Source organism: Polistes fuscatus, unplaced genomic scaffold (assembly GCF_010416935.1).
Source record: "Polistes fuscatus isolate 324 unplaced genomic scaffold, CU_Pfus_HIC Scaffold16, whole genome shotgun sequence".
NCBI classification, from domain to species: Eukaryota; Metazoa; Arthropoda; class Insecta; order Hymenoptera; family Vespidae; genus Polistes; species Polistes fuscatus.
Window position 1 is genome coordinate 1,247,051 of NW_025113064.1, and position 144,179 is coordinate 1,391,229.

The 144,179-nt window shown below is 35.9% G+C and overlaps 6 protein-coding genes and 2 non-coding genes across 11 annotated transcripts in view; 4 read left to right on the forward strand and 4 right to left on the reverse strand.

Annotated features, from left to right (window-relative positions):
• The first annotated feature begins 43,056 nt into the window (after positions 1 to 43,056).
• Positions 43,057 to 43,130, forward strand: Trnan-guu. Its single transcript has one exon. It is a non-coding gene; the product is annotated as a tRNA-Asn (tRNA).
• A 342-nt stretch (positions 43,131 to 43,472) lies between these two features.
• Trnat-agu lies at positions 43,473 to 43,546 on the forward strand. Its single transcript has one exon. It is a non-coding gene; the product is annotated as a tRNA-Thr (tRNA).
• Positions 43,547 to 43,956: 410 nt separating this feature from the next.
• On the forward strand, positions 43,957 to 102,112 carry LOC122514790 (nuclear pore complex protein Nup88). Its single transcript, XM_043631830.1, has 13 exons — positions 43,957 to 44,256; positions 87,690 to 87,859; positions 98,656 to 98,769; positions 98,946 to 99,135; positions 99,260 to 99,360; positions 99,465 to 99,657; positions 99,736 to 99,896; positions 100,003 to 100,088; positions 100,189 to 100,436; positions 100,549 to 100,659; positions 100,760 to 100,986; positions 101,092 to 101,340; positions 101,412 to 102,112. The coding sequence occupies exons 1-13, from the start codon at positions 44,047 to 44,049 to the stop codon at positions 101,473 to 101,475; spliced, it is 2,124 nt and encodes a 707-aa protein (XP_043487765.1). The 5' UTR covers positions 43,957 to 44,046; the 3' UTR covers positions 101,476 to 102,112.
• Positions 101,505 to 103,962, reverse strand: LOC122514791. Its single transcript, XM_043631831.1, has 5 exons — positions 103,810 to 103,962; positions 103,579 to 103,687; positions 103,120 to 103,467; positions 102,716 to 103,037; positions 101,505 to 102,609 (listed from the first exon to the last, which is right to left on the reverse strand). Exons 1-5 carry the CDS (start codon positions 103,872 to 103,874, stop codon positions 102,074 to 102,076), a joined length of 1,380 nt encoding a protein of 459 aa, XP_043487766.1. The 5' UTR covers positions 103,875 to 103,962; the 3' UTR covers positions 101,505 to 102,073.
• A 223-nt stretch (positions 103,963 to 104,185) lies between these two features.
• LOC122514789 (FK506-binding protein 15-like) lies at positions 104,186 to 108,795 on the reverse strand. Of its 3 annotated transcripts, XM_043631828.1 has the most exons (13): positions 108,643 to 108,795; positions 108,381 to 108,551; positions 107,767 to 108,286; positions 107,108 to 107,314; positions 106,989 to 107,024; positions 106,736 to 106,915; positions 106,472 to 106,654; positions 106,151 to 106,376; positions 105,785 to 106,074; positions 105,548 to 105,673; positions 105,334 to 105,474; positions 105,184 to 105,247; positions 104,186 to 104,247 (listed from the first exon to the last, which is right to left on the reverse strand). In XM_043631828.1, the coding sequence occupies exons 1-13, from the start codon at positions 108,717 to 108,719 to the stop codon at positions 104,240 to 104,242; spliced, it is 2,229 nt and encodes a 742-aa protein (XP_043487763.1). In that variant the 5' UTR covers positions 108,720 to 108,795; the 3' UTR covers positions 104,186 to 104,239. The 3 variants fall into 3 exon arrangements, with proteins under 3 accessions (XP_043487763.1, XP_043487762.1, XP_043487764.1); XM_043631827.1 differs by lacking the exon at positions 104,186 to 104,247 and having other exon boundaries at positions 105,028 to 105,247; XM_043631829.1 differs by lacking the exons at positions 104,186 to 104,247; positions 105,184 to 105,247 and having other exon boundaries at positions 105,383 to 105,474; positions 105,548 to 105,632.
• A 3,366-nt stretch (positions 108,796 to 112,161) lies between these two features.
• On the forward strand, positions 112,162 to 116,864 carry LOC122514975 (peptidoglycan-recognition protein LF-like). The gene is made up of 8 exons (XM_043632111.1): positions 112,162 to 112,291; positions 113,198 to 113,524; positions 114,195 to 114,469; positions 114,733 to 114,739; positions 115,378 to 115,470; positions 116,029 to 116,192; positions 116,331 to 116,493; positions 116,572 to 116,864. Exons 1-8 carry the CDS (start codon positions 112,177 to 112,179, stop codon positions 116,754 to 116,756), a joined length of 1,329 nt encoding a protein of 442 aa, XP_043488046.1. The 5' UTR covers positions 112,162 to 112,176; the 3' UTR covers positions 116,757 to 116,864.
• A 20,539-nt stretch (positions 116,865 to 137,403) lies between these two features.
• LOC122514785 (tubulin polyglutamylase TTLL13P-like) lies at positions 137,404 to 141,592 on the reverse strand. Its single transcript, XM_043631820.1, has 13 exons — positions 141,493 to 141,592; positions 140,672 to 141,002; positions 140,516 to 140,597; positions 140,054 to 140,344; positions 139,757 to 139,913; positions 139,587 to 139,687; positions 139,402 to 139,530; positions 139,050 to 139,275; positions 138,807 to 138,988; positions 138,471 to 138,711; positions 138,149 to 138,295; positions 137,501 to 137,864; positions 137,404 to 137,427 (listed from the first exon to the last, which is right to left on the reverse strand). Exons 2-12 carry the CDS (start codon positions 140,865 to 140,867, stop codon positions 137,517 to 137,519), a joined length of 2,100 nt encoding a protein of 699 aa, XP_043487755.1. The 5' UTR covers positions 140,868 to 141,002; positions 141,493 to 141,592; the 3' UTR covers positions 137,404 to 137,427; positions 137,501 to 137,516.
• A 127-nt stretch (positions 141,593 to 141,719) lies between these two features.
• Positions 141,720 to 144,179, reverse strand: part of LOC122514787 (D-amino-acid oxidase) — a 3,203-nt gene continuing 743 nt past the window's right edge. Inside the window, exons 2-8 of one of the 2 annotated variants that reach the window (XM_043631822.1) lie at positions 143,742 to 143,942; positions 143,373 to 143,579; positions 142,938 to 143,163; positions 142,644 to 142,711; positions 142,400 to 142,517; positions 142,104 to 142,205; positions 141,720 to 141,988 (exon numbers count right to left, since the gene is read on the reverse strand). In XM_043631822.1, coding sequence (XP_043487757.1) covers positions 141,869 to 141,988; positions 142,104 to 142,205; positions 142,400 to 142,517; positions 142,644 to 142,711; positions 142,938 to 143,163; positions 143,373 to 143,579; positions 143,742 to 143,926 — 1,026 coding nt within the window. In that variant the 5' untranslated portion in view covers positions 143,927 to 143,942 and the 3' untranslated portion in view covers positions 141,720 to 141,868. Of the gene's footprint in view, positions 141,989 to 142,103; positions 142,206 to 142,399; positions 142,518 to 142,643; positions 142,712 to 142,937; positions 143,164 to 143,372; positions 143,580 to 143,741; positions 144,058 to 144,179 lie in introns of those variants that run through there. The other variant, XM_043631821.1, reaches the window with a different exon arrangement.

Sequence of the window (144,179 nt, forward strand, 5' to 3'; positions counted from 1 at the left end):
AGAGGGATAGGTGAATACTTTTGGTGGGGAAGGTAACCTGAGTGTTGGAATACTTTGCTAGTACCCGGGGTACAACCGGTAACTTCTATTTCTAACCCTTTTTCGTATTCTACGCTCATGTATTATATTTTCGCGTATGTTGAAATATATTTGTGTTAATGAAACGAACCTTACACGAGCCAATGAAATTTTCTACAGTTGTAAAAGTGTAATTCTGGGTAACTTAAACAGTTAACATAGTACGATTGGTCTAACAAATGGTTCGATATTTCTTAATTATAATTTAAATTGGATTCAATGGATTTCGTAAGATGATTATTATTATTAATATTATCTAGAAATGTTGTTTTATTTAATGCTTAAAATATTAGAGTAATATTCCGTACAGCGGCAGTGTGTGTCCACGTTAAAAAAGTTAATCTACGCATAATTTGTTTGTATTAGACCACTACTGGGATTATTCGTTTGTGAATTTGTTTTATTACTATGAAAAATTGTTTGAGTTTCATAAAAGAGGTCTACGTCCTTTCGTCGAAGTCCCATTTAAAAACTGAACTTTTATACATTTCCTGTCCTGCGGCATTTAACGAAGAACGAGATAAAAGTAACCAACTCGAAAAGAGTAAGACAGGCGAAAAGACGTTGAGATGGTACTCGCATAATAATATTCGTTTAATTCTAAAGCACAGTGTGTGCGTTCTTTTTTTACGGGATCCTTTTGAAAATAAATCTCATATCTCATTCGTGAGAAACCGCGTGTATCGTTGATGGGGGGCACCAAAGATGAAGGACACGACGATGGAATAAAAAACAAAATAAAGAAAAAGAAATTGCAGTGCACCACAATCGCGAGCAACAGTAGCATCTGGTCTCTGTGGGGGTCGGTAAAAGCAAGAAAGAAAGAAAAAAGACAAATCTTTCTTGACACGTTGATGTTATGTAGGGAAAGCCCTTCCTGTCCTGGTAAGCAGAAACTCGAGTTGCTTGGTTACATGTTAACACGAAAAAGAAAAAGGGAATAATACTGAATGCGTGGCATTTAGCGTTTAGCATTTGAAGCTTTCCGAAGCAATGGTACGAAGAGGGGAAAAGAACGAACGAACGAATAAACGAATGAACGAATGAACGAACGAACGAACGAACGAACGTTTACTCGCCTGCTAACTCGTGTCGTTGCGTTCAAGTTCGCGTTCCGTCGCCACCGTTACAGGCCAGGACGAACAGTGCGCGTTCCATGACTTCCGAGTACTGCGGAACAGAACTGAGAGAGAGAAAGAGAGAAATTTTACTCAACAGTAGCATTGAAAATGCCGTGCGATACACGTCGCATTAACCCCAAATGCATTTTGTGTTTACTAACGCGCGCGTGCACCGTTCGTTCGTACGTACGTACGTTAAGTTCGTTCGTTCGTTCGTTCGTTCATTTCTCTCTCACTCCCATACTCTTTCTCATGTACACACATACATACATAAATTCTTCTTACACACAGAGAGGGGTAGGAACGTTCTCCTCTCTTTTTGAAAGAACGCGAGATGGAGGAAAGGAGGCTGGCTGGCTGGTGGTTAGAGGAAAACGCGCTCGCGGGTCCTCTTGGTCTGTGTTTCAGGTGATTATGACATAAATCGTGAAAGAAACCCTTGGAACGTCGACGCTTCAGGGCACCTACTCAGAGAAGAAGAAAGATAATGTGAGAAAGATAAAGATAGAGATAGATCTTCTGAGAGACTCGTCGTTATTAAACGCTACGCATCGCGGGAGCTTTAGGTTAAATGCCGGATTCACTTACGGAATCGCCATAGGTGGCTGGCTCCTTTTCCTGGACGCGCACTATAACCGCCGCCCGCTCAAAATTTTCACAATCCACCTGCGATCATAATAACGTCTTTTCTACGCTCCCTCCTATTTGCTTTTAAAACTGAAACAGAGATGAACGTTTTACTCTAAACGGATTCAACCTTAACCCGTTCCTAAAGAATCAAAGGATTCTTTCTTTCTTTCTTTCTTTTTTCTTCTTCTTCAAAATCCCATAAAAAATGTTCTTCTCCCTTTAGCAGAAAATGCAAGCAAACGAGAACAAACAAATATTGAATACAAGTAAAAGATTGAAATTACGTATACAATCTATTCAACGTACTTCCGATGAATATTTTTATATCAAATTTTAAACTCGCCCAACGAACACAAATCTAATTGATAATACTGGAATAGGATGATTGTAAATTGTAAATTCGCGAATGGTTTGGTTTCCGATGACGATCTCGTAACAAAGCAAACTCACACTAAGACCGTTATCGTTCCTCGAACGAACGAAACGACGAAGGACTCGAAAAGGTCCTTCTACAACACGGTTATAGGGTTCCAGACTTCGAAGTTTTGTGTTGCGCGATATACCAACGTTAGTTTGCGTGTAATAAGGTGTCGTCTTATCTAATGGGGTCGCAGTGCGAGCGTTGGAAGAGTGTTTTGCTATGTATAATGGTAATTACGCGTTATTAACAAGCCTCGGGGCCGTTGAGAGGGTGGTGAGGATGAGGTGAACGCTGGTGGGCGGAGGAAGGAACAGGGTGGAGTAGGTGAGGGCTTTTCTGATGGTTTGCCTCTTGTCTAATTAACTGAGTTTACAGCGACACCTGCCCCCGTATCACGGCATCTTCTACGGCTCAACCAGTAACTCAAGATTTACGAGGAAGAAACGTCAGAAAGAGGATGCAAGTTCTCGCGTCATCGTTACCTTATATATCTATGTATATATTTTAGCGTGATCTTAACATTGGATATTGTTGAATTTTTCTACTCTTTGTTGAAATAAAGAAATAAAAATACGAAGTTTCAGATCTCTATCCGAATCTTAACTCTAACTGCACAACGATGCAAGTTTCCTATCTAAATAAAATTATTTCATAATACGATCTGTATTAAAAACCAATCAAATGACTGATTAAAGTAAAAACAAGTAGGATGCATAAAACAGTGAATAAGTGTAGCGTTAAAGAATCTTTATTTTCTCGGTGAACAATTTTATAAAAAAGAAAAGAAAGAAAGTAGACGGAAAGCAGACGAAAGAGGGTTGCCGCACGTTTGAGAAAGTCTCCAGAGTGCGAAAATCCCGTGAGAGAAGAAAGCGGAATACAATACCTTCCCCCTCTCACTCTCTCCCTTTCTCTCTCTTTCTTTCTTTCTGCATTCGAAAACTACCCTCTCCCTGATTCATTAAGTACGAAGCCCTTATTCTCGTCGAGCGGAACGTGGCGAACGTAGCAGCAGCACAGCGTAACGTTCGATGCTCTGCTACTGCACATATGTAAGTACTTACGTGTATATGTAAATATATTTACATATGTGTATGTATATGCATATATAGATATGTATTTTAAAGCATCGATATCACCCCTAGTCCCTAACGTTATATTCGTCGAAGCTTATATCGCGTTACTTTAGACTCGCGATGCTGCTTTCTACCCATATCCCCCTTTTGCCATTCGATGAAAGAAAGAAAAGAAAGGGGACACAATGAATCACCGACATATATCGTTTATAATCGATACGCCCCATCCCTATCTATAAAAAAAATCCTCCTTGTTAATATTTTTTACACCACAAATATTAACTACCTTGTTAAATCATTTTATTTTTACCAATGATTAATAATAGGATAGATCTGTGCAAAGGTATATCGGATCCAGGATGTTTGCGATGATCCTGAATGGTCCAATTATAATCTTTCATCGATTTTAATATAATTCTTCCGATTAGAAGCAAGAAATTTATTAAATGGAGGGATGGATCCACGCTAAGTTATAATTAAAAAGAAAAAAACGTTGATTAACCAGAACCAAAATTGTTGTCCCTCTTTGTACATCTCTTTCTTTCTTTTTTTTTTTTATTATTGAATAAGCTAATCGAATTTCGTGAACCCCCGGCCCAATGCGTACGCACCATTCGCATAAGTTCGCATCGAAAGAATATTCAAATAAGCAATAACGCATTATGATTTATTTATTGATAGATATATCTTATACGATGATCTCACGGAGATGGTTCGTTGCGACGTGCTTCATAGTTCGTATGAATATTAACGAGCTGTTCTCTCTCTCTCCCATCAACACACACACACACATGCATACATATACGTATATAGATTCGTATATGTTCCACTTCTTCCCCCCCACCCTATTTTGTCATTACCTTCCGCACCCTTCACGCGAGTTATGCGTGCTCGTGCGTGGCTTTTGCATATACGAAACGTGCATAATCGTTAGGAGAAAAAACTTACCCACGCACGTAATTTATCTTTTTTTTTTTTCCCCTTTCCTTTCCATTGGTTGATATAATTCGTATGCACTTTGCAATACTTATTATCAGAAACTTATCGTGCAAAATATAAGATCACAAAGTAATACAAATTCTTATTGTGTTCAATAAATTCTGTATCATCATTTTCAATATTGAACTAAACTACTAATAGTCACCTAAAACATTAAACTTTTAATTATATTGTATATTTTCGTATTATCTTATCATGCGAAATGAGCTTTTATCAATTACTATAATTATTAATTTAATACACAAGTGGAAATATTGATTAAACCAAGTTCCAAGAAACTGATCGATATTTCTATTGGGATCGAGACTAGGTTAGGTATACTAGAAGCAAATTCGTAGGCAACCGTTATCGGTTATCGCTTAAACAGTAAGCAGATAATATGCTTCCGCAGAGCTATTAAGCAAGAGCTTGAAGCTCAGAGTAGTATGGTGTAAGGCGTACAGTTATGACGACAAGGAGGACGTGTTTCTCGGTACTTAGGATCGATGTCGACCATGGCAAGAGGATCACCGTTAGACCAACGTTGGAGACTAATCAACCTAGTACCAGCATCTAATACGCTGGAAGGCATTTAATCTCGACGACTCGCTAACGACCTGACCAACGGACTATACATATACCCGATAAGCGGGACAAGCACTTTATCCGCAAGAACACAACTGTTACACGTTATTCCTAATCATCGAAACAACATCGATTTCCAAATGTTTAACATTCCTTTACCATTTGTAATCTGTTTCTTTTTATATACTAGTAGGATAGGGGACTATGAACATATGATTGAGGTAAATCATGTTTGATTACTCGATCAATAGTTAGGAACTGAACATCTAACCGGATTCATTATATTCCCATCGATAAAAGGTATCGTGCATTGCGTGACAGGTGCGGAAAAGGATATCGAATAAGAATAGAGCAAAGTGTTACCCAAAGTGAAACCATTAACGGAGGAATAAGGAGACTCTTATATGAGGGTCGAACGAGTAGTAGGGTGTTTCTGGGTATTAGTCGGTCGGCTTCTAGCGTTTCCGTACTCGTTGCCGGTTGAACTGTCGTATCTCCATAGTGTTACTTGCCCTATAAACACAGGTAGAGAGAAAGAGAGAGCTGATGTAAGGAATGGGGGAGGTTGGATAGGAAGAGTATAGCGTTCTCCAGTCGATGGTCTTCGGATGCGATGGTGTTTCACGTGAGCTCGTTACACGTGTATACCAGTTATGTACCTACATGCAAGATATCTATAGTCATTTTGTATAGTTTAGCGAACTAGCATCGTGTGCCATGCCAACTCAATTCAATTTAAACTTCGACGTTGGTAGCGACATGTTAAGAACGGGGGGAAGAGAGAGAAAGGGAACGGTTAAGTTCGGGTTTAGGGTTCTCGAAGGTCGAGAACAAGTGTTCGCGCACGCGCCAAAGCCACTAAATCGTTCGAAATTAACGCGAGTTATTAGTTGAAGGCAATAATTAGGAGGCAATTGCACGGAAAGCCCAAGTACCTTTGCGTCACAACGGCATTCCAATCGTCCTCTTCTTCACCCTACCCCTTTTACTATTCCCACTCTCATTCTCATCCTCCTTCATCCTTCTTCTTGTTCTTCTTCTTCTTCTTCTTCTTCTCATACTCCTCTTTCATTTCTCGTCCTAGACGACAACGTCGACGTCGTCTGTCACCGGCGTCGCTCGTTTAACCCCTTCTTATCTCTTTCCGGTTTCCAACCCTTCCTAAAATTCCGGTTTCCACTACCCTCTCTCTCTCTTCTACTATTCGTATTTGCTACCTTCGACTTTGCTTCTTCGATTCGTTCGGAAACTTAAACGTTACGACAAATGAATCGATTTCTAAAACTCTCAATTAGACTAAAGTTTTGATCAAACAACTACCCCCAATTCTGGCAACGCTAAGAAATCAATTAAACACATTACAAATCCTTATTTCACCTTGTGGATTTACTTTTGCACCCAAAATCAATTCCTATGAACTCTTATCTTCATTTTCAAAGAATCGATGATCAAATCGATCGAAAATATATTAGCAATTGTTGTAAAAATCGTAAAAATTTGTCGTCGTATACTTTGGGCGATATTATCATTGGCTAAATGAGTAAAGCAGCTAAAACCACGTCGACGTTGGTATAACGTGCGCAAGAAGGCACCCTCCAGGCAGTTGCTTAGCAACGTATACGAACCTTCGTACGTGATATCAGTAGGATGAGAAAAGCTTCTCTCGTACGAATGAAACGCAAACGACTTGATCTCAAACGATACCAATGTTACTCACAATGCTTTTATTCCCACCGCATTTTCTTTCTCCCTCGTCCTGTTCCCAGCCCACAACCCGACCCACCCACAGCCGCCCTTGCTTGTTTCCTTCCTTTTCCTTTTTCGATCGTCTTTACGTACGCCCGATACTTATCTACGTTTTATTTATAGTCTTTAAACATATCCTAGAAAAGGAAAAGAAAATTTTGTTCAGGGTAACCCTAGGAAGGACACTAAACAGACAATATAGACCAACGTTGATATCCAATATTGAGATTGCTGTCTTTTTGGAATATGCTAATATGATAATACATACAAATGTCTCCCATAAACTATAGAATTTTCATAAAGGACATGCAAATCTTCTGATATCGAGTGTCTTTCCATGGCCGAGTTAGGGTCTTCTTCTTCCTACTCCCTCGGTAAAGATTGATACATCATATTGCCAAAAGGCAAACGGGCAAAGTATCCTGATATACGTAAGTCATCGAACCTAGGATCAATATCTCAAAATGTTAGACAAAAAACAAACTATTAAATCTATCTGTTTATTCCAAAAGATGAAAAATAACCTAATAATAATCTTATCTCTCTCTCTCTCTCTCTTTCTCTTTTTATTTTTTTAGAAATAAAATCAAAATCTTTCTTCCTGTTTGATCGACGATTTCTTTCTCCCACTCTCCCATTCTCTATCTCGAGAGAGAGAGAAAGAAGAAAGCTTGGACCTTATTAGGAAAAAAAAAAGGAGGAAAGAAGGGTGAGGAGAGTTGAAGTGGAGGAAAGAGAGAACATCGAACAAAAATTCCAACCCCTGTCTCTCGATATAGTATAAAGCGAAAAAATCCTTCCGTAATAGAATTACTCGGCCCGGAACGGTCGTAAACGTATTCCCAGGGCCGATAGCCATTTTTCTCGGTCAAGGGGGGGTCGAATTGGCTAAACCGCACGCGTTTACCCGAAGACAGATAGTAGAAAACAAGCAGCACTCCGGTATCACCGCGTCCACTCAACTTTTTTCTTCTTTCCCCTCTTTTTTATCATCGCTGATCGTGGGTTGGTTGTACAGGCCAAAGCGGACGTTAATACTTTAACCGCGACGCTGTAGTTGTCACCAGAGGTCCTTTCTATTTGGGTTATTTAAATCTTCGTTCATTTCGAATCTCGTTGAGAATCGTTTAGGTCGTTTCAATTGTTAGGGTCTTACGATCCTAAACAGTTGATCTAAATTATTGTCATATGAATCTCGTTGATTAGAATTTGCTCGATGTTTGATATCGGTATTGTATCGCGTTGTTTTAGGGACAGATGAACAGGTAAGAACGATACATTCTCGAAGATTGTTTTCTCTCGTCAGGTAGCCACATACGTCACGCGAAATCCCACGAGGATGCCTCGAGCTTTTCCTGCAAGAGGAATTGGTAGAACGCGGTATAGATCACAACTCATGTGAAACGCTAGCTAGCAAGCTTTTACTCCCTACGGCGAAACGCGGCGAATCAACTTCCGTCATTGCTCGCCATCCAAAACCTAATGCCTGGCATTTTTCTTCGGTCTCCGAACAGCCAGCTCGCTAACCTTTTCCTATACCGGAATACACGTGGGCCCATCACTGATCGATTCGACTAATCTAATTGTCGAACTGACCATTGGAAATATATATCTCTCTCTCTCTCTCTCTCTATCGTTTGACGAATAAATATGAGAAAATATTATTCCTCGAATGTCTGGGTTCCAGTTTAGTTTGTTTACTGTTTGAATTACGATAGCTGGATTAGAAATTAAACAAATTTGAATGAAATTTATCTTATAGGTTCAGTAAAATATTACAAGTTTTATTATATACCAAATATCTCAATGTTTTAATAAACAAACTCAATATCCACCCATTAACTCGAATAAAAACCTTAAACAGATAAAAATAAAACAAAAGTGACTATCGATAAATAAATATCCTTTAAAAAGAAAGAAAGGAAATGAATAAATAAATCGAATCGCATAAAATGATTACCAGCGCGTGTGCCCTTTATATCGAGAAAGAAAGAAAGGAAGAAAGAAAAACATAAAATAAAAGTAAAACGAGAGCAATAAAAGAGAGAAAAAAAAACCTTCATTCGTACTTAATCGTATATTTCTCGTTCCCATGGTGAATGGTTAGGTGAGCTCGTTCGCGTGAGCTTGCACGCACGCATCATACACACACATATATATATATATATCTATCTTCGGTGTATGTGTAGGTGTTACGCGTTGAACGTTGAGCGAATTGAAGTGCCGCTTTCCGGGGCAAATGGTACGTAGGATAATTTATCGGAGTATCGGGAAACGACAGAGAGCGGATCCATATTCCAATTAAAGCTCATCCTCCCGGAACGTTGCGCTGGTTGCGCTGAATATTACTTCTCTGAATGGGTAGTGGTGGTGGTGATGGTGGTGGTAGTAGTAGTAGTGGTACCTCTGCCTCTGCTCCGATTCCTCTTCGAATTCCTCTTCCACCACCACCACCACCACCAACAACCACCACCATCACCACCACCACTACCACCCTTTCGTTTCTCCTTTCATCCCTAACCCCCATTCACTCCCACACACACCCACCCTAAAGTCTCCCACTCTCTCTCTCTCTCTCTCTTTCCTTCTCACGTTTATTTCGTATCACGTTGGTAGCGTTTCGCTCATCCTTCCGCATCCGCCTCCGTTCACCCTCGTTACTCGGATCTTTTTTTTCTTTTATTCATTTCTTTCTTTTCCTTTTGCTTTTTGTTTTCCGTTTTTACATCTTTTGCCCGCACGCGCGCGCGCGCGCGTTTTGCTTTCCAGTCCATTTCGCGTTGTAAACTCGAGCTTTATGGGAGGAGTTGGCGAAGGGTGGAGGAGGGAGGGACGGGAGACTGTCAGAGAGGAAACCGTGTGCCGTTAGTGAATGCGTTCGAAGTTCATATACGTAAGCTTTTGCATCCTCTCAGAAAAGGGTGGGTTCCTGAAGTGAATGAAAAGACTCGATAGAGTGAATAATAAAAGCTCGTTATCGGTGTCAAACGATGATCTTACGAAAGACGAGAACTTTACTCGCAACTTTATCGATTCAAATGTTTTTAATATTAATAGATTTAATTTCAAGGTTGTGATATGAAAGTTCACGTAGTAACGTGACGTATTATCGAAGAAAGTCGTGCGAGATTTAAACGGATGAAACTCGTTCCAACTATTACACCCTCTTACCCTTTCCAACTAGCCCCCCTCCTCATACCCTATGTTACGACGTTAATGACGTCGTTATTTTTAAGTACCGCCCTCTCGTTTCTCTACGGTTAAACGAAATCCAAGAATATGCTGCGGCGAATCGAACTCGATCGCTAGACCCCAATTCTTTTGTTTTTTTTCCCTCCCACTCTATTTTGTAGAAAGAAAAAGGTTGTTCCTGCTAGGAAAAGGAAAGAATCTAAATCATGTAAGGATTACTATGCCAGATCTAAAAGTGGTGGTGGAGGTAGGGAGGAGACTCGGGTATGGGGGTGTAAAAAAAGAAAAAAAAAAAGAAAAAGAAAGGAGAGGATGAGAAAACGTGGCCAGCCAGGTCGCATTTTGGAAACATTTAAATTCTTATACGCGAATAAATAGCAAGAATTTCACGCGCGATAAAATATAGATTTCCTACGGGGTTCCCACTTTCATTCGTACTACTACCAACCATCACCACCACCACTACCACCCCCGTTCAAGCCCTCATCCCCACGTTTCTAGCGTCTCCAGCACGTCGACGTCGACGTAGTGGCGGCGACGACCACCCCGAGGGTAGAAGGATGCGGTCATAAAATCATTGATATGAAAATATAGCTTTCCCAGGGTCGTCCTCTAAAACTCACTATAGTATACTACTATCCTTTCTATTCTTCTCTTATACGAAAAGGTCCAGCCGACCGAAACGGACACTGTCGACCCTCCAAAATATATAATTTTTATTTATTATATAGATTAGGTATTATTGTTATAACATTACAGTTATTTATTGATAATTATGCTTATTAATTTGGTTACAGATATATCAGAGAGATATTTGATTTTGTAATTGATATTCATTAATATATTTTTGTATTATTATTGTTTTAATAGAAGCATTTTATGATTTATTTAATATTGAAATTATTCATATGATAACAAATATTTGCGTAAAATTAATTTTTGTAATTTTATAATAATTATTAAACAGTACGCATATCTGTTGAAATATGAAATAAAGTGTTAGAAAATGTGAGAGAGTAAGAATTGTAGGCAGGTTAAAGGGAAAAAAGGGGTAGAGGAACGTTGGAAATCTTTTGTTTCGACGACCATTCTCATCCCCTTACCCAAATCGGCCTTTCCATGCCCATCCCTACCAATCCTACGGACTTTCTCTTCCCCTCTTCCTCCCTAAACCTTCACCCTTACTCTTCTTCTTCTTCTTCTCTTTTCTCTTTCCATCCCTTTCACTCCTTTTTTTATCGCTCTGAAACTTTCCGTTCGAAGCACACAACCCCCCCATTCTCTCCACCCACGCTGCTTCCGAAGGAAAGCCCTTTATCTTCTTTCTCGCACTCTTACGAACATATATGCGTATATGATTATATGTATGTGTTGTAGCTGCTTGATTATAAAACAGTTATACAACGTTGATAAAATATTTAACCTTTTCAGTACGTGCGCCGGATATATCCGGCATCAATCCGATTACCTATATGTCATGAACAAATTTTTCTCATGATTTGTTTAAAGGATTTTAAAAACTATTCACCGAAATAATACGAACAAATTCTATCCCAAAAAAAAATGTATTTTGTATGCGCGTGTATGAATTTTTAATTTTAGAAATGTTTCATGTAATACTATGCAAGAAGTTATAAAACTAATGTTTTCATGCTTTTAAAAAACTTCGTCTCCTGAGGTACTGCGTTTCTATCATTCAAGAGAAAAAGGAATAATAAAATTCAGTATATTTAAACCAACGTTTCTCAACCTATGGGTAGGGTTTTATTATTAATAGGTAACGGGAATGATAGCTGTTATTATACACCGAGAAAAGTAATTAATTTAGAAAAGATTTGCAGAAAGTTAACGTTAAATGTTCTTCCGTGTTATTCCGAGAATATTGCGGTAACAAGAAATAATTTACACCGCAACTCCAGTTTAACTGGATTCTTACAAATTTGATGTTACACCTGTTACAATTGTTATTCCGTATATAGGAATTGAAAGTAAGTCTAAAAAGAAATGAAAGATTCCGAAGATGTTGTAAGAAATGAAAGGATCGAATTCGATTGGACGTTGAATACTCCTTTGAATAGAAACTGTTGAGTACGTGGCTACCATCATCGGGTAAGGGTTGGCGTCGCTGCCATCTAATCCAATAATTTAATTTCAGGATCCCGACTAAAGGGGATTTGAAGTATTAGCCGACGGAATTTGTGTATCTTTGATTAGTATTCCGTTCGAGACGGTGCTCGGCCTCGCTCGATCGCAGTTATATACGAATCCTAAATCAACTGCGCCGTGTACAGGCTGTCTTTGCCTCCTACCATCGTGTTACTCCTTCCTACTCTTCCTCTTTCCTTCTTCTCCGTTGGGAGAGAAACACCGGTAGGATCAGAGTCGTACGAGGCACGTTTCGATTTCAATTCGGTATTGTATCCGAGAAGAAGCGCGAGGGACCTCCAAGCTTTCGGCAATGGCACAACCGAACTCCAAAACTGCTGGTTCCTCGCTTGCCCTTTCTACTCGCGAACAACTAAACCTATCCTCGAGATTCTAAATGCTAAGAGAGCTTTTGGGTGTACACATTTAATTGGATGGAAGAGTAAAAGATTTGGAATAGATAAGAATTTCAATTGCCTAAGGGGTTAGGAAGAAAAAATTATTCACAAGGATTGCGTCGGGATTTGATTATTCGTGTGTAATAAAATTAGGAATAACAGTAATTTAATTTGTATGGGAATTTTCTCATAATTGCATTAAATTAATGTCGGGATTATATTCGAGATGTGTCAGAGTTTCTTTAGATTTGCATTAAGGTAACATCGAAGTTGCTTTAACCCGCTAAAGAAATTACGATTGGATCAAAATGTCTTCAAAGTTTGCATCGATGTCCCATCAGTTCTCTGTTTTCTTATGCATAATACAAAAAACATCAGAAATAAAGGTATTATTAAATTTCGCTGCTCATTTCGGATTAATTTAATTGATATCTAAATATTTGGATGTTGTAAGGAAAGACTGTCTAGCTTTTCTGGATAATGAAAATACGTCCAAGTGAGTGTATGATATATCTTAAGGTAAAGGTCGAACTAAGGCGAAGGATAGGGTCTTTCGTCGGTCTACGTTTTGCCCTTCCTTCTCTACCGAGCTGGGAGGAATTATATCGGTGAGTCGAGTTCCTTGTATAAATCATACATATTCAGGCGCCAACAACATTTCCTCGAGTAGCTACCAGTGATCCGTCTAATTTATAGTTTAACTTATCTAAATGCGAGCAACGCCTGGCACAGGCCAGAGACTACGAAGGTAGAGGTTGGGCGTCGTCGTCGTCGGTATGGCTGACTGGATGGCTGCTTGCATGGCTGGTGTCGGTGTGCCTCAATGAACCGACGACACAGAAAGAGAAAGAGAGATAGACTAACAGAGAGATAGAGAGAGAGAGAAAGACAGTGTTCAACCCTTCGGCTGTTTAACATTCCATCTTCGATTGCCGACAACTCGCTTCTGTGGTTACCAAGGAAAACTTTGCCGGAATAGTAGTAGAACGTAAGTTACGCGATTTTTATCAGCCAAATGAGAAGATCTTAAAACAACGCAAACTTCATCGCATCGAATTAATTCGATCTATCTGACATCTTTCGGGAATCGTTCCTAACGCATTGTTTTCTTTTGTTTTGCAATATATACGCCAAAGAAGTATAACTTCTTACGTGAGTACATAAGTATACACACCCCCCGTGTTCTTTTTAAAGCAAATCGTAATTTAAGTATTGATCATACATCTGATCTATTAATCTAAATTGTATTAAATAAAATGATCGGAACCGAGTAAATAAGTATGAACGATTCGAAAAGGATGAATTAGGACATATTAGGAAGACCATATATTTTCGTTCTCTTATCGATGAGACATCGCTTAGACGGCAATAGGGATATAATACGTAAAAGCAGTGGTCTGTTTTACAAGGAACGAGGATGACGAATCGTCCCGCATGCTTCCTGGGGATCGGCCCAAACTTCATCCCTTGATATATCGACGCAAAGCGGTGAGCGATTCCCACGAAGGATACCGCGAGCCAATCTTTCGGAAACCAGCCCCAAATCCAAAGGAGCGTGATATTTATAGGGCGGATTTAAAGTATAAAGTCGCGGTCTGTAAAACCGAAAGGGAAGACGACGATATTCTTTCTATATCTACTCACCCATACACAAATACACATACATACATACATACATATATACATAAGTGCATATAGTAGTCGATAAAAATATCGACCATACAATAATACAAGCGTGGAAAATAAAAAAAAAATATATATATATATATTTGAAAATATATTTCAAATGACTCTTCCTCGTTAGGTCTCGTTCTCGTTAAAGAAATTCACAAACGACTTCAACGATACCTACCCGCTTGCCGATTTCATCGTTTCCAACTTTCATCGTTCTTTATCTTCTCGGAACGAAACAAATGTGACAACTTTTTCATTGGACTTTGCCTACCACTTCTCTGTATCTTTTTCCCTCCTCGTAATAAACACCCATTTTAACACATACTCCTCTCGTCGTTCGTTCGTTCGTTCGTTCGTTCAAAGCCTCGAAAAGTTCTTCACCCTCCTTTCGCGTTTCCTCCTCCTCCTCCTCCTTCTCCTCCTCTTCCTCCTTCTCCTCTTTCTACTCTAACCACCCGACCACCTCTATTTCAACGTTCGCGATACGCGTCTCATTTGCTACTTTTGAAATCGTCGTTCTTTTTACGGCCTCACGCTAGTCGTTTCGCGAGCACGAAAACGAGAAGGGGTCGCAAGGAAAGACAGGTAAAACCTGTAAATGGGGGTGGTCGTGGTTGTTGGATAGGGGGATTGTCACAGTTTTTCAGGGGGTGCTAACGAAAAACCCGTATAGCCGATCGTGGAAGAAAAACGATAAAAGGAAAGTTTAAATAAATCCTACGTGACGAGACGTACCGAATCGTTTCTTGAAAGTTAGTAACCGAGTACTCTAAAACAAAATCAAGTCAAGTTTCAGCGTCACAAAGCAATCTTATTTTCAGACCAATATGGGGAGAGAAAACTGATAGAAAGCATCCCACATATGTGTTTGTATGTGTTCGTGCTATACCCTAATGCAATTTATTTCTTCAGGAAACCGATAAGACCAAACTTTTCGAATTACCAAAAGACATCTTGCTCTGATTTCTGATTTCGCACTTTCCGAGCTAAGAATTTATTCTTTCGACGAATTTCGTACGAGTCAAAGTCCTCAGTTAAATCCCTGATAGAAATAAAAACTTCTTAATCCAATATCAGTTCTATAGATTTATAGGTGTGTGTGTGTGTGTGTGTATGGGTTCCTTTAAATTTAGTTAGAAGATGGAAGGAATTGTCGATAAACCTAAGACGTTTCACCTTCTCGAGAGAAAAGTAGTGTAAAAGGAATAAGAAAATGACGACAGGTAAGTGGTTGTGGTGGTGGTGGTATTGGTGGTGGTCGAAAGAGGGTGAAAATCCCATTACAAACTATCTTTGCTTCGCTCGTACGGCAACGTCCTCTTCTTCTTCCTCTTCTTCTTCTTCTTCTTCTTCTTCTTCGGTTGGATCCTCTGCCGCAAGATCTTTACATGAATATGTAAATCCTTATTTTCAGATCGAGTGCGCTCGAAACCAAAAACTAACCTGGAAGACCGAATGGCGTACACCATCACCCAACCAGCATTGGCTGTTCCACTCACCTCATCTACCACCACTACCACCACCACCTCCTCCTCCTCCTCCTCCTCCCATCTTGTTCCATTTCTCTCTCCTCTTTTGCGGTGGAATTGATTTATTAGCCCGCTCGACTTACCCTAGGGGTGACTTCGTCACGTTCCCCGTTCCACCCCCTCCGTCCCTTTCCATGCTTCAACCCGAAAGATATTTTTGCTAAGATGCATTGAGGAGAAACTCGGTTTAAATTTTATCATCTTTCTTATTTCTTTTTTTTTTTTTTCTATATATTTTTCCCTGAAAATCAAATTCACCTATTCACGGGATAAAAAAATGATAAAATCCTATGGTAATCGAACATGCAACTATTCCATCGTGCAATAAGAAATAATTAGTACCGTTAGCTGTTTGATATCTTTGACAAAGTACGACAAACATGAATGGATATTTCACGAAATGAGAAAAGGAAAGAGAATTAGAGATATATAAAGTAGAAATGAAAAGGGAAAGGAAAAAGGGTAACCACAAGACCGGCCATCGATGGTACGAATTTTCCGCTTGGTTCGGAGGGTTTGTCAGCGAAGGATGCCCGTAGGCGTCGCGTCCTCTAAACTTTTAATACCACTCTCCTGGCATCGGAGAAAGGAGGAGAGAGTAAGCAAGGAAAAGGGGAAGGAAAGAGAGGGTTAGTCGACAGACAACACACTACAACGAGAAGAGGAGTCGTCGAATAAGAGAAAGAGAATATTTCGGATGATTGGTATTGTCGGAGAGTTCCGCGAGAGATGCGGATGGGTCGTTGGGTAGGGTTGATTTCGGTAGTAGGCTGTATTCAAATGGGGTGGCCATTAGAGTTATGTTAGAATATATTGATTATTGGGGGGATCAAAAGGGTAGGTTTCGGGGGGGGTGGTCTGATGGTGTCTGAGGAAAGGGAAAGGGGGAATGACGCCGGGATGACGCCAGTGTCGAACGCCAGGGAGAAAGACGAAGGGTCGAAACAACCGGTCCCTTTTCCGTTTCCTCCTTCATCTCTACCTCTCTCGCTAGAGCTTTCGAGAAACCGACCCTTTCCGTTGTCCTTTCTGTCCCTTTTTGCCAATTTTCTACCCTTCCTTGCTTCCACCTGTCCCATACGTTTCCAAGGATTCTACTTTCGCGTAACGAGGTCATCGATGCTCCAAACTGTTAATGGAAACCTTTTGATTACCTAAATCGAATATTACTTTGAACGATGATCGATAAGTAGTTGTTTGATTTTGCGATGAAAAATTCCTCAGACGTTTGGGAACCTGAGAGTTGCAAACCCATGGTGGCAAGATTAGAGTTAACGGGAGATACGTTGGTAGTCAAAAAAAAAAGAATGAAGAAGATCAAAAGAAGAGATAGAGAGAAAGAGAAAGGGAGAGAGAGAGAGTTAAAGCGTGAGTCGAACAATGCATGCGGTTAGAGAATTCCGGAAGGGGGTAGAAAAGAGGTTTGGGCAGCCATTATGTCCGATGGGAAAAGTCGAGGAAATATTCGCGCGCGAACAAACGCGCCGGGGAATTATCGAGCATTAGTCGATGGCTGCTTTTGGCGCCCGACGACGAGAAGGACCGAGAAGACCCTTCCTCCTCCCCCTCATCCCACCTAACCTTGCCAGGGAACCCAACCTCCTATTTGCAGCCTCCTACCAGCACCCCCTTTCCCTCTGCCCCTTTGGGCTCGTGGTAGATAGAAGATGGAGAAGAGGAAGAATGGTTAGGGGTGAAAGAAGGAAGAAGAGGAGGAGGAGGAGGATGAAGGGAGCTACGGTGAAGGGATAAAAGGGAGCAGAAGAGAAGTACAATCGATGAAAGGGTTGGACGTCAAAACCCTTCGTGTCGCGATCTTCTCCACCCTCGGTCGGTCCGCCACCGTACACCGTCGTCTCTGCACCCCAAACCTCGTGTCGGCTACCCTTACCTTCTCTCTCTTTCTCTCTCTCTATTTATCTCTTTCTCTCTTTATCTTTATCTTCCTCTCTCTCTCTCTCTCTGAAAGTTCGCCACCTCCTACCTATCCTTCTACATCGTAGCTGTAACTCACCGCCACACGGTAGCGCCCTAGCCGCGTACACATTTACATAAATTATTGATCCCTAAAACACACCGCGCTGCCGACGGTGCCGCGCCAATGCCATTGCCACTGCGAAAACCCGCGGCCCCGGCTTTCCTTAAGCCCCCGCGACACCGTATGGCTATCCCATAAACCAGTCCCTTAAAAAAAACCTAAAAGATGAACGAAACAAAAAAAGATCAGCAAATCAGAAAAAGAGAAATAGTAGAGGGGCCAAGCAAACGACGGGATTCTTATTGGTACACTGACAATGACTCTTATCTCAGTTGTTGAGAAAAATACTCGGATGAAAGAGGGTTTTAGTATAATAAGACGATCGATTAATTTCTCGCTTCGTGATTGGACGATCTTCGACGCGTTAGGCTTTAATTATATTTTCTTCTCGGTTGTATGCTACTGAGCGAGATGAGACGAGAGACTTTCTCTCTTATTCACAGTCTCGTCGTCCTCGTCGTCGTCGTCGTCGTCGTCGTCGTCGTCGGGCGCTTAGGAGAGCGCGAACGAGAATCCGACGAAAACGGTGGTGCACAGCAGCTACGTCATTAAGCTACGCATTGTTCGCAGAGGGCTGATTGTCTTGGTCCGCTCGTTTCAGCTGTAGCTAGAGAGACAATTGTTCAATATTCCCATTGATCTGTGAGATGCCTTCAGGCTGCTGTTCCACCTACCCGTATATATATATATATATATAGATATAAGTATATATCTACACACACATATAAATACATTTATATACATATATAGATATATATCAGATATATATACCGGAGGCTTTTGTCAATATCTCTATTTTAATGATATGAGGCTTCAACTTGGTCGTTTATCTCTCTCACTCAGTTTCATCCCTTTATCCAGACTACATCACAATCCGGCATCGTTCGGCTCGACTCTCCTTCAAATGAACGACCGATAAAGAAAGAGATAGTAGACACCAAAAGGGTTGAAATCGGACTGGGAAAACAATTCAGGATTATGATTTAGATTTGAAATCGATGATTATACTACTTCGTGATCATTAATTTCCTTCAATTAAAATCATTGTTAATGTTATATTATCTATATTTAGAGATAAACGATTAAGTGTTGAATTCTAAATCAGGATTATGCGCAAATGGACGAATACTATGGCTCGACTGGTCCTAGGCTCATAATTAACGGACATAAATTATCAATCCGTACATCGGTTAGCAGTGCGATGTGGAACACTCGTGTCGTCCTAGAACAGAGTAAAGGGTGTGAGGGAAAGGTAGTGCGGAAGAGGGAGAGAGAAAGTGAATCTTTGGTCCGAGAGGGTTTTCGGAGGTAAATGGAAAGGGAACGAGAAAGAGAGAGAGTAAATGCGAATGTGTAAGTGAGTGACTGACTGACTGAGTGAGTGAGTGAGTGAGTGAGAGAGAATGAGAGTGCGGTACGTGCGGCTGTCCAGAAGTGGCAGAGCGAACGAAGGGCGGCATTCGAAGGGCGACTGTGGAATGGCCACCAGAGAAGTGATTGATATAGAGATGCGGTCACTCCAGAGCCAACTGCTAGTGCTGACTCTGTGACGTACGAATCTGCGAGCATTACGAACCGTCACCGTGACCACGTAGGTATCTAACAACCACGTAGGTATGTACCTATGTGTCCATGTGTATGTATAGGAAAAAATCAAATATACTGAGAATTCAATATTTTTCATTACTAAAAAAGTTAATACTATCTTTTAAGTTAGGTTTAACCATTAACTTCTGTTTATTGAGATGCCACGAACTTTCTTGAATATTTGATCTAATTTTTAGGCTCTGTGTAAGTGTATCCAATTATATTAATCTTAAAGAACAGAAATATATGATATACGTAACCTAAGAACGATTCTCGATATAAAAATACTACAAAATGTGTGGTATAATAAAGAATGAACGACGAATTAGTGACAAATGAACTACAGACTGTGAATAAGAGACAATAAACTATAAGACGGTAAGATAAATTGAGATCAAGATATCCGTGTGTGGATCCATGGTTATACGCTTTAATTCCTTCGACCGCTTTAATTCTCATATTCGTATTCCACCCCCCCACCAATACTCAGATATCCCTCCGCACGTCACCTTCCACCAGCGGAACCTACCACCCTTGGAGTAACCCGTTTCCCACCCTCTTCAGACGTCTCTCTTCCAGCCCCAACCCTTTCGGACGGTCTACTCGGCGCCTGGCTCTTGCTGAATTCTCGGACGACACACGCGTTTCCAGACTCGCGAACCTTCAAGTCGTTTCGCCGCTTCATATCGGCTATGCAAATCGTTTATAATAACTCTTGCGGAAATTATGGTCACCGAGTTTGTTATGGAATCGTATCGACCCCCCTTCAATGCGATATGAATATTTATGTCCTACTCTCGTTATCTCGGGAATTAAAAAAAATGAAAGAAAGAAAAGAAAAGAGAACAAAAACTAGCCAATAAGAGACGAAATAGAGTGTAGATTGATCGAAGCAACTTCAAAATCTCTTCATTACGCTCAACAAATCATTGAGAATAATTAAGTAGTCTAATTTTTTTCCCCCAAACGAATGATCCTTGCAAAATATCTTTCTTATTCTTTTCGCGTGTTTCAAATTAAATCGTTCAGAGAGAGAGAGACAACAGCAACAAAGGTCACTCTGGAACGAAAGCGCATTCCCTTTTCTAGAATTTATTCCGGAAATACGTTGCTAGCCAGTTGAGGAACGAACGGGGATAAAGATATTCCGGTTTTTGCATGGATTAGTAATGGAAGCTCTCTCTCCCAGGGATGAAAGCTCTTTCTCAGAGTGGTAAGGGATGCTTACCGTACCGGTTTTCTCAAAGCTTTCATCTCTGATATATTTGAAATTTGTTTGAACGACGGTCAAAGGAAAATCAAGATTCCGATCGGTCACTGATATCGTCTACATAATTACACCAACGTTTGTAATTATTTTATTATCATATCATATATTTAATGATACTTTCGAATAAACAGCATCATCAACAAATAAAAAACAGTTAATAGGCGAGACACTGCGTGAAGAATCTTTAAAATGATCCGAGAATTATTCAATGGACTATCACCCTTAACTCTCATCGTCAAATCCCTTCCGACTTTCCGCCTTTTGTCGCTTTAAAAAACAGACTTACGTGTAACAAGATCCACAATGTTTTTATACGGATGTCCATCCGCGGAAGGGTTTCGATAAAGAAAAACGATGATGGAAGAGAACGTAGGTATGGTTGAAACAACTACACACACACGCACACATTTACATAGAGATATCTATAATCGTATATACGAAAAGTAACAATCACATTCTTCTTTTCTCATGGTAGAAAGGTAATTCAACGAATCTCAGCTTGGAGTCAGAACGGCTTTGGAACTGGGTGTGGCCGTATATGGAGAGAAGGGTTGATGTAAGCTTATACGCATGCAGAAAGAGATGCCTACGGGCAGAAGCGAGGAGCGGTGTAAAAGAGGACGGCGCGGAAGAAGGGTCGAAAGGATAACGAATATGACGTCAATTTTAAGGCAGCCTGGGGTAGAAGCAATCACCGTCAGTGGGGATCGACCACCACCCATCCTATCATCCGTCCCTTTTGCTACGTCGCAACTCGCGGAATTTGAACTTTGACTTTGTCCGAAAACAATGTACGATCTATTTAATCCTAAGATCTAATCTTACGACAGCTCCTTCGATTGATTTCGCCTATCACAATTTGAACAATTTCATTTCCAATAGAGAAATACCGCGTCGTAAATGTTTCAGAGGATCGAAAATCGTTTTTGCGAGTCGCTATTAAAATGATATACCATTTGTCGTAGGAAAAAATAAAGTATGGGGTAAAGAAAAAATGTATATCTCAGGAGTGGAAGAGTACCCTATTATGGTACCGTGAGATATAACGAAACTACTACAAGTATATGCCGTTCTAACGACGTAATGATGACGACAATGGGAAAGTTGACTTCCTTATAACAATTATGTCATTAATAATGATCGTAACTGTAACGACTCATCTCGTCGAACGATGAAGAAGAGAACGAGGAGGAGGAGGAGGAGGAGTATGCGGTGTGCGATGGTTGAGCTTGGGCGCGATAAAAGCTCGGAAGTACGTAGGTATAGGCGTCCGAAGGTACGGATATAGAAACGCTTAAGTGGTGCATTGGAATCCCCCCATCCAGAATACAGTAGCAACCACCACCACCAGCATCAGCACCACCTCGGCAACGTTCTAACCCTCGCACCATGGCACACACCACATTTCCCTCTTCCTCAGTTCCTTCCTCCTAGTCTCATCGGGGTGCCCGACGACAGCCTATTGTTTCAACGTATTAGTCATTCGATGTATCGTAAAGTGTGCTGCTACTGCTGCTGCTGCTGCTGCTGCTGATGCCAAGCCCTACTCCCGCACACTTCTCCATTCTCTCTTTCCCTTTTCAATACCAACGAGACGACGTACTACCTCCCTGTTTCGAACCAAATCGAAATCACAGACGCATCCTCCTCCTGTTGTCGCGACAACAGCTTGACGACTCCGCCACTGTGCGTCGCCATCATACGGACTACTATCAAGTATCACAATATTGTCTTCGATTGCACCTTAAACGTGATTGCTTTAGAAAATAATTCGATAATGTATTCTTAACAATTGTATAATTTCATTCGATCGAGAAAAGAACGAAGAACGAACATTCTTGGCTCTAGATAAGTTGCAACGAACTGGGTATAAAATTTTGACTATACACAATTCTGAAATTTCGGATACACCGTAAGATTACTTTGGCCTTGAACTCATTTTATCGTCAACCGAAATACCGCAAAATACTTTACCGATACGGCATCGTAAATTTGAACAGATCGTCTCCTAACGTCCGTTCGTAACGATCCAACATTGGCACGGAGGTTGAGTACTACATTATTTAAAACTTCGATCGCTGAATGAGAAACGGAATAATATTCTACGTGCAGCTCATTTCGAAAGCAGAAAACCGTCGGAAAGTGCAAAGTTCATGTCGATAACGACCGTATCGTGTCACGCCATCGCGATACTTTCGTAGTTTGAGACTTTTTCGAGGTAACTGTATGCTATATGTATGGAAGAGTGTATGTGCGCGCGCGCGCGCGGCTGCCGCGCGTAATTATCGAACGGATATAAATGATATGCGTGATTGCATTTCGCGGCCGCAAAACGAAATTGCACAACTTCGACACGCGAAATCCTTTAAAATTTCATTTTTTTTCCCCACCACCATTCCATACCCGTGTCGTATCGTAAACTACTTTACTCTTACTTCCGGTCAGACTTAAAGCTTTCTTCGGTTAATAATAATGTTCGCTTTTTCCTATACTTCCATTTATTTTTTTCTACTTGATTACGTTTATTTCTTAATGGGGCCTTTCAAACAACTAATTTAGATTTTGTGAACGCTTATGGTTGTTCGGGGTAAAAGATTGGAATTATGACACTTCCCTATTTTATTCTAATCTTCTAAATACATTTTGTTTATTTTTCTAATATATTTATACTTTTTAACAGATAAACAATTCATAAATATTGATATTTAAAAAAGGTAAAGAATAAGTAAAATATTTGACTGTAAAGAACGTTAGTCGCATAAGTTTTCATTAAAACTTGCAGATATCGAACTGGCTTTCTTAAAACTCTCGCAGAAATTGATCGCAGTGTATCGTGACCAATCATGGTATAATCTCGCGATACAATCGAGCGCTACTATTTTTGTACTCCCCTGTTTGCAACGGCACGAAAAACGATTATTTAAAACCGCGTACCGCACGTTGCACCGCACCGCACCGCACCGCACCGCACCGCACCGTACCGCATCGCAAAACTTTCAGATGATACGTTCAACGTAATAAACGTAACGTTACGATATCGACTCGTTGAATGAAAATAACCATAACTATGTATATGTTGACTCTTAAACTGGGATGAATAATTTACATTAAATTAAAGCATGGGTTTCAATGGGAATAGAAAAAAATAATCTATATAGAAAGAAAAGATAAAGATAGGAGATGCATGTATTAATATAAAACTTAAAGTATTTATTTCAATGTTCTGATATTTGCATCAGAGTAGGTAGATTCTTTCAAAGGCGTATTTCATATTTGCCAATACTAAGAGAGAAGCAGCTTTCTGTAAATACAATCTCATTTGGAATCCGGTAGGTAGCAAAGCATCGAGCTTATGAATCCGGAATGTAGTGGTTTCGGAGGCAAGAACCCGCGTTGCGTTCAGCAAGCGATGCTACTGGACAAGATTGAGGAGCTAGTATGTTGCGATTTATATGTATACAGGTCTGAGGTCAACCAATATTTGCTGCTACACCATACTTATGTATTCCCTCTTCCCCTCTCACGTGAGAACGCGAATCCGTATATTAATCGAAACGAGAAGGCCACTCTTCTAACTCTAGATTTCAACTTCAAGAAATATTCCATCTATTTTTGTTTTCCTTTCTTATTTTACAACAATTGTGATAAAAAAATAAATATCATCTCGGGGTCGCATGGGACTGAACGATAGAACAAAGTGTGATTATCTGTTGGAAGGTAATGCGACTGCATATTTTGTCTTTAATTAATTTTGTAAATGTTAACATATTGTTGTACAAGATTTCACGCTTCTTATCAAAACTATCAATCACAACTACAGAAAACAGTTATCTCGCGTTGCATAGGGTTGCAGTGTTCGCATTAAGACACACATCGTTACGATGAGTTATCGTTGTGATAAAAATGAAATGAAATAAGTAAAAACTAGTAGGGAAAATAAAGAGAGAGAGAGAGGAAAAAAAGAAGAAAAAGAGAGAGAGGAAAAAAGAAGAAAGAGAGAGAGAGAGAGAGAGAGAGAAAGTATCAGTTGTAAAGTAATTATTAACGTTGGTGCATGCAAGGGGCCGCCAGGGCGGCAAGCTTCTGGGCAGAAAGTTTTGGTGGCACGCGAATAAGCCATATTCCTTTGGCCGTGTGCATATTCCAACTTTGGTTCTCCTGGTCTAACTGGGTATAAGGGATGAATAAAGGATGGAAGGAAGGACGGATGGACGGATGGACGGATGGACGGATGGATGGTTCACCCTCGTCCGATCGCACCGACTTTAATTCCTCATTGGCATCGCGCGTTTACGCGCGAGAATGAAGAGAACAGCTGATAGGCTATCTGTTTAAAGAGTGTGCCGAAAGATAGGGAAAATAAATACGTGGAAAAGTTCGACGAGCCTTCAAATCCCCACACCCCTACACCCCTACACCCCTACACCCTACACCCCGTCCCACCCCCTCCTACTCATATGTAGTCTACGTACGTACAGAAGAACGCTGTAAAAGTTCGACCGCGTTTAATGCATCACTGCGAGGGATCTCTTTCGCTTTTTAATTGCTGTTATTCGTTCAACTCTAGCGCCATTTTCGCGAAAGAAGAACCTTACGAGTGCTTTTAACATGGATATTCTCAAACCAGCCTGAACCACCACCGCCACCCACGTATCCCTAACTCCTCATCCTCCTACTGCTTCTCTCTATCAACAGAAAAAGAAAGTGGTATAGCTTTAATCCTCGATTCGAGAGTTTTCCTATTGTTTGCTTCTCATTAATTACGATTATGAGATGATAAGAAGGAAAAAAGTAGAAGCAAACGACTGATTTTTTAAATGCTTGCCTATGCAAAGCTATGTGTCTTTCTTTTTATTTTCTTTAATTTGTTCTACTATTTATGAATAATTTTAATGATTAATTAGACTATTTATCGCTAACGAGTGTGAGTTAATTCGTGTTGTTATATTAAAATTAAATGAAATAACAGTTGTTTCATTGACCGTTATCCTAAAAATATAATACTTAGGTAGAATCAGTAAATGGTGAGAAAAAAGGGAGTCAAATCGAGACAAGGGTTAAGATTGTGCGTTATTTCCGATTTTTCCTCGGGGTAGGTAAAAGGGATAGGGCGTGAAAATCAAAAGAGTCAAGAGAAGAGGAACAGATTTATCCTCGGCGGTGATTTCGTCGGATTTTCCGCTCGTATTATTTGTTCGACATCGAGTCTTCTCTCTCCTCGGTTACGAGGAACTCAGGACCCGGAGAAACTCCCGTTCGTTTCTTTACACTGGGAAGAATATCAATTGTTAGAAATACAAAGGGTAAGAGAGAGAGAGAGAGAGAGTTGAGGGAGAGCTGAGGGAGAGCCGAATAGAGATAGAAAGATAGAAAAAGATAGAAGGAGAAAGAGAAGAAGAGTCTCGCCTTTTCGGGGGTGGAAGAGGGAAGGGAGTAAGAAGGAACCACGGGAGTGTATGTCAGTGTATTCATGTATATGTATATGCATACCATCGTCTTCCACATTTACGAGCATGCGCATTTGTGCTTTGAACGTTTCTGTGTATGGAATGAAAAGCTTGAGGAGGAAGGAAGGAAGGAAGGAAGGAAGGAAGGAAGGAAGGAAGGAAAGGAAAGACGAAAGAGGAAAGGAGAAAAGCGCCGCCTGTGGCACACCACCCCTGTACAAACCAAATTCTTAAGAGAATTTAACCGTTTGAATAGCTCGCAAATCCATAGCAAATGTTTACACGGGATTTTCGCAGGTATCTTTCTCTCGTTCGTTCCTTCCTCCTTACTTTCTACCCTCTTTCTCTATATTTCTTTTCTTTTATTTTCTCGAATCGTGAATAAACAATCGTAAAGACATCTTTAAGATAATTCCTCGAGATATTTCTCGAAGAAATGATCAAATAAGATCCCAGAGTATTCCTATTCCTGATGAACTTAGCGTAGAAAGTTCTATCAAGTAGGAGAGAAGGTGAGACCGCAACGATCAGTAGTCCTTACCGGTGGTAGCAGTTCGTCTCCGGTTTACGGACGTATGTAAAGCACAGAGCGAAACACCGAAGCGCACCAACAGACCAGAGAGCACGGAACAGCACAACACAGGCACCGCACCGCATCGTGCGAGCTACCAACCCAACTACTCCTCCTCCTCCTCCCTGGGCCGCCATCCACCAACCCAAGCCCGCAGCCCACCCCGAGTCAAGACAAACAGTACCGGGCGTCTTAACAAGTGGACCAAGCTACGCCCAAGACAAAGGGTAATTGAGGGTAGGGATTAATACCCCTAGAAATACCACTAGAAATCCAGCCTGGCCGCTCTTTGGAGTTGCCGAGAGTCTCTCTCTCTCTCTCTTTCACTGTTCTTCTTCTTTAACTATATATACGTTTCTCTCGTCTCGTCTTCCAACTCGATTCGACCTTAGCAGGAGCTCCTTTTAGGTCCTCCGGTTTCCTTACACCCTCTTCCATTCCTCAACGTGCCGCATTCCCGTATTCCACTACTCTCCAATCGTACACTCACTCCATCCTCCTTGTGTCTCTTCATCGTATTTCTTCTTCTTCTTCTTCTTCTTCTGCTGCATCATCCTATCTTATCCTACAGCAAGAGCAAGTACCATCTCCTCGTCTTTCCTCTTCTCTTGGAACTCCTTGGAGACATCCCTCTCAAGAGAAGACTGGGGTCATCTTGCTAATTAAACAATCAAATACGGGCAACAGACGGCTTGCCGGACTCCAGTCAATTCTCACGGGTTTTACGGATCGATCGATTAACTTCTCTCTTCTGAAACTTCGATTGCCTTCTACGATTGCTTTCCAACGAATTTCTACTGATATCGGGGATTCTTGTTTAGTTTACTAATACAGATTAAAATAGTATCGTTTATCGTGAAAGTTTCTTCACTCAAAATCGATATATACTCTATTTCTGTTAGGTTTGTTAAGTAGGTGGCGGTAGTGGTGGTGGTAAATATCAGCGACCCAATCCGCATTTAGCAGGATCGAAAAGTTGGTTGGATTTAACGAGTCCTCGGAGAACTAGGGAATCCCCGAATCTAACGAACCCGTGGAAAGCGCTTGAGACTTTACCCTCGCGGAATTATAATACAAAATGTCATAACTATCGTCCTAATCACACTTTATTCTAACTGTTCCCTTTTCCTAACGAGCCTCGCGCAGTCCTTTCCACCGACTGCAAAGTACTACGACGTAAGAGAATCGTAAAGTAGTAACACCCCTCGAGACCTTAGGACGACGCTCTTACGTTCTTAGAAACCGACAAGAAAGCCGACTCCAAAAGGGCACGCACCAAAAGCGCTAGGATATTACGATTACCCTCCTAAGCGCTGTACATTATCGTATCCTTTGCCTACGATTCCAATGTTACTCTGCAAAGTTTCTATCGTACCGAGTCTCCGAACGTTATTGTAAAATGTTTTGTACCATGCGGAATTTTAATGACAAAATTTGCAATACGGTTCAATAAAAATACATTAGCTTGACATAACGTTCGTACAGATTACTGAGAAGAAAGGTAAGTATATATTGGAAATATATAAGTCGACGTGGAACTTTCTTTCTGAACAACCCAATAAATACCTACACATTGAAATGTTTCTCATGCATGGTAGATACCAAGACGATTCGAATTACAATTTGAAAAATTCCATTTTCTGAGTGACGTAGACGTTTCAGGAAAAAAGGGACAATTCGTTTCTAAGGTATGATACACGGATAACAGTACGATGCGCAGCTACGGAAACATACACGGAAATTGAATAATATTGTAATATCGAATTCCACGTTTTACCCCGAAAAGCAAACGACCCCAAAAACGTTTTATTGGAATCCTTATCCGGACTGCTGTTGCTTGCCTATTCTTACTCTTTCTTTCTTTCCTCTCTCCCTTTCTATTCTTGGAATGTAAATCGACCGAGAAAATACGGGAACAAGTGGAAGAAGAAGAAGAAGAAGAAGTAGTTGTATCAAGGATCTTTGTCGTTCGCGATATTCTTCTCCCGACGGCCAACGTCAGGTACAATACCAACATATTACCTACGAATCACGGGAAACAAATTCACGAACGGTATCGGGTCAAAGAAAACCTTTATTCGTATTTGCTTTTGGTAAATCGCATAACTTTTGTTGACACGTCATAAACTAACATTAAAAGAAATATTTTTAAATAAATTATCGCATCTTGACAATGAGATGAAAATTGATGCGGGGTAAGTGTATTGGGTCTAGTGATGACTACTTTAAAAGAAACAAACTACATTTTCACTCATTTCTAGAATTAAACAAGCTGAAGCATCTACTGAATAAGTTTATTCAAACTTGCATCACTCAGCAATTGCTTGCAGCATCTAATTTAAAGAATCTTAATTTGACTAATGATTAAATCAAACATTCGACGCAATGTTTGTCGTTTGAGATCACCTAGCAACAATACATATAACAGCATTAACGGTGTATTAATTATTGAACGAGGTATCCATTGCTGTTGGAACAAAATACATACCGATATCTAATGGGGCGTTGGTTACGCTTAAACGGAATTTATAAAACAATGGGAATGATTGCGACAGAGAAGATAGGTTTGAAGAAGGATAGAGAACTTTTATTCGGTCGAGTCACCTAGATACACGACATGAGATAATTGCCCTTTTAAATTATCCAGTTTATTATCCCCGATCAAACGAGGATGATAGGCGTCTCTATTGCGTGCGTTCGATCGTAACAATGTAGTTTCCCTACATCGACCCTTTTCTTTCTTTCTTTCTCTCTCTTTCACTTTGAAAACCCTTCGTTGCAGCCAACATTTACCATCGCATTCATCCCACAATCACATAATCGAACTTGTATCGTTACTCTCGATCGCACGAATAAAAGCAGCAGAAAGAAAAAAAGAAAAAAAAATCATCTCACGATAAGGGACTTAACGAATAGCACGATATTGTTCGAAAAGTAACCTCTAGAACCTTAAGTTAATTTAACTGACCGATAGCAGAGAACAACCTTTGACCTACGAGCCTCTTGCATGCACCTTACCAAATCGTTGTGAGCTGTTAAAAGGCGAGACTCTATGCTTTACCAAATCGGGTAACGATGAAGAAAAAACTACTAAATAATCTTAAACTAAAATCCTTTGGTAATCTCTTGTTAAGAACTTTACGGTTTGCATATACAAAATAATCTGGACATGTCAAACACGTAGTCCGTAAATTACAATATTATACTTTGTACACACAGAACTTTAATGTCTGAAAATCTGTATTCCCTTGATTGTAAAAATTGAAGTTTTAATGCAGCTCATGGTTCTGTTCATGCATAATACTTTATATAGCCCTGTTAGACATGTCTGGTATAATATGTGTGAAGGTAACAGGCTTTGCACGTGGTATTGTCGGTATCGATTATTAGTTGTTATCTTGGTGAAGTATTGCGACCCTTCTGGCTAGCAAGTAACCGACCAAATAACAACCACCACCGCTAAGCACTGGCCAGGTCTCTCCCCTTCTCTCTCACTCTCTCACTCAGCAGAGTGTATCCCCTCTTGGCATGGCTCAGAGACCTCGGCCACGTGCATACATCACTCCACACCGAGATAAGACTCGGATGGATCGTTATACTGCCCCGGTCTATGATTAATAATTACTCGCGAGCGAGACTTTATCAGATAGCAAAGGACGCTAGAGTTAGTTCGATAAGGAATAATCAAAGCCTGTTCTCGCGCCCTCAAACTAACCTCCGGCTAAAATTTACGCGATATTTTTATTTATAACGAGGAACGAGAACTAAAAGGAAACTGAATTTAGTTTCCTAACCCCGAATAAATAAGAAAAGTAGTCTTTTCAATTTTATAGGTTAGGTTTCATAAAAATATATATTTATGAATTAGATTATTGGGGTACCATGTGAGTATAAATATATTTTCTTGAAAAGTGACTAACACTTACAAGTATGATCGTTAATTACGAATCAGGAACGTAATCGCTAACGTCCCATTAACCATATCGTCAAGCTCCGCATCAAGTACCGCGTGCCGTGACACCTTCTCGCCCTTGTAAATGCTAATTTTATTAATAACGACCAGGTTATATTTCAAATTGGACCGAGTTTCGCGCCGTCCCGGTAATCGCACACTCTGGGTCACGCACCTAACTTTTCACGGATGCACGCACGCTCGACCACCGCAGAAAGAAACAACAGACAACCCTTTTTTATTATCCCATCCCCTTGCTAACTGACTCGTCTTGTAATGCGACTCAAACGTGTTCGAAAATTTCCGAAAAATCCGTGCATATTAAATTAAAATTATATATCAATCATTTCTTATATTTAAAACAATCTTAAATATCTCCTTAAAGCAATGTTCAAGTAATCATAAATAAATGAAACAGTAGTTAGGCATATAAGTGTCATTTCTAAAGCACATAATACGTTTGATAAAAGACTACTGCTTGCAATTTCAAACTGGAGATGAGAAGGGGTTAGGAGGAGGAGGAGGAAGGTTGGTAGTTGCGTCTCTTCTGTAGGGAAACGAGTCGAAGGGACGAAAAGGGAGTAACGAAAGGGCGTTAATCGCGATTTTACCCTCTAGCAGCGTGTCCTCGTTAGAGTTCGCTTAGCGAAAGAAACTCTGCGCCAATCGTATATGCTCGTAGAACGGTAACGGCCAATAGCGGGGACAGGAATCAGTATGTATTTTGTTGCGACGGAATCGCAATCCAACCCGGCCGGTGTAATTTTCCACCTAACGACTCCTACCTAACAGAACACGTGCATGTTTCGTGCGCTATCGTTGGCCACGATCGGATATCAATAAAATTTGCATAAAAATCTATTCGTGTGCGTCCAACATCGTCGAGTAAAGAGGGGTCGAAGAGGGGGAAGGGGCAGTGGATAAAGCGAGGAAGGAGAATAAGGGGGAAACCAACATTGCACGATCTGCTTTCACCCCCTAGCCCTCCCTCCCTCCCTTCCTATTCTCTTCGAAACGATGAGCCTACTCGAGTTTTACAACGAATCAACACGTTCTAGCATCGAACCGCGCCAACATTAAGATATCTCTCATCGAATTTTTCCCGATACATCTAACACGCACATACACACGAGAGAAAGAAAGATATAGACCATATTAAAGTAATACAAACAATCATGATTGACTTATTTATCCCTGAACAAATAAAAATTCATTTCAAATAAAAATGAGTCTGAGGGTTTGCCGAAAATGTTACACACAGCAAAGAACATGTTTAACAAACCAGAAAGAATCCAATAATATAAAAAGCCGAAACCATTGAATAGAAAATTTTAATTAAATATAAAGAACCGGTCATTTGAACAGTCAAACTACATTTTTACCCCCTCTCTGTTTCTCTCTCTCTCTCTCTCTCTCTGAAAGAAAGAAAGAAAGAAAGGAAAAAAGGAACTTGTAACGACGAAGATTTTTTCCATCGACCTTACAGTAGAAGAGATTCATGGGGAGTATTGGTCAGAACCCCTCAATAACCTCGATACAAAATTCTTTTCACGGTTCTTGTTGAATGCCTATAGGAAATATGTGAAAGGCAGGCAGGCAGGCAGGCAGCTAGACCTTGGTCCGTCCGATTCAAACACACTGGCCCGGCCCGTCCCGGCCCGTATGTTGGCTCAGGCCTCTTTCTCTCTCTCCGGGTATATACGGAATGAGCGTTTGCAAGGCGTCTATAAGCCCCGACCCTCGTAATGAAACATAAATTATTCAATCGAAATCAGCCGCGGACCGACGAGCAAGCTATGCTTCCCTATACACATTTGACTACAGACACAGACACACAATTGACTAACACTCGCAAACATCGGTTCTCGACGAGAACCCGGTGCACAGTGGTGGTGGTGGAGGTGGTGGTGGTAAGGCACAAGCAACATGCCTTGGTGGCGCCCAAGCGAGTCTTCTGTTTTTTTCTCTGACCGAAAACGGCCTTTAAAAAGCTTCGAAAAATCCCTCGAAACTCCCTCCTCCTCATCCCTTTGCCTCCCCTCAGAGCCGTCTCTTTTTACGTCAGAGCGTTTTCGGAGAAAAGTGAAATAGTCAAAGTAACCCGTCGGGTCCTGATCCTTCTTTTCTTCCTTCCTTCCTTCCTTCCTTCTTTACTTCTTTACTTCTTTCCTGTTTGATTTGACTTTTTCTATTTTATTTTCTGCACACCACCACCCCCTCCCCCGACAAAAAAAAAGACAGGGAAAGGTACGTTTCGTACGATCTCGCCGAGCGTTTTTTATCTTTACCAACCACCCTGCATTCCCCACCCCACCCCCACCCTAGAAAAGCGTTCTCTTTCTTCTTTCGTTGCTCGCGCGGCTGCACGTTTTACTACGGCCTTTGGCATGATAAATAAATCAAATAAACAAAAAGAAAAAGGTGATCGCGAAATTCGGTATAATGACTTGTAAGCGAGGTTCAGTGCTCCCTTGGAACAAGGGAGATAGATAAAGCAGACAGAAGGTAAGCTGCTGGTAGATATCGAGCTTTTGAGTAAGCAACCCTCCTACTCTCTCTCTCCCCCTTCTCTCATCTTCCTCCTGTATTATAAAAGCTTTTTCCCTCTTCTACCTTTAACTTCTATACCCTGTCTAACGTTACATAAGATCGACGTTATAAATCCGAACAACTTAACATCGAATTAGAATAAAATCAATTTCAATCCTTCCCACCCCTAGATCGATGTTTTTTTTTTTTTTTAAATAAAACTATTCGCTGAATTAACAAAATCTAATAAAGTTAGCGATTTATTTGAAGATTAATCAGTTGGAATTGCGTTAACACTTTTTTGTGAACGCATTAGGTGACCCAATGTATTCTCTCATGTTGAAATTAAAAATAATACGTATCATAGGAGGGGATAGAAAAAGGGGAAGGATAGAAGGCCGTTTATATCCTGGATTATATCGGCATCACCCTATCAATTTCCACCCTCGAACAATATACCGAAGAACGGAACGGAACGAAACTAAACGCGACGTAGAACGCTTTCGTTCGTTCGTTCGTTCGTTCGTTCGTTTGAGGGGTAGGTGTTCGAGGTGGGGTGGGATTCCCGATGCGGCCTGTTGTATTATAAAATATTGAGACTCCTCCTACGTTTGGGATAGATATTTCAGGTGGCATGAGGAAGACTTTTCGTAGAAGACGACACGAGGAGAGACCCTGGGACGAATTTAAATAATGCAACGAACGATTTTCGCATCCTGCCGAATATCTTCTTCAGCGAGAAACAGCAGAAGAAAAATCATACTTTATTTTTCCTATGTACAATATCATTGACATCATTCTTTTGGTTTTCTTTTAGAAAATATATTCACCTTATAATACAACATAAGAACAAAATAATTTGTATTATTGTTAAGCACTTTCTTGGGTATATCAACGATTATGTGCAATTCAATTTTAGAAATAATTACTCTTCGAAACAGTTATCATTCGAGTCAATCGACTGCAACGTCAGTCAATTGACTTATAAGCAATCATGTGGATCATTAAAAAAAGAAAAGAAAGATTAATTGGATCGGAATAAACAAGATCCCTTAAATGATTTGAACGTTTGAAATGATCTCCAATCTATCCCATCGAATAAAACACATGTACGGTTAGAACATAATCGTTCTTTAATCGATATACAGCGTGAGTTTAGAGATACCGATCAATTTACTACTCGTTGTTATACAAATCACGCAACACGAATCGCTAACTTAAAGAGGACAGTGAACTTAGTTTCTCCCGTTCGTTCGATCAAAAGCAGAAATCACGAGCCTTTTCAACCTCCCTCCAGTTTGGTTTGGAAGAAGGTTGCACCAAGTTGGCTGGTGATTTACCGGATGAAATTTGAGTATCACGAAGCACGCGAAATGCGTATCGTGAATCCAATATACCTAACGTTTTCACAGGGACTACCACCTACCCCTCTCTCTTTCTATTGGATGGCCATAATTCACGCGCGGGAATTCCAGAAGAAAAGGAAAAAGCGAGAAAAATATTTTTTCCTTCTCCTTTGTATCCCTAGAAAAATCTTTCGGAAAAATATCTTTGATAATCTAGATTTAATCTTATACGAATGAAAATGTGATACTCGCGTGATCGTTTCATGTATCATGTATCATGTTAGAATAAAATAAAACCTATGTGTTCATTTCGCGTTGACATTGTTTATTGATTGATTAATACTTTTGTTAATTGAGTATCGAAACAACTGTTTGAGAAATTATATTCCAGTTATTACTAAACTTTGATATAGAACTGGATTATTAAATTATTTAGAAATATTTTACACCACGAATTATATATCAGATAATTAAGAAAATTCTGACAATTTTAATTAATAGAAATAAATATTACAGAAAGTTTAAAAACGTCACGAATCTTCTTGAATACCTAATATTAATGCATAGAGAAAATTATTAATTATTATTCGTATATTTCTCTCTTGTTAACCTGGATATAACAATATTATAATAACAATAGATTATCAGGGATAACCCAGTGACAGAAGTGGATGTTTCGCATGACTATTATACGAGCAATTCAGTTCCATTAATTCCGCAGCTATAATATTCAAATATGAAGCACTGTGGTTACAATATTATGTGTAATGCAGACCGACTTATTACAATCGATGCGTTTATTCGACTGACACGTGCGCAATATGATGTATTTACGTATGAATCACGTAAAATGTACAACAGTTATAGATTTGTTCATATTAATTTCTTCAATTACGAGTAAATAAATTGTCATAATATTTGTCATATTCATAATAGTATATCACATCGTAAATAAAGTGGAAACTAGTTTATGCATAAAGGGAGGGGATGCATAAAAACTTTGGAATACGAATCGTCGAGAGTTACAGAACTATTAATAAAAGTGAGTCTGCATTAAATGGTTTAAAATGATCACAGTAAGTCGCAGGTACCCCTTTCTATCGGAAAGCAAGCGAGCCGTTTTGCATCGTACTTCCAGTCGATAAGAAAACGCAGGACTAGCGACCCCTTAGTCCCTTCTAAACGATATCTACCGTACCGACTCGTGAGAAGAATCACTTAGATGCTTGGCATCTAATACTTCCCAAAAGATCTTTCAATTATTTCTTACGTTTGTAATTATAAAATATAAATCGCATTGGTGGTAACTCGTATCCGCGTTTAAAATAAGCATCGACATTTAAACGAGGAGCCTCGTAATACCAGTTAAACAAGTCTCCATTCAAACTACCCCCCGTCCCACAACTCCAACCCCTTCTTCCAGCCTTAACAATCTTACCGAAGAGAAACGTTAACGGGATTTTGTCGTGTCTCCGATGCATTCGCGCGGGGGTTGTTATCGTTTGAACCGCGTTATAGATTACGACCACCTAAGGCAATAGTAATTGCAATCATTATGCAAATACCCAAGCGCATGTAGGCAGACCTCGTTACTTGACCACTATTACCACTGCGACCCAGTGTGTGTGTGTGTGTGTGTGTGTGTTGAGTAAAAACTCGACAATGTTCTTTTCCTTCTTCTTTTTCGGGTACCTTAATGGGGGAAAAAAGGGGGAAGAAAAATCAGGTGGATGCAAAAAATAGTCTACCGTTATTTTCTATTAACTCGAAGCGGATAATCGTAAGCGAGGTACTTTGACAATATGAAATGGGACAAAAGTAGAAAATAATTGTAAAAAATGTCGATGTTATTATTGTTTAGGGAAGGAGGGGTAGCAGGGGGAAGGGAGGAAAGTGGGTTGTGGTAGGAGTAACGAAACAAAATAAAAAAAGGAAATGAATGGCAGTGGGAAAACGATTTCTCGATGCGTCCTCGGTGACAGAATCGTTCGTCCCAAATAAATCGACAAGCAGTCACGAGCTATTCGTTCCCGTCGCCGGTAACGCATTCGTCCATTAATGTTTCGTATTCCCATAAGATACGGCCCCGGGGACGCGATTCATTTATATGGCCCCACACGTATGGGACGTGCCAATACTCGATCGACCCCACGCAATCGTTTATCATCCAAACACGAACTTGTGTCTGCGTGTGCGCGTGTGTTCATGCGATAGTTCAGAACTCGTGTCCAACTATTCGTAAAAAAAAAAAAAAGTTACTCTACTGGTCGGTTTGCTATACTCTTTCACTCGTTACTCATTTTATTTCTACTGTCCTTGCAAAACGTGTACACTAATTATTTTTGTTTCTTCTCGAACATTCAAACAACGAATACTGACTCAAAGAACAAATGAACTTACTTATTTTGTTATTGATCAAAATAATATCTACGGGAATAAATGAATTTTCTTTTGTTTTCTTTTCTTCTTCTTCTTCTTCCACTCGAAAATATATGTCGTAGACAAGTTTGCTCTCGTAAAACATAAGGGAAGACGATATCCAAGGACTGAAAGAAAAAGAGAGGGGAAGAAAAAAGGAAAAGAAAAGAAAGGGTTGGTACGAAACGAGCTCACGGTAATATATGTATAATATTTTTAATTGTTGACGTTAAAATGTGTTTGCCCGGGTTTTCTCTCGTTAACGTGACGTGCCTACGACTGCAAACGGAGGGTCAGAAAACTGGTCTATGTCACGTTTTCGGTCCAAGCACCGTCCCTGTGTTATTTATTTCACGCTTAAAGAATCACCCACCGTCCATACCGTGCGGCTTTCCGCCGTCCTATGCGGACAACTTTGGACAGACTGTCTTCTGCAAGAGCGGAAAAAATTTGACACACGCCGGAATAGATATATACGTACGTAAGTATATGTATGAAAATACGTATATGTGTACTCTTACCAAACGAGATGTTTCAGAATCGTTATTACTATTATTATTATTATTATTACGTTTATATTATGAACTTTAACCGGTACCGTTTTAAAAATAAGAGACCCACGATAAATGATAATAATATAAATGAATCAGTTGCCACGAAGTAACTCGTAAAAATTGTTACAAATCGATCGTATCAAATGATTTCCTAAAAAAAAAGAGCACTCGAGTTTAATGAGAGATCATGCGATAACATAAGACAAATGTTTCCTATTTATTCTCACCCAATTTCTTTTATCTTTTCTTTTTTCTTCCTTTATATTTAATCGACGCTTTAACGATAACCGAAAAATGAAAAAAAAAAAAAGGAAAAAGTGAACGCGGTCGTATACTTTCAATTAAAAATCCATACCGTTATAAATTTTGGGTAATCTCGTTACGCTCATCGTCGGGAATAAAGTTATGGGTGATAGGGGAGATGGAAGGTGGGTGGGTGAAAGGGTGGGAGGGTTACGATACGGTGTAGGCGAACGAACAAGGTGGCTTTAAAATAAATTGAAAAATCACGTGACGCGAGCAACGTCGTTGCCATAAGCGTGACGGGTTTTACGAAGTCTTGGCACGGTATCGTCATTATCATATCGTTCGAAACGAGTGTGGATTTCGTTTAAAAAAAAACAAAAACTTTATCCGAAATATTTTCTTTTCAACGTAGATTTCAATGCCCTGTATAGTCAGTTGTCACGTAATTAGGCTAAAACGTATTCATCGCTAAAAATGAATTAAATTGGAAATAGAATAAGAGAGAACTTGTGATAGGAATCACGAGGAGTTAACTTAAATATCATTTTATCTAAAATTATTAAAAACCGAAAGATCAGCAATATTCATAACAATTGAAAGAAGAAAAGAAAAGAAAAGAAAAGAAAAGAAGAAACAAATAAAAGGGAGCTCTTTCTGTCGTTCAGATTTCTTTGAAAGAGATAAAGAAAAACAAAAGACGAACAAAAATATCAGTATCGGACCATAATTATTTCATAAAGAAACGCCGACGAGTTCACAATGCATTTCAACATATTTTCTCTTTGATCTTTATTAATTCATTTCCGCGTGTACTATTTGAATGGACTACGAAAAAGAATGAAACACTGACAAGACGTCACATTGTGTTTCTTTTTTGTTTTCTAAAAGAATCACGAAAATTCATTATAAATATTCTATGTATCTTATTTTTCGTACGTTCGATTTTATCATTCGTATAATCGTTCGTAAAGAAATATTTTTCCCGTATAACGTGGAACTAACATAATCTCTCATCCTTGGAGTCCCTCTTATCTTGATATTTTTAGGAGGGTATTTTCCAGTGGTGCACGTTCTTTTCATTTCATTTAAACGACGAACAGGGAAGGTCGGACCGCTCGTTCAACGCTCTTGCAACGGATAGCGCCACATTTTCATTAAGACTCTTGATTTATCGGCATAGTTAGCCCGGTCGACCTCGTTACGGGTTTCCGTACAAAGGTAAGGGCGCTTCCCGAAACCTTTTGACTTGGTAAAAACTTGTGAATGTACCTATGGACAGTCAGATCCTTTTTTATTTTTCTTACTTAACATATTTATATTCATTCTAAATTAAATTCTAACAATTGCATTCTCAACTCGAGGGTCGAATAAAGTTACGATATTGATTACTGTATTAGAAATACACGAGGAAACCGAAGAATGATCTAATTGTTCAATCTTAAACAAAAAGATAACGTTCCTAAACCCTGATGCCATCCTATACAATTGATTCACTCAAAATCAATTAACAACTATTAAAAATATTCATTTGTTCAGCACTAAATCATCAATTAATCCAAATAAATCCATTCTAAAATTCAACTACAAATAATTTACTCGTTTTACTTAGTCATTTTTTTTTTCAGTGCGAATAAACGCGTGGGAATTTCTTGGAGAACTGATGAAAGTTGGTAAAGCTAGAGAAAAGCGAAGAAACCGATTGATAAATCGAATGAGGTGGAAAACGTAGCAATCTGTGGCGGCAGGCTTACGTATCTTTCGACCATGGACGGTTTCGCCAGACGCGTGCACCATTTATATAACGTGTGAGAGAAGATAGAACGGAAAGGATTCGCGGGTGCCGAGCTGAGGGAAGACGAATCGACGACACCATCGTGCCAGCCCACTCTCGACATCTTCCATACGTCAAAGCCCATTCTCAGCAACGACCAACGGCTGTGTTGGTTCTTCCTTCACCCTAACTAAAATATCTCCTTCTTCTAGAATTTCGGGGTTAGAAAGAAACCACTTGGTTTATAGAAAGGGACTATAGTAAAAGACCAACTTAACTGACAACTTAAACGTTCGAAGTACTTAACTATCTAATTGTATCTCTATACAATAAATATCTGATTATTCAAAATCATTTACGAAACAACAATAATGTTTAATCTACGATAAAACAAAATAATTATTTATCGGATCGTTGGTACATCAATCTAAAATAAATAGGTAGATCAAATTTCACAATTACGTACTCATGATCGATAAATTTAATACCCCTGTCCTAAAAGAAAAAGCAAACAGATAAAAATGATGCAATACTCTGGTCAAATTTATTGAGATCGTTGCAGGCATATGCCATGTGGTTGCGTTTAAAGTAAAGTAGATACTAATTAACACGGTAGCAGCGATTCAAGATCAGGTGGTTTAAGGGGGAGGATGTGTTGGAGTGGTTGGTTGCGCGCGAGTTCTCTCTCTCTCTCTCTCTCTCATTTTCTTGAAATGGTAAGAGAGGTAGAAGTAGGAGGAGAAGGAAGTCTTAAGGCAGCGTGTTCTCTCCGGGGAGCCAAGTGTTAGGAGAATTAACAGCAACCCCTGATCTTGGCCTTCTATGCTATCTCCCTAATAATAAACTGGTAATTCCCAATGCCCCTATAAGTTACTCCCTTTCAACGGCACAATGACCTACGAGTGCCAAGACGTATTGTCTAACGGGTGTTCGTGATCCGTTCTAGCCTTCTTAGAATCTAACGGGCCATTAGTTAATTGAAGAGCGTTTCGAAAAAATGAACAAGGAAAAATCCTACCAATCATTGTCTACATTTTTTTCTCTCTATCCATACCTCTATCTCTCTCAAGTTGGAATTAATAGATGATATAAACAGAAACGAATAAGAGAGGGAAAAAAGAAGTAGAAAAAGAAACTTCATTATTACCTAATTACCGAGTTATCCGATATTCGTAGGAGTCAGCAGACGAATCGAATTTTTGCAGAAATAAAATTATTCTTACTTGGTGGAGCTTATTACCGAGGAATAATCGATGATGCTCGCATTTCTCTGACATTTACTCGATTTACAAAAGGTAAGCCACATCTATTACGCTTATCTATTCCCAGTGTAATGCTCACCCGTTACATTGTTACATGCTGAGGATTCAACCAGAAGGCTTACCTCACCATATATGTATGTATGTATGTATATATGTACATTGTACATTTACCACTTTCTATAAAGTACCATGTTTCTAAGTCGATGTGGGCTGCAACTCATCTGCCTACCTACCTACGAATCTAAATATGAGAGAAAAGGATAGAGAGAAAGAGAGAGAGACAAAGAGAAAGAGAAAGAGAGAGAGAAGACAAGAAAGGGTCTAGCAAACCTTGCTCACAGCATACACATCGAAGGAAGGGATTGTAAACTTCGAGTAGGACGATTTCATTTCTCGACGAACCGTTTAGATTTATGGACATAAATTTCTCTAGTTTCTCTAATCATAAGCTTACTCGATACAGATATATCACAGTTTCGGAATATATACAAGAAAAGATGTCTTAAGAGTAAGAGAGAGAGAAAGAGAAAATACTTATCTCATATATCACATACTTTTACTGATATTACTGATACCATGCTAGACCCCCTCCCCCCCAATCTGGAGTACTCAGCTTCCAAATTTATAAACACCCTAGAAACAAGGATGCTCAGTTATACCTCCTCCCTATAGTACTCATTTTAGTCGCCTCTTACGACATGCATGAGTTACATTGGGACTATTCTTTCACACCCGGTCACCAAACGGGTGAATTTGAAAATTGAAACAATTACAATATATTTTATATACGAAAGTTTGTAAATAAAAAAGTAAAAAAGATGGAATGAGAAATCTTGAGCATATCACGAGGAGGACTATAAAGTTTATTAACCTATCATGAGTTGTTAGTGTTAAGACTAGAATAAGATTATCTTAAATTATTATAACAATATTGTAATTTTGAAAAGGTACGATTTATTATATCGAAGTATGTAATGAAATGAAGGAAAATCCGACACGTGTCTAGTAGATAGTTGGATCGAAGTGGATACTAAAAAGCAATAAGATACGTCCTGCTGTAACTAAAGGACAGGGTTCTCCCATGTTTAGACCAAATATCTACTCCGTAGATTAGGAAGAAAACGGGGGATGGTAACGGTGACCGATAAATTCCGTTGCAACTGTCTCTTACTTGTAATTAAACGCACAATTTAAACAGACCATTACCGTCAGCATACCCGAACTGGTAGAGAACCTGGCTCCTCTTGGTATCCTTGAAGACGTTGTGCTTACGAAACTACCAGGATCAATCTTAAATCCGTATGAAAAGGGATTTTGATAGTGGTATACTAGAAAATACATATAACAATATTGATCACGTTACATGCATCTGCTATATATCCAACGGTATAACAGTAAATCCAAAAGGAACGATAGATGTTCACTACCCGGTAGTGAAACTTGTCAAATATTGATCTTCTAATCTCGTTCACCAAATACTTTATCGAGATCCCGATATTGTCGAAACGTGGTATTTAGTTTTGTTATGCATGAACGTAAACGAACTATCGTTTCTAATTACTGTGGCATTGTGATACGTGGCATAGTGCGTACGAGTCGAACATCTGCGATCCATCGTGACGGATAAATCACCTTGGGACCACCCTCCAATCGTGTCTCGCCCATCGCCTTGCATATAGACAGTTACTAATGAGCCAACCCCATTTAATTAACTGTATATGGTTTCGATGCAACTGCCAGACTATTTCCCATTCGTATATACCAACTATTCTATTCAATGTCTATCGCTTTTTCTCCATCTATCTCTCTTTCTCTTTTGGTATCCCTCACCTTTCTCTCTCTCTCTCTCTCTCTCTCTTCTTCTCTTTCTTCCTCTCTCTTTACCCTCCTACCCTTTTATTCAAGTTCAGTTAGTGAAACGATATTTCATCGAGAAGCTCTTTTTGTCTCAGCGCATCTGTTCGATTTCCGTTTGGGATGCCGTTTGTTTCGAATTGTTAATACGAATTCTGCTCATTGTTTAACTGATTATTACCACTTTAACTTTTGCAATATACTTCTGTATTGAAACATAGACAATACTAGATTTGATGAATATGATTTCTGAATGTTTGATGAAATCTTGATTTTATTACTATTATGATTTTAATTATTTATAGGTGATGATATGTTTCTCTGAATTATTAATTGTTATTTTTTATCAAACAATCTTAAATTGGAACCCTCGAAGGGTCTTTTATACGATCAACATCACGAATATAAAACGTGTGATTATGAAGCTCACGCATGTAACAAAAATGCTTAGGCATTAACATATAAGATGTATACTTGAGATAATATTTTTAATATTCATTATACCAAGGACATAGGATTTAAATTGACGTAATATACCTAATTATAATTTTAAAAATATATTGCAGATAAATATTTATTATATTAGTACTTATGGAAAAGAAGTAAATGACTTATCATAAAGCACTCCTCACCAACTGGCCTCCGTGGCGCAAACGGTTAGCGCGTTCGGCTGTTAACCGAAAGGTTGGTGGTTCGAGCCCACCCGGGGGCGAAATTTTTTGCTATTTTAAATTCTATAATATTATTCTTAGATTTATTTATTGACTGTTAAGTTTTAAATAAATTTTTTTTTATAAACAAAAGGGTATTTTAATATTTAAATTAAATTGCTCTTTTTGTTATTTCATTTACGTGTATGTATAATAATAAATGTATATATAATAATATATATATTAGAATAAAATAATTAATAAATCTAAGTATATAAATATTCAAAAATGTATGTGTATCTATTATAAAGAATAATTTTTACATTTTAGTAAAAAATTCGAAGGCAACAGAGATAACGAAAATTCTAATCTGAAAAAGTTAATATTTTCTGCTGTGAAATAACGGCGCCGTGGCTTAGATGGTTAAAGCGCCTGTCTAGTAAACAGGAGATCGAGGGTTCGAATCCCTCCGGGGCCTACCGTTAAATATTTTTTTTGTTATTTTAAAAAATACTATCGATATTATAAATATACTGATACATCATTTTATTTTTCAAAATATTATATTGTAAATATTAATTTAAAAAAACATAAAAAACACTACAATTATCTCTTTTTTTTTCATTCGCATTACCTTACTTTATTTAAATAGAAATATTTCCTATTAAGAAAAATCCTACAGAAACAAAAAAAATAATATTAAATTTAATAATTAATCTTACGCTTAATTATTTAAAAGAATATAAATAATTTGAATTGAAAAAATATATAGGAACGAATAAATTTAAATATGCTCACTGTAAATGCATTCAAAACTCCCGCCTAATAGTGGCGCTAGTCAAGTAACGCGACTGTATTTCGTTCTACAAGGTTTTAGGTTGGCCAACCTGCTGGTCAGCTGGTCGAGACGTTGCCGCGCTAGTTTATTATATCGCCTTAACCTTAATACTTTATGTATACAGTGTAAACAAAATAACAATGTCTTCTTGTACCGATCCTTTGCACTTAAACGAAATTCAATTATTCAAAGAGCTGAAACGAAATTTGTCCGGTAATACCAATGAAACTCGTAATATTCTAGAGATTCGTGACGACGTGTTATATGTGTGGAATGCCGATAAGTGTTGTATGCAAACATTAAATATTGGCGCTACACGTGGTAAATTTGACGAAAATATACCATGTCAGGTTAGTAACGAATTTTCAATATTAATATCTTCTAATTAAATTACATTGTAATATACGATAATATATTACATATATATAGGAAAGATCATAGAATGAGGTTGTGTTTACGAATTGCATAGCCTAACCTTTATAACGTTCACGATGCAATGCGCATGTGTAGAATAAAACTAAAAGTCACATGTAACAAGAGACGTGTACGTTACACGCCACACACGTGTGTGTATTTGAAATATGTAATATATACGTTGAAAAGTATTAATTTATTCTTAATTATATTAATTAAATTTATTTTTTATATATTTTTTTTTGAGTACGTATTTCCGATCCACCCTATAGGTATCTACAAACTGAGATCTTATTTTCCAGACGGACTGTACACATATTTATAATATTTACCTATTATATTATACAGAGTGTCTCAATTATATCCTGAAAAATGTTGCATAGACATTTTGTTCTTATTTCTACTAATACAATATATTTATTCGAATAAAACTAGAAAAATAATTATTAAATATAAAAAGTATATAAAATATGAGACAATATTTTATATCAAAAAATTCAGTTAGGTGTTAATCTGTAATATAAGTTTAATCTTGATAGAAAGGAGATGATTTTTACTCTACACAGTCGTGTCCTAGGGGTTTGACCAGTCGTTAATCGGTCTTTGGTAGAGCCGTACGCACACTCGCGGAAAGTGATTACGTGGTAAATGAAAGGGAAGCGACAGTAACGCGAGTGTTCACGGAATCGCGGTGAGAATGGTCCAGAGAATGTTTCGTTCTCATTCTCTCACTCACTCGCTCACTCACTCACTCGCTCGCTCACTCGCACTCTACTATTTCTATCTTTCTCACTCTTGGGTCGGTGCTTTTATTTCATTTCAATGGCACGGTGGGATCAGCGGGTACATTAATGCCTCGCCGGGCGCGCGCAAAAGAGCGGTGAGGGGATAATTTATAGGAAATGGGTTGTTCGACGCTCCGGAGTAATTTAATTAAAATAAATGTCCGCGCTGCGGAAGAACGTTACCCACGAACCCGCCGCGGCGGTCCACGTTGCGAATAAAATGCAAATTCAGACCCTTCACTGGGACTAGCAAAAGGTGGAGAGGAAGAGGAGGAGAGAAGGTAGAAGGTGCAGAGGGGTCGAGGGAGGGTGGGGCCGGGTGGGTGGTTGGTTGGCTGAGGTTAAGAGAGAGGAGGAAGCTGTGTTATATCGTAGGTTGCTTGATAAAGATACTCTACCTACGGATTGTCCTACGAAGAACCAATGTTTCCCAAAGATGTGTGCGTTTTCTATCTTCTATCTCTTTTATTTTATTTCTTCCAAGTATACATCGTCTGTAGAACCCTTTCTATCTTCCCTTACCAAGTTAGTATATATATATATATGTATACTATGTATATGTGTATATGCACGTAGTAACACTACCTCGAACAAATCTGTTTTACGCTCGTCTACGTTGCAACTTCCCAAAGGAGTCCTTCTAATGCTTTACAATCTGCTAGATATTTTCTCTCTGGGATTTAGTCTTTTGTCATTCTTCCAAGAAAAGGACTATCTTACAACAAGCAATTATTCTCTAGGGAATCACGAAAGGATAATATTAGACTTCAAAAAATAACAATACTTATATCGATCTTAAATGATAATCTTAACCCTTTGTGGTCCGATATTCCAATGTTTCCTAGACAACAATGTTATTTCAACAAAACAATACAAAAATTGATTTTTATTTCAAAAATAAGTTACATTTTCTTAGAATCCATTGGGAACTTGGTAAAGAACATTGTTAAAATAATAAAAGAAGCCAAAGGGTTAATCTTGAATCATTTCAGAATAAGACTATAAAAACAGGGTTAGATTGAATAATCTTTTTTTTTTGTTCTCTCTTACTCATTCCCTATCTTTTCCTTTTTACTAACAGCGCAAGTCGGGCTTCCCGAAAGAAATTTATCAAGAGGCTCAGGTAATTCAAGAATATCCTAAAGCCCGTATATCAGAAGCGGAGTTGGCCGACTGAAATATCGGTCGTAAATAATAAAAGTTAGCAAGGTTCCTCTGTGGTGCGCACCGGCACCAGGAGTTTAAACCGGAAGATAGGTGTCGCGGGATACGGACGAGGTGTGGTGGTGGTGATGGTGATGGTGGTGGTGGTGGTAGTGATGGTAGTGGTTGTAGAGGATGAGGATGAGAAGGTGAAGAGTGGTTGGGGGGTTGCTGGTGAGAGGGGTAAAAGAGGTAGCGAGAGCAACGGTGATGAGGAGGAGGGTTTACGGGGGGTTGTTGGGGGAGGGTTGCGAGGGGGTAACCCTGTAGGTAGTCCTGTAACGCGAGGTGTGGGCTGGAGACAAAGACGCACCATTGTCAACCGGTCCGCCATCGGAACCACCGTCCGCCGCGGGAAACTTTGAATCATTTTTATTGCATAGAGTTATCTTTGTTAGCAGCGGAACGAACGTCTAAACGCGTTCCCTTTCTCTTTCTCTCTCTTTCCTTCTCTCTTTCTATCTATCCATCTATCTCTTTCTTTCTTTTTCATTCTCTCATTCTCCCTCAAAACGTAACTGTGTTCTATACACAGAAAGTGCCCTTCTATCCCCCGAGGGCTTCCTTTTTCCTTCCTCTCCGTTCTTCTTTCCCTTCCTCTGTCTCCTCTTTCTCCTCTTTCTCTTTCTCTTTCACTCTTTTGGTCCGTGCAAGAGATAATGCGAACGCGAAAACGTTCACACCCCTTTGGCTACCCAAATGGAATAAGTTCTTTAATTCGCGAATTTACCGCAGGGCAAACGAATCGTCCGAGCTGTCGCCGAGATAACGTTCTTCCTTAGACGCCCAACCAAGCAACCCATTCGCGATCCAAGAAGAATGCTTTCTTGCCAACTTTACTTACTTACTTACTTTACTTTACTTTGCTTTACTTTACTTTATTTTATTTTATTTTACTTCGCTCCTAGAAGAATTTTCTTCCGAAAAGGCTTCATATTATCCTTTTGAAAATTGTCACCATTTCATTCGTATTATTTGAAAACATCCTTAACCCCCCACCCCAAATAAACTTCATTCGCTTATTTTATCGACCGATTGTTATTATTACAAATTTTTAAAAACGAAATGTTGAAAAAAGTAATTGGTTATAGAGAATAAATGATTATAACAACGTAACAGCTATTAGGTAAAACAAAAGAATGTCTTTTGGTTTTGGTTAAGGTCTACTTTGGTATCCGGTCGACCCGACACGCGAGAGCTTTTCTAATTGCTGTGCGAGCCGGCGGGAAAGGACAGTCTTATCTAAATTAAAAGTAGTTCTCTGACTCCTGGGGTCAAGGGTCAGCCTCGCGAACGGGATAGAAAATCCGAGCGAATTCCGGACCGTCTCAGGTGGTAGAAGGAAAGGAACGGAATATCGTGTAATAAGCGAAATCCGCTCGACGATAATTAAAAAGTAATTTTACGGTGACGTTTGTGAGTACGGTGCCACGTTCCCATGTTCATAGAGAAAGAGAGAGAGAGAGAGAGAGAGAGAAATAAAGAAAGAGAAACCATGCACACACATAAGCGCGGGCTTACATTCAAAGTGAGAAAAAGAGTGAGAGAGAGAGAGAGAGAGTTAGAAATCTACGAGAAAATTGCTCAGCTTTTCGCCGAAAAGTATAAGCAAACGTAAAAGCGAAAGGTCACTCGCTGTGGGCAACCTACTACCCTCGGACCTTTTCAATTCGTTCCTTGCAAAGAAACACGAGTTCTCACAAAACAAAACAAAAAGTAATCAAAAAGAATAGGGAAAAAGAAAGAAAGAAAGAAAGAAACAAAGAGAAAGGAAATGAAATTAGTTTTCTACGAAATATAATAATATTTCGAATATTTGCTACAACGCTGTTAATTTGTTCAGTTATATCCTATCGAAACAGAACGGATATCATTCAAATATTACAATCCAATGAAATCTAATTGCTGAACAAGATTGTGTTCGAATAAATTTCCTACTAATTCGATCGCATTTAAATAAAAACAAATATTGATTAATAATCGATCAAATCCTCGAATACAATAATTAGGATCAAAACTATCGACGATCGATGAGGAATAAAAAAAAAAAAAAAATACCAATTAATAATACTCGAATAAATGTTCCTAGTTAAATGAGAATTAATAGGACATATAGAAAGAGTTAGGTACTTAGGGTATATGCATAGTGAATACCTAGAGCAATAAAATTCACGGGAAGTGTTTTACATCGGTACCACGAGAGGAGACCTTGTATACGCGATGGTTGGGTGAGAGAAGAGTCAGGAGGAACATGGGTAGTGGTGGTTGGGGGTTGGGGTTGGGGTTGGGGGTGGAAGTTGAGAGGGGTAGTGGTAGGGGGGGGGCCTCGACGAATTCAGTAAGTGGCGGACAATGGCTTTTGTGGTAGACATCGGCCGGTTCTCTCCCCTCCCCCTCCCCCTAACTCCTCTTCCACCCCTGCTTTCCCCTGACTCACCCCGTTCTTCCTCTCTCTCCGCGTATTCGTATTTCGTTCGCGCTCTGTGGTGCTGGTACGGATACATTTTCTCTTCTCTCGTATTATTCGCCCCTCGTATGCGCTAGGAACACTCGAATGTCACGCTCTTGGAAAAAAAAAAAGAAGGAAGAAAGAAAGAATAAAAAAAAAAAAAAAAAAGAACAAAAATGGAGAAAGAGTGGACGAACAATCTCGCACCTCGCTCCACTCATTTATTAATAGGTGTGCATGTACAGAACTCGGAAAGTGTACAGCTAACAATCCCAACCCCCGATACGTGGTGAAACCTTTCTTTATCTTCTACCTGTTTTATTTCTTTATCTTTATCGTCTCTCCGTTACCTGTCAAAATTGTTATCATCATTTAAATGAATAAAGATCAAGAACAATGTCTACTTTAATAGTACTAGTCAACGCGCAGTTAACAAACTACCCCTAAGGAAAATCTTATTATACGTCAGGAGAAAAAAATATGTGGACATTTTGCATATAATAATAATAATAATAATAATAATAATAATAAGAGTTTGAAACTTAAATAAAATTAGGGTAAATTGTTATTTGTCAGGATCGGTGTGTTCTTCTATCGTTAAAGTAACTCCTTTATCAGTCCTTGGCAAAGTCGTATACGAGAATGACGAGGTCCATTGTCAAGGGTGCCCATTAAAATACGAAACATCCCCTTAGTCTTCGAAGGAAACAAGCGTGCATTCCCTCGATCGGTAGACTACTAGTAGGAGGACCCATCCTCGGTACGCATTACTATAGTCATCATACAACTACCAACACCATCAAAAACCAGTAAGATCGCGAGCCCAGTATATTCACTATTATCGCTTGGTGTATAGCCTATAAGCTGTGAAAGGGCTGGAAAGCTCCCTCAATGACAATAATTCTACGCTAATAACCCCATCGCATAGGATGAAGGGGGGAAGGTGGAGGAGCAGAAGTAGTAGCCTTCTCAGAAGAGAGACTTCTCAACTTTCATACCCTTCCCACCTACCCCCTTTCTTCTCAACGTCTCGTACGATAGGAAGACATCATCGTCGTATTCTCGTCCAGTAATGGCTGAAATCATGAATTGTCGTCAACGTGAACGCGTTCACGTTGCAGTTTTAAGGTGAGATTCGTGAGAACCACCCTTCACTCCCTATACGCCAAACCCCCCTTTAACTTCTATGCTTTTAGGTAAGAGCTTCGGTTGTGAAAAATGTCCTCTCGACGCGCGAGCAACTTCCGAGAAAACTTCCCTTCCGCTTCTCTTCTTCTTCTTCTTCTTCTTCTTCTATTCTATATTTTCTTTTTTTTTTCTTTTCAATAGTAAGAAAGAAGATAATAATAAGAGGGTGAAAATTTTCGTCTTGGCAGAGGGGTATACATATATATATATATACGTATAATAACTTTAGTGAAAATCGCACGATTCCCCGTTGTCTCGATCGTTTTACGTATCCGGTTACCTACTTCCGGTCTAGGAATAGAAGGAGAAATGAAAGGTGGTAGTGGTGGAGGAGGAGGAAGAGAAGGTTGAAGGAATCCTTGGCGGTTTGGGTGCTTTGGGTGGGGTTGGTGTTGTAGTAGAAGAGTGAATGGCTTTCGTTCCGCAGGGGGTAGCTTTGTCAGCTCGAGGATGCCTTGCCGAGCTAATGCATTTCCTTTACAGTTTTAATGGGCATTCATAACTAAGTTTAATAATGCCGGTTGGAGGAAGAGACGAACAGTCGCGCGGTCGCATATCTAATAATTCCAGGATTCCACCTCCTGCAGGAAGTAGCACAGCACTGAGGACGGATTTTAGTGGCGACTACTCTTCGGTCTTACCACCCTCTTACCCCCGTTACAATTTTCAAGGCATCCTTTTTCGGGTTTCCCCTCTCACTCGCGCTTTAATTCTCTTCTTACCACTCGGCGGCGTCTTTTGAATTCTCCGTCGGACTTCGAGGAACGGTTAAGATCTTTGATTTTCTAAATTTTTGTTTGGCTTTAAACCCTGACGCGTATTATTTGTATTATTTGTTAAATGAATTTGGATGAATTTAAAAAAAAAGTATTTTCTTTACACCTAATTCCCCTGTCTAATTCTATTGCTATTGTATTTGTATTTAGATTAGATTCGATGCGAGACAGCATAATAAGTACGCATATATTCATGTATAATCCTTCTCGTTAGTCATCAGAAAGGTAAATATCTGGAAAGGTTGTAGTGTTGAACGTCTATGGTATCCTCGGTAGCAAAGAGAAGAGGTTTCATCCACGAAGCATAATTGCGTCTTGGTCTACGAGCACCAAGGTATAAATCCCGGCTCTGTTATACGGCAGAAGACGGCATCTTAGAGATCGTGGTCTTCTTCGTTGTCCCGTCTACGAAACCAACCAACGGTGCGCACCGTCTCTAATAAATAACCCGAAGACAATGGACACTGTCCAAAACACGGTAGATCTTACGCCTTTAAACTTAGGTACGAAGTCTCAACCCTTGCTCAACCCCTTTCCAACAAAAGTACCACACAGTTCGTCCTCCCCCAGCCCTAGCCCCAGCCCCAGCCCCACCCTCACCTGGAACCTCACCCAGCCTCTCAGCGTTCCTCCCGAAAGAGCGCGAGAGTCCTCTCACACTTTCAAACATCCCCACCCCAATTCTCGACCCCACTATCATCACCACCACCTCTACCTTTACACCAGTCCACTTTTACCAACCCCCTCATTCAACTGGCACCGCGACACAGTGCTATAACGTTGCTTACTGCAGCTCACTGGAATTATAATGTTTGTTTCTAACAAATTACCATGATAATGGTTGCCGTAACAGCACGCTGAAACCGTGTCTTCGTTGGCACACTTAAATTACGCGAACAAGCGCGAACCTAGACGGCGAACGATCCTCGCCCCGAACACGATGACAGGAAAGTAACTGAATCGAGTATACCGGGTTTTAAAGGGTCTAATTAATTGTTAGAAAAATTTATCGAGGCTTGTTTGTAATGTTAATTAACTGTTCACGTATTTATGCTTACTGTCCCTTATGGAATAACTGATTTTAATCTCTGGTTAGCCGAATTTTTTACATGCCGTTTTTACGCGATATACTTTGTTGTTATTTTTTTAATTTAATTTATTACAATTAGAATTTATTTTTTGATTAGGAAAAATTAAAATAGTCTTTCGGAGCTAACCGCGCCAAATTTTATTTCGAATGTAACCGAAGTTAATAATAACGCGTCGGATCACAAGAACGATTAATCAAATAAAATCATAAATTGTTAAACAATGAGATGTGACAATAATTTTATTCGAAAAAAATAATAAAATCATAATCCTAATTCCTCGTCCATGAAAGGAATAAGCCGGTAGAGATGCGAAATGATAGTATATCACTTGTGCTTGCGGACGAATGCAGACCGTTAAAGTATAAAAATGATGTCGACACTTAGAGTGAAACCGGGACTAGGGAGCATAGTGCCTTTCGTATTTTATCCGGGGTCGTTCCATTATATGGATACAACTTGTAAAGAGAAAAAGAGAGAGAGAGAAGAGAAGGAAAGTGGAAAGGGTTAGTTTTGTAGGAAGGGGTGGATTATGGAATAGTCAACGACAGGAAGACCAGCAACGCAAAGGCGATAAACTTTATTTTTCAAAATCGTCGCGACGCATCGAGAGTGCGTCGGACATGAACTACGTATGTTCCTACTCTTGCCCGTGTGTGTGTGTGCGCGTGTATACGCGCGAATATATGAGAATATAGGTGTATAACCAACCAACACGGGAAGGACGACAGCAGGCACACGCGGTTTCCACGGTCTGCCGACCGTGATAACGCTGCTGGCTCGTAGAAACGACAAGGAGAAACTACGAGGGAGATTTCGAAACAAATTGTCGGAGTACCATTTTTTACGTGCACTTTTCTCCTCGTATTTTTTCATCGTCAAACGTAAAAAAAGCTACATTTTTAATAGTCCTTCCCACGATACGCGATAACGCGGATGCGTTATGCTTCACAATGGGGATACCTAAGCTTATTTCGAACAAGTTATGCGGAAACCTATTCTATTCCAACCCCTTTCGGTCATTCTGATATTGTTTCAAGATTTTTTTTTTCTTCTTTTATTAACAAAAGTTTATTTTTTAAATTCTACTAGACTAGCTTGTTAAATTTATTTCTTCTTGTCTATATCACGAGAGTAATAATAGTTTTGCACGAAATTGTTCGAGTTTCGGATCCTATTCGTCGTTGAACGATTTATTCTTCGATCGGGTAATAAAACTGACGACGTTTAAAATTAGAACCGAACTTTAATTCCCACTAAAGTCTTTTCTTTTCTCTACCATAAAATCGCCGCCGCAAGCGGTTAACTCAAAAGAAGAAGAAGAAAAAGAAGGAAGGAAAGAAGAATTCGAACGAAAATGAAAATAAAAAGAAAAGGAATGCTTCGGAAGAAGAACCCATAAGAAATTGGAGTAGATGAAAGAGGAAGAAAAAGAAGAAGAAGAAGAAGAATAAGAATAAGAAGAAGGAAGGGTCGAAGTAAAACAGGGAAAGGAACAACGAATATGCGCAAGCCTGTAAGAAACGTCTGTTCTGGCCCTCGGCAGTAAATCCAGAAACGGTGTTACGGGGTGCGCCTGAGAGATAATGCGCAATCATTTCGGAATGGAAATTAAAATCAGATGATGAATCCTAACGATGCCGTTTATTATTTTAATTTTCCGCGAAGGCCGCGGCGGCTACGTGGCCCACCAACACAACAACACAACTAACTACCACCACTAATTCCAACACCAATGGATTCCTACCGGTATTCCTTGCCTCGTTCCTGCTAACTCGAGTTCGAGACAGTAAATTACCTTCCTATTAGCCGTATAATTACAAGATGGCCCCGGTAATTTCCGTTTATTCCAACTTTATCCTTACCGAACGAGACGTTTTGCATAATCATTCAAATCAGCTACACCTACACTTTTCTTTTTCGTACTTTCCATTAATCGATATTGATTTGATCATCTTAATTATTAATATTATTAGCTTTTGAAACCACGTGTACCATATATTTTAAAGTTTATCACACGTCTATAATAATATCCAAGAACTTATTGACTTCACAAAATCTAACTTCAAAAACGTCGGTTACGCCCCATTAAACCATCCGCCAATAATCGAGACTTACGTTTAACGTGCCAATAATTTTCCACCCTTCTCGACTCTCCAAATTTCCATCCACAGTTGACGTATAAAACCTTATTCCTTATTCTTTTTCTGTGTTTTCTAACCAAGTACTATACTCAGCTTATTATAACGTAACTATAACTTTTTATGTCCCTCGTAACGCCTATACAACTCGAGATCGCATCTGCTGCGGGGTATCAGCATTGGTTCCAAGATGTTGCTTCCAACATTTCGGACATTTTGCGTATTATCGTTCGCGAAAAGCTTCTTTCTGTATTCTTTATACGATTTTATCCGACAATTCGTTTCTCACCATTTGAGAATAAAACGTTAACTGTACCTATATTCGTGAAATATTCTAAGCATACCCAGGAAGAACACTTTTACATACGATGAACATTTTTTCACAAATCCTTTAACTTTTTTCGGCATTTCGGATAACTTATATTGTTGAACGAACGAGCCTCGAGTAAACCAAATCCAAACTTGCAAGCAGCATTAAGCCTGGAAAGTGCAGTGCTTTGTCGTTGAGGAAACTCAGCCGGGTTAATTCAGTAGTTCTGTTTGATTAAACCCCCAGAAACCCCTTTCTTCTTCTTTCCCCCTCTTTGAATGGCTTCTAGAAAATTTATAAGATAAATTCATCTCGTTGCTTTGTGTGCACTTACTGAAGTACATAGTGAGAGTGAGATAGGGAGAAAGAGAAAGATAAAGACAATCCTGACACATTATTTCATCCTGGTACGTCTCTGTGTTGTATCTTAGCGCACAAAGGTTTAATTATTTCAAACGGAAATGAAAGTTAAAGAGTATGACAGATTAATAAAATAATAATCGGGTAGGTAAAGTTAGTTATATGTCAATAGAGACATTGTCATGCTAACATTCGCTCGGGGAAGTTTCTCACAAACTTCTATCACATACTTTAAAGATTACTTTTAGTCCGTTGTAAAAGTACGGACGGTAGATAATTAAAACCACGAGTGGGTAAATAACGGACTGCCAGACTACGAGCTCTGCCGAGAAACGTAATAAGTAGGCGAGTTTCTGTAGCCTTAAAAAGGGAGAGATCCTTAAAAAACGTCGGAACCCTCCTCCTCCTCCTCCTCCTCCTTGTCCCTTCACCCCCTTCTCCACCGCCTGCTCCTTCTCTTCCTTCTACTCCTACTCCTACCCCTTCCACCGGATACGCTATTTTTCGCGTTAATTTGAATTTCGTAATTAACCGGCAACGTATGAATTCTCGGGAGAATATATAAAGGTCCTTCCTTTAATTTCCGTGAGGATTCGTTATAATACGGAGTGGGTTCACTCCCTTTCTGCGAAGGAACGTAGATTTTCTGACCTCGAAGGGAAATACGAAAAGGGATACATACATACACACATAGATACGTGCACGCATTTATATTCATGCTGAAGGAAAAATGTGATACCAAGAATCTAATGTTTAGATTGTTTTCTGTTTGCATATTTTTACTTCTACGTGTACGTGTAAACGTGCACATACGTTCACATAGAATGATAAGATACTTTGATCTCACTACAGAATAATTCCAATTCAAACTTGGCCAATAATTTCCTAATTACAAAAATTCAAATAGTGTTGCCATTATTAACTATAAAATTATTAAACAGAAATATTTGAATAAATTCAATCCAATATAAATACTAAATCTGTTACTTAAAACTTAAACTTCCTCAGATGTTAGTCACCCAAGAAAATGATTACCCTGCATCAATAAATTTTAATAACATTTCTTATAAATGTCCGTCATTAATGAACACCCTCTACTTTTCGTTTGTCTTTTACCAAAAGAAAGAGAGAGAGAGAAAGTGGGAGTTGGGGTGTTTGAAAGAAAAAAAAAGAAAAAGAAATCGAAAAATCTCTTAGCTCGAGTGGGAAAGAAATTTCGTCGTGATTGGGGGTCTTCTTCATCGTCGATAAGAGGGGTGGAAGAAAAGAGAGAATGTTGTAATTACCGAGTATTTTTCTCGCAGAGATAGTCCCAGTCTCAGTCCCCTAAAAGCTGATTGATATTTTGTATTCAGAACACCTACACCAACACCAACAGCGACTTACGATCGTCACTTCTTTCGTAAGCATTTTGGAATGGGGGTTGTTAGGTGAGAGATGAAGTGGGGAGGGACAGGGGAGGGGATGGGGGTTTGACAAGATAGTAGAGTAACCTTATCCATCGTTCTTAAGACTACCAATCTCATCTACTTGTCATCCCAATAGACGTAGCAGCAGTAGCAGTAGCAGTAGCAGTAGTAGTATTAGTAGTAGAAGAAGAAGAAGAAGAAGAAGAAGAGTATCACTTGCAAAGCTGAACTTTTCTGCACCCAGGGATTCGTTAGGGGGGGAGGGGGTGGGGTATATGCTCGATCGAGTCGACAAAGATAGACGTTTAGTACGAGCCGAGGATAAAACCTTAGCTCGCAAAGTAGCACGAGTAGTCTCGAATGTCTCGAAAAAAAAAAAAAAAAAAGGAAAAGAAAAGAAAGAGAGAAAGAGAGTGGACCCTTATAAACTCACGCCCCATTTCGTTGAAGGTTCATCTTTAATTTCTTCGCATTTCTTTTTCTCCTTTTCCCTGCCACTCGACGCTCTTTTAAATTCCACCCCCGGGCGGGCGAGCAGGTCCTCCTACGATACCCCCTCCCTCATTCCCCATCCTCATCCTCACCCTTACTTTACCCCAGCCCACCCCATACTCTCTAACGTTACTACTGTTCACTCATTTCTCCGGTTGTCTTAGGGCGATTAACCAGACTTGTACACCCCCTCTTTCTCTCTCTCTCTCTTTCTAGAATGAGCTACCCCTCAAACACCTCACCCTACATCCCACTCCACCCCTCGACGCCACCCCAACCCCCTGCTATCCACTTCCAACACCTTCCGACACTTCGTAGGAAGACCTTGTCGTCTTCCTCTCCCGTTTCTCGCACGCTACGTTTGCCCTTCTTCTTCTTATTATTATTATTATTCTTATTCATTTTTTCTTCTTCTTCTTCATCCTCTTTCTCATCTACCTCTTTCCACCTTAGTCACATTCTTAATATCGTCTTTTTAAGATTTTTTAAAGCACCATTAGGGAAACTATATTGCCACTCTCCTCAACGACACTGCTGCTGATGTTAGTGGTGGTAGTGTTGGTGGTGCTGCTGATGGTAGTGGTAGTGATAGGTATAGCTAGTAAAGGTGGCAGCACCTATACCAAAAGATCTTCCCCGTCCCCTCCCCCCTCCTCTTTTCTGCTTGCCTGATGAGGGACACGATTGCTGCTTTTGAACATACGCTTCCTCTTTTTCTTTCTTTCTTTATTTCTCTCTCTCTCTTTCTCAGCTTCCGCTCAAATTACTTAGATAAATTTTCGTTTATTTTTATAAGGGCAACCCTACTCCTATCATGTTTTCTGTAACACTTCTACCAACATGCTTCTACTATCGTAAAACTAGGATAGAACGTACAACGTCGTAGCTTTTAATGACTACGATTTCGCGCTCGGATTATTGCACTGCGAAGAGGATAGATCCTTCTTATGGATCCCTGCTTTATTATCTTTCAGTTATTATGATTCTTAATTATCTTGCTCGAACGTATTATAAAAATTACTTAAAAAATACAATTTTGATACATTTTATACACAATTTTGAATAATTTATACGCAAGTATGTAAGTAGTTCTAAAAATTAAAAACAAATTAATAAAAATGATAAATAATTATATTAAATAAGTTACGCAAGCTTATATAAAACGAAATTGTTTTTATTTTTTAAGCAATTCGTAAAAAAGAAAAATCAAATCCTTTTAGAATATTCGATGTTGTCACTTTGGAGGGTTGAAAGTAGAAACGGTGGACGTATTTCATCCTAATACTACCCCCTAGTGTATCGTTTACGGTATCGTTTCTCGCGACTAACTTTATTTTTTCGTAGATACAATTCAGACACATAATACAACTAAAAACTAACATAAATTAAACTTAAAATTATCTACAAATTAGAGCATAAAATACTCAAGAAACATAAACAACAATAACGGCATATTTTACAGAATACAATCATAAAAAAGTGTAACTTATTTTAAAAGTTTTATCATTAAAAGTGAAACATTATTTTCTTCGACACTGTGCAAAAATTATGGTCACGTTTAAAAATTGAATGACTACGTCTGTCGAGTTATAAAAATCAGTTCTATCCAAATTAGGGACCCATAATCATATCAATCTCATAATTCTGTAGCCATCGAAAACGGTAAAGAAAGAATGTGAATAATACATAGACCGTAAATATTTAATGCTGAAGGTAAAGTCTCATTCTTATGCCATCCTGTCTAGAAGCGCAAAAGATCGTATTATAAATGCAACATTTTAGGGAATAATATTATAATGCGAAGAGAGGAAAAGTTCGCTCGAGGTTTCGGTGTGCCAGGAACACCACAACGGTAACAGCAGCAACAGCAACAGCAGCAGCACCACCAGGGCAAGTAGAAGTAGTAGAAGAAGAAGAAGAAGAAGACGAAGGAAATTGATAGGAGTCTTAATGCCCGCTAAGGCGACCTTTCGCAATTAGACTTTTTAATTTTTATTAGTGACGCCACGTCCGCCTAAGCGTATGCATAATGCCATGAATATTTTCCTCGTAACTCTGCCAACTTGTCTCCCAAGGAATTAACCCTTAAATTAGCAGTTAGCCTCGGCCTCAGACGCAAGGTCCTACCGTCTCACTAAATTAGAACCAACCGTAGCCCGAATCTCAAGCTCACCGACTGACTCCCAACAATTTTACTTTACTACTTTCATCCAATCTAACAACCAAAGTCGTCAACTTTTCCCTGCATCTTATCATATCCTTCAGTTATCGTCCAATAATTTAATCGATCGATAAGGATCCAACGAATGAAGCTTCATGAAGCTTCATGAAGTTTTCAATACAAAATGAATTGGAATAGGAATCGATTTGTACTAGTAGTTCGGTTTGTGGAATGGAAGGTTTAAATATGAGACGCTGTGGATAGAGATTTCAATGCCCGTGAGCTAGGAATCGAAAGCAGAACCTACATAGGAAGACTATGATTCTTGTTACTCAAGTTCAAATTTCATTTGAATATGTTAGGATGTATAATATCTTTTCATTCTTTTTTTTACAGCTTCCTATCACTTTTCTACCAACACCTTCCCACAACTATCCAATACTATCAAAGATACTTCATGAAGCTTCATGGAACTTCATGGAACTTCATGGAACTTCATGGAACTTCATGAAGCTTCCTTTTTTACTTAAGTAATCTGACGACAAATAGTAATATTATATGGTGAGCTCATGGACTTTGAATATGTTGGTATAATTTATTGTATCGTGTAGATAGAAGAAATGTTCTGCAGTTATCGCGTTATTTTTTTTAACAAAAAAAAGAAACAAAAAAACACGTGGACAAGGTAGAACATAAAGCTTGGTGCAGAAATGCGATGCGTAGTCCGCTTGCAACTCGACCAGTTGAACTTATTAGACTTCGTGCTCTCACACAAGGAAGCTTCAGTGCTACACGAAGGTCTCTGGGCTTATTTAAGCTGGCTTTCTAAGTACGCATACTAAATATGATAATATTGCAACGACAAAAAACGTCAGCGGTATTTAGCCTCCTAATTAGGAGATCGTGACTCGTTTGCGAACGTTTCATTTCGTTGCTTTTCACATTCCTCTACCGCGTCTCTCCTTTCTACTACTACTACTTCTTCTTATTCTTAATCTTATTCTTATTATTCTTCTTCTACTTCTTCTCCTGACAATGGCCGCGATGAAATACGAGATACGTGATCCTAGAAATATCAAGAATTTTGGATTACTTCCCTTGCTTGTTACTGTTTTATGTCTAACTAAATATCTGTTAGCAAACTTTTCGTTATTATTTTATACAACCAGTAAAATTTCAGTCATCAGTAAAAGTTCAGTCACCCGAAACAACATTGATTTCCTTACTGATGATAAGGAACGCAAGAAATCTAAATGATCGATATCTACTGTTTCCAATAAAAATTCTTCAACAATTGAATAAGGTTTCCTATTTCTGACAAATGAAAAATAAAATGAAAGAGACAAGAGACGAATTTTGTAAGGAATAACTATTTGCGCAAGAGATACTCGATGACCGGTCGATGAATTTAAATGGTGGGGGAAACGGATGATAGCAAAGCTGAGATATGTGGGTGGGGAGAATCGGAAAGATTGGTGTGCCGCTTCTAGTACTCGGTAGGAGAAAATAGCGAAGGCTCTTCTCTCGCAGGGCGAAACCGGACCGGCGCTCTGGACTTTGTGGGTGGTACCAATTTGAATCCAGGAATGCCTCGCTAGGTTCGCATGCCCAACCCCCTTATCGCAGCTCTGACGCAAACCCGTCGAGAGGTGTGCGGAACTAACATCGAATCCCCACCGCGTTCTACGAGTCCGCCGACTCCAGCAATCCAGGAGCGTCCTCAGTGCTACTACAGCGCATCCACCTTCCCACCATACCACCCCTCGTCACCGTACGACACCGTACCGAACTCCTACCCCTACCCTACCCCTTTCTACCCCGTACACACAAGAGACGACGGGACTCTCGTTTCGAGATTCTAGTCTGCCGTTTTGTATAACTCTCGGTGAATCCACTTGCTCGACGTTAAGTCACAAGTATCTAAACTTTTGGGGTAAAGAGAAAAGGAGAGAAGGAAATGAAATTTATGATAGAAACGAATCTTATTTAATATCGAATGACAAGTTTGATAACTATTGTCGTTTAACACTCTGATTGATATGAATGCATGTATGCGTCTGTCGATAATTTTGATTTTTGTATTCACAATTACTGATACTAATGAAATAATCCCTAAATAGATTTCCTATTCAACACCCAAAGAGCTAATGAACATACTTCTGATGAAAATATTTACAGAAATAAGTTGGCCAACATTTTAGATATCTTTTAGTAAAGAAGTAGACGAATAAAATGTAACGCAGATATAAATACTAAGTAACTTCATCCATCTAAAGAATATCTTAACAATTCCTCGAAGATACCATAAAGAATAATCAATAAACATAATGTATGTACAATGATAATATTTCTTAATAAGAGACATGCAACATCTTGATCGAAATTTACTATGATATTTTTTATCGAGTATGAGAATACGTGGTCGGTTGGTAATACTCGTTCCGTTCCGTTCCGTTCCGTTCCGCATCGCACCGCACCGGTTGGGGAAGGCGTGCCAAACCAACGGAGGTGATATACATTAACGTTAGCTGTTCTAGCAAGTGCTCGTAAGAGAGAACGCGCAAACGTACAAGAGTTTGCGGTGGTCTAAGAGAATAAGAAGACGAGTTGGAAGGAAGGAAGGAAGGATGGAAGGAAGGAAGGATGGAAGGAGTATAGAGAAGAGAGGACATCGACGAAACCAACCTCCGTTGGCCGTTTCATGCCGTAGCACATCCACCCAGCCCTTTCCTCTCGTTTCCCTCTTCGGCACGTCTCGTACCATCTTTCTCTCGGGCGCGTCGCGATAAGCCAGCTAGAGGAAGAACAGAGAGAAGAAGAAGAAGAAGAAGAAGTGGTAGGAGGACAACTGGGGTGGGGTGTTGGGAATAGAAAGCAGCCCAGCCCCGGCAGAGAACCGTAATGATTTTGTTTTAAGGGCGTGTTTAATTATGAATCCGCATCCTGGTGAGGCTCCACCCCCCTTAACACGGCGCCACCAACCACCAACCCCTCCTTCAGTTTTACTCGAGGGTGGGGTGGGTGAATGAAGAGGATGAGGTGGATGAGAAGGAAGGCGAGGGTGGATGGGGGGTGGTGGTTCGCGCCGACTAGGTGGCCCTCTTTTGGTCTTAATTGCGCCGTATATTATCCATGCGGTATTTCTAATTACTTATTTTTGCTCGGCTGACCGCTCGCTCGGATACCTCTAATATCCTTAGCAGACCGGGTGCATGTATTTAATTGGTACGTAACGAGCCGTCGACAAGTCCTACCTATTCACCCTCATCCACATAAGCTGGCAAACGTCCCTTATTATAGTGTTTAACATTTGGGATCAGAATGGGGTGTAAAACAATAACGCGTGCCCCTCGATCGATCGATCTTTTCTATTCCACATGGCCTTGAGAAAGAAATACCTGTTCTATTCTAATTGTACCATATTCATACTATTCTATGAAGTAAGAAAAATGAGAAAAAGAAGAGGCTCAGGGTTAGAGCACAGAGTTACGCTACTCGGGTGTCGTGCTAACGTCCCATTATATTTGCATCGCGTGGTGCTTCTCGAGCGAAAATAAGCCGGAAACATAGAAACGTCGCGACGTCTCATCCTCCCTCCCTCCTCCCACCCTTCTTTCGTTGAACCAAGCCCCACACAGAAAAAGACTTCTTCGAGTCGAAAAATCGTACTTCTTTTTTTCAGACCAAAGAAGAAGCTACTGAATGAATACTGCGTACCCACCTACCCACCCTCGCTAATCCACACCCCCTCTCTCTCTGTCTTTCTTACACACTCAAACCTGTAGGACTAATACTACCACACCTCGCACAGTTCAACCCTCATCATCTCCTTTCTTTTTCTATCTTTTGAGCAACGAGGATAGTTCCTTGATCTCACCGAATGGTGGTTACTGCAACGATGCTGAAAAACCGCGAATGCATAACTCTCTCCCTTCGCCCCCTTCCCCCTATACCACGCTCGTTTGTTGTTAAAACGTTGCGACACAGCAGGAACCGGGCTGTATGAATGTGTGTGTGTGTGTGCGTGTTTCCTTCTGATGCTTCTTCTGGGTTGGCAGTTTCGAGCGTTGCTTTTGAAAAGGTTAACCGAGGCCTTACTTGCTCGGATTCATTTCAAGCCTGACGAGCGATTAAACTTTCCTTACAGTTGTGTATATATTATAGACATTCAGTCTATTTTTTATTATTTCTTTTTTTGTTTTCTATCGCGATCATTTTAACCTATGCGAAAAATTTCATTTTAATATGTAATATTACATTTCTCGTCTCCGTCATTTGCGAATAAAGAAAATGACATTAGCCATCAGGGGTAGCATTTCTTACCCCTCGATGCATTCTCATCCTACGGGGGTTTCCGCAATTCTTGCGAGGAAACCATAATAACGTAGCCACATACTCGGGGTTTTTGGGGTAGAGAGGAGGGAGAGGGTGTGTACGTTCATTCCGTGCCAGGCAGGCAGGCAGGCAGCCAAGCAACCCATACGGACGGACTGGTCATCCTGCTGGAGGACAACACAATTAAAATAGCTATGCTTACCAGAACGGTGCTAAGGGACGACAACGTAGAGAAAAGTAGAGAGGAAGGGGGAGAGGTAGAGGAGGTAGAGAGGAGGTAGTAGCAACCGAGGAGTGTGGTTGTCGGTTGGAGAAAGGAAGAGAAAGAGGTAGGACCCTGGGGGTACCCGCGTGAGGGTGCTGGTAAGTTCTTTCCGCTCGGCTGCAGGCAGAAAGGGAATTATTTTAATTGCGGACAGCCTCGGTCCACCATACCCCCAACTCCAACCCCACCCACTCCCCCTTCTTTCTCTGTCTCTCTAGTTCTCAAACCCTTCCACCAAAACCCCAACCAACCATCCACCTACCAGCCCACCACACAGAACAGGGTTCCTCTTTTTCGTTCTCTCTATCTTTCCCTGTGTACACGTGTGTATGTTTGTGTGTGTGTGTGCGTGTGTGTGTACGTATATGATTCCGCGTGATCTTTCTTTCTTTCTCTAACTCTCTTGTTCGTTCTGCAAAGCAAATTCCGCTCCTCCCAACACTCGTTTTCCCTTTTCCACGTTCTCCTCTCCCTTCCCTCCCTCCCTCCTCTTCCTCTTTCTCTTCCTCTTCCAGCAACAGCAGCAGCACCTAGCAGCCTCCTTCACGACCTACACGTTTACGTACAAGCTTAAGCTTACGCACCCCACCGACTAGATGATCTGCTTCGACGACCCCAAGAGAAGGCTCTTCCTCCTTCTTCGTAAGCAAATCAAACGAGCAAACATTCCAATGGGGGATTGGAGAGGGGTAGGTTGGTAGTCGATAATCTGTCCTCTTTACAGGCTACGCCGGTTTGTTGATTTTTCTTCCCTAACGACCTGAAATGCGGAAACTTTGAAACGTTCGATGGTGGAAGTAATCGGTGATCTAACTTTGAGTTTTTAATGCTGACGAAATTTCCTGCAAATCTGCACACTTCGATTAGTTTTCCTTTTTTTTTTTTTTTTGCTTTTATTCTAGCTTGAATTTCTTTTTCTAACAATCTGACCCTTCCGATTTTTGTAAGGTTGAATTCGGGTAAATCGTTACGAACGAAGAAGCAAACACTTCATGTTAACCTCGCACATACTCTCCAATCCCAGTACTCTTAAATCCGATCCTCATGACTCCCTTTATGGCAAACTGGGATTCCTATACGTCAAGGCAATTCAACTTGTCTCGAATATGGCACCCACTGCACTCACAAACTACCAGTCAACTCTACCCTCATACACCCTCTAAGATATACCCTACCCTTCTTTTAATCTTACTTCCAAGTCCAATGTTTGCTTTCTCTCGCTTGATGTTTTCCCACAAAGCTAATAGAAGTGTTGTTGCATAGTATGCCGTTAACGAAACGATTAGTGTCGGAGGAAAGATACGATCTTGATGATAATACTTTTATGTATACTTTTCCATGGAGTACAATCAACGTTTACTTCGAAACTATCAAGTCAGATCCATAAATTCGTTTGAATTAACATCGCTGACAATTGGGTTCCGATATTTCGTGCAGTAACCTTTTACCAGACTTAGAAAAAATTAAACAATTTATCGATCGGTCAAAACAAATCGTACAAATGACCCAAATGAAATCATATAAATTTTAAGTAACTGGACATTGAAACATAACCAAATAAATCTCAGAACAGTGAACTAATTCAACTGGAAATTTCAACGAAAGGTACTTCGTCGAATCATTCTTAAAACCAGTATACGTAGAAGAATACTTGAACCTATAATTCTCACCTGTAGAAAAAAAAAAAAAAAAAAGAAAAAGTTAGGTAGGAGAAATATAGAAGATGGTAATAGTAGGAACGAGAGTCGAATCGTCGGGAACTCGAGTCTAAAGTGCAGTTTAAAGAATCTAAGCGGAAACAAGAGTACGGTAACCCGTTAAGTGGGCTGAACTAAGGAAAGGGAAAGGGGGGGATAGGCTAGGGTGATGATGAGAACATAGAACTCGGCACGAGCTGCAGTTTTCGAGGGTCCGTTTCCGGACAGGCCTGAAAAGGAAGCGGTTGGCCTCATTGTTAAACGCCGGTTGAAGCCGACAGTGTTCGTTCGTAGCAGGAGTGTTAGGAATGGTACCCGAAGCTTACTAGTACTAGTACTGATGCTGATTCTGTTTGTAGCGGTGATGGTGATGGGTTGGTGGTAGTTGTCGTCGTCGTCGTCGTAGCCACCGGTGCTCGCGGCGATGACGCAATTACCTCGCAGCGGGAAAATAATTAATAACAATTAATCTCTCGTATATGGCAGTAGTAGGTAGGTAGGTAGGTAGGTAGGTAGATAGGCAGGCAAGCAAGCAAGCAAGCAAGCAAGCAGGGTGCAGGAAGGCAGGCAACGGGGTGACGTTGGGTGATGGCGGAGGCGCTACTGCCTGCCCAGTAATTATGCTCGGATTATAAAGGTCGAGAGCCGCCGCGAGTCCTGAAGGGCTGTTCACTCGAACTGTTCACTTGGCATTTACACCCGCGGAACACCCTGAATCCCGGACCTCCCTTTAGCCCTATAACACCCCCTCTTTTCTCTACACCGCCACCTCAGCCACCCCCTTAAACTTCCTCTCTTTCTCTTTCTCTCGTCTCACTTACCCACGTCACTACCAGTTTCGTTGTTGGACCACCTTTTACACCGTCGAAACAATGTCCTTACCCTTATCCCGACCACACCGTCCCACTCCAACTATTCTATCTCGAACCCTTCTCTCTCTCTCTCTCTTTTTCTCTTTTACCGCAGTGAGATTCTTCACGAAGTTCGAGTTGGAACTTTTTTAGATTCGACCTATCCCCACCTCCTATTCCTTTTTTTTCTTTTTCTCTCTTTTTTACCTCACCTTTAGCTTTGACCTACGAGGGTAGAAATATATCTCGTTCGTGAACAATGCACTTGCTCGAGACTCTTCGAATTTCTCTTATAAAGGAACAATGAAAACGACCCTAAAATTACGTTCGATCGTTCATAGGCTTTTGTCGTCAAGTACGTTCGTTAGTTCAATTGGATATTACCTAATTTCAAGATCCCTATGTTATATAGATATGAAATATCGTCCATGTTGCAACTAAAAATCTATAATTCTTTTTTTTTTATCAACATTTACATAAATGTTAATAACTTTTGATAGAACATAAAAACGAAATAATACCAAGACCTGATTTTTCGATTAAACTTATTTGTATTCTAGATGATTATTAACTACTAAAACTGCTACTACTATTATTATTATTACTATTACTATTGTGTTCTTGCATACGTTTGATTTAAAACATTCTGCTTTCGTTTAGGAGCGCAGAATTAATTATCCAGGGTGCTGCGAGTCGAGTTAACGCGTTAACACGTCGTTGCCAACGCCGAATGTATCGGGCTGATCGTAAACAGTGCCAACATTCCGCGGTTACATTAATCCTTTGGTGAATATGCTTCCGTTTGCACTCTCTCACTCTTCTCTTCTACCCTTTCTATCTTTCCCCGTTGTTCTCTCTCACTTTGTCTCACCATTCGCAGTTGTCGTAATATCTGTGTACTATTCCACCTAGGTTCGGCCCCGAGAACACTAGCATTTGTGGCTCATAATGATTATTATGCGCTTGTAACCTGCAACCATCCTCTCGTCTCGTCTCGTCTCGTCTGCAATCATCCTCGTCCTTGTCCTCGTCGTCGTCAACTTTTGAATTCACTTATGCAACTTAATTCCAAATTATAAAAAGCAAACCCTACTAAACTTTCATGGTCTTGTTTACACTATCTATTTGACATCCCTTATAATTACGTCTACTTTCTTATATGCAGTTTTTCATATGCATAAGTGGCTACAGATTATTTAAATGGAAACAAATTGAAATAATATCCTATTATAAATAAAAAAAATATTATAATTATTCGTTCTAAACAAAAAAAAAGTAATATTATCGTAAATAGTATATATACGAGTCCCGATCAAACTCATCAATTCTAATAAATTGTTCAATAAGTCACCATTAAGGCGTGGCATCGATATCGTGGAAAGGAAAGAAAATTCCTCGAGAGAGAGATAATACAAAAGGGCCAAAGAGAAGAAGAAGCATCTGACTTACTTATCCAGATAAATAATAGGAAATAAAAACGAGTCTTGGGGTACCCCTTCGTAACTGAGAAAGGTACGAAAGGACGTAGTAGAAGAAGCTCGGCTTCAGCCAGAGGCGAGGAGGATCTGCAACAAATGCTTGGCACTCGATCTAAATTGAGTTACCTACCAACACGACGTAAAAAGAAAGAAAGAGACAGAGACGGAGACAGAGAAAAAGTGGGGGGGTAGGGGTGGGGGGTTGAAGGAAGTTTTCTTTCTTCGGACCCTCCGATCCTACCCTCGTCCCACCTCCTCCCCGTTCTACTGCTACTACTCCTCTCCCTTTCTATTTCTATCTTTCCGTCCCTCACTCGGAAAACAGGATATCGCTCGCGAGAAATTCGAGCAAGGACAACGGCCATATTGCTAGCTGGATAACTTCCTAGCTAGCTTCACTGCTAGCTTGCAAGCTTGCTTGCTTGCTTGCTTGCTTGCTTGCTTGCTGGGTGCCTGGGTGACTGGGCTGACTGGTTGGCTTTCTTTTTTTCCACCACCTTTTTCCAACCCCAAGTTAGAAGATATGTTGTCTTCAGTCTTCACGGAAGCGGATAGATTTTTCTTCGAGGACTTAATCTAAGCCTCGAGTATAAAGCCGACGATCGAGGTACTAGCCCACGATGGCTCTCTTTTACTTCTCTATTATTCTACTTTGATCATTTAGAAAATGTGAGATTATTCTTTGGGTGATATTTATCTAATCCCTGAATTCGTAATACTTGGTATAAAAATTTATTGGCTGTCAAAGGAATCTCATCGTTTTTATTCGAGGTACAAAGATAGTCAAAGTTTTTCATATTTTTATTCCCAACATTATCGAGCTATTATTTTTCTAACAATTGTGGAGATTAACGATGACTTTATTATTGTTTAAATAAAAGAGATAATGCATATCACTTGCATAGGAACATAGCACACACGCGTATACGCGACGTCAAATAAATTTTATGCTTGTTACATCTTATTTCTTCCGACGCTCCAAGAAGACTGCTTAATATTAATAAAAAAAACAATTGTTGTTAACGAACATACACAAAGCTCAATGTATTTACAAATTCGGCAACGAGATAAGTAATAAAAAGAGAAATAATAACAATGAAGCATAGACACTGGTTGAAAAAGGAGGGATGAGAGATGAATTGAACCAAAACATTCAACGACTGAGAGACTGTTTTTTCGATTAGTTCAACGTCTCTTCTTCCCTTTTTTCTAACTTCTCGTTATAAATTCCGTTGAGAAATAATCTAACCGTTCTAATCAAGTGTTTCGAATGAAATTTTCGTTGTATTTCGTAAAAAACAATTCACACCCTCTAAGAAAATTCAGCTTCATCTCGTGTTGGGCTGTATCGATTATTTTTTAGGAACATGGTAACTGTACGAAATCAAATAATCATACTTAAGACATTTCTTTTAAACATAAAAATTTGAACCTATAATTTTAATTGATCCCCCCCTCCCCATTTATTTCTATAAATTATCTTATCAAATAATCCAAATAAAATCACATTGTAAAATATTTTATTCTCGTCTAACTGGAGAAAACAAAAAAAAAGAAGCTTCATCAGTCGGAAAAGTAAGAAGGTCTTTTATTTTCTTTCTTTTTTCGAAGTAACAGGATAAAAGTAGTTAATTTGCAGAATGAGTAAGTTAATTCGGTTGGTATATCTAAAAGTCAAGAATAGGTAGGAGAAAGGAAGGCATGTGCTTCGCATCCCCGTTCCTAACTCCTTCTTTTGTCTTTGAGAATCGAAGAAGTGTCCTGTGTAAAATAGAAAAGGACTGACTGTTAGGTAGGTAGGTAGGAAGGAAAATGGTTTCTCTTCTGTGAAGAAAATGCATTGTGATTCCAGTCCACGTTTGCCGTCTGCTAACGATCCTCGACTAGTACCAAGAAGAGAAGAAGAAGAAGAAGAAGTAGAAGAAGAAGAACGAACGAACGAACGAACGAATGAACGAATGAACGAACGAACAGTAGTATAGACGACCCTTTTCCTTTCCCTCTTCCCTCATCTCCTCTCTTTCTCATTTCTCTCGACTTTCTTAGCCAATACCCCACAATTAGCTTATCCTGTTAAACTCCGACCTCTTCCCTTGCTTCGTTGAATTCGTTAAAATTAACCTCCCTGTGCCGGTGGCCTAGGTTCTACGTAAACCGCAATGCCATGCACCAGCAGGACTAAAACTCTTATTTTCCCTTCTCTTTCTTTATTTTACAAGGAATGAGTGTTAACTACTCTTTACCATCCGGCTCGAATGAAGCGTGCTAAATGAAAAGGGTTATCGTATGCTTAAAGTAACAAAAACCTTTCTTTACTCTCTTGTCCCGATCTTTTTTTAACTTCGTTTCATTAACCCCCCCCCAGTTCTTAACATTTTCTACAAATACGTATCCGGAAAAACGCATGTATGCGATCCACGGTTTATGTTCTAATATACGTATACTGTGCTGTTTCTTAATCGAGTACTACGTTTAATTAAAAACGTTAAATAAATTCTTCTTCCATAAGACACACCTCAATGGGTTTCTAAATGTAGCCAGAAAGCTCAACGAAATAGCTTGATATTAAGGTTAGACAGGACGAAAAGAAATGGACAGACTCGACAGAAGCAACTATTTTTCTTCGGCGAATCCTCCAGTCGATAACCCGAAGAGGAAACGTTCTTGTGTGAAAGACTGCTCACATGTACAGGGTTTATATATATATATGTACGTATGTTGGTATGTTTTAGTATAAGTATACGTGTTGGAATACACGTATCTACCTAGATATTCCCGGTTTTCCCAGTGATCCGGCGACGATGGCTCACCAAATCCCTACGGAGCTTCGTTGGTAACGTTGTGCCTTCCATATAGGATCCCATTATCAAAATGGGCTCGTTTCTTTCCCTCTCCTGTCTCCACCTTCTTATTGGAATTTCTTTCATCCTCTCGGAGTTTTTCTTATTTCGTTTGTTTGGCCCCGTTGGCCCAATCAAACGAATGAATAGATAACAAATTTTTAGGTATTTCAAAATGTTCTTAGCTTGCCCTAGATGTTCTTTTCGTAACTCTGCGCAGTGATCAATTCGAGGATACAAATTTTTCGTCGAATACAAAATCAAATCGAATATAATTAATATTTCAAGTAAATTAATAATATAATGTTTAATACGATGTATATGTGTTTAAACAATCTTAAATATAACGAGAGTGTATTTAAATTATTATAATAATTGTTAATTAATCAATAGAAGTGTCTATTATTGTCTAAAACCTCGAAATATATGTTCAGAGCTCCGTTTTCTTCGAAATTCCCCTTCAGACTGGGCCTTTGTCCTCTATGCTAATTACTTTTATTGAAAGTTGTTTATATGATTTTTTGAACATGTGTACAAAGAGAATAATCCACCTAATCAATAAAATTGAAAACTGTAACGTTCCGATTTGAGCATTTTCTTAATTTTTATGTAATTGACTGATAATGCAATACAAATTGAATATAATTGTAAATTATGTTTTGTTCTATCGATCATCTTTTTATTACAATTAAGTTTTGTCCAAATAACGTATGATTGTCCGGGACAATGTTCCCTTTATAAAGTATTCCAGAGTCGCTCGTATAATCCCACAGGAATTCAGCTCCTGGCATCCAACCGAATGAATGACCTTATTTCGTCAGAAAACGTGGAATGGGATTGACATGCTCGATTTTTTCCCTTACTGCTTCTTCACTTTCTAGCTGGAGGCCTTTTTTTTTCCTATCTGACGTTTTCACGTAACGTGATCCGTCGTCCACTGTTTGTTGGGCTTTTATTAATGAAATCTATTTTGCTTCTCACGTAGAAATAAATTTAATCATTGTACTAACTTCATTAATAATTTAACTCGCCTACGCTTACACGAATTACGATCAAAATATATTACAACGTGTCATGAAAAATATTCATTAGAAGTATCATAAAAAATCACAAAATTATGCGATCCCAATTAGGTTTAATAAATTTCACTATCGACCCCAATTGACGGGTCAATAAAAAATCATAAAATTTCCAAGACGTGTTTCACCTCAAAGAGCTTTTCCCGTTTCTAAAGTGATTTCAATGTTTTACCAGAAAGCTGAAGTAAAGGCACACTCCTTTAGAAGTGTACGGGCAAGTTTCGAAAGGGATATAGCCACTCGCGCTGGCCACTACACGACCAATCGAGGGTTGGTCGGTTCTACCCTGAACTCTCCTCCTGAATAGCCTTCGAACCGTAATCCTCGTAACCCCACCCCATCGTTCTCGATGCAACAGGTGATCCTTTCTCGATATCGGACCCATATGCCATACTACTACTGTACAACCATATATATATTTGACAGCTCTCGGCAACGACCAATTCGCACCCTCCCTTTTGATCTTTCATTTATGTTTATTTATAACTCTTCCTTTTCCTTTAAACAACAACTCACACGAAACACATATTATTAATTACTGATATACAGGCTTCTGTCATTTAATATAAAATCAGACATTAAAGTAATCCAAATCAGATATTCTAATATATGATTAGTCTATCTTAAAACTATTGAAATATATTCGACGATGGGGAAAATTCTGTTTTCTGGGCCATTGCTTTTGCGGTTCGATCTTCCATCGCATTAAGCCCTTTCCACCAAAGAAATATTCCCCCCTCTCTCTCTATCACGTTTTCTCTTTTCATCTCTTTTCTATACCCGACTTTCAAAGTATGGCCAAAGCCAGAAGATGCTAATGGTTTAATTGAATTCCGATTATCCAAAGATGGTTTCTACCCTCTTAAGGTACAGGAGAAACCTTCACGATTTTGTTGTGCTATGAATCAAAAGCAGGGTGCGTCTGTTAGTGACGTAATTATTGAGATCTCGATTTAGCGAGAAACCACCAGATATGTATGTATATATTCTCTCTTTATCCTCCTCCTCCTCCACCTCCTCCTCCTCCTCCACCTCCTTCCCTCCCTCCCCTTTCTCCTTTTACTCTGCCACAGACGAATGGCAGTCGTATTAAAATATTAATGACCTCTCGTATCGGAAACAGACTTCGGTGGTTAAGGGGGGTTGCTCCACCCCTCTGCAATTTCCTTATCATAAATCATCACTGTCGTACGATCAATTATTTCCTTACAATCGAATTTTTCTTTTCTTTTCTTTTCTTTTCTTTTCTTTTCTTTTCTTCTTTCGAGAATTTTTCTATCAAAAATACTCATCCATTGTTCATACATTCGTATAACATGTTATATGTTTTGTAATATTTAATAAATAAATTTGATCTAACTTAGAAAAATGTTCCCTTCGTTTTCCTTTTCTTTTTTAATGCATCAATTCTAAATGTCGACGAAAAATATTTGTAAATTCACTGTCAATGTGATTAGATTTTTATTTGAATCGTAAGATTAGATTTCCAACTAGAAGTGAAATTCTCTTGATCGTTTTATCCGAAAATCAATATCCCCCTGTACACATGGAAAGGGAAAAGAAAAAGGAAAGATAAGTAATGTTTTTATTACCACTCATTGTCCCGTCAAACACCATTCATCACTTTTCTTCTTACCCTCGTCTAGCCTAAGTCTTTATCTTTAGAGATCAGTAAGAGTCCTAGTCTCTCTTTCTCGATTTCTTCGATTCATCAAGCGACATTGGTGAATCCACGAACGATTCCCGAATACCAGAATGTAGGAATAAAGGGAATAAGGGTGGAAAGGTGGAAGGGGTGGGGGGACTAGAGAAAGACAGCAAGTTACTCCCGTTAAGCTTGAGGAACGTTATGGGGTAAGAAACATTTTTCTACTCCACCCACGTGTCCTTTCGCGTTTCGCTTTTCAGAAGGGAGTCCTCGTCCTAGGTATAAGGACAACCGGCATCAATATACGGAGCACGAAATTCCTCCGAAAGCAGTAGAAGAAAAAGAGAGAAAAAAGTTATTGTGTCGCCTTACACACCGGGAGGGTCAAGTACCATACATCATGCGTAATAACGGATCCGATCCTCCTTGTATTATACCATCATACCATGTGGATTGATAGATTTATGTTCCGTGTAAGTATTCAACAATTCGCAATTTTTTTTCATCGAATATATTGGATCGGGAATGGGAGGGGGAAGGTACAAATGTTTATTCGTATTTTAATATTAATTGCATAATTATTACGAGGATATTTTGTTTTGTTTTGTTTTGTTTTGTTCTATTACAAATGTGACTAATAATTTAAATAATTTCGAAGAAAAGTAATTCATTTTTATATTGCGTTTCTTATTGATCTACACATTTTATTTTTTGATTTATTTTTTAAGTAACTGCACAGGTACTTGTCGTGAATAAAATTAAAGAAATATTGTTATTATTCTTATTTAGTTTAATGCAAAATAAAATATTCGATAGATTGTCTCTTTAATTTTCTAATAGATAAGAAAATACGCGTAAAACTTTTTCCAATGTGGAAATAAATTTCTATTCTTTTACTTGATGCATAAATATTGAAGACACCCAGAGACCAGTTTATGCGATAGCGTGTGTTCAACAAAAATTTATATTTATCATCCTAACAGTGGATATTAATTCCAGTCGACAGCCAATCATTCGTTCAATGGCAATCTTCACGATTATACGAGAAACGAGTAACACCAACTGATTTGAATTTTACGACTCGCGTTTCCAACGATCTTCCATCCTCCTCCTCCTCCCAATTCCACCCCCACGTTACTGAGATATCGAACGGAGGGATACGCAATTTAAATTATATTACCTATCTGTATATAATTTATATCTTATTACTTTTTTACTTCTTCTTTTTTTCCTGATTTTTTTTCTTTTTTTAACGCAGCATTTACCAAGCCAGAAAAATTCGAGCCATCGAATTTCGAGATACATATATATTATACAAAAGGATAAAAAATAGTATTCGCGATGTAATAACGATAATGTTTTCATAGCAAATCGGAAGAAGATCTACGACTCAATTTAAATTATCCTGAATTATTTTTCTAATATCCGATTTTTATGACTCGGAAAATGCAGCAGTTACTTTTAACGATTTCTTAAGTTATAATTTATCCTACATTCGATGTTATAGAAAAATTCTAACGTATAAACTTCTGTTAGGAATATAACAATGAAATTAATCAAAAAAATAAATTAATTAATAATAATATTTTGATTATATACAGATATCGTATTACATATTTTGAACAATATAAATTAATCGACCAAAAAAAAATGATAAAAGTATTACGAAAAAATAATAGTAAAATAAAAGTAGATGTCGCAAAAAGAGAAAAAGTTTCGTCTGTAAGAAAGAAAAGAAGAAAAAGGTAGGAAGGGTGAAAAGGGAGTAGTTAGGATTGATAAGAAAATTTTAGCATTGGGGAAAACCGAAACAGGCTCGTTGTAGGTATATGTATATATGTTTGATTAACGACTGCGACACTGAGCTTTTATATACTATATACAGACACATATATATCCCAACATACCGATCAAAGCCCTCAGACGCAGTCGTCGGTAGCACCCCGCTAACAATAAGAAATATCGCAATGGGTAATTTATTATCGATAGCAAAAAACAGTGGTAGTAGTATCGCATCCGTTGGGATACACAGGACGCCATTCCTGGCAGAAGTTAACGTTCTCCCTGTTCCTGTTTTTACGAATGGCTACTATTTATTACGTTATACGATGATCCTCGCACAGTACTCATCGAGTTATTTCCGTAAAACTTATTTCGTATCGTTGAGAAAGTTCCTTAACGATTGAAATCGATCCTAAGGATTGATTCTATTAATTATTATTGACCAACAAAAAATATTATTCGCAAGATTTATTCGATTTTCTTTAATAAAACAACGAAGAATAAAGTATCCCGTCGGTAGGCAAATTGGGAATATGATAATGCGAACTACCAATCCGATTTCACAATTCAACGAAGCCACTCCGATTGCCTGGCCATTTGTTTTCACGAAGTTTCTACTCTCTTTTCGCGACAGTTTGACAAATGGTTGATACCCTCTGGCCCATTTGATCGGCTGGAATACTTGAATATCTTTCAATCTTTCTCTCTTTCCTTTTCTTTTCTTTTCTTTTTATTTCTCTTCATCTCGTCGTACGTGAAAAAATAAAATAAGAAGAAGCCCGGCAGGATAACGCAGGGAACAAAAAAATAAACCAATACTCGGGGTTATCATTTTTCACGTGATTCTTGAATATTCCTATTTTACCTTTCTTAACGTTATTCACAAATATTGTATATCTGAAGATATTTTTCAGGCCTCGTGTACTCAGGAAAGGAGGATTCCTAAAAATCTGTATTTGTAAAAGAGCATGAGACGTCATCCCTGTTAAAGTTCCCACCCTCCTCCTCCTCCTTTCCAACCCCCTACTATTCCTAAAACCGGTATGGAATTTCAAAGAAAAGCAGAAGAGAGTAAAGCACAAGATATGGGAGAGGGTGAGGAATATTCCTCCTGTACGGTGGAATACGTATCACTGATAATTTATATTGTAAATCGAGTCCCATTAGGTTAGCGTGCTTAGTCCAGGGTATAAGGGAAGCATTTCTTCACCAAGGCCAAGGAAGAATAATGGAAGAGAAAGCACGCGCTAGCTAGTACTAGCATGCTTTCCACACGTCGCATCAAACGCGCGTAATAATATGGCAAATAGCTACTTTACCTTACACCTATACCTAACACGACACCCACACACCTACTGGCGGTAACGTTAGTTGGGGAGGGGCTAACATTCTTGTCGAGAGTCATTATGTTTTAATGTTCGATGTTACCTCTCTTTAATCCGCACTGACTCCTAACCCCTTTCGCTCATTTATTTATCCCCAACATTATTCACAACCCATTCCTAACTTTTTCAACAGATCGAATTTATTATTGCACGACTGAAACAACGCTCGTACGTTCAAATGAATGAACGAACGAAATAGTTATAAATAATTTGTAATAAAAATTTAACGCAAAAAGCTAACTCGTGTTAAATAACAAATTTGACTATAACGCGTTCACTTTTTACGTATGCGAAATTCACGATAAAGGCAGAGTTCCGAAATCTTCGATATAGAGACACAGTCGAGAGCATATTTTCTAATTACAAAAGCCATATTCGTCATGCGGGTAGGCCGACAAGTACAATGTCTCCTCCAACGTTACCCCTATCCCTCCTATTCCCTCCTCCCTCTTCCCCAACCCTCTTCATAGCCAAATTTTACTCCGACCCCATCAGAACCCCATCCCCTATTCCCATACTACGCCCTTTTTATTCTCTTTCTCTCTTTTTCCCAGCAGTCTGTGTCGCCTCCATTCAATTTGCCAGGTTATTTTTCAGTCGAGCCCATACTTAACGGGTCATGCGTTACTACCCCGACGATTTTTCAACGATGCAACGAGCATCCCACGTATTTGCGTTCGCTACCTGCAACGACATCAACTCTAACAGATGAATCAATGTCTTCTGTTTTATCAGTTACTCCTCTTATCGTACATTTATCATGAAAACTAATGTTTAATACCTTCCCAAATGTGTATCTTCCGAAAAACATTATTCCGAACTATCAAAATTATTCAATTTATATAATACATTTAATAAAATCCTTTTTAAAATCGTAGAAAGATTTTTAATAATTCAACAATTAGCCTACATCTAAATACCGGGGGGGAATGAATGTTGTCTGCCAACAACAACGTAATAACTTAGACCCTAATTTTTCTTTGAATATATTTGTAATCTTTTAAGGCAAGAAGTTGCTTAGAAAGTTATCTATTAAAAGCGGGTCTCGAAAATGAACGCCTAGGTCGTGTTTAAAGGATGCGCACGTGTCCGCTCCTCGTAAATGCACTACGCGCGTATAGAACTCGGAAGATATTTTACAATTACAACGAAATCCATTAAGGCAAACCGAAACACACACGGCGAGGTTCTAACGGAGTACGCGTTAAGGTTTTCTCTCTCTCGTATCTGTATGAGAGGACTATACTACGTAACTAGAAATATACGATGATAACTACGGACGAGAAGTTCTTGGAATACGAGTTACGTATACTTTTACTTGACGTTCTTCCCTCAACGAATTCAAAGTTATATCAACGAGAGATTGTCATCGTAAAAGAATCGAGAGAGAGAAAGAGAAAAGTTCTTCTTTAAATTGATAAAACGAAGGACAAGAATAATATTTCTCTGGAATAATAATAATAATAATAATAATAATTAACCATAAAGTAGATAAAAGAGATAAAAGTAAAAACCCTGGATTTTACTCCTTTGTATAATATTAACTCAACTAAGTCAAAAATTCAACATAGAAACGTTGAAAAATATGCTGATATCTAAGTTTTCAACAGTAACAATTAGTTAAGTCGTTCTAATGTTCAATCTTCCCTCTTGGGGTCCGCAAAGCACCGAGACCAATTTTATACCCTTACTTTCAATGGTCTACCGCAATTCACAAGATTTCCAGTCTTGTATCTCGAAATGAAACGTAGGCTGATAATAAGATTCTACGTTTAAGGGTGGGCTCGAGAGGTGGGATGTGGGGTCGGGTTAGAAGAGAGTTAGGTAAGGGTGCTGTTGGATTAGAATGAGAAGGAGTACTTCTAAGATACGACATTCGTGCTGCGGTTTTAACTCTTGGGTTATATTCCTCCTCCGAGCTATGAGATTGCCAGATTCAAGGAAACTATATCTATTTGTAGTCCCAACGTGCACTGCCTTCTGCTCACAATTCCAACTGGTTAGAAGAAAATGCACTGCGATACATTGGTATGTATCTTACCTGAACGTGTATAACAAGAGGAAACACGGCCTTGAAACACGCACCCTTTTGAAATCACTACTACTCCCATTCACTCCTTCCAAACTATCTGGATATGAAAATATCAAAGAGGGTTGATTGCGCTGGTTGCTTGCTTGCTTGCTTGGTTGGTTGGTTGCTAGCTTGCTTGCGCTTGCATAAGGAAGAAAAGGGTCCCTGTGATATCCGAAAGAAGATATTCCGAGATAAACTCGTCGTGCGAGCTGGGAGTACTAAATGCACATTTTCACGTATTTTGTTATCACGTAAAGGTACCTACTTACAACTAATCGCGAGATTATTATCGAACGAGTTAGAGATACATGTAGTATATCACATAAACGTGAGACCAAATGTCCTGAAATCACGTGAACAATTTCTAAGCTGGGTTGAAAAGTTTTGAGACTCTTCCATCCAAACAATTGTCTTCCTATTAATTCGTATACCGAAGATTCTATACCGCATTCATTCTTTTATATCATGAAAAGAGACAGAGAAAGAGTGAGTGTGGCAATGAATAGACATAACGTTAGCTTAACTGTCAGAACCAGCAGATTCCAGTGGGCAAGCAAGGATGAGGAGTGAAAAAAAAAAGAAACAAAAGAGCATAAAAAGAAAGAAAGAAGGAAATAAATAAAAAGAGGACAACGCGTGATGGTTGAAGAGGAGTGCCAGGCGCGCGTGTGCGAATAAAAGGGAAATGTATGGAAGGAAAGATCTAATTTGTTCCTGTCGGGTTTGCTTTCGGATAGGGAAGTAGGTGGCTCACAGATGGGGCGGAATTAATATTCATAAGCGTCCAGAAAGGTCTCGAGGGCGGGGTCAACTTACATGTATCTTTCGGTGCTACTGACCCGAGCCAGCGGCAACGGCGGCGCGATAACGGTCGAGAATTAAAATACTACCCCGCAGGTTTTAACCCTTCTTCGTCGTTTCGAGAAGAACGACCGGGAAACGTGGGTGTATGTGATGGTAGTGTTGGTGATTGCGATGATGGTGGTGGTGGTGGTGGTTGGTCCTTTCGACCCCTAGCGCGTTCCTGTTACCGTTACTCCTTCCTAACTTCTCCGATTCTTAAAAGCACGGCTTGAAATCGTCCGAATGCGTATCTTCCGGTTCTCCCCCTGTAGTAGTAGTCACCCACCAGGTTATCCCAGTTCCTATACGATTTTCCCTACCGTGAAATGTAAATCGAGATTAAATGCGTCCTCTACTCGCTAAAGTAACAACCAACAAACAGCAACGAACTCTAACGGAACACCACGGTCCCGGTTGTTGTATCCTTTCCCGTAGAATTTCTAAGTCGCGACAATTTTCAACCGTTTGTTTCTTTTTTTCTCTCTCTCTTTTTCCACCTAAAACTCGTCTTTAAATTCCATTTCCGGTTAGTATAATCGTACCGTACTTCCTAACAATCTGTCTTTGCATAAACGAACCAACGGTAATATAAAAAGAAATAAAACGAAGAAGAAGAAGAAGAAGAAGAAGACATTTCGTTGAAAGTAATAATAACTTGATTACACAGTGAAGAAACAGGGCGCATCGAAAGTAACGTAACAAGTTCATCGATCAAGAACCCTGGACATATCTCGAGCAAAGGAAGCCAAAGGTGGATGAGCTGGCACTTCCTACGGTGTACAATTAGTTCCCCAGTATTAATCCTCCCTGCTGGCCATTACCCGACAGAATATTATGCTCCTCGAGCCGGTAACAATGAGGATTATAGCGGAGAAAACGCTTCGATAGCGTTTCTAATACAGGGAACCTGGGTGGGAGAGTTTGGGGTGAGGAGGAGAGGGTGGTGTGTGAGGGTAAGGGTAAAGAAGAAGGAAAGAGACAGCGTGAGGAGAAAGAGAGAAAAGGGAGAAGGTTTTAGGGTGGGGGAGGGGTGTATTCGAAGTAACCAACACTCCCCGATCCTCCAGCCCTCCGACCACCTCACCTCGTCCCTTAGCAGGGCAAGTAAGTGAGAGTGCCATGCCACCACCACCACCATCACCACCACCACCATCGTTCTCGTAAACGTTGGCCCACGGACCGACTTAACTTCGCTGGCAATAATAAAATGATATAGGAGGCGAAATATGCATTTAAATTATCGCCCCGCGATAATAATTTGCATACCACCGCGGCACCTCTCCTCTGCCACTTCGATACCCTTACCCCTGCTTCGCTTAGTTTAGCCTCGTTTAATTTAAATAATACTTCTCGGCGCTCACTGGGCTAAGGGGGGGTTGGGGGTGTGGGGGTATGGGGAAGGAGAGAGTACGGCCGCGGCAAGATATACATAAAATCGCCATAACATTGTAAATTATAACTGATACGGCTTATATCGCCGACGATGAGAAAGAGAGAGAGGGCCAGGTAAGGGCTGGTGAGACGAAGTGAAAAGGAAGAAGCGTATCTTCGTACGGGGTACTAGCCTTTGGATCATTACAAATACCTAAAGGGCTCCCCTAGTCTGATTAAGGTATACCAATTGAAGCTCGCTGTATCATCATTTTGAAATATATCCTAGACTCTAGTTTGTTATTTATTTTTAATCATGATTTCAATTATCTATCTAACGGTCGACTAAATATCGATTCTACTTAAATATTTTAATAGTTAACAGAGGAAAAACTAGATATTCGAGAACGTGAAATATTCGTGAATGGTTTTCGAAGAAATTTCTTTAATACATATTTCTATTATCACCAAAACGTGACGTTCAAAGCTCGACAAATGGGACGGAATGAAAGAATTAATAAAACTAAACCCATCGGTTCGAATAAACTCGAATTCTATGATAATCAAATGGGATTCTGGACGTCCTTTACCAGACGCAATAACCAACTTCTCGAGTCCTGTACTCTGATAATAGGGTCATCTATATGTCATGAAGATCTAACTTGCGATAGGATCATCAAAATGACAAATATTTCAACTTATTATTATCGAGAAAAGAAAAAGTGAATTTCATTAATATGTATAACACTGAAAAGAGAAAGAAAAATGAACGCAACCGCATTCAATTTTCATCGTCGCAAGTCTAGGATATTATTTTATTAAGCTGTAATATAGGGAGACGGTCAAGGTATTTGAACATTTTCGCGATAGCGAGTCTACTCGGGAGGATGCGCTCGGTTCGTTGATGGGGTTGGCTAGTCTCACGATCCTCAGAACGCAACGTACTGTGTTCTTGCACCACCACCACCACCACCATCACCAAGCAATTCCGCAAAGTATGCAGATCTAAGAATTCAAATGGCCGCTCTATAAAGCCCCGTAAAATGGCGGACAATCGCGCTCGTAAAGCACTATATTAAAATTCTATATCGTCCTACTCCGGTATCCCAACAACAAGTTCCCTTCTTTACCCTCTTTCGAACCGTTTCCTTCTATCTTGTTGGGTCACAACCACCACTACAACCATTTTCCTCATCGTTGATGGCGATGTCCACGTCAGAGGGTCCGGCATAGTCTTCTTCCTATTGCTGTGCCCACCTACCGATCTTTACATTGTACGAAGTTTGCGAAGCATTTCACCGGATGCGAGCTATCCCGTTTATGTGCGTGCTACGGTCATGCGTGCTAACATTGACGCCTTCGTTTGCTTTTCACATGAAGGTATTAAATGTGATTCCCCCAGCCACCCCCACATATGTCTCTCACACTTCAAAATATGTTAACTCATCAAACAGAGGCGCCAGATTATTACACCGAAACCATACACCAACTTGACCAACTCAATACCCGTAGGAATCTTCCTACGAAATGTTAATTATCTTTATGTCATCGGACAATCAACTAGAAAGGAAATAATTCATTTATCTCGAAATGTCATTTAAACTAACGCACCCAATGATTCGTAGATATAATTTTTCTTATTATGACAAGTTGGGTTACACCTAATGCGTAACAGAGGGATCGTGCAAAGAAAAATAAAATGCTGTAGAACTGGGATAGGAAATACCCATAATGGGAATTACGTTTCTCTCTCTCTCTCTCTTTCTTTCTCTTCCTTTCTCTATTTTGTATTGTCGTTGATTCGAGGCTCACGTGTACGGAACAACGCAATAAGTTAATCGCGTTAGCGGCTTGCTTGATTAAACGAACGATCAGGCTGATGGTCATTACTGTGGAAGTCGCATTGGGACCCAGGGTGCGGCCTGGTCAGTCAGGCAGGCAGGCAGGCAGGCATTAATACAAAACTCGATTGTCATTCGTCGCTCGTGTTCTCTCACACCCCTAATTACATCGATTTATTAACCACAAAACTCAACGAACGTTACCGTTTATAAACCGAGTTACGGGATTACACTCGTATCGATGCAAAATAATACCCTTACCCTAATACAAAAGAGTTTAACACCCGTAATTCATTGATTCGATCTATAATCTTGACTTTGTTTCTTTTTTTTCAGTTCTTTTTAAATATAAAACAGGTAACAAAATGTGTCGAGATTAAAGAATTCAATTAAAAGCATCGCGGTAATTGCGTATCGATGCTCGATAAAAGCACAGAGGCGTGCTGCCTCGAGGCATGTCGTGCATTCCGTTGGCAAGTGGGGTCCTGTACAAAGGCAGTGTGAGCTAGGAAGGTGGGTTGGAAGGGTGAAACGATAAAGGGTGTCGGTCGATGGTACGGAGTGAGAACTGTAGAGTATGAAGAGGAAAATAGGGAGAGGGGATTGTAATGGTGGTAGTGGTGGTAATGGTGGTGGTGGTGGTGGGTGTGCGGAACAGGATTCCCAGTTACCGGGACGCCGACACCGACGTCGACTGCTGCATGAGACTGTAATGCGTTATTAATGAACACCAAGAATTTCATTAAAGATTGTTTGTATATCAAACTGTCCACTAAATTATGCCGTATAACCCCCGTTGGCGCCTTCTCGCGCCTAGAAACTATTGGCTCGACCCAAGCTTTTCGAAACATCACTTCGTTCCTAAACCATTCTTTCCGAGCCCTGAATTGCGAACAACTTACCGCTCATTCGAATCTTAAAATCAACATCTATCGAATATTTGGAAATAACATAATTCTTCGTATCGTAGGAATTAAGTTGCATGGATTCTTTGGGTTCCTGTAGGTTCGAGCAAAGTCAGTTATTTCGCGACCTTCGGGAACATACATTATTAGGAAGGGACGATATAGGTAAGTACGTTCTGGCGCGTGCGACAGAGGTAAAGAAGGGGAATGGTGCGTTGAAGAGAAAGAGAGATCGGCTAGGGTGAACGAGCATGACACCAAACTGGGAGAGAAAGAGAAAGAGAAGAGAAGGAATGGTCGAGAGGGGTGGAGGTCGCGGGTTGGGAAGTGGGGGCTGTAGAGAAAGGGTGGGTGGGGAGATACAGTTAATCGTTGGGAAGCTATTAACTTCGGACTGGAATGCCCCATAGCGCCTCATTTCGTTCAATGCAAATTTACACCGACGCCGACCACCTAGCATCATGCTCTCTTCCCCCTACTCCTACTCCTACTCCGACCCTTTTTGTCCGAAAACTGCATGTATACCGGGTGTTCCCCCGTTGTCATCCACCTTCCTCCTATCTGGCCCGTTTTATTTCTAAGAACGAAATATTCAAAATACTACTCCAGTAATCATTGAAAAAAGCTAATGCGTTCTTACGAGAATTTCAATTGGAATTAACTGAAGATTAATCTAATTATTTGCATGAGCTACATTGAGACTATTCTTTCACACTCGGTCACCATACTGGTATACTCTTAAAACTTAATTCAACTTATTAATATTTGATAATATAACAACGAGATAGATCGTATCAAAACTGATCGATGTATTCGTAAATGAAAATCGACAAACTAAGCTAAACTTTGGTCCGATATAATAAATTTTGAATGCGTAAATCATTTTTTTTGGTTCGAGTCCTAAATAAAATTTTCTGAAGCCTGGCTGTCAGAAGTAGAGGAAATTATTACTTGAAGCCAAGTGCGCAACGCGAAACACGGAGAAATTACGCGTATGCCGAGGTCGGCTGACGAATGGGGATGTAACGGGTGCTCAAAGTACACATAGTTAACGTTAGTAGAATGTGCCAGAAGCTGACTAACGATGGCTGATGTTACGCTATATAATTTCAAAACATACCTACTCTTCTCTCGACTCATATATACGCTGACTTAGATGAGAGGGGGTGCTGGTGGTCCTGGTGGTGGTGGTGGTGGTGGATAGGTGAATGGGTGGTAACTGAACGAGGAATGGGAGTTAAGAGTTGGGGGTTGGGGGTTGGTGAGAAAGACACGGCAGGAAAGGTCGAGAGCTACCCAACGGTTAGACAAAAGATCGCGAGCATTGCGAGCTGACACCACCTTAATATGGACAAATGTTCAACAATATCTCAACAGGGCTTTGCTTTGCATTATTTGCCTAACATTCTCGTTTGCCTTACATCCTTATACGAGAATACCGGATATGCCTTACCGTTTTACGACGACGTCTTCTTTCTCATTCCATCCCCATCCCCCACACCTCAACCCCCTCTCCCACATTCCCACTCTTCCCCATCTCTCCACTCCTCACCCCTTCTTTCTTATCCCTACTCTCTCTCCTCGTATATTACCATGGTACTTATCATTAAAATTTAATTCATTCCATGACCTTAGAGAAATTAGACACAAAGCTTACTCTCATAAGTTTCTCACCATTTATGCTGTTAGTTAAGAGGGGAAACATTCAAAGGAATAAAAGCTGCGCAACGTGGCGAGATTTTAACACCCCCACCCCCAGCCCCTGTTTCCTTTTTTTGTCACAGAGATGTCGATTACACGTCCTTCGTTAGAAGGATTCACTGATTTCGTTTGCGAAAAAAAAGAAAGACAAACTCGCAGCAACATTTCCCCGAGTCTTTTATTCGCTCAGATCAAAAGTTATCCCGCCAATGATGATGTTCCTGAGGATAAGAAAATCTGTTGGATGAGTACTTATAAACATTGAATGTATCAAACAAAACGGGCAAACTGTTTTAAAAAGGAGTGTCAAGCGGTAAGAGATATATCGCGAAGGAAAGAAAAAGAAAAAGAAAAAGAAAAAGAAAATGAAAAATAAGAAGAAGTGGTTAGGTATATACTTTGGATTTTAAGAAACCGTGACAAGGAAGACTCGAGAGATGTCTATCCGACTGGTGCTTAACGAAAGCACGTAGAACGACGGTCTTAATGGTTCTGCCCTTGCACTGTGAAGAAAAAAGAAGAAGAGAAGAAGAAGAAGAAGAGGACAAAAAATAAAATAAAATCAAAAGGAAAGGAAAGACAGAGAAAGAGAGATAAGAAAAAGAGAAAAGGAAAGAAATACCGAAATAAAGAGACAGAAGGCGAGTAAAACGGTGAATGGTGAAAAAGAAAAGTCTAAGGAGAGAAAGTTGAAGGGAAAGGGGAAGTAAGACTAAGGGTAGGAGAAGGGAAAGGATGGAATGGATGTGTTCACATTATACCCTCTGTTCTTTTAATTTCTTCAAAGGACCCGTTTCCCCCGCGACACTTTACCCGAGTCTGACTCTGACTCTGACTCTGACTCGGCACGAGCGAACGAGCAAGCACCACCACCACCACCACCACCACCAACACCAACACACCAGCCCACCCCCTAGTAGTAGTAGTAGTAGTAGAAGTAGTAGGGGGTAGTCTCTACGCGCTACTGGATTAATAAGGCGTCGACAATGTGACGTCTTTTTTCTTTTTCTCCGCGGGACGGGACAACGGGCAAAGTGAATGAGGGCTCTCGTAGATAGAGAAGAGAGAGGGTGGTAGTTTAAAGGGGAAGGAAGAGGGGTTAAGAAGAGGGGTGTGAGTTAAAGAAAGTGAGAGAAACGATGCTCTCTTATCCTCTTATGCTCGGGACGAGGCGAACTCCCGTTAATAAATGTGTTTCTAACGGTCTGACGAAGAGGAAGAAGGTAAAGTTAACGTTACTGAGAAAGAGGGATGATCAAGCGAGAGGGAAAAACATAGAATGAGTAGGAAAAGAAGAAGAAGAAGAAGAAGAAGACTAGAGTAGAGAACGGTACTCACTCGTTACGTTATGCCATCAACCGACCCAAGGGAGTTAGTCTTAATGAGCAAAGAACTTTTAAACGCACGAACCTTTCATTCGTCGATGTCGAAACGTAAGCTTAGCTTTACCTTTTACCTCCCCCTGCTACGAATTTGTCTAACCGAAGTGCTGTTATACTGGGAATAGAGAGAGATATACAACGTTGTTCTATGTGTATGTTGTTCGTTGGAAGGGTTCTGAAGATTAGGATAAACAAAAGATATATTTGTTGCTTCTATTTATTGGGTCAGTGATTTGTTAATAGTCGGTGATCTGGGAAATAGTTTCTTTCTAATTTAATAACGCGTAATTGTTTTCTTTGTTGAATTATATACACGCGTTTCTTTAACAGATATCAGCAACCATTACATTTTTTCGAGAGATTAAATCTGTATTGTTTTTAATAGAATTATGATTGTACGCATAGATACAACCTGACATTTAATTATAAACACAAATTTATTTTGGACTATCAACCCAATAAGAAAAAAGAAGCCATCCCCCTTGGTTATCTCATCGTTTCGTTCAAGTGATAAGCCCCTCGTAATTTGTATTTCCTATCGATGAAGAGTCTTCCGTTCTACCATCCACCAAGATATTTTCCCTTATTTTCTTTTTTCCTTTCACCTTTCTTTTTTATCCGGAATGTTCCTTATTTCCTCCTCCCCGCTGCTCCCTTGTTTCAAGCTCCTCCTATTTCGAGCTGGAGAACCGAAAGAACCATGGCCTAGCCTCTGGGAAAAAAAGTAATTACCTCTTGATACGCGCCGATACCCCACCTACGGGGATGCCTTCTTTCCTTCCTTCCTTGTAATGATGTTCTCCTTGGCGAACTTAGTTCGAAATTAAATATCGAGGGGGTTGCGACGAACTTGGTCGGGTATGCTAAAAGTAAGAAGGAAAAAAAGAAAGAAAGAAAGAGATATGAGCCTAAGATGGAAGAGGACGAAAAATACGCCCGAAGAAGAATCGCGTTGCTGTACTTTGGTTATGGGGGTATAGGTTGGTTATAGGGGTTGGGTTGGGTTGGGTTAGGGGGGGGTCTTGCGAGGGTGGATAACGTTTTGCGTCGTGCACCTGCCTATTTCCCGAAGCACCGCACCATACTACAGTTCACCACCACCCACACCATACCATACAGCACAGCACAGCACAGCACAGCACCGTTCGCTGTGATAAAAATCAAACCAGAAAACAAACAAGAGAAAAAGCGGGATCGTATTATAAAGTTTTTTAATCGATAGACGATCCGTACCGGGAACGTCAGCAAGAGACTGGAATAAAGAAGACGGGGTAGGGGGTTGAGAGGAGTGGAGAGAACAGAAAGAGGGTGTAATAAGTATATTCTTACTTTGGAATCAAAGTTACACAAGAAAAAATGAGAAAATTCTGATCGAAGGAATCCCTTGACGTGCTTTAAACGAATTTTACCGTTATTAAACAATTACGAATTGTTGTAATTAATCTCAAACCTACTTATTTATTTTCATTTACTCTAACTTTGGTGTTCTCTTTTTTATTTCCTTTTATTTTTCTTCTGGATCCGTTTCAGACCCTTCAACCGACAGATCCACCAATCTTCGAGGTTATGAATATATCCATCAATGAAACAGCCACCCAAGTTGCTATATGGGGTAATCTGGGAATTGGTATCATAGAGTTACCTAAACGGTGGGGCAAGGATGCTGCGTTTCAAGGAGGAAAGGAAATCATTTTATGCGCGTAAGTATTGTTTCGTTTAAATAAATCATACATGATACTCGACTTCCTTACCATCATGGGGGTAACATTAATTGTAATAAATTAAACAATAGATTTAAGAGAATTTAGGATGAAAAAGAAGAAATGAATAAATCGACAACGGGTATAAAGATTAAATTGTTAATCGGTTAATGGTAAGAAAGTCAACGCGTCTCACCTTATTCTTCTTCTTCATCTCCTTAGTTCTCGTGGGCGTCTCCTAATATCCCGTAATTAAGAGGATGTTACGATGACGCCCGAAACCCCGTTTGGCCTCCCTCTTATGGAATTAAGGTGGCTTTACTCGCTTAGTTTTCTAAAGTTCCGAGGGCAGAAAGCACCGCTGAATACTAACCGCCTCATCAAGGACACATGCCGCCTCTAGCCCACTACTGTGTCTTGCCTAACATTATCTCACTAAACCTACACCACTTTCCAAACCAACGTCTCAGCGGTATCGAGTGATCCAACTAAGATTTTAATCAAATTCGGTCTAACTTTCTTTACCAACAAGTACGACATACATTATTTCATATTAAACTATAAACTCACATTTTGCAACGACGAAAAATCAGACACGTTTTAATTATTTATCGACGCGACCAAGATATTTTTAGAGATACTAATTTTTGGATCATTTGTAAATGAAATATTCGATCGAAAACTCGCCTAATAAAGTCTGCATCACCCAATAATAATTAAGGAAATATTAATTAAATACAAATCCGCGTATAGGGACGGTAAACATACGCATGAAAGAGCTTTGCCGCCGCCTCGAGTCGTCTTTTTCATTATAATTTCATAGTAATTTGAATTGAAAATAGACGGGGCATTTTACCTTTCTCTCTCTCTCTCTCTCTTTCTTTCTCAGCTGCCTGCTAATACATAATTTGGTTGGAACTTTTTTGCGGAAACGAATGAAAACGCTTGTTCTCTTTCTCACGTTATTTTCTTGAAAGAAAGAAAGAAAGAAAAAAAAAGACAGCCATGGCAAACAAACTGTTGAAAATTAAGAGCGGCAGTTGGAGCCGAAAGTTTTTTCTACGTTCTATCTCTCTTCTTGAGCGATTTTTCTCAACTCCGAGGAAACCGAGAAGATAGAGAGAGAGAGAGAGGGGGGGGCGTCCAGCAGATTTGGGTAGATTTATAAAGAAGAAGACTCACGTAGCACACCCAACGACCTATGCACAAATTATAAAAGACCGCGAAACAGTTTGTAAGAGAGTCCACGGCCCCCCATTAGAACGAATCTCTGGGATTTAATGTCTCCTTCCTTCCTACTACTGCTGCTACCACTACCACTATCAAAACCTAACTTAAAACAACGCTAAATGGGCTTTTGTACCTTATTCTCTACACAAAACTTTTACCTAAACTCCTAAGATTTTTGCTCGGAAAAAAGAAAAAAAAAAAGAACCTAAGATTTAACTGTAATAACTTTCTCTCTTATATTTCGCTAAAAATAAATCCAAGATACCGAGAGAGAAATCCAGTAATCTAACAATAAGATCATAATTAAATGATATTTCCTAACAATATTGAAAATAAAAAACATCAAACAAAATTAACGAGCGAATAAATCGAGTAGGAATGTGTCTGTTAAAAAAAAAAAAAATTATTATTATTTTTATAATTTTTTATACTTTTTTTTCTGTTCATATCAAAGAAAAATCAATACGTAAAATATTCGGAATTTTCATTCGTCCGTGATCATATCCGTTAAACGTTTGTGAAACGTTAACGCGAAAAGGGGTGGAAGACTCAGTCACGGATTAAGCAAATGGCGGCAATAATAGTGATTATTCGGATTATGATATCAGAGCGAGAACTGGGTTTGCTTGGACTTACCAGGAGCCACTAACTGCCATGCCACCAAATCCTTACTTCAAGACACCGGATTAAAACTATTACCACTTTGCGACCCTCCCTCCCTCCCCCCACACCTCTTCGGTCTTTCCTCTGATTCCAAACGTTACCTTTCGGCTAACTCTTTTACCTCTACTAAATTTCATCGTTTCAAAATCGTTCACATTTCGTATCTAAAAAGTATGATCACTTCGCGATCATTCTAACCATTGTCCTATACTAAAAATAAAAAATCAAATGACGAGTCGAAGAAATAGCAATTAACACAGGATCGATCGATTAACAATTGGGGATAGGTACTAACAAAATTCGATTATAAAATAAATAATAATGAAATATAATTATCAGAAAATGATATAAAAAGTCTATAATATGAATGACATAAAAGATAGGACAAACGTAATCGGTAAACCCGAATGAATCTTTAGCGTTATACAAAAGTCATTTGCTATACTTGCTATGTATATATATTTATACAACCACGGGAATAATCGTTTTAGGAAGTAAGTAGAATCCCTGGTGCATAAGGTAAGTAAGTAAATGTGTTGTAGGAGTAAGTCTCGTCTAGCCTTACCGTCGCGACTCCGCGGCAGTAATTCGACAACGAATTGCGAAACCGGCGCAATTCCACGTGGCAACGGAAGATTGCCGGTTTCTCCTCCTCCTCCTCCTCCGTTGGCTCACGCGGCGCTAATTATTGTTTTAAGGATTACCGTTATGTGTTTATTATGCGACCAGGAGGACCACCTTGCTCTCGCTTGCTTCTAACCATACCCATCTTAATATCCGCTAGAATTCAGCTTCGGTCTCTTACACACAACGAACAACCGGAAACCAACCCCCATTTCTCCATTTCTCCATTTCTCTCTCTTACTCTTTCTCCGTCTTTCTCTCTTTCTTCGGCTATTGCTAAGAGTTGGCCTACGTTTATGAATAATTCTCATCTTTGTTAAGTAGACACTTTTCGGCAAAGCACACACACACACCCCTACCTACTAACTTGAACAACAGCAAACTTCTAATTCTACCGGATTTCAACATCTGATATGATTGCTGTTTTACTCTCATATAAAATATATTTGATTTTAAATATTAAATCTCACCGGGGGGAAAAGTTTTCATGACGATTTATAATAATGTTCCTAATAAAATCTATCCGAAATATATCTGGGCATTCCAAAATGAACACAAGTAACCTTATTAAAAATCCGAATTATTCGTATGAAAATATAATAAGACTTTAATGAATTTAATCGTACAATCTACTAATCGTAAAACAATCGTTTTCTCATATCATCGAGTAAAAGAAAATCTTGTAACACTTGGTATGAGAACGTGCTATGGAATATTTCATGTCAGTCCAACGAACGAGCTAACAGCAGTAACAGCAGCACCAGCAGCAGGATCTCTCATCCCCTCTTCCTAGTAGAAAAGAGAGAAACGACGAGAGAAAAAGAGAAAAAAAAGAGAGAGAGAGAGCTGACTCTCATCGCTATCTGTAGCAGCGTGCTGAGAGTCGAGCTCGTATGTAGTCGAGAGGGGGAAAAGCGTTTATTTAAAAAATGATTTAACCTAATGGTTTTACATATGTAATCCCGATATAAAGCCTCGGCTAATCTCGGGGAGCCACACGCGCTACGCTCGTATATATTCGCTCAGGGTTGATCCGCATACGGGAACGCGAGGAGGACGGACGCGTGCACACCTCCGTCCGCATCCCTCTTCCTATCTTTACGTTCAACACACTGTGCAAACTTTTCTACTAACACTATTCTTCTCTCCCTCGTACATACATAAATAAATACATACATACATACATACATGCATGCATATGTGCGTACAAGTGTACACACATATTCCATCTCGCACCCCTTTTTTTTCCTTTTTTTTTTTGGTTTATTTCTTTTTTTTCTCTCTCTGTTTTGTTTCAACTTTTTTTCGATGAGCAAGCAGTAACGAAAATCAGCGGCTTGCCGCGAGCCACCACCACCACCACCACCACCCACCACCAACGGACTGCTGCTGCTGCTACTGCGACACGCAGTAGTTGTGTTTTCGGAAGGGGTAGCTACCCCCGAGGTATCGGCTGCTGGTTTTGGCTTGTGTTTGCTGAGTCCGAACATAGGGTGCGTGGTAAGCCCAACCTACTAGCACTTCCCCTCCTCCTTCTCCACCTCTAGTGACCGGGGGGATGATTTAGATGCTCCCCGATGATATCCGCGCCTTTTTGAAAAATGTACCTACACCGAAAGCTTGAAAAAAAAGTCTATACCTTCGTTCTATCTCTCTCTCTCTCTTAAATACGCGTGTTACCATACCATCAAGCACCATTTTATCATCATTCCCGACGAGAAACTTTATCGTCGCTCTGAGACCATTTCTCGTTGCTCTTGTTGATCAACCATGTTTCAACGAAACAAATCGAATATCTATTATCTAGGATCAATGTCATCAAACTTCAACGCTAACGTGATTCAACGAATTTAATAAAAAATTTTACATGCATGAAAAATATTAAATGTAAATCCTTTTTATCGTACCATGATGATGATGATAGTCTTGCGGAATGCACATTTGAAAAATATCATTTAAAACCATTTTAAATCGGTCACCCCACTTTACAACACCACCCCTTTACAACAAAAGATAACTATTAAGAATAAAAACTAGAAAGATATGAAAGAAAGTGCAAAAATATATTTAGTTTAATATTCAACGCTATGATGCACTACTACTCGTCTCTCTCTCTCTCGTAATAGTCTATTTTTTATGATCATAAGCGTAAATAATAGGTCGCACGAATGCTTTTCCTCCAAAGTTCTTTTCCGTCGTCCCTTTTATCTTTCACTGCAACGATTCACGTTACCTGTGCACATTACATAAGTTCTGACATGGACAAGAAAGATGCATACATATTCTTGGAAGACTATACACGATATGCTGAGGTGAAAAAAAAAGAAAAAAAAGGAAACGGGAGAATTACACACATACATAAATACGTACACAAAGAAGATATACATGTAAACCTTGGTATTCGTTCGGGGTGCATAACTTGGAAGAAACTTATATACATACTACGTTTGTATAGTACATATATATATGTATATATATACACCTACTACTTAGGATGCTTCTAATCAAAGAATTCCGTCCGTAGCACCGTAGGAAAATTTAAATACGCGTAGCATGTCTTCTCGTCAACGAGATCGTCGTCGTCGTCGTTGTCGTCGTCGTCGTCGTTGTGGACACCACCATCGTGAACGTCTCGTCTCCACCCCCGAAACGAGGAGGAGAATAACGAAATAAAATCCGACTGCGAAAGAGAGACATATGTCGGTTCTTTTAATTACAGTAGTACGTGTGCTACCTTACGTGGACTAACGTGGGCTAACATTGCCACCCTCTTCTACCTCTGCTTTCAACAACCACCCCTTCTACTACCAACACCACCCTTTTTTACTCCCTCTCTCCTTCTCTCTTATCTTTTCTCTCTTTCCTACTTTGACCATTCCACACACACACACACACACACACATAGCTAGGGCACATATATACTTAAATAAGTAAAGACATACATATGTATGCATATATATCCTTTTGTTTGCCGTTTTCCGTCCAGTCATGTCGAGTACCCACCATCGGATCTTCCTACGTTTCTGTTCCGTTCCGTTCCGTTTCGTTCCGTTTCGTCACGTCCGAAGACATAAATTTTCTCCGCGATTCTTTTTCCACCCCATTCTACATTTTCTTTTTCTACTTTCTACATACACATATATATTCGTGTGTACATGAATATATATGTATAGAGAGAGAGACAGAGAGACAAGTAAAGGAAATAGGGGAAGCTCTCGACGTTTTGCGATTCGCGCGTCATTAGCATGGTAAGAATGTAACGTTGGCTTTACGAGATTGCGAAACTTTGTCCTCTTTGGCAAACACATGTACCGAGGTACCTGCTGGAACTCCAGAGATTAGACGTATGAACGTAGGTGTAAAAGGGATGCTCGAAATGTTTAAGAACCCTCGAAAACACGTCTTTCTCTTTCTTATGCTTATTCTTCTTCTTCTTCTTCTTCTTCTTCTTCTTCTCTTATTTGAGTATTCAAATATATGTTTTTTATTCAAACGAATCCTCATTTTCATTCTCAAACATTGTCGAACATTTTCCCTCGTGCACGAATCCGTAACTCGATTATTTAGAATTAAATCCGAAAAGTACGTGACGCGTTTAAGATCAAATATGCATCCCCTAAATCGACGCGAATTTTGTTCAATTAATTATTAACACAAAATTCGATTAATAATACCAAAGTAAAAAGGAACTACGTAACACTGATCAAAGTGTATCGACCAGTTTATTTAATATTATTATGATTCTCATTCAAAGTTGGATGATAAAAAATGAAAAATGCAATAAAAAGAAGAAAGACTTTTCTTGAGAAAGCGGTAATAATTTCTAAAGTAACATAGTTACCGGGTTCTTGAGGAGTCCTTCTAGTATTCTCGTGACTAGAAGGCGTTAGAGAGAATGGAAGTTCGCGACTCACAGTTTCGACCCCGCGGCTTCTGTTGAAGATGCGTCCGTGGTAGAGGGAGAGTGGTGAGGGTTGCCCCATAAAATCGGGATGTTGCGCAAAATATAACGAGCAACGAGCTAACTCTCTCTCTCTCTCTTTCTCTCTCACTTGGTTAGCTGTTGGGCTGACGCTCTTCTCGTAATTCATCCTCTGCTCTCGCTTTGCTTTCGCCTTTCTCTTCCTCGTCCGACGACACCTGCGTCGGCAACTAAGCCCGTTAATTCTCAACGTTGCGTCCCGTTTCCATCCTGGGCATCGGTTTCGTGAAACGCTCTTCCATTTCCCTAAGATCCTTCTAACTAAGATCCTATCTACCTACCTCTCTCTCTCTTTCTCTTTGTGTATTATCTCATCACTATCTTGAAACTTCATTAATTATACCCTAATCATATTATTATCTATACTTATATATTAAAGATCACGAAACATTTGGCTAAAATAATCATTATTTCCATTGGATCCATTTAAGGAGGGATAAATTGTATCACACAAAATTTATGATCGATAAAAGTATTATGAAAAATCTTCAAAATATCATGCGCTTTTATAATTTCCTGTTGGTCGGTAACACTTGGATTCTAATATTTAGTCCTTCGTCGTTGAATAGTATGCGTTACCGTCGTATAACGAGCGTATAAGCAGGCTAACAAGTTATGTCTAATCTATGCATTCGCTTATCATAATGGCTCCTCGTTATATCGTGAGCATAGCTTCGTAAACCCGCCCCCACGACTACCACTCGCCACCCCTTCATCGTCCTCCTCCTTTTCCCTTCCTGCTGCTGTTCCTTTGCGTCACCATCGTCTAAAGTCTTTCGATCCCACCCTTCTTCCCTTTCCTCCTCTCCCTCTCCTCATCCTTCTTCTCGGGTTGCTCGTAATTTTTAAGAAAAATCTAATAAAAATATTCCAAGTTACTGAACGATATTACGGTAGTTGCTATACAGTCACCAACAAGTTAGAATTTAAGCACCCCCGAACGTTCCTACCAGATGGAGGTATCCATCCAAATGATCATTATAAACTGTGTATATATATGTATACTTAAGTATTATACTTGTATTACGAAATTTTATCTGCCACGTGTCAAATAATTTATTCGTTTTACGAATCATGAATAAGTATTATTTTAAGAAAACGAATTAGACATAGATAAATAAAAATTAGAATCCCTCAGCATGAGACAGGACACTGAACTTTTCAACCCTTCGCTAATAAAATGTATTTCTTATTGATTTGAAACTTTACCCCCTTCATAACTTTAACTCAACTTATTGAGTTGAAAAATGAAAAAAAAACACAGTAAAAAGAAAAGAATATTGTTGAAAAAAAAGAAATCGTCAAGTACGAGAATAATAATATCGCTGAACTAGCAACTGAAACTTGCATCGATCCAAGTGTGAAATCAACGAGGGCAAGAAAGAAAGAAAGGAAAAAGAAAAAGAAAGAAAAAAAAATGAGTTTAGAGTCCGAATCCGGTCGCGCGGATGAGCATTAATGGCTTTATAATCTAATGAATTTTTAGGTTAAGCGTAGAGAAGTAACGGTGGTGCTGGTGGTGATGGTGATGGTGGTGGTGGTGGTGGTGGTGGTAGGATCCGGATAGGTTTTTCTCCGAGATTTATTGCCGAGGAAGAAAAGATGAAAAGGTGAACGAAAGAGATGAAAAAGGGAGAAAGAAAAAGATAGACCCCCGAACGCTTGCTTATCTCTCGTTTGCCGGTCGTCTCTGATTTTCTACTCTCTTCTCTCTCTCATGGGAACAATGACGATTACTCATTCTCCCTAATGGTAAAAACGTTTTAATTTAGTTCGATTATCTAGCGATTCGTATAATATTACTGGTTAGACAATTTCTAAAGAATATTATTCCACTTTCTCGTGTCGTAAATCAACAGAAAGAAGAATACTATTCTCGTCTTATTTAAATATTTTTTTCGTATAACTGCACTTAATATTAGCTCGAATACAAACTATGTCTTTGTTTTTATTGTGTTTCAAATCAATAAAGAAACACAAATTTTTTCTTGCTCATTTTTCGTAACAAACCGAACCGTTTTCCGAATGGTTTCAAATTATTTTCGAGAAATAATTGACAATGTGAAGCCGAATTTTTTGAATGATTTTACAAACACTTTGGATTCTAAATATGAAATACAAAAAAAATCAATATAAAAGAGTCATTGAGTTTATCTAATTTAAAAACAACTAAAAGTAGCCATTATTTTTCTCTTATTTCGTAAATCATAATGAAGAAGAAGAAGAAGAAGAAGAAGAAGAAGAAGAAGAAGAATAGAAACAATTGGTCTTATTTCTTTGGCCTTTATCTTTTTTTTTTCTTTTTTTCTAATTGTTCTTCTTCGAGAAAAGAAAGTGAAGGAGAAAAGAAGGAAATAAAAGAAAGAAAAAAAAGAAGGTTGCAACGGAAGCTGCACGATAAACCGACGTACAATGCTAGTGAGGGAAATACGTGGGAAAAATACGTAAAATAAAATTATGCGATACTCTTCTCTCTCTCATTTTCTCTTTATTTCTTTTTTTCCTCTCTCTCTCTCTCCCTATAAGATTCGCTTTGAAGTCGGAGGCCTGTGGCCGGTTCTTTGTACAAATTGCGAGAAAAGCGTCGCGTAAAAAGCTTGCCCACTAGCCGAGGTTAATACGTTTACCTAGGGAAAATTATTTTTAATTTTTCCGGGCCGCCCGTTTCGCCGAAGAGTATGTACGGAGAGGAGAGAAAAAAAAAGAAAGAAAACTAGAAAAAGAGAAAGAGAGATGAAGACTAAGAAGGTGAGACGACAAAAAAAAAAAAAGAAAATACAAATGGAAGGAGAAAAGAATGAGGGGAGGAAGAAACAAACCCTGCCCGCTTAGAGAGGACTATGATGGCAGAATGTACGCCCATTACCATGTAAGAATTTCTTAATTAGATTCGACCACCTGAACGCTCTTTTTATTATTATTATTATTATTATTATTATTATTATCATGTATTTTTTTCCTTTTTCCTTTCTTTCAGCGTGGAATAAAAAAAAAAGGTACAAAAATTGCATCGAATAAATCAAAATAATTAAGCCTGCAAACAAAATTATACGTTCAACTGAATTCGGATTATTATATTGGATTGTCCGACAAAATTACATAACAATTTTTTTATTATTAATTTACTTTATTTTTATTTTCAAATCGGTACGAATTTATTTGGAAAATTCGTGCCGATTCTGTTCAAAGAAAAATCTATAGAATATTCGAAATACAAATTAACGTATAATTATCCGATTAATTCAATATCTATTCTGATGGTAAAAAAATACTGTTACGATAAAAGAAAAAAAAAGAAATTTACGAGAGAAAGAGAGACAAGGTAAGAGGGAGAGAAACTTTCTTTCGAATAGAAGTTGCAACCGATAAGATTGAATTTCTACAAAGAAAGATTTATATCATTTACAATGTAACCGTAAACGAAGCTGTATAATATATATATATATATTCTGATAAAAATCTGAAATTGTGACAAAACGAAGAAAAATTTGCGAGAGGGCCTGAGAGAAAAAATAGAAAAAGAGAGAGAGAGAGAGAGAGAGAGAGTACATGGTAAAAAGGGCGAATAAATCGTTGCATGTGCCTTTGTCAACGAAACGACTGGGTGATGGTGGTCGTGCAAAGGGGTGGTCTGACGCCTCTCTCTCTCTTTCTCTTTCTGTTCCTGGCTTTCACCCGACTCTTACCCTCTCTTTCTCTCTTTCCCTTTATATGCTGCGTACTCTCTCATACTGCTGGTGCGCCGCGTACATTTTTATCAATTATTAAGAACTCTGGCGTACAATGGGTTACGTTGGGTGTCGTAGTGGTGATGGTGTCGTCGGTAGAGTCCTTGATGTTCGTTTGTGACATGGTAGTGTTGGTGACACCTCATATCCACCGAATTTCTCCCTCTCCCTCTCCCTCTCTCTCTCACCCTTTCCCACCCTCCTCCTCCTCCTCCTCCTCCTCCTCTTTTTCCATTTTCTCTCACAGTCTCCTTCTCCTTCCTTCCTATCTCTCTTCCTGCCATGCCACGAACATTAATAACGACCGTGGACTAACCATCGTCAACCCCTTGCCAACCCGTTACCTACCATGTCCAGCCACGGAAAGCGAGAGAATAATAATAAAATACATACATACATGAAACGTAAGCTAGGTACCCAACAGACCAAGCAGAGAACTCTACTCAACAAAATTTGTCCCATGAAAAGTACCAACTTTTGTGTCCGACCTAACATGATTTTCTTTATTTTCCTTCGAGATCTTACTCTTTGATTTTTATTCTTATTTATGAGAAATGATTTTGTTGCAGGAGCCATTGTTTCGGTGACTTCGGTGCGACTACTGAAATTAGGAAAGCAAGATGGCATCCTGGATCAACCAATGATTCACATCTCTTGGTTCTTACTTCTGAGAATATCTTTCGGTAGGTATTTCATATTTTTGCACGATACAATATTTTATAAAAATCAATTTTTCTTTTGTTTTTCTTACACAAAAGTTTGAAATTTTAATATATATTATAAATGTATTCTTGTATGATGAAATGAGGCTTAATTAATCCTATGCATTTTGAATTTAATTGTTCATACTCGTTCGTAGTTTATACGAGTGCGAAATCAATGGTGCACCAAAACTTATTAAAAGCTGGAAAGTAGGACGTAGTCCAATAACTAGCTCGCGATCTAAGGTACCTAATTTTGCATCCCTCGGTGATATGGCTGTGGATTTTGACTTTGCTACTCCAACCCTAAGAAAACCTGAACTTTTTGCCGGTCAAACTATAAATGAGGTAATTAAATACACTCATATGTACATTTTTTTTTAAATAATTACAACAGTAATTACTTAAAGAATTTTTGTTTAAATAAATTGTCTTTCAATTCAAATATCTGTTATTATTATTGTTCTTGCAGGCTAAAAATTCCGTCGATTGGAATCAAATCGAATGGCCCATTCTCGTACTTCGTGGAAATGGGGAGGTTCTAATTGTACGAGAAAATATTCTTTATGATAAGTACGTTCATACATAAATTAAAAGATTCATTCAATATTTATATTTATTTCTATCCTCTCTATAATATAAATTAATTTAAATATATTTATTTTATTATTTTTTAGTCACGACAAGCCTGTAGTTTATGGTTCGTTATCCATGTATCCTGAATCTGATGATAATTACGGAATAGATTCGTGTTCCATAATGTGCATACAAACTACTCCACCGATAGTTGTAATTGCAATGTGTAATGGAAAAATATACCATGCTATATTATTGAAAGAAACAATGGATGAAAACGAGGAGGATAAAAAGGTTCCATTGCATTGCATTGCATGCATTTCCTTGATTTTCTTTTTTGGGTATCTATAAAATGTATATTACAATTTGTAGACCTGGTCGCAGTACGGTTCTTCATACAGTTTACATACACCAGATGATGCACTTTATATCTTTGAGTGTATCGAAATGGAACTTGGGCTATTTTTTACCGACGATGACAAAAAGTACAACTGCCCAATATACGTGCATAACGATAAGGGTAACAAATCCAGGTATTTAATTCGTTTAGTATTTTAATTAGAGATACGTTGATTCGAAACGATTGATTTATTCTAAATCAAAATTTGCAAACTTGTTGCAAATTTGTTTGTTCACCAGATACTTTTGTTCTCACAATGCTGGAATTCATATGGTTAGCCTACCAATGGTATCGCAGTTAGATGATTATGTCAATAATACGAATGGTAAAACATTGTTCAATTATATTTTAATATAAATTCTTTAATAAACTAATGTATCATTTATAATAATTTATTATTTGCTTATTAATATTTTTATTTTTAGAAAAAATAGAAGATAGTTTTTTACCGTCATTATCAAATGAATCGAGTTCGCATTATCTAATTTGCACAAGAACCAAGCATACTGAAATCGACGAGCCCACGCCAATTTTAGGATTTGGTCTAATTCAAGAACCGTGTGTTCTAATCGCGTTACTTCATACCGGTGATGTCGTTTATCTTTCCGTAGTTGATCCTCATTATCTTCCACGTGTCGAACTACCTGAACCTATAGTAACTTCGGCACAGAAAGTAAGTTCAATTATATTTTCATTCTGAATTTTTCGCGATAGTTATACAGAGTTTCTTCTTTTTTTTTCAAATTAAATAAAACTTAATTACAATAAAAATGAATTTGTTAAAGGTGAACAAAGAATCGTTTGACGTGTACATTAAAAATTTATTGAAAAACGAAACATCACAACCAATTACAAAACTTGGAAAACGATCGATGACTTTAAAGGAATGCGTAGAAGTAAGAAATTTTTTAATTACGTTTCGTATATTTTTTTTTCTTTTCGTTTTCTATACGATAAATATATTTAATATAATTTTATATCTGTTGTTGTGTTAAGCTTTTGCTCCACGTTACTCAAATATTTTGCGGTCAACATTTCGTACGACAAGATAAAGCTCGCGAAGAAATAAATAAAAAGATACGAACATTGAAGGCATTGAAAACTCATTTATTGAAAGAAACCGATACTTTAATGGAAACGAAAAAAGAACTTCAACAAACGGCTGAACGTTTGGCTGAACGTTACGAGGATATTAAAGACAAGCAAGAAGAATTAGCACGCAGGTAAATTATTAATTATTTAATTGCACCGATCACTCTAAAAATCTATTTCCTGTTTATTTTGACATATCATATGTAATAATGTATAAAAAAAAAATAATTCTACAGAGCAGAAGAAGTACTGAGATTAGTTAACTACAAGGAACCTTCGATGAGTCCCACCGAAAGAGCTGAAGCTGAAGAATTGAGAAGAATGAACGATAAAATCCAAGATTTACGTGTGCGATTGAAACAATTAAAAAAGAGAGCAGACCAACAATCGATGTTAATGGAAAATACTAAGATTATTGAAAAACAAAAGGAAATAATATTTAGTAAGAATCAAGTGGAAGCCATTCGAGAAAATTTAGCTAAAATGTAAGTATAACTCGTCGTTTACGATCAAAGTACAAATAATATTCTAATAATTCATTTTCATTTGTTAATAGGACTAAGGATATTAAAAATATGGTAGTCCAAGTAAAAAAACTTGAAGAAGAGGTAGGAATGTGATATATCATTAAGTAATGGATACGTTAATGTCATTTTCATTATTAACTGTTATCTTATTAATTCTGTTTTATAAGATGAAATTCACGCTTAAAACTGAAAGAAAAAGAAAGGTACAGTGGGTGATCTATCCACTGTATATATTTCAATTTCAAAATAATTTATTAAATGCTATGTTTTCTTATCTTAAAATTAAAATAATAATATTATAGACTGCAAGAATCCATATTTAAACTTCTATATCATACGTCGACGTATTATTTTACAGAAAGATTGAATACAAATTTAAAATCTATACATTGTTTTAACGTTGTGTCATACATCTCTTATTTAACACCAATATCTTTGTTAACATGTGATGAGTAAAGAAGAAAAAAAAAAGACATGTTTAAATTAATCAATTAGTTCATAAAAAAATAATAAAGTACAAGTTTAATGGATTTTACTATCCATTTTGAAAATATATATTATTTTGGAGAATTTCCATTATTAAATAAGATGTAATCTCTTCTTACTATGTTAACCTGTTGTGCGCTGCTCTAATATCTCTTATATCTTATCCTAATTAATAAGATCTTACAAAGCTAGTTTTTTTGAATGGTCAAGGCACAAAAATATAATGAGACACATCGCTATCTTCCATTGCTTTAGATTGTAATAATTTAATTTCTAATCTCAATTTTTCCTTCTCCATTTCCTGTTTCTTAAGCTCGCTTGCATAACAACTTATTTGTAATTTTAATTTATCTTTCTTAAGTTTTAACATATCAGTCTCATGACGTAACTTTTCCCTTTCTGCTCTAAGAACAGCTAACTGTTCGTGCAACAAATGATGATCCGCTGCATTAGTTAATACAACATCAGTGTTACCAATATCTCCTTTCATAATAGTAGCACATTTTGATTCATTAGTTTCACTTTCATGACTACTATCCATTTCTGCTTCCATGGAAGTTGCTTCCTTCATGATCCAAATTCTTGAATCTGTGCTTTCGTTAAAATCGTCGGGTGATTTTGGCGTTGAATGCGGTGGTGGCGTCGTTGAAGACGTATTCTGTATTTTATGACTAGGAGATGAAGAGTCTTTTGTCATTTTCCCTATATTGCTTGGAGACGTTATAGAATCTATACCTAAAACTGTTTTTAATTCTTTTTGTTACATATACAATACCTATTTTTAATATAAACGACGAGGGTACTTTCAAAACGTGTAAACATCTTATCAAACTTATTAAAAGCATACCTTGAGAACTAGAAGACTGATTATCGTCAACCGTATGTGATAAATGATTACTGCAATAAGTATTAAAATCTCGTTCATCGACAAAAACTGAACCATCGACATTAACGATAGACTCAACTATAACTGACGGATCACCGTCTTCCATTACTAATTCTCCTACTATTTCTCTATTCGTTTCTATTATATCTCCCTCGTTACTTGTTCCCAACAACTTATTATCGGTCGGATCTATTTCATCTACCACTTCTTCTTGAGTCAATTGACCACCATACGAATCATCACCATCGTTTCCTTCACTTACCTCTAACTCAGGCGACAGACCCTGGAAAAAGATTTGTTAATTTCAAATTGAAAGTATAAGATAAGAAAGTATAATTTTATCTCGTTAAATAAAATAATCTTACATCTTGACCCCAGGGTGATTCTTGTTCCTTCTTTATTTTTTTTATCGTCAGTGCAATCTCATCTTCAGATTCCGAACACAATTTCCTTTCCAGTTTAGCACGTTGCAGTTTTTCAATGTCGTGTATCTTTTTAAACAACTGATAGGCTCTTTCAGGAGTAATTTCTTTCTTTTGCTTATTAGCAGCAGCTATATTAAATAAATCCTTAGAACGTAATATTTTGTTGGTACACAAGCGCACATACTCTTTCAATCTTTTACGATCTATGTGCAACCGCATAAGATCTTGTACATCTTGTTTGATCTCGCCACAAAGCTTTCTCTCTTGTGGCAAATTCTTAAACAGTTCCTACAAAATAAATACTCGATAGCAACATTTTGAATCTTATAACATATACTTTTAGTTATCTGTTAATATTTTGGTTTTTTTTAGTCTAATAGAATAATGTTTATTTATTACTTCGGAAATTTCGTGATTATGTTCATTATTGACACTAGTTACTTCCAGCTTAGTCCCATCTTTTGACGCTCTAAGCATAATATGAGCAGGACAATTAGTTCTAATTGATCTAGATGCAGAAATAAAATCATAATATTAATTTATATATATGTACAAATACATGTATATATTTATATTAATATCTTTGGAAAATGAGAAGCATATTATTCTACTAAAGAAAATAGTATTTACAAACTAACTGAGATTGTCTCCTGCCAGCACCACGTGGAAGAAATTTTTGACCACCATAGATGCATGCGTACTTGACTGAATAATATTTTAAACGTTCGCTAATAGGTCTAGCTGTTTTCATATGTGCACCGCTAACAGTTCTACTATCTCTTCTCCAATAATGTACAAGACTGCGTTTAGAGAATTTCTCCAATTTGTTTTCCAACTCTTCGTAACTGTCAAACATCTCCCCCAAACTGAAAGATACATCTTTATCCTCGACAGAGCTTGCATCCATCATAACAAAATCCCAACTAATAATCTAAGTGATACAGAACATGATTCCTATTATTTCTCCATCGATTTAGATATGTTTTGTCATACTATTTTCTTTTTATTCGATTAACAATAACTAATAATATCTGATCCCATTATCATCATCTTTCCACGCCTATATTCCTAAATAACACATAAAATGATAATAATTAAATACAATTTCTTTTATATTTATATTATTCATATATCATAAATAAATTTCAGTGTTAGATATTTTCTTATCATAAACATAAGGGAGAAAAAAGAAATTTATTAAAATATTTAAATAGTCATTTTTTTATAAAGTAAAGTTATCATTTGTGCTCTAGTTTCAATCAATAAATCATAAATATGATATATTTGTAAAATATTAAATAAGAAAATGTTGTTTCTTTCATGATTTGTGAGGTTAGGTATAAATATGATTGACGTGGTAGAAGCCACAAAATCTAACCGTGAATTCAGACAATTAGAAATTCTTAAGAACCGTCCAAAGTCAACCCCAAATGAATGATTTTTAATTCTTAATAAATAAAGTATTTCTGATAATACACAATTGAACAACACTTTATCACATGTTTTAATTAATTACTTTTCAAACGTTAATATATTAACGATACTGTTTCTATCAATAACACGTACCATGCTTTAGCGCCATTTTTCATCTACAGATATACAACGACCTTCAGCAGCGCATCTTTATACACTGTCATGTATACTTGTTTCATATTACAGTATTAAAAAGCTTATCATCTTATTGAATTAAATATTTAAAAAAAATTTACTTTATAAATATGTATTATCAGATTCATTATTTATTAAAAAATTTGTTTTTTAAATTACAATTAATTGCAAAATGTTATACTAATATTACTTTATTTTATATTATAATAAAAACAAAAAAAAACAAAAAAAAACAAATCATAATTGTAAGAAAAATAACATAATTACATTTAACACACTCTAAATATCTTATAGATTACAAATGTGAAAATAAATTGAAAAATATTATTCATTTTCTATGGAATGAAATCCATTGTCATTAATTAATAACAGTATTATTATCACATTAATAAATACCATTGTCTAATTCACTGTCCATTGGTGGAATAGGCGGTGGTACATTTTCTTCTACAGGTAAAACCTATAAAAAATATTATTTCTTTGATGTGTAACAACTTTAACAAGAAATAACATTTATTCTATATATTTGTTAAGTTAATCCCTTACTGAATTCGGATTGTTTGAGAATTTATTTGATTGTTCGTTATTATCTTGAATATTTTTCAATGTATTTTTTGAATCTGTTTCTGATTCTGATTCTATTTCTGTTAGATTCCTTTCTTCATTTAATACTTGTAATGTAATGTTCTAAAAATAAATTGTGTTTTTAATATACACTAACATTGCATACTAATTTCTTCTTATAATAAAATTTCCATACCTTCATTGTACTAAATATAATCTTTTTTATATGTTCCGTGTTATACGATTCGTCTGTAAATGTTGCCTTCAAAGTATGATACGTCCTGTTTATAATATATTTTATTTCTTTATTTCTATTTTCTATCTATGAATGAATTTAATAAAATATATATTAATTGAATTTATTAAAATATATTGTAATTATATATTATATATTATATTAAGTAATAATAATATAATAAAATTTAAAATTTACATCATTATGTTTTGAAGATACTGCATTAGTTTCTATTGTAGCAGAATCTAATTTCGCACTAAGCTCAGAAACTTTCTTTTTTAATTCTGCATTCTCTTTTTCATATTCGTTTTTAGACACTTCGAGACATTTTTCTAATTCTTTTAGTTTAGTATGAAATTCATCATTTTTGTTATTCAATGATACTTCCAGATCATTAATTTTATTGTCTAATTCTTTATTAATGGAAGACAAAGATACTTTTTCTTCTTCTAACGTCTTAGCTAATTCTATGCTTTTTGTTAACGATTCTATAAAACAATTATAAGTTTATCTTTGCTTTGTAATAATAAACGCAATAAAAATCACCTAATAAATAATAATTACCTTTTAAATTTCTTACTTCATTTTCTAATTCAAACGTTTCTTTCCTTACTTTCGATAATTCAGATAAATGTTCGCAACATATATCTTTTTGAACATCTGCTGTCTTTAATAATTCTTTGTTTTTCATATCACTTTGCAATGGATTCATAGTTAATAATAATTTTAAAGTATCTTCCATTGTCGTATCTTTCGTCGAAGATGCATTTTGCAATTCTAAACTATGAAACTAAAGAATATAAAGAATAATCATCGAGATAATTTAATAACATTTGTATGACCATATAATATTATGTTATCAAGATAATTATATTTTATAATAACCTTATCAAGTACTTTTTGTACATTTTCAGCTACTTTAGACATTCCCATTCTGAGTTCAGCATTTGCTATTCTAGTTTCCGACAAAAGCATATTCAAATTTGGATCCATAATGGTAGGTACTGCTTGAGTTAGTGATTGCGGTTGCAAGGCATACATTTGACCATTCGATGTTATATAATTTGACTAAAATGTTACAAATGCTAAATAATAATCATCAAAAAAAGATGTATTAAAAATTGAGTTACTATTAAAAAGTGAATTTACTTGTAATTGTGGAGTAGGCCACGAAGGGGTAAATGTAGAAGTAGGGATTAATGGTTTAGGGACAATGGGATTCGTAGAAGGCACATTATGTTTCGATTTAGCCACTTCACGCGTACTTTGTGTCGCAGGTATTTCTTGCATCATATGTTTTTTTTGTAATGGTACTTCTAACGATTCTATCTGAAAATTAACATTTTCTCAGCTTCTATCATCTGACAGTACACCATACAATATTAATGTACGACTCCAATACCTTTTTATGACATGGTCTCTTTTGCGGTGAATCATCCTACAAATATATAATATATAGATACATTTCTTTTTTTGATTGAACCAATCATAAAATATATCAGATCTATTACTAGTAAGTACCTCTGTATCCTCAGAATCTGTAGTTGTCGATGCTTGCATTTTTGGAAGAATCGATTGGCCCATTTTAGCCATTCTCGACAATAACAAGGCCTTGTCGGAAACTATAGGTTTAGACAAAGAGAATTGTTCTTCTAACTCTTCTATATTCGTCACTTCTATTTCCATCAAAACATCTTTATCTTTTGGAAAACCTGGACCTAAGCTAATCTATAGAAAAGACTAATTATTATCGCAGTTTAAGTTTCTATAATCATATTATGTTAAATAATAATGAAAATTCTAGAGAGTGGTAAAAGAAAGGAATCTGATATTTTAAGGACTTATTGTATTCACCGATACAAGTTAAAAATCTCTAATTAACATGCATTGTAAAATTAATCCTTTGATTTAAATTAACGTTCATTATTTAAAATTAAAATATTAAATGTACACAAAAGAATTTGCTTAGAAATACATTCAAGGTTGTCAAAATAAGTTTACTATGAGAATAAACAGAGAGAAACTTTTACTAATATTAAGAAATATTACTTATCGAATATGCTCATAAAAATATATCACAGTAGAGCCGATATTAATTAAACATTATTAATTAATCTTGGTGAATACTACAAGCTCTTGAAATATTAAACTCTGTTTTCACTGCCCAGCTTATAAAATACCTGTTTACTAGAAGGTATGAATAAAATCCTCTTTAATTCTTTACTGATTCCTATTAGAGATCGTTCCCAACTATCATTTGTCAATATGTTAACCGTCATTGTTTGAAATAATTCATAATTTATATTACACAACTGTACAATGTCTGTACTAATAAAATACTTCAGCGTTACCCTGGATCCTTCCTTTGTAACTTCGTCTTTGTTAACAGCTGTTAAATCTTGATAAATTACGTTCTCTATTTTATCCTCCTTTGAAAAATATTTAGCTATAGCTAATTCTCTAGCAAATTTTATCGAAGATTCTTTTTCTTCGAATAAGATTGACCAATTTTCATTATTGTCGTCGTAATATGTGGAATAATTATTAGGTTGTACAGTATATGTAAAGTCACTTTTCACTGTAACTACTGAAATGTATTCGAATTTAGTTTTATATAGAATTATTTGATACGTCCTTGTAGAAACGTTTCCTGTTAATGCTATTCCAAGTTTACCAGCAGAAATATATTGTCCATTTTGTCTACGCAAATAAATAGTTAATAATAATATATAAGCACTGAATTAAAATAAAATTCAGTAAATGTATATATATGTATGTATGAGATTAAAATTACAATTTGTATGCGTGAATAACTTTAGCTATTATAACTTCGGTCTTAGCGGAAGAAGGAGTCGATAAGCTTTTATGCTTACTGCTAGGTTTTTTTTGAGTTGTTTGTTTTGCTACGTTGAGTACGTCTTGATTTTCTGTATTAAAATTTCCAAAAATAGCAGCTAAATTAGATCTAAAAAAAGAAAGAGTAGGGGAAATATTCGACATCACATTGTCTTATATATTGTAGTTAGAAATATTAAAATAAAAATAAATCTATTTACCCGCCCCCAGGTGTAAATTCTTCATCTTCAGTTTTGAAAATTTTCTCGATATTTGGCAATTGATCATCCACATTCATGATGCTTTTATTTTATTTTTTAATGTTAAAAATCTTATTTCAACTTGCTTTTCAATGAATTAAATTATAAAATGAATAAATATTGCAATGTTGAGTAATTCTTTTAATGATTATAAAAATGATACTATAGCATTACCATACCGATAAATAACATTAGTACTACTAAAAAAACATAGATGGCATCAGATGTCCTTTTTTACGTCAATCCTTTTTCACACACACATTCACCTATTCATATCACACATTGAATACAATAAATCAATGTGTATGTATTAGTTTATTCGTCGCCTTGCAAGTTCTTTCTTATGCGCAACATGTTCTGCGCAGGCGGTAAATAACCATACCGATAAATAACATTAGTACTACTAAAAAAACATAGATGGCACGAGATGTCCTTTTTTACGTCAATCTTTTTTCACACACACATTCACCTATTCATATCACACATTGAATACAATAAATCAATGTGTATGTATTAGTTTATTCGTCGCCTTGCAAGTTCTTTCTTATGCGCAACATGTTCTGCGCAGGCGGTAAAATACGAAACAAATTTGTACGAACATAAATAAAATAATAAATAAAACTGTATTATATATATATATTAATAATAGAACAGAAATAATATCTCTTATTGTTCTGAATATATTTAATTAATAAATATTTCACTACCTTAATCCCTAAGTAATATATCTTATTTATAAAGTTGTTGTGCATACGTATAACGAACAAAGTTCTATCTATATAGTTCAAATTAGATAAAAAAAATCTTATAATTTATATAGTATTTAAATATCATAAATGTGTTAATCTTTTAATTAAAATACAAACTCTATTATTAAATCAAAAATTAATAGAAAATTATAGATTTTACAGGTAATTCTTTAATGTTTTTAATTTATTTTACAATAATTTCTACTTTTTATCAATGTTTTATTTTACTAATATCGCCAAAAGTTGAACTCCGAATAATGATATTTAAATGTTATCGTACGTATTCAATACTCGTTTAAATAAAATGAGAATTGTATTTAACAATTCGTGGAATATATTATTATTGGAATATTTAGGAATGAAAGAAGTAAGGAAAGAATAATTTGTGAGTTTATCATGATACTTGAACGTGTTTGCATCATGCTAACATAAGTGAAAATGTTAATAATACTAATTACCTCAACTTTACTTGTTTAATTAATGCATTATTATAAAATTATGGTTAAAGTACATGCTATCAAAAATATAAAAAAAAAGACATAATCAATAGTAAGATTACAAACTGCAATATATCGTTGATATAATTTAACACTGAGTATTTTGTCCGTACGATAAGTTTGAAAAATAAGATTATCATCTTTCGATTATTCTCTTATCATTAAATTTAGAATAAAGTAATAATTATTTTTTATCGTTAAAGTAATATTACATAAAATATATAAAAATATCTAGACCGATATCTCTTGGTTATAAGTTAATTGAAAAAGCCTGTTTAAAATGAAATTCAACATTCTTAAGATATCTAATATGATATTTATTTTTTTAATTTTCAATAAAATCGTTCGCCTATCATAGATTACTATAAATTTATTGCATCTAATAATTACCTATATCTGATTATAAAGATTACATTTTTCAATTCAATTAAAACTAATTAATATATTTTATTCAATATGTTCAATATTATTTTATCGATGTATGAATTTAAAAAAAAAAAGAAAAATAATTTACAATGCATTGATATTAAACGTTAGATCGTAATTATTTGTATAAATGAGAAAATCGATATTTTGTTTAATTTTGTTCTTCGATAATCATTTGAATTCTAGGAAAATACTTAAGAAAGTTATAACAACTCTTCCAAGCACAATTATTGTGATGTGCATGTTCACTAACAAGTGATACAATGTTATGTCATAGAATGAAAATTATTGCGTCGTTAATTCTTCCTCCAATCATTTCTCCATTTGTAAAAAAAAAAAAAGAAAAAAAAAATATTAATATATGTTTCGAACTATTATCGATGAAAAAATGAAATTTTTCATAGGGGATTAACAACAAGTGCGTAAACAAATCGAACGCGCTATGACTAATCCTAAACGTTCTACATTTTTGTATAACTGTGAATACTAAAAATGATTATTCATTGTGCATTGCAATTTTCGCTTTTTCTTTTACTAATATTTCCTTTTTAAGAAAGCTATCTTGATGTACGACAATTGTTTGTTCCATTAATAATGATTATTTCTTTTTCATAATAATCTAATCTACGGTAAAGATACGCGTAACTCTAAGTAAAAGAAGAAAGAAAGGAAAAAAGAGAAAAGAAAAAACAGAAAAAAGAAAAATTCATGTGAATTGTATTTACGTTATCACGATAATAATGTAATAAAAATATCATCAATGCAAGTCCATCATTAAAAAATATTTTTCATGTTTATCTTATTTGAAAAACGCATGACAAAATAAAAATTAAAAAGTCCCGATAATCGTTTTTATCAAGATTATATTGTTAAAGTCGATTGATTGTTTACACATATTTGTATAAAAGGAGTACATATTTTTACAATAATTGGAGGTAACACTAGTATTCTATAATTGGTTTGTATTTATTTCCTCTGTGGAATATTTTTTGCTAATTTGAAATCTTTTTTGTTAAAGGATTGCAAGATGAGCTGTTATTTTCATCGAATTGATAGTATATTTTGGAAGAAAAGTGATTTTACTTTTTAAATATGTTTAAATATAAGTACATACATAATTAAATATATAAATTAACATAAATAAATATAAATACTTAGTAAAGTATATACTTGTACTTATTAAGTGTACTATATATATATATATATATATTTATATTTATTCATAAAATGATTTACAAATTATCTTAAACAAATAAATAAAAAAAAGAATACCTTTATTTAAAAAAACCTTTACTCTTAAAAGTGTGGTGAGATCTTTAAAATATCAAGCATTTCCAAATAAAAAATAAAAAATAAAATAAATGACTATAAAGTTATTCGTTATAAAGATGTAAAATATCAAATATATATATATTTTAATTATCCTTAACGTAATATAAAATTTCAACACAAATCTCATTCATAATTCTTCATCATTTTAATTGTTTTTATTTATAATTTTAATTTAAATCAATTATACTCATAGATTTTCTCATTTAAAGTCAAATATTACGATCAGCAATGTAGTGTTTTATATTTAGATATTTGGTTCTCTTCATTTTATGTTTCCATGAATGTGTGTGTCGTGTATGTGCTGCAAGATCAGTGATCGTTGGAGAGGACAGGGTTAAAGGACCTCCACCATTAGGTGTTTCATTCAGAGGGACTTCCCGGCTCTCGTTGGATTTTTCGTTTAAAAGGGGACGCGGTTTCACTATGTCCACATTCAGTTTCACATTTGATCAACGACGACTACATTGACCGCGAGCTACTATACTAACGCCATGAAATCGACAATTATATTTAATACTTATAACATTATTATTATCATCCTTATTGCATTAGAACAATTAGTTATTGGTGCACCCATCGATGAAACTTATCGTTTCAATATTACTGGTGAGACACTTTTTTTTTTGTCAACATTTTGTTATTTGATTAATCTTAATTATCATCATCGTCATCGTCATCATCATCATCATTATTATCGTCGATATCTTTGACAGATTAGATTAATTTGTGTTGTCTTATTTTCGCTTATCGAACGAAATCAATCAAACGTTTATCGGTTAGGAAAATTTTGGCTGGTCATCTATTGCAGAGAGCAAAGTCACCTAAATACCTAATCACCTAGCAAAGTTACCTAATTAGTAATGTTGGAATTTTTTTTACATTTTTTTATTTAAATAAATATATTTTTATTATGAAAAATTATAATATGTTTTAATCTTAATAAATAACACCAATTAGAATATTTTATTTATTGTAACACATTTTAATATTTTCAATCAAAATAAAAAATTCCAACATTAATAACTATACAACTGAACAATAACATCAAAATAAAAGTAACAAAGTCCTAACATATAATATATAACTATAGTTAACTAATGTTAATTTATTAAAATTGCCTTTTCCAATTAAGTAAATAATTGTTTCTTTTAATTTATAAAATCTTTTATTTATATCAGAAAACGTGATTAAAAAAAAAAAAAAAAAAAAAAAAAGAAACAGAAAATAATTCAAATTAGATTGAATTAAAATTTATGTAAACAAAAACACACATAAAAGATTTTATTTTTCTCATGTCAGCATAGAACACCGTTACGTAATGAATGATATCAATCAACGTGTATAATTTCTCGTTAGGTGAATCACCCGTAGTAATTCACACGTTTTTTCTTATCCATCCTGTTTTAATCGTAGCTACTACAGTAATACTTGGATGATCGTAGAAGAATGTTGCATATTTAATTAATTGAAAAATTCTTTTTAAGAAAGTATTGAATTTATGCTATTCGACAGATTGTCCACGGATTATCACAAGAGAGGAATGGAAAGCTCGTAAAGCATTAAATGAAGAACAACTCGAACGTACACCAACACCTTACGTTGTTGTTCATCATGGTGGAATACGTCAATATTGTTATGATCGAGAAAGTTGTAGTAAAATAGTCAAATCTTATCAGGATTTGCATATCGATGTGAGAGGATGGTTCGACATTGGTTATAGTTTCGTCATCGGTGAAGATGGGAATATTTATGAGGGTCGCGGATGGAACAAAGTTGGAGCTCATGCACCTGGATACAATTTTCAAAGTATTGGGATTTGTATTATTGGAGATTTTTCTGGTAAGTATTAATTCAATTCTTTTCTAAATCAGCAACATCTATTTGAACATTTGATATTATTTATTTTTTATACTGTAACGTTCCTGTAGATTTTGAATTATTTTTTGAAAAAATTTTACACGCGATATTTATTTCACTTTCTTTATTTATCATAAATTAAAATTATATAAAAATATTCATCGTTATGCGATTAAATACTTTACTATTAAAATTAACAAAAATTCTAAAACTTTAATCTAATCATAAATTTCCTCTCTCGTCATTAATTCGAGTAATTAAATTCTATAATACTAGAAAATGAAAACAAAATATCATTAATATTAATAACATATTTCACAATAATTGACTATATGTCAATAATTATCTAAAAAAAAAATAAAAAAGAAAAACCACGATAATTAAATAAAATTGAAATCGCAATTAATATTGCATAAAGCCACTAATTAAAAAACATAAATTTACATTTCCTCTTTCATTCCAAGTATAGATAGACACTTTTTCATAAGTGCATAATGTAAATAAATAAATATATATGTGAACTACTTTCCAGGTAAATCCCCTTTAAGTTATTTCCTCGTACAATAACTAATGACCATATCTAACAACCGAACAGAATAAATTCATTATACACCTAAGCTAATATACCTAAAAAAAATATTCAATTTTACAGATTTTCTTCCAAATGCAGCGGCCCTTCGTGCATTAAATTCTCTCATCTCGTGCGGGATCAGTCTCGGAAAAATAAAATTGGATTACAACGTAATCGGACATCGTCAAGCACGTGATACAATATGCCCAGGTGATACATTTTATAAATACGTAATGGCACTTCCACATTGGACATCTCATCCAGTACCTGACAAAATTCGAATTACTACGACTGAAGCTACACCTAAGGTACCTAAAGAAAATAATCTTGACAATGATTATAATACTAATAGAACTGTAAGACTATAAAAAAATATAATATCATATTCCTTTTAGATAATTTATTATAATAGGCTACTAAATAATAGAATATCATTTTAATACAATATTCATTGTCAAATATATTTTATCCGATTGTTCAAAAAAATTCGTATTGATTTTTATATGCAATACACATTCATAAATCTATACGAATCTTTTGAATTATCCATTGTACAACCGTTGCTACCTCTATTAATTTTTGTATACGCTATTTTGTGTTCCTTATTAAATCAAAACAGGGTACTTGTATATAAATTATATCAAATTATTTGATTAATCTATAAATCGTATTAGGATAATAATATCTTCCTGATTAGTGTGTAATTTAAAAAGTAAACCACATAATGTATCACCGACGATATGCGATTTCGAATATAACCAAATTAATTATATTCCTACGAATAAGATTACGGAATAAAAATGAAAACAAAGTTCCTTTAAATATCTGATCAACGTTGAAATCGAATAAACTGGTGAACGAATAATATCACTGTGCATAATAATCATGCTGCTCTAAATGTTCGAATTTTATTTTGAGAAATGGTAAAGCATTTACGAACGTTTGTTAAAAACTCTAACATTTGTTATTTCTTTGTCACATTTGTAACAGAAAATTAAATAAATATGAAGACGTTCAATAAATAAAAACAGCGTTATATCAATTGGGAATCCCGTATAGAAAATAATCGTACCATTCTATCTCTTTTACATATACAATATGATGAAATTGTATGTGAGACATGCATCTACATAAACGGGTTTTTATTATAAGTCAGCTTGGTCGTATCTGCGTGCAAAGGTCATGGTTTGACGTATACATTCAGTATTCAAGCAGTCGATTAGTATAAATTAAATGTTCATTGAGTATTAGACTTCCTAAGAAGTTACAAGAATGGCAGGAACTACGATTCTTCTTCTTTTAACAGTATACATCACCTTTTGCTTTGCTACCGAAATTGGATATTTTGCTTCTACAGGTAAATATTTGTCTACTTTCATTTTTAAACTATTTTTTCAAAGGTGTTGTCATTTTTTTTTCTCCTTTAAATTCGTCAATCAGTTTGGACCGGTCAGTTTTATTCCTTTTTTTAAAACGTGACTCATTTCTTATTTCAATAACACATATGATAGATACAACTTTGGGATAATCGGTGTCATCGTGTTGTCAACGTTCGCATAAATTTTTGAATTAATCGTTCGCGATAATAAAAACAAAATAAAAAAAATAATGAAACATTGTGTCAAATCTATTAAACGAATAATCCGTGTGAAAATATTTAATTGAGAAGAATAATTCGACCGTTGTACGATAATTATATCGTGATGTCAACGTTGATATAATAAGATTTTAAACATTTGTGTTGTCGCGCGAAAACCAAATTTATTTGAGATTGCACAATAATATTCAGAATTAGATGTTAAATAAAAAAAAAAAAAAAAGAAAAAAACTAATCATTATTTCGTGAAAAATAATATGATCTATTAATCTTTACGCGTGAATTGTTCTCACAATTTTACCAAATATTTAATTTCAGATATCCCAAATATAATTTCAAGACGAGAATGGGGAGCAAGAGCACCGACTAGTCCGATACCTGCACTTCGAGAAAATCCACCTTCTAATGTGATTATTCATCATTCGGATACAATTGGTTGTAATACACAAGCAATCTGTCAAGCCCGAGTGAGAAGTTTCCAGGTAATGTTTTTATAAATATACTTTTGTCCTATTTTTTGTTAAAATTTTAATAGAAAATGTTAGATGATAATATTTTAATCGCAAATGAAAATTATTTAATTGGATGATCAAATGATTTAATACACAAGGAATTTGTAGAATTATCATATGGACACGAAAAAGTGGGAAGACATTGGATATAATTTTTTAGTTGGTGAAGATGGTAATGTTTATGAGGGTCGCGGTTGGGGTAAACATGGCGCTCATTCTATTCCCTACAATTCTAAGAGCATTGGTATCTGTATAATTGGTAATTTTACTAGTAAGTTAAACACACTTATTTAATATGTCATTTTTTATTATTTAATTTTCATAGTTAATCTTGTATATTTCTTTATAGATACTTTACCTAACCAAGCAAGCATTAGAGCAACACAAAATTTAATATCTTATGGAGTAGCTGATAACAAAATTAAATCCAATTACAAACTTTTTGGCCATCGTCAAACTACTCCAACTAATTGTCCAGGAAATTCTTTGTACGATTTAATTAAAACTTGGCCTAATTGGAGCAACAAAGCATAAAGAATATACAGTGTTATGATTGATCTATGAAGTGTACGGACCGATAATCGTTTTCAATTTAACAATCATTTAAAAGTCGGATTAATAAACTTCTGTGTGTCAATTCGATTTTTGTGTGAATTATTTTTATTTCTTAAGCCATTTCTAATAATGTTGTAAGATAGAAAAGAAATCCGAAAATGAATTTAAGTAAATGTACAACTATTACGTAATCAACCACTTATTTTTGATGAATGAGCGTTAAAATCTGTTTACGAAATGACATACATAAGTTATATCCAAGTCTAGGAAGAAAAGGAGGGGAGAATCAATCAACCAAGTCAAGGATTTCCTAATAGATTTCTTATAATGATCAACGGTCATTTCTTTAACAAGTGATATAAAACTCTTCCATAATCTAAAACCTATTCGAATATGAAAAATGCGAATGAATATTAAATAAAAAAATAAAAGAATGAAGTACCCTAAAGTACAATAGTAATTTATTCTGATATAGTATAAAATAATTCTAATTTAAAAAATTACAGAGGAAAGTTTCGTATAAAGATTTTCTATGAATAATCTATTTATTAGAAAGCATATTGGAAAATAGATTTATAATAATCAAATGAAAAATTACTACTGTATAAGTTTCTTGTAAAAGTATAGTGTTATTCAATAGAAGTCGGTAATATTATATACATTTTATCGACGATTGATAAGGTTCCATAATAGTATCAATTATCGATAAGATAACATAATTATATTATCGACTTTTGATACAAGTTAAAATACTATCTAAATGAATTTAAAAGGGTTAATAAAAAAAATACTTTTAATAAGTAGTTAATTCTTTAAACAATGATTCGCGAAAAAACGAACGTAAATTATGTGTAGAATTATTAAATAAACAAAAAAAGTATATATATAAATACATATATAATTCCGATGCTAACCGCCCATATTAAAACCTGTAGTTTATCCCGTATTAAGGTTTAAAAAAAGTGTAAAAAAAGAGTTAATTCATTAATTGCCCTGTTAAGTACACGAATTTAATCAACTACACAAGGAAACCTATCCTGAACTATAAAAATAGACGATAGAATATATAATTTTCACGAGGAATTCCTTTTTCGAAATTCCTCATGTGCTCATCAATAAATAATTTAAATGATTAAAATCAGCAGCTCGCGTGTGCCGATTAGGAGCTATCATCCTCGATATGATCGATCATTCGAGGGAATACAAATTTTGTTACTCACTCGTTACCAGCTGTTATATCACACATATGTGACATTTTAGAATTAAAATGACGCATATCTGAAATATGAACAATAGCATTAGAAGTTCTGCGATGGCTCCAAAACACTGCTACTTTGCAACAAGCGTTGTAAACTAGCGATGAGAGGGTTCCTCGTTTAAAGAAGAAAGTCCATCTTCATATCTATCAAATAAAATAGAATATAACGATAAGTTATCTGCGATATGATCAAAAATCGTATAAAAAAAAAATCGAATACAATGTAAATTAAAATGAATACTTACAATGCATTCCAATGGAATGCAGCTCAGTGGCACCATGGTGATGCATCTCGCGTGAATCTAATAACGCGTTATTAACGAAAATAAGAAACTATAGATGAGTTTCTTATCGCGGAACCGAAATTTTATTATACGGCGAACAACACTGATTTTAATTCGCGTTCGATTTTAAACTGTTTTGTACCCGATCACTGACTTTAAAGCGAATTCAAAGACTGCTTTGCGCGCAGTCAATTGAAAGAAACAAATTTCACACTAAAAACAGTTGTAAACACTGCATTTTTTAAAAAATAAATAATATTTCTGACTGAAAGTAATATCTAAATTGTAAAAAAAAACCATTTTTTTAATAAATAAGTAATATTTCTGACTGAAAGTAATATCTAACTTGTAAAAAAAAGAATTTTTTTAATAAATAAGTAATGTTTCTGACTGAAAGTAATATCTAACTTGTAAAAAAAAACATTTTTTTAATAAATAAGTAATATTTCTGACTGAAAGTAATATCTAACTTGTAAGAAATCATTATTATTCTATTTTTATCTATGGTACATATCTAGAGAAATATTTGAATTTATATTTATTATAGAGTTTTAAATAATTGTATTTAATTTTTAGTGTGAAAAATGTGTGTGCCTTCAAAAATGCATTTATACATATATTTTAAAAAGTATTCATAGCATTCAAATGGAACAAATCTCAAAGATCGAAGATCACCTGTAACAAAAAGAAAACTATATTAGTCATACAGTCAATATGATAAAATAGCCTAACATATTAAATCGTCCAATTCGCAGATGCACTTTTTTCAACTGAGTTCTCCAATTATTTTAATCAAATCTCTAATTACCGTGTTGTAATGAAATTAAATTTAAACGCGTGATTTTATATTTAGATAAAATATATAAAAATAAAGAGATAGAAAAAGTACAAATATTAAGTGACTACAAAAAATAATATCTATTAATTATTGTAAAATACTTTTAAACTGCATTATATAAAAAAGAAAAATTACAAATTTAATAAAATACGAACAAAGTGAAAAATTTTAAAGAAGAAACAAGAAAAGAGAAATTACCGTAATATTTACCGTACGTTATTTAAGCTTCAAAATTAATTATTACGAAAATTTTAATACTTTTGACTCTAACTAAACACATATGCATCTTTTGACGATATAGACACGACTCTTTGGTGTCTCAAGGAGATGGAATGGTCCATCATCTCCAATTACAACTAGAAATTAATGACGAGCAGAAAAGTAACACAATAAAATATGAGATGTGACTAGAGAGCTATTCTCGAAAAGTTCTAACTTGCTGTTGAACTTTTGAAAATAATCGATAGTCTAAGTAGTTGCCCTCTTCATCCACAATTAAGTGGGGGCCTCTTCGGCATTTGCCTCTTCGGCATTTAGCCTCTTCTTTCTTCATCCTGAAAACTGCAATTGGACATTTTCCACGTACCAGCAAAATAAGACCTCTCATTCTTTTTTTTGCAAATAAGCACATATTTTGTTAAGATTAAAATTCTCAATTATTAAAAAATTAATTTACATTTTCCGTTAATTATACTAAAGCTCTTAAACCATCAATGAAATTAGAGTTCATTGACCATGAGCACAATTAATTAAATGTCCAAGCAGATAATTATAGTCGATGACCTAAAAACACGTCGCACTTTTCATGTCAAGCAATAAAATGAAATTGAAATAAATAATGCAATAAATGTAAAGCATTTTCTTGCAATATTTCATTTCATTCATTCCTTACATTGAATTATATATCAAATACTTATAATTATAAGAGAAAATCGCGATTGTGCGAAGTGTTAGTTACAATACTTAAAACTAAGTATCAAATTCATCAAAGAATTTGCGAATTTGTTCGACTCTATCTCGTTCGAGATAGAATCGAAATAGAAATGAATCTTACAAATCGTTGCAAATGCCTTTGAATCATGATACATAATAAAAATTACAGAAGAGTCACAAAATAAAATTACAAGACAAACATAATAGAATGAAATGATATAATTTTGTAACAATTCTGTATAAACCAGGAGGCGGAATTTCCACTCCGGAGTGGAAGCAAGCCTAATGCCTTTCCTGGATCCTACCTACTTAAAATTAAAGTTTTCACATTCGCTCAAAAAGTATGCTACCTGCCTGCCAATTACCCATATTTAAAAAGAGCAAATACACATACGTACCCACCCACACACTCCACGATTCTCTCACATACCACCAGGGTGCAAAAGCCTAAACTAGAGAGCATGCCCCGGGGCACCTCCGACACCCTAGTTCAAACGCGTGTTTTCTAAACTTATGGGAGTACGTACCAATGCTGTAATCGACTGCCAAGGCTAGTGGTTATTGCAATAATAACTAAAGCAAAAATACTGGTACATACTAGTATATATGCATACTAATAATATACGAGTATATCAAAGTTTCTGCAAATAAATGCAGTTACTCTACTATGCAAAACGATTATCAAAAAAAAAAAAATTAGAAATATTTGATAGAAATATAAGAATAAAGAAACACACACGCGTGTATTTTCATATCACACGTGATATGTAGAAGTAATGCTCTCAGTATTAAATGATGTATTATCTAAAAATATCGCGAAACGATGTACAGAACACACTACCTAATACGCACACACAGGTGTAAAGTACATCGTGCAACCACTAACACAATAACAGCCGCCAATTTGGGAAAAACTTAAAACTAAACCCACACTAACTGTTTCTCACCCATACGTGTAACACCTGGGCACACGTATAAATGAGAACGCAGAAAGTATGGGGGGGAGAAACGGGAGATTAGTATATTAGAAGCTGAAAAGCCTGATCTAAAAAATATGATTAAATACACATAAATACATATAAATACATATAAATATACATTTTTATAAAAATTCATCTAAGCGGCTAAGGACTCTACAATTTATTTGATAAATAATAACTTTTAATATCTTTTAATATCTTTTAATATATTTCAAAACCTCGGACGACTCCTTTCATTAAGTTGGCTGTTCTAATAAAAGAACTGGGCTTTAAGCCACCACTTAACTGCTAGAATCTATCCGTCGCGAATGAGTTTGTCTTCTTGCTCATTTATTTATAATATCGACGTATCGATATATCAAAATTAATCGCGATTAGATAAACTAAGAACGAAGCAATGCATGTAAGACATTTATTACATGCTTTTCTGGACGAAAACGAGTAAATTAATACTCGGTTTCACCACTACTAACCACGAACAGAACACGTAATAAAAAAGAAAGTGCATTAATTAATTGCACTGTTAATTAAATGAATTTTACCGGTGAGACAAGAAAACCTATCCTGAACTAATATAAAATATACAATTCAATATACAATACAATATACAATTTTCATGAATAACTCCTAGAAAGGAATTACTCATGTGCTCGTCACTAATTTATTGGAATAATTACAACCAGTAACTCGTGCCGATTTGGACCTTTCATCCTCGACATGATTGAGCACCGGAGGGACCTTAAATTTTAACTCACGACATAAGAAGTTCTACGATGGCTCCAAAACACTCCTACTTCGCAGCAAGTGTTGTAGTCTGACGATCGAAGAGTTCCTCGATTTGGTATTGAAAGAGATCCACCGAAGATCCATCGAAGATCCATCGATGATCCATCGAAGATCCATCGAAGATCCATCGAAGATCCATCGAAGAATTCGTTCCACATCTTTGATAAGGTAGAAAGTCCGTTGTCATATCTGTAAAATAAAATAGAACAAAACGATAAGTTATTTGCAATATAATCCAAAATCATATAAAATAAAATCGAATAAAATGTAAATAAAAATAGATACTTACAATGCATTCCAATGGGATGAAATTCAATTGCACCATGGCGATGCACCTCGCGTGAATCTAAAAACGCGTTATTAACGAAAATAAGAAACTATAGATGAGTTTCTTATCGCGAAACCGAAATTTTATTATACGACGAACAACACTGATTCTAATTCGCGTTTGATTTTAATTTATTATACGCCCGATCACTGATTCTACAACTACTTCCAAAGACTGCTTTGCACACAGTCAATGCAATTACAAAAATCTTCATTGATGCACTGATTCTAATACGCGAACAGTCTGTGCGACTGTTTAAAGATAAAAATACAACATTACTCGAACAAACTCTAATGCAATTACTGCCTTGGTCGCAGTTAATTTAATATATATATTTCAAAAATTGTTCGCGAACGCGACGGAATTGAAATGAAAACGAACGAACGTGCTTCTAATCCGTGATTTTAATTATATTTAACGATACAACACTCCCGTATATTGCTTCGCGCACGATAGCAATGCACGAACACTTGCAACACTTCACAAACACAATTCACAAACACTTCCAACACTGATATATTCCCATGATGATCTGAAACAGAAATAAAAACAAAATTATAAATATCATTGTTGTAAGTAAAAAAATTATTATAATTATTGAGAAAGTGTTTAAAATAAAAATTGACTTACGTTTATTCTTCATTGATGAATGCACGATGGGTATCCTACCCTTAGGATGACGATGAGCACACTTTTAAACCGAATAAAAGAAACTTACGGAGTTTCTTAACCGAGCAAACGAAACTTTAAAATGCGACGATCAACACTGACTTTACTTTCCGATTCTTTTGTATTTTAATTTTACGATGCAACACACGAGTACCTCATTGCCTACGCGCTCGATTGCAATGATGTTCTGAAACAGAAAAAGAAAAAGAACAATTAATATCATCGTTATAATAAAAAACCATTAAAGTTATCATAGAAACGTTTAATAGGAAAATATACTTACTTTTAGTCTTCATTGATGACTGCAGGATGGGTATCCTACCCTTAGGATGACGATGAATAAAATAAAATTAAATAAAACTCTGAAAAGCTGAAACATACTAAAAAGATTATAGAACAATATATCCTGAAATCATTTTTGAAGGCAGAGCACACATTAAGAGATATTTTATCAAACCGAGCAAACGAAACTAACATACGACGTTCGACACTGACTTTACTTTTTTTCAATTTTTTTATATTTTATTTTATCGATGCAAACACTCGAGTACCTCATTGCCTACGCGCTCGATTGCAATGATGTTCTGAAACAGAAAAAGAAAAAGAACAATTAATATCATTGTTGTAATAAAAAACCATTATTGTTACTATAGAAATATTTGATAGGAAAATATACTTACTTTTAGTCTTGATTGATGACTGCAGGATGGGTATCCTACCCTTAGGATGACGATGAATAAAATAAAATTAAAGAAAAAATCTGAAAGCTGAAACATACCAGAGATTATAGTACAATATTTTATGTAAATCATTTCTGAGGATAGAACACTTTAAAAGATATTTTATCATAAACAATCAATGTTAAATATAAAAAGAAAATGTAATAATCTATTAAAATTGACATAATTAAAAATAAATAATTAAAAGATTTGAGAAATGTACCAAAGTATGCTTTAATTCTTTTGATAATGCTTGCTTTGTATTTTTATATACAAATTCAAGCAATATTAATTACCTTTTTATCTCACTACTTGTATAAAATTACATACAAAGTATGTAATATCGATTAGAATTGTTAATAAAAATCAATAATGTTGTATATATAATAGTTTAATACGTCACGTTCGTTAGATCCCAACTAGTCGAAAGACGGAAGGGGAATGATGATCTCATGCTGCTTATCCTTGAGAGAGTCTAACGTTCGATGCTTATCTGTTTACGTTTTGTTTTCGGCGGTTATTCTTCTGTTTTCACCTTGAGAAATTCCTGGAAATATAAACGTACATTCATAACTGCCTGTAGGTCGAATGTTTTGTTTTCTTATTCTCTTTCTCTCTCTCTTTCTCTCTCTCTCTCTCACTCTCCTTCTCACTCTTCCTATACATTTCTATAAGTAAGATAAACTGAAAAAAAGAATAACGCTTACCTCGATGAATATGAAGATAAAAAAGAGTAAACACAATTGTTAGACTGAGTATATGTATTCCTGCTGGACTCTCCTAATGCTCGGTACCTAAAAAAGGAAAAAAAAAGATTACATTTGTATAACATAAAGAAAATCAAATATATGAATGTATGTGTACGAGCTACCTATACTTATGCATATATGCCTGTATGTGTGTGTATGTGACAGGAATCGAATTTAATACGAAATACGATCTTTGAATACATAATTATGAAAAATAATTAATCAGAGCATCATTAGAGATGGTAATAATTATCGATACCATGAAAAAAATTGGAAATTAGAAGAAATATTGTAAAGTAACATTGGTTAGATTGGCGGGACGCCGAGATATATCGATGTTATATTTTCACAGATATCTATCGAACTTTTCAATATTTCGTTTTGAAAACACTCACGTATGAAAATCTTGTGTGTAGCTATCGTTTGATATATAATAGGAAGGTGTAGAATACTTTTCAATTACCTGTATTAAACGGGATAACGCAATACGTTGGAACATATACACTTGACAGGTATACAAGATGGTGGTAGATCTGATGACGTCATGGCTGCTTGATGATTTTGCATCTATTATAGAAAAATATCGAATAGTTAAAAATAGGATATAGGAACATAACAATTATCGAAATATATACTTTATTAAGCCAGACAATAAAAATTGATCAGTATAAGTCGATATCCATAGAAATGATGCCGTAAAACAAGATATATATATATATCATTGCGTAGAAAAATGCATACCAATGTACATGGAATTTTTTCTACGCAAATATTCTTTATCCTCGACATTATCGTAATCTTTCGATTATATCATTTGGAAGTCATTTGCTAGAAGAATCTATTAGTATAGGAAGATTATTTATGTTATAAAATATTTTTTAATTACCTGAAATTAACGAGACGACGTAGTATCCGTGCGATCTCCAGCACCGACGCCGCGAAAAGAAAGAAGGGAAATCAGCAAAGAGCCCTGATTGGCTGGTAATTATTTCGACTGATTAGCTGATTGGCTTATAATTATTTAAAAGTAAAGTGACCAAGTAGAAATTCCGAGTAACCAATAGAAATGTATTTCACGCACACAAGCTTGCCCGTCACACGTACGTAACTCGGCTTTCTTCTTGACCACGCTAGTCAAGCTAGATATGATAATTAATAAATAAAAAATTATTCTATTTTACTATTTAATGTACACGTATCTTGGTAATATTTAAAAAATAATGGAAATTAAAAAGACAATATGCACTATAAACCTTATCACACCGTACAGAAAAATATACATAATTTATTTATTACATAAATTAAATATCAACTCTTTATTGTTAATTATAATTACCTAATTATTAATCCAATTAATATTTATTGTTATCTAATTTATTTTTCTATTAGGTGTATACATTTCTTGTTAATATTTAAAAAATTACGAGTAAAATAAAGACAACATACACTAAAAACTTAATCACATTGCAACGTTCTGATTTAAACATTCCTTCAATTTTTATGTAAATGTTTAAACTAATATACATTTGTTTTAATGTCTCTGTGCAATGATAACTTTGGATAATAAAATTTTTATCCAGAAAAATATTACATTAAAACTATTTTACATTCAAAGTATGTTAATAAGTATGTAATTTTTAAACCAATATATATGTGTTTAAACAATCTAAAATATAAGTAGAGTGTATCAGAATATTTAAAAAATTGTTAAATAATCGATTATAATAAGGAATGATCGATCTATTGTTGTCTAAAAGCTAGGAATATACGATCTATGTATCGTCTCCCTTCGAAATCCACCGTTGAAATGTGCTCTTGTCCTCTATGAAAGTACTTTTATTAAACGTTGTTTATCTGACTTTCCTAACGTTGCACATGTGTATAAAAGGAATAATCCATCTAATCAATAAAATTTAAGATTATAACGTTATGATTTTCGTATTTTTATCATTTTATGTATTCTTTTTATTGCTCCTGCACAGAGATGACTTCCAGGATTACATTTAGCTGCAATATAAGAAAAGTGCATTAGTGCATTAAATAATTGTTAATTAATACGTAATGTACACGTATGTAAATGAAAAAAGAAAGTACATTTCTCTAAACAATTATAGATTCAATATATTAAGACAATGAATAAACAATATACTAATGGAAAATGTGAATTATTTATGTTTACCATTATGATAGAAGAAAGCTGAGGTGTTTGTTAGTTTAAAACCATAAAATAATTGCCTGGATTCATTTTAAAATCTTGTAAACTCTTCTTTTATGTATGTACTTGATACACAAAACCATAAGAAAGCCTAATAGATGCTGTGCTTTTCCAAATCTTCTAATACTTGCAAATCTGAAAATCGTAAGATTGTATTAGTAAAGTATCAAGCAAACTGAACGAGACTACATATATCTATGTATGATATTTGTATAAGATATCACTCTCTCTCTTTCCCCTTCTCATACTTTTTATATTACTATTCTTTATGTTATAAAAGAAAAGAGATAAACTTACCTCAACTGATATAAATATAAAAAAGTAAACACAATTATTATTTAGATAGAAAAGTAAACACAATTAGACTGACAATGTATATGTATTCATCCTGTATTCTACCAATGTTTGGAAACCTAAAAAAAGTATAAAGTAACATATGGCATTGGTATAATATAAAGAAAATTAAATAGATACGTGTTTTATATGCGTGTTACACGTTCGTTGTTAATATTTAAAAAATAACGTGTAGAATAAAGACAACATACACTAAAAACTATATTATACCACACAGAAAAACACAATCATATAGAAAAGAAACCACGTTGTTGATATTTTTAAAACAATTGCATGCCAGAGGAAAACACAATCTTATAGAGATGAAACATCGTTATAGAAATCTTTAAAACAAATGACATAAAGCACTATAGCCATCCTTCAAGAATTAAAATAAATTGAAACAAAACAATTGACATCTCTCATGCCAACTATGAAAGTATAAATTCCCATACTCTGTATTGATATAGAAAAACTCTTGTTATTTTAATTCTTGAAGGATGGCTATAATGCTTTATGTCAATTGTTTTTAAAATATCTGTAAGGAGGTTTCTTTTCTATACGATTGTGTTTTTCTGTGCAGTTTTTAGTGTATAACCTCTTTATTTTATTCCTTATTTTTTAAATATTATAAAGAAACGTTTACACCTAATAGGAAAATAAAATTATTTTTGATTCATTAAATAAATGAATTTTGTATGTTTTTCTGTACAATGTGATAAAGTTTTTAGTGTATATTGTCTTTATTCTACACATTATTTTTTAAATATTAACAACGAACGTTTTACAAGTATACAAAAAACTCATAAATTTAATTTTCTTTATATTATACTAATGCTATATTACTTTATATTTTTTTTTAGGTTTCCAAACATTGGTAGAATAGAGCATGAATACATATACTCATTGTCAGTCTAATTGTGTTTACTTTTCTATCTAAATAATAATTGTGTTAACTTTTTTATATTGATATCAGCTGTGGTAAGTTTATCTCTTTTCTTTTATAACATAAAGAATAGTAATATAAAAACTATGAGAAGAGGAAAGAGAGGGAGAAAGTGATATCTTATACAAATATCATACATAGATATATGTAGTCTCGTTCAGTTTGCTTGATACTTTACTAATACAATCTTATGGTTTTCAGATTTACGAGTATTAGAAGATTTGGAAAAGCACAGCATCTATTAGGCTTTCTTATGGTTTTGTGTATCAAGTATATACATAAAAGAAGAGTTTACAAGATTTTAAAATGAATCCAGGCAATTATTTTATGGTTTTTAAACTAACAAACACCTCAGCTTTCTTCTATCATAATGGTAAACATAAATAATTCACATTTTCCATTAGTATATTGTTTATTCATTGTCTTAATATATTGAATCTATAATTGTTTAGAGAAATGTACTTTCTTTTTTCATTTACATATACGTGTACATTACGTATTAATTAACAATTATTATAATGCACTAATGCACTTTTCTTATATTGCAGCTAAATTTTACCCTCGAAGCAATCACTGCGCAGGAGCAATAAAAAAAATACATAAAAATGATAAAAATACGAAAATCATAACGTTATAATCTTAAATTTATCGATTAGATGGATTATTCACTTTATACACATGCGCAATGTTAGGAAAGTCATATAAACAATTTTCAATAAAAGTACTTTCATAGAAGACATCGTCTAATTTCAACGATGGATTTCGAAGGGGGACGGTACCTAGATCGTATATTCCTAGCTTTTAGACAACAATAGATCGATCATTCAATATTATAATCGATTATTTAACAATTATTTTAATATTCTAATACACTCTACTTATATTTTAGATTGTTTAAACACATATATATTGGTTTAAAAATTACATACTTATTAACATACTTTGAATGTAAAATAGTTTTAATGTAATATTTTTCTGGATAAAAATTTTATTATCCAAAGTTATCATTGCACAGGGACGTTAAAACAAATGTATATTAGTTTAAACAATTACATAAAAATTAAAGGAATGTTTAAATAAGAACGTTGCAATGTGATTAAGTTTTTAGTGTATATTGTCTTTATTTTACTCGTTATTTTTTAAATATTAACAAGAAATGTATACACCTAATAGAAAAATAAATTAGATAACAAAAATTATTAATTGGATTAATAATTAGGTAATTATAATTAACAATAAAGAGTTTATATTTAATTTATGTAATAAATAAATTATGTATGTTTTTCTGTACGGTGTGATAAGGTTTATAGTGCATATTGTCTTTATTCTTTCCATTATTTTTTAAATATTACCAAGATACGTGTACATTAAATAGTAAAATAGAATAAATTTTTTATTTATTTAATAAATAAATTATCATATCTAGCTTGACTAGCGTGGTCAAGAAGAAAGCCGAGTTACGTACGTGTGACGGGCAAGCTTGTGTGCGTGAAATACATTTCTATTGGTTATTCGGAATTTCTACTTGGTCACTTTACTTTTAAATAATTATAAGCCAATCAGCTAATCAGCCGAAATAATTACCAGCCAATCAGGGCTCTTTGCTGATTTCCCTTCTTTCTTTTCGCGGCGTCGGTGCTGGAGATCGCACGGATACTACGTCGTCTCGTTAATTTCAGGTAATTAAAAAATATTTTCTAACATAAATAATCTTCCTATATACTAATAGATTCTTCTAGCAAATGACTTCCAAATGATATAATCGAAAGATTACGATAATGTCGAGGATAAAGAATATTTGCGTAGAAAAAAATTCCATGTACATTGGTATGCATTTTTCTACGCAATGATATATATATATATCTTGTTTTACGGCATCATTTCTATGGATATCGACTTATACTGATCAATTTTTATTGTCTGGCTTAATAAAGTATATATTTCGATAATTGTTATGTTCCTATATCCTATTTTTAACTATTCGATATTTTTCTATAATAGATGCAAAATCATCAAGCAGCCATGACGTCATCAGATCTACCACCATCTTGTATACCTGTCAAGTGTATATGTTCCAACGTATTGCGTTATCCCGTTTAATACAGGTAACTGAAAAGTATTCTACACCTTCCTATTATATATCAAACGATAGCTACACACAAGATTTTCATACGTGAGTGTTTTCAAAACGAAATATTAAAAAGTTCGATAGATATCTGTGACAATATAATATCGATATATCTCGATTTCTCGCGAATTTCACCAATGTTACTTAACAATATCTTTTTCTAATTTCCAGCTTTTTTTTTCACGATATCTATATTTACTATTATCTCTAATGATTCTCTAATTAATTATTTTTCATAATTATGTCTTCAAAAATAATATTTCGTATTAAATTCGATTCCTCTCACATACACACACATACAGGCATATATGCATAAATATAGGTAGCTCGTACACATACACTCATATATTTAATTTTCTTTATATTGTACTAATGTAATTTTATTTTTTTACTTCTATTAGGTGTCCGAGCATTGGAAAGTCCAGAACGAATACATATACACGGTCTAATAATCGTGCTTACTCTTTTTTATCTTCAAATTCATCGAGGTAAGCGTTCTTCTTTTTTTAACCTATGTGACATTTAGAAATGTTTATAAAAAGTGAGAACGAGAGTAAGAGAGAGGGAGAGAGAAAGAGAGAGAGGGAGAGAGAGAGAGAGAGAGAGAGAGAGGAGAATAAGTAAACAAAACACTCGGCCTACAGGCAGTTATGAATGTGTATGTTTATTGTCAGAAATTTCTCGAGATGAAAACAGCCGATTCAAAACGAAGACATCCGAGCTCGCAAGGGCAAGAGTAACGTGCTTATTCCTATCCTGTCCTTCAACGAGTAAGGAAGACATACGATGATAGCCAGGTATTAAATTAATCAATAATTTTGTTTCTAACATTATCGTGTTAATTTAAATACTTTAATAACTTTTTTATTACAAAGCATGGTATTAGAAACGGTTTACTTTTTAGATTACTCTTTATTACGTTTGCTGATTCAGTTATTGTCTTATATTTACAATTGTAAAGATTTTTATTAATATTTTTACTAAGATTACATACATTGCATCTAATTTTATATAAGTAGTGAGATTTGGTCAATTGATATTGCTTGAATTTGTATATTAAAATACAAAGCAAGCAGTATCAAAGAAATAGTTGCATATTTTGATACATTTCACAAATATTTATTAACTTTTACTTCTAATTATTTTTGTAATTATTCTTCTAGATTATTATATACATTTTCTTCTTATAATTAACATTGATTTTTAATGATAACACTTCTTTTAATGTGCTCTGCCCTCAGAAATGATTTACAGAAAATATTGTACTATAATCTCTGGTATATGTTTCAGCTTTCAGATTTTTTTTTTAATTTTATTTTATTCATCGTCATCCTAAGGGTAGGATACCCATCCTGCAATCATCAATCAAGACTAAAAGTAAGTATATTTTCCTATCAAATATTTCTATAGTAACAATAATGGTTTTTTATTACAACAACGATATTAATTGTTCTTTTTCTTTTTCTGTTTCAGAACATCATTGCAATCGAGCGCGTAGGCAATGAGGTACTCGAGTGTTTGCATCGATAAAATAAAATATAAAAAAATTGAAAAGTAAAGTCAGTGTCGAACGTCGCATGTTAGTTTCGTTTGCTCGGTTTGATAAAATATCTCTTAATGTGTGCTCTGCCTTCAAAAATGATTCCAGGAAATATTGTAATATAATTTTTAGTATGTTTCAGCTTTTCAGATATTTTCTTTAATTTTATTTTATTCATCGTCATCCTAAGGGTAGGATACCCATCCTGCAGTCATCAATGAAGACTAAAAGTAAGTATATTTTTCTATCCAAAATTTCTATGGTAATATTAATGGTTTTTTATTACTACAATGATATTAATTGTTCTTTTTCTTTTTCTGTTGCAGAACATCATTGCAATCGAGCGCGTAGGCAATGAGGTACTCGAGTGTTTGCATCGTTAAACAAAAATCGGAAATTTTTCGCGTAAAGAAACTCCGAAAGTTTCTTTTATTCGGTTTATACGTGTGCCATCGTCATCCTAAGGGTAGGAGACCCATCGTGCATTCATCGATGGAGATACAAAGTGAGTATATTTTTGTATTTAATAATTCAACAAAGATTTTAATTGTTTTCAGTAATAGTAATGATATTAATAGTATTGTTTTTTATTTCTGTTTCAGATTGCAATCGTGCGCGAAGCAATATACGGGAGTGTTGTATCGATTGAATATAATTAAAATCACGGATTAGAAGCACGTTCGTTCGCTCATTTCAACTCGTTCGTGTTACGCGATTGTATTAGAAATTTTTCATATTAAATTAACTGCGACCAAAGCAGTAATTGCATTAGATTTTGTTCGACAAAAGTTGTATTTTTATTTTAAAACAGTCGCACAGACTGTTCGCGTATTAGAGCCAGTGCATCAATGAAGATTTTTTTACTTGCATTGACTGTGTGCAAAGCAGTCTTTGGAAGCCAGTTGTAGAATCAGTGATCGGGCGTATAATAAATTAAAATCAAACGCGAATTAGAATCAGTGTTGTTCGTCGTACAATTTAATTTCGGTTTCGCGATAAGAAACTCATCTATAGTTTCTTATTTTCGTTAATAACGCGTTTTTAGATTCACGCGAGGTGCATCACCATGGTGCAATTGAGTTTCATCTCATTGGAATGCATCGTAAGTATTTATTTTTATGAACATTTTATTCGATTTTATTTTATATGATTTTTAATCATATTGCAAATAACTTATCGTTTTGTTCTATTTTATGTTACAGATTAGATGATGGATCTTCGATGGATCTTCGATGGATCTTCGATGGATCTTCGATGGATCTTCAATGGATCTTCGATGGATCTTCGATGGATCTTCGATGGATCTTAGATGGATCTTCGATGGATCTTCGGTGGATCTCCTTCAATACCAAATCGAGGAACTCTTCGATCGTCAGACTACAACACTTGCTGCGAAGTAGGAGTGTTTTGGAGCCATCGTAGAACTTCTTATGTCGTGAGTTAAAATTTAAGGTCCCTCCGGTGCTCAATCATGTCGAGGATGAAAGGTCCAAATCGGCACGAGTTACTGGTTGTAATTATTCCAATAAATTAGTGACGAGCACATGAGTAATTCCTTTCTAGGAGTTATTCATGAAAATTGTATATTGTATTGTATATTGAATTGTATATTTATATTAGTTCAGGATAGGTTTTCTTGTCTCACCGGTAAAATTCATTTAATTAACAGTGCAATTAATTAATGCACTTTCTTTTTTATTACGTGTTCTGTTCGTGGTTAGTAGTGGTGAAACCGAGTATTAATTTACTCGTTTTCGTCCAGAAAAGCATGTAATAAATGTCTTACATGCATTGCTTCGTTCTTAGTTTATCTAATCGCGATTAATTTTGATATATCGATACGTCGATATTATAAATAAATGAGCAAGAAGACAAACTCATTCGCGACGGATAGATTCTAGCAGTTAAGTGGTGGCTTAAAGCCCAGTTCTTTTATTAGAACAGCCAACTTAATGAAAGGAGTCGTCCGAGGTTTTGAAATATATTAAAAGATATTAAAAGATATTAAAAGTCATTTTTTATTAAATAAATTGTAGAGTCCTTAGCCGCTTAGATGAATTTTTATAAAAATGTATATTTATATGTTATGTATTTATGTGTATTTAATCATATTTTTTAGATCAGGCTTTTCAGCTTCTAATATACTAATCTCCCGTTTCTCCCCCCCATACTTTCTGCGTTCTCATTTATACGTGTGCCCAGGTGTTACACGTATGGGTGAGAAACAGTTAGTGTGGGTTTAGTTTTAAGTTTCTCCCAAATTGGCGGCTGTTATTGTGTTAGTGGTTGCACGATGTACTTTACACCTGTGTGTGCGTATTAGGTAGTGTGTTCTGTACATCGTTTCGGGATATTTTTTAGATAATACATCATTTAATACTGAGAGCATTACTTCTACATATCACGTGTGATATGAAAAATACACGCGTGTGTGTTTCTTTATTTTTATATTTCTATTAAATATTTCTAATTTTTTTTTTTAATAATCGTTTTTCATAGTAGAGTTACCGCATTTATTTGCAGAAACTTTGATATACTCGTATATTACTAGTATGCATATATACTAGTGTATACTTGTATTTTTGCTTTAGTCATTATTGCAATAACCACTAGCCTTGGCAGTCGATTACAGCATTGGTACGTACTCCCATAAGTTTAGAAAACACGCGTTTGAACTAGGGTGTCGGAGGTGCCCCGGGGCATGCTCTCTAGTTTAGGCTTTTGCACCCTGGTGGTATGTGAGAGAATCGTGGAGTGTGTGGGTGGGTACGTATGTGTATTTGCTCTTTTTAAATATGGGTAATTGGCAGGCAGGTAGCATACTTTTTTGAGCGAATGTGAAAACTTTAATTTTAAGTAGGTAGGATCCAGGAAAGGCATTAGGCTTGCTTCCACTCCGGAGTGGAAATTCCGCCTCCTGGTTTATACAGAATTGTTACAAAATTATATCATTTCATTCTATTATGTTTGTCTTGTAATTTTATTTTGTGACTCTTCTGTAATTTTTATTATGTATCATGATTCAAAGGCATTTGCAACGATTTGTAAGATTCATTTCTATTTCGATTCTATCTCGAACGAGATAGAGTCGAACAAATTCGCAAATTCTTTGATGAATTTGATACTTAGTTTTAAGTATTGTAACTAACACTTCGCACAATCGCGATTTTCTCTTATAATTAGAAATATTTGATATATAATTCAATGTAAGGAATGAATGAAATGAAAATATTGCAAGAAAATGCTTTACATTTATTGCATTATTTATTTCAATTTCATTTTATTGCTTGACATGAAAAGTGCGACGTGTTTTTAGGTCATCGACTATAATTATCTGCTTGGACATTTAATTAATTGTGCTCATGGTCAATGAACTCTAATTTCATTGATGGTTTAAGAGCTTTAGTATAATTAACGGAAAATGTAAATTAATTTTTTAATAATTGAGAATTTTAATATTAACAAAATATGTGCTTATTTGCAAAAAAAAGAATGAGAGGTCTTATTTTGCTGGTACGTGGAAAATGTCCAATTGCAGTTTTCAGGATGAAGAAAGAAGAGGCTAAATGCCGAAGAGGCAAATGCCGAAGAGGCCCCCACTTAATTGTGGATGAAGAGGGCAACTACTTAGACTATCGAGTTATTTTCAAAAGTTCAACAGCAAGTTAGAACTTTTCGAGAATAGCTCTCTAGTCACATCTCATATTTTATTGTGTTACTTTTCTGCTCGTCATTAATTTCTAGTTGTAATTGGAGATGATGGACCATTCCATCTCCTTGAGACACCAAAGAGTCGTGTCTATATCGTCAAAAGATGCATATGTGTTTAGTTAGAGTCAAAAGTATTAAAATTTTCGTAATAATTAATTTTGAAGCTTAAATAACGTTCGGTAAATATTACGGTAATTTCTCTTTTCTTGTTTCTTCTTTAAAATTTTTCACTTTGTTCGTATTTTATTAAATTTGTAATTTTTCTTTTTTATATAATGTAGTTTAAAAGTATTTTACAATAATTAATAGATATTATTTTTTGTAGTCACTTAATATTTGTACTTTTTCTATTTCTTTATTTTTATATATTTTATGTAAATATAAAATCACGCGTTTAAATTTAATTTCATTACAACACGGTAATTAGAGATTTGATTAAAATAATTGGAGAACTCAGTTGAAAAAAGTGCATCTGCGAATTGGACGATTTAATATGTTAGGCTATTTTATCATATTGACTGTATGACTAATATAGTTTTCTTTTTGTTACAGGTGATCTTCGATCTTTGAGATTTGTTCCATTTGAATGCTATGAATACTTTTTAAAATATATGTATAAATGCATTTTGAAGGCACACACATTTTTCACACTAAAAATTAAATATAATTATTTAAAATTCTATAATAAATATAATTTAAATATTTCTCTAGATATGTATCAAAGATAAAAATAGAATAATAAGGATTTCGTCAAGAATTTTTTTTTTTACAAGTTAGATATTACTTTCAGTCAGAAATATTACTTATTTATTAAAAAAATTCTTTTTTTTACAAGTTAGATATTACTTTCAGTCAGAAATATTACTTATTTATTAAAAAAATTCTTTTTTTTACAAGTTTGATATTACTTTCAGTCAGAAATATTACTTATTTATTAAAAAAATTCTTTTTTTTACAAGTTAGATATTACTTTCAGTCAGAAATATTACTTATTTATTAAAAAAATTCTTTTTTTTACAAGTTAGATATTACTTTCAGTCAGAAATATTACTTATTTATTAAAAAAATTCTTTTTTTTACAAGTTAGATATTACTTTCAGTCAGAAATATTACTTATTTATTAAAAAAATTCTTTTTTTTACAAGTTTGATATTACTTTCAGTCAGAAATATTACTTATTTTTTAAAAAAATGCAGTGTTTACAACTGTTTTTAGTGTGAAATTTGTTTCTTTCAATTGACTGCGCGCAAAGCAGTCTTTGAATTCGCTTTAAAGTCAGTGATCGGGTACAAAACAGTTTAAAATCGAACGCGAATTAAAATCAGTGTTGTTCGCCGTATAATAAAATTTCGGTTCCGCGATAAGAAACTCATCTATAGTTTCTTATTTTCGTTAATAACGCGTTATTAGATTCACGCGAGATGCATCACCATGGTGCCACTGAGCTGCATCCCATTGGAATGCATTGTAAGTATTCATTTTAATTTACATTGTATTCGATTTCTTTTTATACGATTTTCGATCATATCGCAGATAACTTATCGTTATATTCTATTTTATTTGATAGATATGAAGATGGACTTTCTTCTTTAAACGAGGAACCCTCTCATCGCTAGTTTACAACGCTTGTTGCAAAGTAGGAGTGTTTTGGAGCCATCGCAGAACTTCTAATGCTATTGTTCATATTTCACATATGCGTCATTTTAATTCTAAAATGTCACATAAGTGTGATATAACAGCTGGTAACGAGTGAGTAACAAAATTTGTATTCCCTCGAATGGTCGATCATATCGAGGATGATAGGTCCTAATCGGCACACGCGAGCTGCTGATTCTAATTATTTAAATTATTTATTGATGAGCACATGAGGAATTTCGAAAAAGGAATTCCTCGTGAAAATTATATATTCTATCGTCTATTTTTATAGTTCAGGATAGGTTTCCTTGTGTTGTTGATTAAATTCGTGTACTTAACAGGGCAATTAATGAATTAACTTTTTTTTTACATTTTTTTTTAAACCTTAATACGGAATAAACTACAGGTTTTAGTATAGGCGGTTAGCATCGGAATTATATATGTACTTATATAAATTCTTTTTTTTTTATTTAATAATTCTATACATAATTTACATAGTAGAAGAAAACAGAATGCATATTAACGAAAATTTACTTAATATTTTTTCTTTTTTCGGTACAAATTTGAATAAATGGGTGCCTCGTGTTGCAAGTTAGATCTGGAAGTTTTACTTTTGATTAAAAATAAATTCATTTAAAATAAACTTAATAAAATATAATATTTTATGTTACTTGCTTGGATAAACGGTTACGGACAATGATTCAATCGATGATTAGGATGATCATTATGATGATTACAAATTTTTAATGTTCTTTCTTGACAAGCTGAATGATGGAATTTCTGAGACAATAAATTTTTCTCATTTTTCAATGCGAGCCTCCCGTAGATGCCATATTTTTTTACATCCTTGTCTCTAAGTGTACCGTTCTGCTTCATAGCCATGTAAATTTGTTCGAGTATACCATAACTTCTTAGAAGAAAATCACGTTGAATTAATGCGGTTACTCTTTCTCTTTCTTCAGATTCTGATATTATTTCAGGTTCAAAGGAAGAGAGAACTTTGTTCGAATTTTGTGTTAAGTTTGTTGCTTTTTGCTATTAGGTTGGAAAAATTATATTAAATATTATATATATAAATCTCATGATTTTTAAAATTATATACGTAGTGTACCGGGATTCAAGTGTAACAGTCTTTAATAATATTAATCATTTACTATTACTTATTTTTAAATTTTTAATACATCATTTTCAAAATTTAATAAAATCTAGACGCGTGTTGGTAAAATAATAAATATTATAAATAATTAATAAATATATATATATATATATCTTGAAAAACTATTTATAAAATAAAACACAAAATTCGTTTCAAATCTTACTGGTATCATCTTTTTGAAATAAGTAAAAGATTTGTGTTCCAATCGTTTGGTAATATTCTTCTGCGGAACATTTGGGCTTTCAGGAATTAGTTTCTGATCACACCATCTGCCATTAATCCTTTTACTCTCTTGTTCTCTTAATCTGGTCTAAAAATTTTAAAAAGTAATATTAATTTACAAATATTTTATTAATATTGCAATGATCGATAATCGAAAAAGGAGGTGATCTTGTTCTTCGCCATAAAAATACCCAAGGATACAAGTTTAACTTCGTAGATTACAAAAATCTGTTCATTTAATAGTTCTTTTTTATTAGACTAACTTCCTTTTCTTCTCTCTGCACTTTAGAAGCTTCCTCGCGTGCACGTGAGGCTACAGTCTCTTGGAAGACTGTTGTACCACTTTGTTTAAAAAATTGTTGATATTTATTATCATCGTTGCAAGGATATACTCGACGAAAATTACCAATATGATCGTCCTCCCATTTAAATTGTCTTTCGATGTAATATCGATCATCTTTTTCCAATTTCGATACATTAATCATTGTATTATCATGATTTGAGCTAAAATAACAATAATTCATTCATTTTTTAACTTTGAATTATCACGGCTTTCAAAATAAATGATTCAATTATTGTATCGATTCTAATTTTCGTACTTAAAATCTTTCAACGTAACACCCTGAAGTAATCGATCCCTAATACGTCTTCTATCTTCTTCAATGATCTTTTTCTTATCGCACTGTTGAAGATTCAACATTTCAAAGGTGTCAATCAACAGAGATTCCTTAATATCTTTGTCAATTTGTGCGTCTGTATGAAAACTCGGTGAATGATTGACCTATTTAAAAAATGGTTACTCAAATAATATCAATGTTCTAATCTTCATTTGTTATACTAACTTCTAACAGATACGGTCTTAGTTTCCAATCGAGTAAAATATCAAATCCTAAAAGTTCAAAACATGCATAAGTTCTGTCATGAGTTGGAAAACATGTACGATAACTGTGTTTAAGAACAGGATGTGCAGCAAGTATAGTTTTGATAATAATCTCGTCTATTTTATTCCATAAATCGTCAACGTCGATGTTTTTAACTTTTAACCATTTCAATAATGTCGAAATTTTCCTAAATAAATCAAATTCATTTATTGTAGTCGATTTAGTATTAAAATACTATTCAAATCAGATATTCTACTATTAAGGATAATTATCATATTAATTGTTTCATTTTATATAGAATAAACATACTAACCTTTTGCTACCAATTTCTTCGTCGACGATGTACATACGACTGTGTTTGTTAACAGCGTAATTAGTTAAATGCATAAAAACGTTGGAAGTGTTATGACAAGATGGTTCCTTGTATCTACTTGTAGCAAATCTAACGAGGAAAATCTTCGGATCATCGAATGATAATTATTCGAATGATTTAATTACCTTGCTAGGCCATCATTGTAGACGTAAATTCGGAGAGGCTCGCACGATGTTATCAATGTATAGATACGAAGATCAAATTTGTATCCGTCTATCAAATAAGGCTGGAATATATAATAAATTATTTTTTACTTAATATATTTAAATTTCATTTAACTATATTAATTAATTACTCTAGAAACATAAACTTGGCAGATCAAACGTTCGTTTGGCTTAACATCCTTCAAACTTCTTGTCAAATATATCCCACGTCCTTGACAACCAGTATCCGGTTTGATTATAAAAGTCTTAGATCGATGTAACTTCGAGTAAGCAATAGCTTCCCCATGACTATAAATTTCAATAATTTTTACATTTTATAAATAAATAATTACGATAGAGAAAACCAGGACAAGTTGATACATTGCAATTATCTGCTTAATTCGATCACTATTAGACGTTTCTCATTTAAAATATAATTTATTACTTACTCGGCAGGAAAACACCAAGTTTTTGGGAAGAAATTATAATCCTTTGGGAAAAGTTTTAGCATACGATTAAGATTTCTAGCAAGTAAATCTTTTCTACATATTTCTGTCATCCCAGGAAAATGATTGATCTTTTGATATCTTTTCATATCCTTGGCACGTTCTATACTAACACTGAGATCAGTCCAATACAAATTCCAACTACTGTCTTCTGTAACTTCTTTCATTCCAAATCGTGCTGCTACGCGTCTTACTACTTCGTATTTGCAATTATTCGTGCAAATTGTTAAGTATCTATCAAAGAGAAGATTTATTATATTTTATTCCTCATTTGTTAGTTTTATTTATTAAAAAAATTGAACAAAATTTATTCGTTTGTAATTGTATTGGATTGAATCATAACGTGTCTTAGGTTGATGAAGGGTTTCTTGTTGATAGGTGTGTGTGTATATGCATGTTTGTTACCTTCGTTTCTTTTTCTTCTTTGTTTTCGAATTTTCAACATTAATTTTTCTCGATTCGGTATCACTCTCTGCACATAAGATATCTACCAACGAATTAAAATAAAACACCGAATAAAAAAGTTTATACAATAATAAGAATAATTGTATATATATATACCTCTTTCAGTATCTTTAGTAAAGTGTTTGAAATCATTTCGAATGAGAGTTTTAGAATAATTACTATTACAAATAGATTCACCAAATTCTTCGTAATGATTTTCACGTAAATTTCTTGGTACAGATTTAGCACGAATTTTTGGCTTTTTCAATACCGATAGATTATGTTTGGTAATACTTTCAAAGATGTTGTTCATGACAAAAACTTATCATTTCTCTTCTGTATCGAGTCCTTGTTGTCTCGTACATCACTCTCTGATATTATTCTTCTATATTTTTATGCACGGGATTTCAAATTTTTAAATTCACCATGGTTGTTCTCAAAGTATTAGCTAAAAGTATGTTTAGTTTTTTTGCTTTATCTTTTCGATACGAAATATAATTTACGATCACGACCTGTATCTAGAAACTAACGCGAACGAATAATCAGGACGATAGGATCAAAGTTTATTCTTATTATGTCACGAGATAAGTTAGATAAATTATGTTAATCGATTATCGTTCATTTGTCATTATCGATTATTTATTTGTTTGAGATTTCAATTTAGTATCAAAGTAACTCGATTTTATTTAGGAAAATAGAAAATAAAAATGCAATTATTATCGATATTTTATGTTAAGGAAAAAAATATCCAATATTTTTCTAATTAAAGATAATAAAAAGGATGTTATTATTGTGTAGAAACGGATTGCATTTTTATATAGAAGTATTTTACTTTAATTAATTTTTAAATTAGATCACTTGGATAATTATCGATACACATATAAACGATAGTCTAGTGGAAAATACTTTAAACGTGTCCGATCTTTTCGAGATATTACCGTGCACTGCGGTATTGTGTGTGCGAGAGCTATTTCCATAGTTTGTTTGCTTCAATTAGATTGTTGCGGACGTATTTAGAATTTCTGCAGTCTCGTATCACGTGCACGAAATCATAAATAGGTCAATGTACCTTTGAACTTTCGTATTTATGCATGTATGTGTATCTCTAATTATACTTTCTTTTAATTAGTTCTTGTTTTCTTACTTCTTTCTGCATTCAAGTTTTCTAATAGGATTTGTTTTTTTTTATTATTATTAGCTCATTTATTCATACAGTTTTTATTTACAATTTTTGTTTAATTAAACGGTTCATTCATATTTCTTCGTAGATACGGAAACTCGTTCATAATTTTTTCAAATAAAATTTAAAAAATATTACAATTTAGAAATTTGATTTTCATTTCGATTGAGATTTTGAACAATTTCAACTACGTCGAGTGCACATCCCCAGCTCAAAGTTAAACCAGCACCACCATGACCATAATTATGAATCACCTAATTGCAAATTAACAAATCTCATCTAGTTTATACATATAACAAAAAAATGGAAAGAGTAAGAGAGAGAGAAGAAAACATAGTAATAGATACGATCAAATATCGATAAACTTACGTGACACTTTTTACCATTTTTTCGGATATAAATTTCAGATTCTAAACGAACTTTTGGTCTTCCAGGTCGTAGGCCAACCCATGATTTTATAATCTCAGCTTTCTATACGAATAAATAATTCTTTTTACGACATTAATTTTAAATATTTATTAACAGTTGTTATAAAGAGTTTAGGCTAAAAGTTATTAGGTGATTTTAAAAATTAATTAAAAACTAGAAGCTTAGAAAATTTGATATAATTTAAAAACAATAATTCTTATATAAATTTTTGATACATTTAAAGTTTTATTCGTTACCTTCAAAGATGGAATCATACGATGACATCCTTCGTAAATAAATTTAGAATCCTCATCTCGTACACGAAGATCATAATCATTTTCTTGATGAGTTCCACCTAAGACGACATTATTTATACTGAAAATAACAAATTCTTTGATATCAATGAAAGTTAAAATTAAATGTTAACATTATATAAAATTGTAGTCATAATATGAACAGAAAGAAATGATTAAATATTAATTAATATTGTATAAATAATACTTTGGTATGATATAATTGCAATGATCGTCGTCCACTAGGATACAATGCATCACCCATGGTGCCTTTACCTAAATAAATAAATTAATAAAAAAAATTAATAGCGTAATGAAAAATAAATAGAGAGACAGACAAAAAAGAAAAAGATTGATTTTTAATAACACCTAACAACTTTTAGCTTATTTAGGAATGTTCGTAGTTCTATCCAGAAATTTTGGTTCCACTCTGTATATGTAAAATATCCATGTACATATGTATATACTTATGTGTGTGCATATGTAAAAAGTATACAGTTACCCTAGAAACTTGACCTCTCACGGCTGTCATAGTGTCGTCATTGACGAGTTCTCGTGCACCGAGACCACTGCAATTTATAACAATTTCATAGCCATCCTCAATTAATTCACCTAAGTCACGAATCTTTCTTCTCTTCAGTTCGCCACCCAATGCGACAAATTTATTCGTCAGCCAAGGTAAAAAGTACGTAGGCTCGCAAGTATATGTCACGAAATGCCAACCATTTCTAGAATTAGTAATATTATTTTCGTAATAAATTAATTTTAATAATTTTTTATATATAAAAAAAAGTAGAACTTTCTGTTTTATCATATTTTTCATTGAAATTATTTAACAAATATACAAAGGTGTTTCGTGATATGTGATACTTGTTTTAGGAATGGACAAGGAATACTAAAAACAATGTAAAAAGTTCATATTAATGGAAACACATACATATAATTGGATTTATGTTCCTTGTTCAATTTTGTTAATTCATCCTTAGTTAAATGATGAACACCATAAACTAGTTTTAGCCATGATAAGTCATCATTTGTTTCACTGGTGACACGAGTTGTCGGTAAAAGGCAGAGCCCAACTTCTTTAGCTAGACCAGATTTCCAAAATTGTTCAAACAAACGATGCGTTTTTCCGGCCCATTTTCTAATACGAAATTGATTGTCATTTTTCAAGTAAAAGAAATGAAAGATTATAAAAAGAAATCTCGCAATAATATTTGTCGGTTCATAAATTCACACTGATAATAACGTAGAGATAAGACAAAAAGAAATGCATTTATTCGCGACGCGACAAAATAAAACTTACGAAATATCTTCTTTCGAAGTATCACCGAGTAAAAATGGTCCCCAAAGACCAGCACTTCCATCACCTGTTGTATTTGGTGTAAAAATATCCGCAAATATAGTCACCTGAAGCTCAGGATTATTTTGTTTCAATGCAAATGCACTCGTTAATCCGATAACACCTGCTCCGACAACTGCGACGCGCATTTTTTATTTTCCTTTTCTTAATTTACCAAAAAAGAAATAATAATTAAAATTATATAATTAATAAATAATCGTAAGAGACAATAAAGCGAAGGATTGTTCACGAGATGAGGTTCGAATTATAACTGACATTAAATGTCACTTTGATAAGAATAAATTTGATGCAAACATCGTCTTATCGAAAATTATCTTTTACTCGTTAAACTTTTACTTTCCACTTGACTTCATACATTAGATTAATTTAATCTTATAATTA

Excerpts from the sequence above, each read along its gene's own strand:
- LOC122514791 (XM_043631831.1), bottom strand. The coding sequence starts at position 103,874 with ATGCATCTATGGTGGTCAAAAATTTCTTCCACGTGGTGCTGGCAGGAG. Across the intron at positions 103,688-103,809 it reads GAGACAATCTCAGTTAGTTT|ATCAATTAGAACTAATTGTC; the intron begins GTAAATACTATT and ends TTCTGCATCTAG. Across the intron at positions 103,468-103,578 it reads ATAATCACGAAATTTCCGAA|GAACTGTTTAAGAATTTGCC; the intron begins GTAATAAATAAA and ends TTTATTTTGTAG.
- LOC122514790 (XM_043631830.1), top strand. The coding sequence starts at position 44,047 with ATGTCTTCTTGTACCGATCCTTTGCACTTAAACGAAATTCAATTATTC. Across the intron at positions 100,660-100,759 it reads CTTTAAAGGAATGCGTAGAA|CTTTTGCTCCACGTTACTCA; the intron begins GTAAGAAATTTT and ends TGTTGTGTTAAG. Across the intron at positions 101,341-101,411 it reads CGAGAAAATTTAGCTAAAAT|GACTAAGGATATTAAAAATA; the intron begins GTAAGTATAACT and ends ATTTGTTAATAG.
- LOC122514975 (XM_043632111.1), top strand. The coding sequence starts at position 112,177 with ATGAAATCGACAATTATATTTAATACTTATAACATTATTATTATCATC. Across the intron at positions 113,525-114,194 it reads TATTATTGGAGATTTTTCTG|ATTTTCTTCCAAATGCAGCG; the intron begins GTAAGTATTAAT and ends TCAATTTTACAG. Across the intron at positions 116,494-116,571 it reads TATAATTGGTAATTTTACTA|ATACTTTACCTAACCAAGCA; the intron begins GTAAGTTAAACA and ends ATTTCTTTATAG.
- LOC122514789 (XM_043631827.1), bottom strand. The coding sequence starts at position 108,719 with ATGAATGTGGATGATCAATTGCCAAATATCGAGAAAATTTTCAAAACT. Across the intron at positions 108,552-108,642 it reads GAATTTACACCTGGGGGCGG|ATCTAATTTAGCTGCTATTT; the intron begins GTAAATAGATTT and ends TTCTTTTTTTAG. Across the intron at positions 107,025-107,107 it reads CAGATTCTGAGGATACAGAG|GATGATTCACCGCAAAAGAG; the intron begins GTACTTACTAGT and ends ATATATTTGTAG.
- LOC122514785 (XM_043631820.1), bottom strand. The coding sequence starts at position 140,867 with ATGAACAACATCTTTGAAAGTATTACCAAACATAATCTATCGGTATTG. Across the intron at positions 140,345-140,515 it reads AAGAAGAAAAAGAAACGAAG|ATACTTAACAATTTGCACGA; the intron begins GTAACAAACATG and ends TCTCTTTGATAG. Across the intron at positions 137,865-138,148 it reads ATTTCAAAAAGATGATACCA|CAAAAAGCAACAAACTTAAC; the intron begins GTAAGATTTGAA and ends CCAACCTAATAG.